The 140,580-nt window shown below is 39.8% G+C and overlaps 10 protein-coding genes and 2 long non-coding RNA genes across 27 annotated transcripts in view; 5 read left to right on the top strand and 7 right to left on the bottom strand.

The window, feature by feature from the left end:
* The first annotated feature begins 2,212 nt into the window (after positions 1-2,212).
* On the top strand, positions 2,213-6,503 carry ttll9 (tubulin tyrosine ligase-like family, member 9). 2 transcript variants are annotated; one of them, XM_013271152.2, is made up of 14 exons: positions 2,213-2,402; positions 2,824-2,855; positions 2,925-3,031; positions 3,185-3,296; positions 3,393-3,578; positions 3,722-3,790; positions 3,874-3,964; positions 4,080-4,120; positions 4,206-4,293; positions 4,559-4,617; positions 4,744-4,940; positions 5,333-5,446; positions 5,675-5,799; positions 5,889-6,503. In XM_013271152.2, the coding sequence occupies exons 4-14, from the start codon at positions 3,252-3,254 to the stop codon at positions 5,957-5,959; spliced, it is 1,086 nt and encodes a 361-aa protein (XP_013126606.1). In that variant the 5' UTR covers positions 2,213-2,402; positions 2,824-2,855; positions 2,925-3,031; positions 3,185-3,251; the 3' UTR covers positions 5,960-6,503. The 2 variants fall into 2 exon arrangements, with proteins under 2 accessions (XP_013126606.1, XP_005478295.1); XM_005478238.2 differs by having other exon boundaries at positions 2,936-3,031.
* On the bottom strand, positions 6,330-10,014 carry fam217ba (family with sequence similarity 217 member Ba). The gene is made up of 4 exons (XM_005478237.4): positions 9,655-10,014; positions 9,452-9,551; positions 9,241-9,305; positions 6,330-9,150 (listed from the first exon to the last, which is right to left on the bottom strand). The coding sequence occupies exons 1-4, from the start codon at positions 9,759-9,761 to the stop codon at positions 7,716-7,718; spliced, it is 1,707 nt and encodes a 568-aa protein (XP_005478294.1). The 5' UTR covers positions 9,762-10,014; the 3' UTR covers positions 6,330-7,715.
* A 505-nt stretch (positions 10,015-10,519) lies between these two features.
* Positions 10,520-12,327, top strand: ppp1r3da (protein phosphatase 1, regulatory subunit 3Da). The gene is made up of 2 exons (XM_005478236.4): positions 10,520-10,663; positions 10,937-12,327. Exon 2 carries the CDS (start codon positions 10,965-10,967, stop codon positions 11,856-11,858), a length of 894 nt encoding a protein of 297 aa, XP_005478293.1. The 5' UTR covers positions 10,520-10,663; positions 10,937-10,964; the 3' UTR covers positions 11,859-12,327.
* On the bottom strand, positions 12,025-13,769 carry LOC112843235 (uncharacterized). Its single transcript, XR_003215437.1, has 2 exons — positions 13,352-13,769; positions 12,025-12,422 (listed from the first exon to the last, which is right to left on the bottom strand). It is a non-coding gene; the product is annotated as an uncharacterized LOC112843235 (long non-coding RNA).
* A 129-nt stretch (positions 13,770-13,898) lies between these two features.
* On the top strand, positions 13,899-31,278 carry sycp2 (synaptonemal complex protein 2). Of its 4 annotated transcripts, none has more exons than XM_025901421.1 (47): positions 13,899-14,034; positions 14,429-14,497; positions 14,602-14,742; positions 14,828-14,959; positions 15,049-15,153; positions 15,245-15,269; positions 15,486-15,571; positions 15,666-15,760; positions 15,894-15,928; positions 16,014-16,156; positions 16,282-16,334; positions 16,579-16,624; positions 16,833-16,931; positions 17,062-17,122; positions 17,244-17,392; positions 17,604-17,657; positions 18,055-18,141; positions 18,853-18,949; positions 19,378-19,424; positions 19,676-19,726; positions 20,209-20,272; positions 20,391-20,436; positions 20,553-20,632; positions 20,777-21,180; positions 21,301-21,428; positions 21,507-21,546; positions 21,691-21,755; positions 21,845-21,890; positions 22,002-22,036; positions 22,139-22,196; positions 22,284-22,446; positions 22,564-22,628; positions 22,711-22,899; positions 23,363-23,494; positions 23,586-23,702; positions 24,305-24,446; positions 25,570-25,862; positions 26,944-27,228; positions 27,366-27,417; positions 27,588-27,716; positions 28,200-28,375; positions 28,581-28,675; positions 29,134-29,233; positions 29,389-29,447; positions 30,161-30,239; positions 30,530-30,586; positions 30,803-30,944. In XM_025901421.1, exons 2-47 carry the CDS (start codon positions 14,474-14,476, stop codon positions 30,857-30,859), a joined length of 4,686 nt encoding a protein of 1,561 aa, XP_025757206.1. In that variant the 5' UTR covers positions 13,899-14,034; positions 14,429-14,473; the 3' UTR covers positions 30,860-30,944. The 4 variants fall into 4 exon arrangements, with proteins under 4 accessions (XP_025757206.1, XP_019205521.1, XP_005478296.1 ...); XM_019349976.2 differs by having other exon boundaries at positions 13,900-14,034; positions 22,281-22,446; positions 24,308-24,446; positions 30,803-31,278; XM_005478239.4 differs by having other exon boundaries at positions 13,900-14,034; positions 22,281-22,446.
* Positions 31,073-65,222, bottom strand: phactr3a (phosphatase and actin regulator 3a). Of its 3 annotated transcripts, none has more exons than XM_005478245.4 (12): positions 64,806-65,222; positions 45,023-45,184; positions 43,400-43,567; positions 42,363-42,578; positions 39,707-39,935; positions 39,214-39,464; positions 37,422-37,575; positions 33,330-33,385; positions 33,075-33,136; positions 32,832-32,972; positions 32,425-32,501; positions 31,073-31,972 (listed from the first exon to the last, which is right to left on the bottom strand). In XM_005478245.4, exons 1-12 carry the CDS (start codon positions 64,906-64,908, stop codon positions 31,957-31,959), a joined length of 1,635 nt encoding a protein of 544 aa, XP_005478302.1. In that variant the 5' UTR covers positions 64,909-65,222; the 3' UTR covers positions 31,073-31,956. The 3 variants fall into 3 exon arrangements, with proteins under 3 accessions (XP_005478302.1, XP_005478301.1, XP_005478300.1); XM_005478244.4 differs by having other exon boundaries at positions 42,363-42,575; positions 45,023-45,187; positions 64,806-65,220; XM_005478243.4 differs by having other exon boundaries at positions 45,023-45,187; positions 64,806-65,215.
* Positions 65,223-65,789: 567 nt separating this feature from the next.
* Positions 65,790-73,624, top strand: pigt (phosphatidylinositol glycan anchor biosynthesis, class T). Its single transcript, XM_003444890.5, has 11 exons — positions 65,790-66,253; positions 66,760-66,937; positions 67,813-67,940; positions 68,851-68,951; positions 69,078-69,252; positions 69,349-69,446; positions 69,673-69,829; positions 70,029-70,229; positions 71,944-72,109; positions 72,263-72,346; positions 72,486-73,624. Exons 1-11 carry the CDS (start codon positions 65,860-65,862, stop codon positions 72,733-72,735), a joined length of 1,932 nt encoding a protein of 643 aa, XP_003444938.1. The 5' UTR covers positions 65,790-65,859; the 3' UTR covers positions 72,736-73,624.
* A 1,231-nt stretch (positions 73,625-74,855) lies between these two features.
* On the bottom strand, positions 74,856-75,872 carry wfdc2 (WAP four-disulfide core domain 2). The gene is made up of 3 exons (XM_025901424.1): positions 75,718-75,872; positions 75,330-75,467; positions 74,856-75,232 (listed from the first exon to the last, which is right to left on the bottom strand). The coding sequence occupies exons 1-3, from the start codon at positions 75,818-75,820 to the stop codon at positions 75,099-75,101; spliced, it is 375 nt and encodes a 124-aa protein (XP_025757209.1). The 5' UTR covers positions 75,821-75,872; the 3' UTR covers positions 74,856-75,098.
* Positions 75,873-78,113: 2,241 nt separating this feature from the next.
* LOC106098222 (WAP four-disulfide core domain protein 3) lies at positions 78,114-84,287 on the bottom strand. Its single transcript, XM_025901422.1, has 7 exons — positions 83,692-84,287; positions 81,436-81,573; positions 80,487-80,600; positions 80,174-80,311; positions 79,068-79,142; positions 78,356-78,493; positions 78,114-78,256 (listed from the first exon to the last, which is right to left on the bottom strand). The coding sequence occupies exons 1-7, from the start codon at positions 83,951-83,953 to the stop codon at positions 78,234-78,236; spliced, it is 888 nt and encodes a 295-aa protein (XP_025757207.1). The 5' UTR covers positions 83,954-84,287; the 3' UTR covers positions 78,114-78,233.
* Positions 84,288-87,198: 2,911 nt separating this feature from the next.
* LOC106098223 (uncharacterized) lies at positions 87,199-113,157 on the bottom strand. The gene is made up of 20 exons (XR_003215484.1): positions 113,003-113,157; positions 112,728-112,844; positions 112,226-112,363; positions 111,760-111,891; positions 111,441-111,578; positions 105,643-105,815; positions 104,650-104,936; positions 98,569-98,774; positions 98,109-98,246; positions 97,459-97,596; positions 97,342-97,358; positions 90,418-90,421; positions 90,079-90,210; positions 89,766-89,909; positions 89,288-89,419; positions 88,975-89,118; positions 88,491-88,622; positions 88,168-88,320; positions 87,720-87,857; positions 87,199-87,619 (listed from the first exon to the last, which is right to left on the bottom strand). It is a non-coding gene; the product is annotated as an uncharacterized LOC106098223 (long non-coding RNA).
* A 4,594-nt stretch (positions 113,158-117,751) lies between these two features.
* On the bottom strand, positions 117,752-121,815 carry LOC102079478 (waprin-Phi1). 3 transcript variants are annotated; one of them, XM_025901423.1, is made up of 7 exons: positions 121,292-121,436; positions 120,982-121,119; positions 120,290-120,430; positions 119,613-119,753; positions 118,813-118,953; positions 118,151-118,288; positions 117,752-118,049 (listed from the first exon to the last, which is right to left on the bottom strand). In XM_025901423.1, exons 2-7 carry the CDS (start codon positions 120,995-120,997, stop codon positions 118,030-118,032), a joined length of 597 nt encoding a protein of 198 aa, XP_025757208.1. In that variant the 5' UTR covers positions 120,998-121,119; positions 121,292-121,436; the 3' UTR covers positions 117,752-118,029. The 3 variants fall into 3 exon arrangements, with proteins under 3 accessions (XP_025757208.1, XP_019205525.1, XP_019205526.1); XM_019349980.2 differs by lacking the exon at positions 121,292-121,436 and adding an exon at positions 121,443-121,815 and having other exon boundaries at positions 117,755-118,049; XM_019349981.2 differs by lacking the exons at positions 120,290-120,430; positions 121,292-121,436 and adding an exon at positions 121,443-121,806 and having other exon boundaries at positions 117,756-118,049.
* Positions 121,816-128,749: 6,934 nt separating this feature from the next.
* Positions 128,750-140,580, top strand: part of ccdc30 (coiled-coil domain containing 30) — a 14,993-nt gene continuing 3,162 nt past the window's right edge. Inside the window, exons 1-22 of one of the 8 annotated variants that reach the window (XM_025901723.1) lie at positions 128,750-128,991; positions 129,718-129,915; positions 130,590-130,772; positions 130,969-131,089; positions 131,280-131,470; positions 131,688-131,765; positions 131,849-131,926; positions 132,556-132,712; positions 132,965-133,036; positions 134,619-134,734; positions 134,849-134,952; positions 135,056-135,248; positions 135,549-135,647; positions 135,860-135,988; positions 136,181-136,318; positions 137,328-137,506; positions 137,741-138,008; positions 138,115-138,219; positions 138,636-138,806; positions 139,265-139,474; positions 139,832-139,989; positions 140,091-140,256. In XM_025901723.1, the coding sequence (XP_025757508.1) occupies positions 129,901-129,915; positions 130,590-130,772; positions 130,969-131,089; positions 131,280-131,470; positions 131,688-131,765; positions 131,849-131,926; positions 132,556-132,712; positions 132,965-133,036; positions 134,619-134,734; positions 134,849-134,952; positions 135,056-135,248; positions 135,549-135,647; positions 135,860-135,988; positions 136,181-136,318; positions 137,328-137,506; positions 137,741-138,008; positions 138,115-138,219; positions 138,636-138,806; positions 139,265-139,474; positions 139,832-139,989; positions 140,091-140,256 (2,931 nt within the window). In that variant the 5' untranslated portion in view covers positions 128,750-128,991; positions 129,718-129,900. Of the gene's footprint in view, positions 128,992-129,025; positions 129,167-129,717; positions 129,916-130,123; positions 130,257-130,589; positions 130,773-130,966; positions 131,090-131,279; positions 131,471-131,687; positions 131,766-131,848; positions 131,927-132,401; positions 132,435-132,555; positions 132,713-132,964; positions 133,037-134,618; positions 134,735-134,848; positions 134,953-135,055; positions 135,249-135,548; positions 135,648-135,859; positions 135,989-136,180; positions 136,319-137,327; positions 137,507-137,740; positions 138,009-138,114; positions 138,220-138,635; positions 138,807-139,264; positions 139,475-139,831; positions 139,990-140,090; positions 140,257-140,425; positions 140,565-140,580 lie in introns of those variants that run through there. The other 7 variants (XM_013271143.3, XR_003215536.1, XM_019350006.2 and 4 more) reach the window with 7 other exon arrangements.

Here is a 140,580-nt window from a genome sequence, read left to right on the forward strand (position 1 = left end):
GTTTCTTAAGAAACACAAAGGACTAAAACTGAGGACAGGACACTATAATTTAGTGTTGTTTAAAAACAGTAAGGTTGCTGGTTGTAGGAAAAATGTAAAAAAGGTATTAGAGGTAACGTAAAGCAGGAAACATTGAAATCTTAGATGGCTCAAGTTTCATACAGCTTTCAGTATCTGCACTTAATATTCACAGAGGAAGGTTGAAAACGCTAAATCACGTTAGCATTTCTGTTTAAGCAATTTGTCAGTTTTCAGTCATCCTACATGTAATTGCGGTATAATCACACGCTCATTTAATTATTACACATGGCATGCACAGTCGGTCGGGGGTGGTCCAAATATTTATTGCCATTTGGAGACCAAATTAATACGTGCATGTTTTTACTTCTGCGCCTCAGCCGAGCAGATGAAGGTTAAAAGAAAACTGATGCCATTTTATAGCCATCTGTTTTGGATTTGAAACATAAAAATTTGCCATTTGAGCAGATTTGATCTAGCCTTCATCTTTGTGATAAAAAAAAAAGACCCAATAATTACAATAAAACTCCCTCATAATGGCTCACAGTTTAATGTGTTCCTTAAATCATACATTGCACTTTGCAACAGCTCTCATTTCAATGAGGCTTTGAGGCTGGGTTTTGGTTTAGCTAGAAAACCATTCATTTTACAATTTGAGAGGTTATCAACATTCATCTTAAAGTCTTCTTAAATAGCCTGATCAGATTTTATATACATAAACATATAAACCAGAGTCTAAAGTATGGTTGATTGTTTGAGGTAACAAATAGTAATGTTCCAGTTTATTTAACTTTTCACAGAAATGTGAGTCCAGCGTAAGCTCCCCTCACTTTGTTGACAGTACGCTGAAAAACAACAAATGTCAATGTTTTTACAAACTGGCTATAGCTTAAAAAGAGATACTGTCCACGTACTGTTACCCCTACCCACCACGGATTTATTAAATGAACATTAACAATAACCAAAGGATCAATGAGACTTTGGCAGGGGTGTGGTCTCTGGCCCTGCTGCAATGGAGGGGCGGTACGGTAAGATCACGGGGCTGTGCCGGGAGGACGGAGAGGACAGGTGAGAGGGATTACAACTGATGAACTCTGCCCCTTTCTAGTGTCTGGACTCAGGACTGAGCGGTGTGCTTTGTGTGGGAAGGAGCTGGAAAGCTGGCTTCCCGGTGAAATATATACGGTGCCGAAGCAGTGGGAAGGCTGTAATTAAAAATAAAGGTGCTCAGAGTGAAACTTGAACACGGTGTCGGTCCTGATCATATCAGAGACACATTTTTTAAAAATTGATGGAAGTATTGACCACTCAAATGAGCAGGCTTCGGTCACAAAGAAAAAATATGCATATTAGATACAATCCATTAATGTTCTGCTTGTTGGGGTTTTGCTCTCTAATATTATATATATATATATATATAATATTATAGGTCTTTACTTTGCAGTGTATATGCACGATAAGGTGACTGTTATTGTTAGTTAGCTTTATATAAATTAAATCAAACTGAACTGAGCTCAATTAACCATTGATAGAGAATTGTGTTCTGTCAATTTAAAAAGTAAGGAATTAAAAATCAAGTATGAGTAAGGTTTGGATTGGACCGGTTGCACAAGAAAGTGGGATGCAAATGGCAGGAGTTTATATAATAACAACAACAATAATAATAATAATAATGATAATAATAATAATAGTATAGCAGTATTAGCTTCCATTTATATATTTGTTGACAGATATATAATACAAATATGTAAATAATGCAATTACACATTAATTGATTTAATTTAGCAGTGAATAATAAATATTAAATGCTGATTAAGAAATATCTATTATTGATTAGGATATGCTACAAATGTACCATCCGGCCCACTCATTGGAGTTTTGGCGCCACTAAGTGGTGAATTGATAGAACAGATTCCTGATAAGATAAGATAAGATAAGATAATAATGATTTTTGCTTTCATCATTCTTTAGGTTTTTGTAGGCCTGTTATTTTTAATATATTCTCCATCTTATCGGGTTAACGAGCAGCTCATGAGACTCAGTCATAGATGCTGGTGCATGATCATGATTTAAATGAGCCGGATGAAAACCTCACATTATTATGACCTTCGTGAGGGTTTTAGGTCTGTTTCAGAAAGGCGCTTCTTCTTGAAAAAGCAAGTCTCTGTCTTCTACGGGAAGCACACTAGGACATTCTTCCCACAATGCGGGGCAAGGTTGCCATGGTAGCAGCTGTTGTTAAACACTGTTGAACAGTAGCTAACTTTTGCTATTGTAGCTAGTACGCGTTACTTTCACGTGTTTTTGAAAATACTTTAATTTAATAGTTATTTCCACAATTTCCTCTGTTTTTCGCGATCAGGGCATCCATGTCAAAGTATAAGGTAAACAGAAAGAAGCGACATTGTTCCTATAACAAAGATGTGGATGTGGTATTGCCTAGCTACTAGAGTTATAACTTATGGGGTACATAAGCTAATAATTTAATAATAAAAGCAGAAGAGTGCTGTGCTGGGTTCTATTCAGTTGTCTGAAAAACACACTCGTAGACTTTTGGTTATCCCCACTTTGTGGCCTTAACACTGAAATAAAGTAGTAAAACATGAGAGGCACAAATTAGGAGGAAGCTGGGGTTAAGCAGCCATTTGCAAATTCAGAAAAAATGCGAATTGATTATATTTTATAATATCTTGCAACTTCAGACTCAGTTACCAATTGAGCTTGAAGTTGTCAAGTGCTGGTAAAGCTAAATTTTGTCGCTCCTCAAGATCACTGAGTTTCTTTTTGCTTCCTTTACCCTTACAGGCATATGGATACAAAGGCTCCTGTGAAGAGCGGTAAGTGTTGTTCCTAATTTGATTGCACATTTAAGAGTGCATGTACTGGTAGCACTGACTGTGATGCAGTGTTTCCTCAGGGAAGGAAGAAGCTGTGTGCGCTACAAATGTGGCCTGCCTTGTAACACCATACAAGATGTCTTGCACCAAAGACCAAACTGGATTGAGGTTAAAGAGTGAGTAGATTGATATTTTAGAAAAACTGTGGAATTATGTGCAGGAATGCATATATAGAAGGAAATCAGAAACATTCTCCAGAGAATGCTACACCAGGGATGGATGGCAGTGGTGTCTTTGATCCTGTTTTTTTTCTTTACTCCTCCTCACAGTGATGGTGAGTGGGACTTCAACTGGTGTGATGTGGGATGGCTGAGGGAAAATTTCGATCATACATACATGGAGGAGCACGTAAGGATAAACCACTTTCGCAACCATTATGAGGTGAGGTATCATCAGCCTGTGGTCGCATGTAACTGTTAAATGGACATTTTAGCAGTTAGCAAATCGTTTTCTTTGTTTCTATGTTTTGCACTACAGCTGACTCGCAAAAATCTCATGGTGAAAAACCTCAAGAGATACCAGAAAAAGCTTGAAAGGGAAGTTGGTCGCATAGAAGCATCCAACTGTGATTTTTTCCCTTGCACTTTTGCACTGCCCAGCGAGTATCATCTCTTTGTAGAGGAATTCAATCGAAGCCCTGGCAGCACCTGGATCATGAAGCCGGTTAGTTAAAAAAAAAAAACAAGCAAGGAAAAAAAGTAATCAGGTGCAAAAACAAAAAATTATATATTTTTATGACCTCAGAAAGTAAAAATAAATTATAACCATGTTGCTCTGATGTCATGAAAATGTCTCTCTATGTCTAGGTTGGAAAATCTCAAGGCAAAGGCATTTTTCTGTTCAGAAAACTGAAAGACATCATAGAGTGGAAGAAGGTGAGGTTATGTAAAGAACTGGCTGTAAGTTAAACTGCTAAAAGGAGACATTTGGAGAGTCTGATTGATTAATACTCACACAGGATGGGTCCCGCTCAGAGGAACAAAAGGACGGAGTTCAAGTGAAAAGCTATGTGGCACAGCGCTATATAGAGAACCCTTATTTAATCAATGGTAATGATCATGCAAAAAATATACAATTTAGTATAATTAATTTAGATTTATTATTTAGAAAATAGATGCCCACATACTTGCTTCATTACTTTTTATGCTTTTTTTTCCCCAACAGGCAGAAAGTTTGATCTGAGGGTCTATGTGCTGGTCACATCAGTATGTACTGATCCCTGTAGCTTGCATAGTTTTATATAAAACGTAAAATCTGCTGCATGTTAAAATCAGTTTGTCTCTCTTTCAGTATGTGCCCCTGAAAGCCTGGCTGTATCGAGACGGCTTTGCCCGCTTCTCAGGCACTCGCTTTTCCCTCAGCAGTATTGATGACAAGTGTATCCCTTTTTATGGTATTGTTGTATTTATTAGCATTAATTTGAATGCTAATGCATTTATTAATATATGTTTTGCTCTGCGTTATCAGCACAGTCAATTCATTTAATGAATTTAGGCTCTGTCTAATGAAATGGTCATGTAAAATCAATTTTAAATAGCTCTGTTTGGCCACATTTCTTAGACTGTTGCATCCTAATTTTTTTTTTTTTTTTTGTCCATGTTGAATCACATCAGTAAAGTTTTCTCCTTAGCAACGATTTTCAGATATGCATCTCACCAATGTGTCTGTTCAAAAAACAGCACCTGACTATGATCACGAGAAGGTGTGTAATTCAGGAACCTCAAAGAAAAAGAGCTAATGTTACCTTTACGCTCATGTTCTGAAACATCCCTGTTTTAAATGGCTTTTATCTCTTTATTGCTGCATTGTTTCATCCAACGATAAGTAGGGATGCAAGTGGCAGATGCAACAGCTTCGAAGATACCTGACCGCAAAACACGGCAGAGAGGTCGTCGAAACCCTATTTAAAGAGATGGACAACATCTTTGTCCGCAGTCTGCAGAGTGTACAAAAGGTCATTATTAATGACAAACACTGCTTTGAGCTCTATGGTTATGACATACTACTGGATCAGGACCTCAAACCGTAAGTCTGTAAACACATGCCAACACAGCATATTTACATGCATTTCTAAATAGACACTACTAAAGCGTGCATGCTCATGCTTAAGAATTTTTGGGTTTCTCAATGGCCTTTAATAACTTGTATTACATATTCATAAAATAAAACTGATATATATACCTAAGGTAGGAGAATTCACTAGAAATGCATGAATAACCACTAAAGAAATGCTCAGCATATCTGATAAAATGAGAGTTGGCTGTGCTAAATTACAGCACACAGATTAATTAAAGCACCTCTGTCCACTGCAGATACTAACCATCGTTAATGAACCGTCTGCTGTACCTGTGGACTGGCCCACAGTGGCTCGAAAGTAAATGTTTGCTGAACATAATCAACCCTTCATCTTTCCTTAGGTGGTTAATTGAGGTGAATGCCTCTCCATCACACATGCCCAGCTGTCAGGAGGATTATGAGATGAAATGCAGACTGCTGGAAGACACTTTGAATGTTGTGGATATGGAGGGAAGGTAAAGACCTCGTTCATATGGTTTTCCGTTTTTGTCATTAAGGAGCAGAGTTTGAGGGCTTCCTCTCCCTGCAGTCATTTTATATGGTCTGAGCCTAGATTATAGCACATTTAAAAGTTAAGAATGTGGGTGTGAAGAAGCACTTTTGAAAAGCTTACCAACATTAAACATCTCACTTCCATTTCCTTTTTTTCCATACTGCATTCTAATGGTCTGTTTTCTCCTTAGACTCACTGGGAAGGAGAAGAGAGTGGGTGGCTACGATCTCATGTGGAATGATGGTCCTGTCTACAGAGAGGATGCCAACCTACAAACATATGGCAGCTCCGGTTTCACAGCTAACACACATCTAGGTAACCTAAATGTGCGGCTTCTGTTTTTTTTTTCCTTTTCTTTCGAGGCAACAGTAATTTCCATTCTAAGGACCTCTTCTTTGTTGCAGGGTGTGTGAACGACAGAGAGAAACAGCTTCGCCAGCTTCTAAAACCATTTCCATGCCAAAGGAAGGCATAATCAGATTGAGATTTTCTACTACAATGCTGCTACTCCAGTACTTAGTGTTAAAGATCCAGTGATCAGGGTGGCATTGAGGGGTCTATCAAGCAGTCAGCTATGGGGAAAAACATATCTAATCCTTTATACAGAGTTATCTGTGCAGATCTGATACTTAAAATCTACTACAAACCTTGTAATTACCCTACATTATATTCAACAAGAAATACACTAGTGCAGAGGGTTTTGCTTATGAATCCAACAATCAATGTGCTTGAATGGCAGCATGTGTTTGCATATTTGCATGCACAATGTCAATGACAAAAACAGTTGTGAATCTGGCATAATTTTTTTCAGGTGCTACAAAGAATGACCAACAGACCAGTACCGCTTGTGTGCAAAACATTTATTTCTATGCCTTACAAATACTCGCATTCAACATTGAGAAAATACTGTACATACCACAATCTTTCTGCGTGCATGTCAATGTAATGTACACATTTAGAACAACACTGCCACTCCAGGCCCCTTATCTATGGCTTTGATAGTTTACATAGATATTTAAGTTAAGAGGTGCAGTCAGAATAAGTAGCACATTTACATCGGTGTCGTGTTTTCATGAATCAAGTGCACATATAATCACAAGAAACAGATAAAATACTCATGTAAACACAGTGTCCTACAGACGTCAAGTATGGGATATGGAGGTGATACGTAGGACATTACAGCCTAGTAGCTATGATCCTCTGAACTTCCATTGAATCCTGGGAATGACACAAAGTTACATTCAGGTCTTTTTCTTTGCGTTTTTCTTTTTGTGCGTGACAGTGTAAACAGCAATGATGATGGGAAAAAAAAGAAGAAGAAAAAGAAAGTACAAGTCAACCACAGCACTTCTGATAAATATAACTATGGCATATAAAATTTGGAAAAATATGCATTTACATTCGTAGCAAACATTACACCGTCTTCAATGATAGAAAGAGCTCAGCTCTATGCAAAATACAGTATATTATCATAACTACAATTCAAGCTGTTCAAACATGAAAAGCCCTTGTAACCGAAAATGTAAAACCATATCACAAATATATCTGGAACAGACCACATTACTGCAGTACCCCACCACTTACTGTGCCTCCTTCTTTTCACCTAAACTTGCTTTAACTTAAAATGTGTCTTAAAACATGGAGGCACCAAAGAAACAAGAAAAAGCAACATTGAGAAAAAAAAAATAAGAACATTGAAAACAAATACATTCCAACATTCAAAAATTGCACTGAAACAGCTATGGTCGTATTTGATGGTTGAAACATAGTGACCTCTGTTTATCTTCACTGTGGATTACTTATGTTGAAAACTGGCCACAGAGACAGTAAATGCTTATTTTAACATTAGAGGATTACTGAGCAATGACTGTGCAGTGCAATAGTTTTATTTATTTATTCATTGTACACAAAAGCTTTACTTTTTTGAATAATAGCAGTGTTCAGGCTCATAGTGAGCCATATAACTATAACTGTACATTCTGAATTAAATGCAGCGTATATAGTTCTGCTCTATTTAAATGTCGAGTTATCTTTGCTGTTTTTTTTCTGTATTCTAGCTGCACGATTGCTGATGGTTTCGACCTTTAAAGGCTGTACACCACTTACTGATTTAGCTGTACAACAGTTAGAACATGTTAGTATTACACAGTTTACACAGAAAGCAAGCATAGGTTCAAGCTCCTGTACCGAGTAACCTCTAAGGAAAGCACTATATTGCAGCTCTACAGGGGTTACTTTGCGACAAAGTGCACATTTTTTGTTTTGCCGCACTGCTTACTACTGACCGGGGCTTTGGGGAGAGAGGACAGGTCTTTAGCGGCTCTTTTCATGGCTGTTTTAGAGGCCTGACCTACTGCCTCTGTCTTCTGCCAGTCCCTCTCCTCTTTCTTGGATGTCATGGTCTCTCTCTTACTTGCAGCAAAAGCACGTTTTTCTGCACCAGTTGCTTTCATGCCACCAGCCTCCTTTTTAACATCTGTCTCAGAGTTAGCTCTGACACGGCTTTTCCTCGCTTGACCTCTGCTGTTTGGGTTAGTGCCAGATTCCTGTGGTAGTTTACGGGCATTGCCTGCAGCCTGCATTTGCCTGTGGTGACTCTTTCCAGCTGAGGGGCTAACTGGGGTGTGAGCCCCTCCCACACTTCCACCTTGCCCTCCTGGGCTCCTACCTTCTGTGGAGGGAGCTCGGGTCTCACTGCTGCTCCTTTTTGTTGGTGCACCGGGTCTGGCTCTGCGCTCAAGCAGTGGGCTGAGTCGTGAGTGGCGCTGGTAGGCATAAGCAGAGCAGCTTCCGTTGCACAATGGGTAGCGAATGTGACAGTGAGGACAGACTGGAAAGCGGGAGACCTGGTGCTGGGTTGAGGCAGGTGATGGGGGGTTGTTGACAGGTGCAAATGGGAATGCTCGCTGGGTGTGTCGCAGCCCTTTTGGGGAGTTGAGTCGGGATGGTGGAGCTGTGTGAGGCCTGGGTTGATGAGCTGTTGTGGCAGAGGAGAAGCCCTGTGGCCTTGGGCGGCTCCCGGGCGGACGGCTGCTCTCTGCTTGGACCGTTTGAATCTGGAGCCACTCCAGCTGGAGGAGCTTCTCCAGGTACTTCTCCAAGGGCCCTACTGGCTTGGGCCGGGGGGCACCACGACCCTCTGTATGCAGAAACACTGCCAGCTGTCTCAGACTCCAACTGTTAAAGGGAGGAGGAAGAAAGTCTGGGTAACTGTAGCTGGGTTTCTCGTTCTCATCTTCATCACCCACTGCCCCATGGGGTCCCGGAAAGTCTGGGGGAAAGTCGCTAGAGTTGATGATCTCTGCCCGGAGGTTGAGATGGGGAGGGGTGCAGGGAGTGCATGGGGAGGGCAGAACTGGAAGCCTTTCAGAGTCCGACAGATCACTGGCACTGTCTGTGTCATCATCCTTGTGATTGTAGTGCTGCTGGAGTGCCTCAGGAGTGGGAGCCGGGGAGTGCATCAGGGGCTGAGGCGGCACTTGCCGTACTCCTGATATGGGAGAGAGAGGCAGGGAGAGGGCTCGCCGATTTTTCCCCATCCCCCCACGGTTTTGCTGGAGCTCGCTGCTGCATTGGGCCACACGTTGATTTTCTCGCTTTTCCTCCTTCCTGTGTGCATAAGATTGCTTGCGGAGCTGAGGTCTCAAATCCCCTTCTTCTTCGGGGCTGTAAGGAGACAGACGAGGAAAAGCTGTTGGGGATTTAGGGATTTACAAAGCAATCGCAAAGCATGCAAACCCCCAACTCCACTCTTACCTGGACACTTTGCTTGTATTGCGTGTAGTGCAAGACTTCACTCTGGCACCTTTTGATTGTGCACCCTGTAAAACAATCTCTCATTACTTCTGCTTTATGTACACAGTTAGGAACTCATGAGGCAACACTATCTTGTTATCAACTAATAAAAATAATAATTATGTTGTATACATTTACATCCCTTTACTTTATCAGGGTATCATTTACATACCCTGTGCACTGTTGTCACCGTGTCCTTATCTTGACCTGATCCTGGGAGACCATTTTTCATTTGGCCCACAGATTTCTTCGTCTTGTTACCCTTCTTTGAACTGCAAAAACATAACACGGGTTTGTTAGGATCGCTTTCGCGTCAGGGATACAAATAAAAAGAAAAAAAAACGTGCAATACCCGTCAGCGTAAACGAGGCCTACCTGGTTACTGTCCCGCTGTTTTCGGTATTTTTCACCCGAATCTTCTCTTTGGAAACGACGCGTTTCAGTGTCGTGGATGCTGTGCGCTCCTGCATGATGGGCCCCATGTTGCAGCACAGTCGGGGATGATTGTTGCTTTCGAGTCCGACGCAGTTAAATCACACGGTAGCTAAAGAACCCAACCGACATCTCGGATCACATATTCCAGTCTGATAATGAGGCTAAAAACACCCATTTTCTCAAAAATGCTGCAGTGCATCGTGCGTAGATGTCAAGCGTCCCCTGTATCCGCAGGTTGAAACGCGTCCTCCTGGTCCCAGTCGTACGGCCCCGCTGCTCGATCGCAAATCAGCTGTTATTTGAATCGCTTGCTGACAGCTGACGCGTCTCCTTCCCCGATGTCGTCTTCATCGCCATTACAAATGCAAGACGGTGACACGGCGCAAACGCTTTGTTTGGCTCGCCGTCCCAGTCAGATAGGTTTGTTTACCTGCTGCTGACTGGCTCGCCTGTTCGTGTCGAAGCGAGCGTCAGCGGTGCATCATGGGACTTGCAGTTAAAAGCGCGCTGGCTTCATTTTAAAGCGTTTGCGGAAGCCCTTTTTTTGCAGAGTCTTGCTTGCAGTCGATAAGCAAATGGAGTGCACAAGATGGGATCCGATGAGGACCGTGTCCCAGAGAAGGAGTTAAAAAGCGTGAACTCGCACCCGCTTCATTTGAAGTACTCAATCACCCATGCGACGTCATTCTGGTCCTTGTGTAGGTTCCTGTTAACTGCGAGCACGTCAGCTGATCTGTATAAAGCTCACGCTGAATGCATGTATGGGATGTTGGAGAGCAATGAAGGGAGGTAGCAGTTACAAATCAGGCTACGCAGTTGCAACCAATAATAACAGGCACTACACTGTGCACGGAAACACGCAGCACTGATAATACTACTCTACATGGAGGATCGAGATTGGGCTGCTTCCTGCAGCTTAGACGTGACTGACTCTTCACATCTTTACATGGTGAGGTGATGTCAACGTCTGATTGCAGCAAGTGATGTTAAAGGCAGTTTCAGGAATACTGCAGTCATTTAGAGAGACAGAAAAAGACCGTATGCATGCATGCATGCGGGCACGTACTTCCCGAGTACACGCCCACTCTTTACTGTTTAAACGTCAAAGTTGCTCTGTTGAAAGTTGCTTCACTGTTTGTTGCATTTACTAAGCTAATGCTGAAGCTTATGCTTTTAACGCGAGTAAAATTTGCACCTAACTAAATACTTCCCAACTTTACAGGTGAACTGAACCCCTGTTCTCACCAGACATGGATAAAGGGTGGTTTATTGGACTTGAAAGGATTCCTCCAGCACAGTCTCAACAGAGGAGGTCGTGTGTTACTATTAACTTGACTGAAATGCTCCGGGCTGACAAGCCTAATGCGCAGAAGAAGCCAGTTCCAATCCGCCCCCCGAGCCCCAGAGTTTCGTTCCCAAAACAACAGTTTCACCGCAGTCTCTCCTGTGAACCTACACCTAAACCCATCATCCGTCAGCGGTCGCACTCGCTGCCTTCTGCCACTGACAAGAAGAAGCAGTGCAGAAGTGTTGGTGTACGGTTTGTTGACTCTTTGGGACTGGACCTGGAAGACGTCAAGATATTTAAATCGGGAGAGGATCCACTTGTGCCCCATCATGTTACCTTTAGACTGTTGATGAGTGCAGAGATGGCAGATGGAAGACATATGGAGATTTCTTTGCCATACCTGAAGCCAGCATTTGCCCAGCAACCTGGAGACCATCCAGGATTCCTGCATCGTCTCCATGAGCAGAAAGTTTGCCTTGAGAGAGTCCTGTGTTTTGAGCTGGGGGTCATCGGAATCACCCAAGTCCTCAATTTGGACTTTGAGAAAGATGTGATGGCTCGTTATTCATTTACAGGGTGGAAGAGCTGCGCAGAAGCTAAGGCCTCTTGGGTGTCCAGCATCACTAAGAACTGTGAGGGCAGAATGGGCCAAATCAGCTGCGATACATTTCGTTTTCATCTGCCTGTACCTCCATTCCTGCAACCCGAAGCAGTGTTAGAGTTTGCCATTCAGTACAAAGTCTGTGGTGCTGAGTACTGGGACAACAACGATGGAAAGAATTACAAGTTAATTTGCAAGAACTACAAGCTCTCTGTGCCCAAAGAATGCGAGGATAGCATGGTGCACTTCACTTAGTATGCACACAAAAGGGAGAAGAGTTTGAGCATTAGAACACTTAATGATTACATGTAGCAATATCTATACAAAAAACACTTGGTAAACACATCATCTGCCAAGGCCATTTGGGGTAATTTTTGCAATTTTTAACCAATCTGCATAAAAATTAAATCTTTGAGCGTGCTACAGCTTGCCATAAAATCCTTTGGGATTTGGCTTTTTTGTGGGGATTTTTTGTGTATTGTTAATGGCAATAAGATAAAGAAATGCACTGATGGAGCCATAACCACACGCAGGAAACTGTTCATGCTCTTAGTAGTGCTGGCATAGTAGTAGTTTGAATAAAACACACACACACACACACAAGTGCACTTACACCTGGTGCCAGCTTTACTGCCAGTTGTATTTTTGTTTGTAAAAATTGCACTGAATTGTTATATTTTCCTAATAAAAGTTGCACTTCAGTGTGGGAACATCCCGTACAAAATTGTTTGGTGAAACTGAAATTAATGGACTTCACAGTTCAGGCTTTCTACCAGCTGGATGTTGGTCTTCTGGACCGGTTTGCTGAGTTTTCAGGATCTGTATTTGGAAGTCAAATGTTGTCAAAACATGCCATAGATACAGTGTAAATGTTTCTCATGTGCTAAGCCATATTTAGCTTATGAAATGCAGGAGTCCCGCATCTCAAATGGGCTTTAAGATGCCTTTCTAAAAAAGCTGTTATGTATATTCTTAATTACAGAATACTCTAACAAACATGTTTTGTAAATATTTCAGCCATAGGAGAATAAATGACTTCACACTCGAGGGAAATGTAATGTTTTATCTTTGCAAAAGTGGCAGATTCTAAGTAGCAGTAGGCCTACCACACTGTGAAAATACCCACTACCAGCTAAAATCCTGTATTCTAAATCTTACTTAGGTGTGAATATGCAAGTATTATCAGCAGAAACATGCTTCCTGATTGTGTTTTACTTCTATATGTGGTAATGTTGAATTGCTGTTGCCCTGATACCTGTGTGTATTGCATTTCACTGCTGTAATGTTGAAAGTGGGGCTAAGTTTAACTGCTGCTGGGTAGTTTATTGCACAACAATGGATTCTATAGGAACTTGTTAGTAGTGTTGTTGTCCTGTCAGAAAAACAACCATGTTTTTAGCTTTGTAAGTTTTTTTTTTGTTTGGTTTTTTAGGTGTTTAAATACACTATGAGGACAAAAGTACCGGGTCACAGGTCTTTACTCTTTGAATTCATGTGTATAAAACCAAGCATCTATAGCCATATGTTCAGGCTTAGCAAACGTTTGTAAAAGAATTGGTAGTTTTGAAGAGCTCAATTTGAATTTGAGCGTTGTATTGTTATAGGATGCCACATTTTTAAACAGTCATGTCCTGAAATTTTTCCCACCTAGATATTCCACCATTAACCGTAAGAGGTATTTTTGAAAAGTGGAAGTATTTAGAAACCACAGCCACCCACGAAGTGGCAAACCATATAAAGTTACACACCGGGGTTGCTGAGACCTGAGGCACATGGTCCCTAAAAGTTGCCAACGCTCTGCTGAATCATAGGTTTCAGAACTCCAAAACTCCTCTCGCATTAACATAACACCAGGCACTTCTTGATATGGGTTTCCATGGCAAAGCATCTCCTGTAGGTGTAGTTTATCAGGAAGATATCAAGTTAAAAATCACACGGGGGCATAGTATATGTGGTTTTAACTGGACAGAAAGGTATGATCCTGAAAAGTAACTGATAAATAAAGCAGTCAGACAACTGTAGTAGAATAGAAAGTTTTAAAAATGTGAACAAAATAAAGTACAAATAATTACTGTTTACCCTTACATATTACTTATTATACCGTAAAGCAGAAAAAAATCTAAACATGGTTCTTTTGTCCCTAGTGAATAAGCAGATCTATTTCAAATCAGTCAGACTAATGTATTCTAGCCACTGAATCAACTATAAGAGCTGCTGAGAAACAGTGCCTGTATACAGGATTTTTTAAAAATTTATTTAATGTTGTCTTACTGTATTATGAACGGAGGCGACAGTTCCGGCTGGACGTAAACCCTCTCGCGCGTGCGCAAAAAATGCAAAGACTTCGCGCGCGTTGTAGGGGATCAACTGAAAAATATAAAATAAGGAGCAACCTGTCATGTCCTCTTTTTGTGCCAAATTTGACAACACAGTAAGTAGAGCCATTTAAATAATACACGCCGATATTATCTCATTAACTATGTAATTATCCCGGGCCAGCTGATGGTTATGGTCTGAAATTATTGTTAGCTAGCTTCTATTAGCATCAAAGTTAAGTTAGCTAACTTCAATTAAGCCTGATGAGGTCATAAAGGTTAGCAACATATCTCATGACTCAGCTCAGATTTCATGTACCGCAATAGATTTTATATAAAGCATTTCACGTAGGCTCATGTAAAGATAACAGATAACTTAGTGTTTAGCTTTTTGATGGCAAACTAGTTAAACTTCTGAAAATTACATGTCAATACATAATTTATATGAAGTGAGGCCTTTTCAGATAGGCCTATGATTGGTAGGTTTATGTCTGCTGTTTTTGATTACAGTCATTTTAAAGAGGCCAAGTGGCAGGAAAACATTTTCTCACAAGGATGGCACCTGCTCCGAACACACAGGTGTGAATGCATACACTTTCTCCCTTTGTAAATATTACTATCGTTTAATAAATCAATATTCAGGCCTAATGGTGAAAAGTAAATTTTATACTTCAACCTTTTAGTTGGAGCACATAATCAGTGAGGCGGTAAAGTCCGGAGATGTCCGAGCACTGGATGTGTTCTTGCAGAGAGAGATTTATGAAGAGACTCCCATCAAATGCTCTCAACAGTTTCTCAGCAAATTGGATAAACTTATCTGCAGGGTGAGATAAAACTCAAAACACCCAGTTACACAATATGATGCTGCGTTATCAGTGGAATTAATGAAACCATATTTATGTTCCTTAGGGTTTGGTTCAAAAAGACCCCAAATTGGCCAGTCTGGGATTTGCCAGTCTTTACAAGTGTGGAAAACACCTAATACTACCTGGTGGTGGCCAAGGACTTTCGGGGTTAATAGCACAGGGTCTAATAAAAAAGATGAGTATACACGTAATAATACATAAAGGTACATACTATGTGGGTTGTGTAAACATACGTAGTCTGATTGAACCCTTTTTTTTGTGCAGATGGTGGATTGGTTTGAAAAATGTAGACAACTGTGGATTCAGTGTGGGCTGCAGTGGGATGAGAACTTAATCAACCTCTCTGAAGACTTTTTAAATGCTTTAATGGTGAGCTAACTTCTAATAAGAAACACACTTTGTAAAGTCAAACGTTTCAGTATTCTTCATTTGATTTGTTTTTACTTTCTCTATGTTAAAGGTGGTTCATCAGGCATGCAAAGAGGGTATGGATGTACATATCGCTATGTACTGTAGATAATGACATCTTTTTTATACTGTTTAAAAAAGTATATAGGGACATATTTAAGTGTAAGATGGATAAGAGTTTCTAACTTAAAAGACGTTTCTAATAAGTTTACAACAATTTAATGATGACTCTGTATACAAGAAGAAAGCATTGACTTTTGTCTGCTACACCATGTTTTATTTTATTTTTGCAGGGACATACAAAATCACTGAGTCCTTTCTGCATCCTATTGGCCAGTTGGCTGTTGACCCCAGTATCTACGTCCTGATCCAGAAAGAGGTTTACAGTAGTTTTTCTAATTTTTAGTAACACTGAACCTGAAAGACCAATGTGTTTGGTACAGTTGATTAACTGCCTAATAATGTTTTAACAGGTAATTCGGAAATTCAACTTAATTCTGGACAAAATCCCAGTGGAACTTAAAAAAGACACGAAGATCCTAATGTCACAAGAGGCCTCTGATATCATGTATGTCACTGTAGTTTTCTTAAATGATTATTAACATTAAATGTAATACAATCGGAGACATGAATGATCACAATCAAGAATGTATTACCACATTTGCTAATTATTAAGAAGTAGATTGCTCATTTGATTACAGGATCAAACTGGCTGATCATATAATGGATGTTGGTGGTAAGCTTTCTTTATACATTTCTCTTTACCCAGAATTACTATTAAAAACAAAATATGTAAAACACTGTTTCTATTTCCCCCTCAGACTATGACTTTCAGTCATCCTTGATGGAGGCATTGTGCAGAATGGCCACAACTGACCAGAGGAAGGAACTTGCATATAAATGGTTCAGAATGAGCCATGTGGCCAGTGCATTTGCCAAAATACGTGATTCTGAATTTGAGACGGTAACATTAGTCTGTTTTGATTTATTTTATATTTGCTTTTGATTTTTGATGAAATGTTGCTGTTGCTGATGTTGTTTATGCTAAAAAGACTGCATAAAATTGAATGCAAGTCTATGTGATTTCAGGCTTGTCGTACGTTTCTAAACATGGTGAATGGGATGCAGGGAGACAAGAGAAGGTACATACATAACAGAGCTCAGTGCTATACAACACATGTGGTTTCATTAGTAACTTTCATTCTAAACCTGAGTTAATATGAATTTTCGTATGTTTGTCTATTTCTCTAGCAATATTGCATTTTACAATTTATTCCGCCTGTCAAGTTCTTTTAATTAAAATCTCTAAATACATTCTGTATTTGGCCATCTTGACTGGAAAGATTTACTGCAAGTTCTGATGACAGAATTCTGTGTGAACTGTAGGGTGTATTCCTACCCTTGTTTGGAAGCTTATCTGGACAGCAGTGAGGTCAGTATCAACAGGGTTTCTGTTCTGAAATGTGAAAAACAAAATTGAATTTGAAACAACTCAGTTATTAATTGTCTGAACACACATAGGATATCTCTCACCACACAGTCCTAGTCTATTTAATCTAATAACAGCTTATGTCCAAATTCATGCTGTATTGTTAATACTAGTAGTTGCTGTTGTAATAAGGTTGTGGATATGTTGTCAGCTGCTGATGCCCTCGGATGAGAAACTTGAGGAATTCTGGATTGACTTCAACCTCGGCAGCCATAGCATCTCTTTTTACTTCTCCATGGCTGATGAAGAAGTACAGATACCTCAAATCAATAATATACACATATATATAATATACACAGTAATATACACATTGAAAAACTCAACTTTTGCTTAGCATAGTCAACATCTGCTTAACAAACTTTGGTTTACCCTCAATGTAGGATAGCCACTGGGAAACTATATGTATCAATGAGCATGAAGTCCAGAGCTACACTGTAAAAGGTAATGTATACACGAAGGCCAATGCATTTGTGCCTGCTCACCTTCACTGAATTTTTATTTGCATGCAACTTTGCCATTTCGTATAAGTATTTGCTCTAATAAAAAATTTCTTAATGTCCAGAGGTGGGCAAGAGGAAGGTCTTGCAGATTAAACTGTCAGAGGTGGTCATTGTTGGTGCAGCTGAAGGATCCAGTCTTACGATCCATTTCAGCTCCTCGCTGGACATCCTGCAGGCTTTGCAAAATGTCTATGGACACAGCAAAAATAAAGTAGAGTCTATCTGTCTTTACTGAATTCTCTTGCTACACCACAATAGATACATGACAAGTAAATTCTAAGGTATACATTAATGTTAAAAAGACTTTCACACCAAGTGGAAAAGTCCATATTTTGCACTGATAGAATGGGGCTCCAAACAGAAGCTAAACTGTGGTCATGATGAATTTAAGTATTTGGATTAAGACTTTCTTCTTCCATCAGGGCTCATCTGTAGTGAAAGCTACAGCTAAATCTTTAATGGAGAACAACACTCAGGTAAACACTGGTTTGTCAACATAATGCTCTCATTATACTTCTGTAATAATTCTCATCTCAGATGCAGTGTTTATTAAACTGTCAACATTTGAGCTGGAGTTGGGTTTAAATGGTAAATTGACTGGTTCCTATAGCGCTTTTCTACTCTGATTCTCAAAGCGCTTTATGCTTAAGTGCTTTCTGTCCGCGTTCAACTTCGGGTTAGTATCTTCAGGGACATTTGGTAGTGCAATATATTGAAATGTATAATATATTGATTCCTGGCTTATTTCGATGGAAATTATAATGGGTGTGAGCCTTTGTGTTTGGGGTTTTTTATTCATGTGATTTTATTGTATCAAATTCTTTTGTTAATGTCTAAAAAGATTTTTCACCCTGTATGTTCATCTTTGTTTAGGTCGTTCCAGAGAGCCAGGTGTCTCTTGGTGAAAGTGAAAAAAGTACGGTCAACTACGTTTTACCTGCTACAGCTGCACCAGCACAGGTACAGATTTAAATTTTAAATTACAGACAGTTTAGATTAGACAGGAAAATGGAGTGGGAGTGGGGGCATACTATGATTGAAATCAACATAAAGTTAAGTCAGTGAAGGCAGTGTTTTAGCTTACTTTACAGAAGTGTACATATTTCTCCTGGTATTTCTGGGTATGAACAAAATTCTGCTTTATGAATTAAACCCCACTGAAAACGTTGGTTAAAATACTAGCTGCTTCTAGAGATATGCAAAATATGAAGGAAAGCAGAAAAGGATCAGTTCAGAGAAAATGAATGTGTCAAAACACAAGCTGGAAGTTAACGAAGATTGATACAACAAACAATTCCTCAGCTGAAGTCAGTATTTGAAATATCAGATGAAGTCTATTAAGATAAATATTTATCCATTTATTAATATAAATCCTAACAGTTACACTCTAACATGTTTTTTAAGGCTGGCATCAGTTATATAATGAAAGCGTAGGACAAGTCTTGGTTGGGATACTTCAATAGAAAGGCACTCCTGAAACTTAACAGCAGGGGGTGCACATAAGCCACCAAATAAATATTGTGCAGTATTTTCCTCACCATGGATTAAACACTAAATTCCTCTTAAACACAGAAGTTATTCTATAAAGAATTCTGTGTTATTATTGATGTGAAATAAAATCTATAAAACAGACCATCATAAAGATTGATAGACATCTGATTTTCCCTCCAGGTGGTCACCCCAGCCAAGATGAAGATTTCTGAGGCCACCGCCTTCTTTAGCAGCGGCGGAGCTGGAAGTGTGCATCGTTCCTTCTCTCTTGCATCAAGTAGGTGACAGTAGAAAGTGTGAAGAACTGCAGCCACACCAATTCCAGTAATTGTACTAACTTGCAGGAAACAGGCTTTACTTTATTGGTGAGAGAAATAAATGGGCTCTGTCACAAGAATAAACATAATCACAAAAACAACAAAATATACAAGTTGTGAAAGAAGACAAAAAGAACACCCCATACAAATAAATTTTGCTTTTCTTGTAGACTGTATTATAATTCTTAAGAGTATGAATAGGGAAAACATGTAAAGATACTAGAGCTGAATCAAATTCCTCCTGTCCTTTGGGGTTGGTTTAGTTCGTATGTGAATACTAAGTAGTTATTATGTGTCCAGTTGTTTCATTTGTCTTCAGTTGTATCATTCTGAACTGCTGATTTAATCCTGGAGGATGGATGAGTATGACATTTTTTGTCCTTTTTAGACACTCCAGCCAATGGCATTGGGACAGAAAAGTCATCTCTTGAAGTGGTTAGTTCACATATCACCACTGTTAAGAACTGCAGTCATAGCAGCTACTCTTTAATGCACTCAGTATTAAGTTTTAGTTATACTCTGAATATATTGCCTTATATTGTAAATCCTTGCATACAGCACAAATAGTGTTAAGTAAATGTTAATGTTTTTGTAATGTGTACTGTTTAGCCAAGTTAGGAGTAGTTATACACCAAGTCCTGGAAATTCAGTTATTTAGTTACTATCGGTGTGATGCATCTCTACAGAGCACAGCCTCTAAACAGGCCATCAAGAATAAAGGTGACAAATACAAAAAGGTACAGTCTATCTATAAATTATGCTTTTTTACTACTATTGCTACTTTTGCATGATCTTTTGAACCTTTTTGATTAAAGGAGACCATAGTACAATCCAGCTGTGTAAACAGAGGTTTTGCTTTTCACATTTCTTAATAATTTGATGTTTAACTACTTAGACTTATTTAGATCACCTCTGGTCACCTCCAAACCGTTGAATCTTCATAAATCTGGATTTTTCTTTAAGATATAATGGTAACTTTCCGTCAGGATACTGGTTTCTTCTTTTTTTTTTGTTCGGTTAATGCTCATAGCCTGATGTAAAGACATAATTTCCACACAGTCAGAATAAAGTGATGCAAAAATCTTTGCTATTGAGTTCTTATCAATGCAGTCAGTGCAGCAATTATAAGGAACAGAGGATTTAGTATGAGGCACAAAGTAGCTAACTGTGTTCTGCTAAATATAAAATGTCATACAGTTTCATTTGCTGTCATTTGCAGAGCATAGCACTGAGAGATGCTGTGAACATGGTTCTGGCTGAACAAGGAGGAGAAAAATCCCAGGGTATGATAGAAATATATTTTCTTTGGTTTTTGCTTAACTCAGAAATAAAGCTGTATTATCTTTATTACAGCTTTATTTGTTTAAAGACTAAACCCATTACTGGTCTTTTCACTTGCAGAGGAGAATTTTGTGCCTGACACCCAACCCCAAACTGGGAGTAACATGCAAGTACCATGAAGAACCTCCAGTCTGTTTGCATAGCTGCATAGCCAGTGTTCTGATTGATATCTGTATGTAATGGGTCTATCTGAGTATATTTATGTTTTTGTTTAAATTACAGGGCTTCTAATTGGCACAAATTTTCAGTTTCTGAAATGCTGATGATGCCAACACCGAAAACGAGTTCCCTGCCAAGATCTGGTAAACTAAGACGGCAGCAAATATCTTCAGTATCGCTAAACAGCTAGTAAAATATACAAAACCAAGCTAGTTAAATGTTAATGCCATTAACAATTATGAGGGTTTTGATTACAGTTATTTTCCTCTCTATATAACCTTGTTCAGGTATGGCGCGTCCTCGGGAGCGCTCCTTATCATCGAAGTGGTCAGTTTCAGCCTCGAGCTCAGTCTGCCAAAAGCAACTGCATATCCAGCTCAGCGAGCGACTGCGGCATGTCCTTAAGGAGAGGAACCAAGACTCTCCACCTCCTGAAGCATCTGATATCAGAACAGACTCCAGTGAAACGAATGCAGGAGACCAGTATGTTTCCTCATTATGTACTTCCAAGCCGCAACATGCCCAGAGCAATGGTGGTGCAAAAGGGAAGACCAAGGGCCAGACGTCACTGGAGACTGGTGCTGTTCCAATGACACCATCAGTGAAGACCTCCACAACTAAAACTCTAAAGGAGAAAAAAACACCCAAATCTGAGACTGAAAATAAGAGGGCTCAATTAGACAAAGAAAAGGTATGACTTCTGTAAAGTTTATGGAGCTTAATGTCAAGTTCAAAATTCTTGTTAAGGATTAAGTTTTTTTTGTTTCTTTGGTTTTTGGTGATTCTTATTCCTTGAAATTACTGCTCTCAGAGAGACTCAGAGGCTGCAGGCAGCATGGTGAAGCTCATCTCTAGCCGCTATAAGGATAATGGCCAATCTAAAGAAAAACACACTTCTGAAAAGCTCACTCAGAACTGGTTTCCTTCTCTTGTCAACAGGTATGAACATTTAGGGCTGTAATTTTTCCACTTTAAATTTCCACTTCAATAATGTCATTAATGGAGTTGTTTTTGTAGTAGACCAATCTTCAATATGAGCTGGTTATCAACTGGAAAAGTAAGTATTCAAAATATTATAATTATGTCTAGGATTAATTTGAGTAATTTTTAAAGTATAGTTTTAAAAAAAAAGTTGAAAGCACTTTTCTCTGCTTATTTTACTAAAGATAATTTTTTTATTGATTAATTTGATGTATTTTAGAGAGAAACATCCAAAAACCCAATTAGATCCTATAGCAGAACCAAAGCAAACCCTGTGAGGCGGAGGTAATTTAAGTCAATTAAAAAAATTCAAAGATATTTGAAGATAGATTTGTCTTTCGGTGAATGTAATACTTTTTTCCCCTGTTGTATAGAGATGACGTTTTTGCATTCAGGACCAATACACCTCTCAGTTCTGAGGTAAGCGTTACTAATATGAGTCAGTTTTATGTATTGACATGTATCAGCATGAGAACTTAGAAATTCAGGAGGATTAAAGTTAACAGTCTTGTTTCACTTATTTCATTTTAGAAGGAGAAAATAAACACCTGTGGCATACAGAACAAGTAGGGCCCATTGAGAATGTTCTGTGAATTGTATTTGTCTTAAATATTAATATTTTGTTACCAATCTTTTGTTAAATCTATACTTCCCATATTGTTTGACAGTGGCATCCACTCCCCAGTACTCCCCAGCACAACCAAGAAAGAGGAGCCTATGGCAAAAGTAGGCATTCATTGTATGTTTGTGGAAACATTTTCTTCATGCTTGTGTACTCATGTCTGTCCTCTGCTGTTTTCTGTGTTACAGAAGAAGGGGCATGTAAAAAAGCACCTGTTTAGTGACACAGACACAGAAAATGCCACAACAGACGTCAGCTGGCTTAGAGAGTCAGCCACAAAGTCCAAGACCAAGGTTACCAAATACTCCAGGCAGGCGCCCATCAAACCTAGACCTGTCCCACACCATGCTTCGTGTAGGCCATTAAAGTTACATTCACACTCAAAGTCTGAAAATTGTTGCACCACTACTGTATGCCAATAAAATTATTTGAAAACATCAGTAACTGCATACATGTTTTGTTTCATTACAGTTGAATCTCCAGATTTAGTCCCAACCTTCCCAAGAGCTGGATTGGGTAATAACAAATCAACTCAGGTAAGGAATGATTAATGTTTTTGTAAATTGTGCTACAAGCTGCCCTATTTTAAGTAACCACAGTGTGTCACTGTTGTATCAGAAAAACGGCCACATGAAAAGGGACCGTGGTCAGCGAAAGGAGAGAGTAAAGCCAGCAGCAGCATCTAGCAGACAACATGCAGCTACTAAGAGGCCCAAGAGAGTTGCAGCCGCCTCTACCAAAAGCTACAAAGAGCCAGATACTGATGACAGTCAGCCAGAAGAACCTGAGGATCCTCCTGCTACCAAGGCAGGAGACAGACTTCTTTTTCTTAAGCATTGTTACAGTTTTTTTGTTTTTTTAAAACAGTTAACAGTTACCACTTTGCTTTTTTAAGTAATCCTATTGGCATCGCTGTTCAGAGTAAACAAAAGATGAAGCAGACATGTTTATTCAAACATTTTGCAAATATATATGATGTAAAAAGGCAAACTTCATCCTGCCTCCATACATTGTATTGAATGTCAAAACGCCATGTTTTCATGTCCATGAAAACATGGCGGTTGCCCGTCCCTTCAATACACTTAAGACGTACAATTTTAAGCTCTGATGTAAAAAATATATAGCTCAGTCACAGTGTTAATAAACTACTCACTAAACCATATTGAGTTTTAAAAATACACATTTCATCTGGTGAAAAGACAAAAAAACCTTTGAGCCCAGTGCAACAATAATAATTTATATTTTGCACCTTTCTTTTCTTTAAAAATAGTACTCATTCTCTGATCGTCTAAAGAAAACTGAGGAAGTTCATAAAGCTCAAAAGAAGAAGAAAAAGAGTGACAGCACCCAGCAAATGGAAAACAATATAAACCCATGCGCAAAGAAGCCAGTCACTTCCAAGGTCATATGTGTTTGATGTCATCTTTACTAAGTGGTTATGTAAGAAATGGTTGGAGCAATATCATATTTATTTTTCTTCTGAATTTCAACAGAAATATTTTATAGACCAGCAGAGGAAGCATGAGAAAACCTCTGAGCAAGCAGCTGATACCTACAGGAGAAAACGCAACAACAACCAGTCAGATTTTAAAAAACCTTCTGTACTCAAGGTAGGACATCAGTTCTGCACAGAAATTTTCTTTTTGCTTGTTGTCTTCAACTTACAGCTTTACATCTTTGCAGATACTAAGTGTTTATACAGTTATATGCCATAGATGGGTAATTCAGACTTACACCATGTTTGATTTTTATAGAATTTACACAGCACATGTATAAGCAATCATGAACAAGAGGTAAATTTAAATGAGAAACTATGAAATTCATAGGCTAACAGCTTCTCAGTTACAAGGTAGAACTTCCCTAAACCTTGCCCTGCTTTACCCCTGACTCAACAGGGGAAAGCAATTTCCAAAATAATCGTATTGTATTCATAAAGACTTTAAACTATCGACTGAGACCAGAAACTTACTAGAAAAAACCCCAGATTTTTCTTATTAGACCTGGCAGCTATTTTTATCATTTGTAAACAGTGTTTGATCTGAATATATTTTGGTGGATTATTATTTAACGTCAAAAGGAGAAATTTTTTTTGGGGGGGGGCTGTATTTAGCTGAGACTAAGCTGTGGTCTTAATTCTTCACCTGCAGGTTGTGTTTCTGAATGGATTTCACAGTATAACATATTGTCATAAATAACATACTTTGTTCTCCAGCAGAGGCCTGAAAATGTTCCTCAAGAAACTTCAAAATTGAACAAGACAAATGCCCAAGAACAGATGAGTTCACTGAAGGATTCCTGGGTTACTTGCCAGACCTCTTTCTGTCCATCCCCTCCTCTCATGGAAAAGATGAGATGTAAGATACAGTAAAAAAACGACTCTCTAGCATCAGAGTTAGATAAGAGCCATTTGATCCCTCTGACAGCTGCTAATGTCTAATTAATGTTTAATGTTTGATCAAATGGTTTGTTAATTCCATCACAGTGGTCACATGTATCGTGACCCCAATTCCCCGCCGACAAACTTAGACACTGTGAAATGTCAATAAAATCAGAATGCAGTGATTTGTAAATCGTATTAACCCATATTTTGTTCACAATAGGACACAGAAAATAACATATCAAATGTTTAAACTGAGATATTTTACTATTTCATGAAACATAATAGCTCATTTTGGATTTGATGGAAGCAATAAAAGGCTGGTAAACTAAGTGGTACTAAAATGAAACCATTGGAGAAAGATTTTGCAATTAATTAGGTTGATTGGCACATTTGAGGGTAAAAAGCAAATTTGTCAGAAGTAAAGATGACAGAGGTTAATCTGAAATTCATTTCAAAATGAACTTGAATTTTTTCTTAAAATGATACATTTTCTCACTTCTTTCTATTCTGAATGAAATATGGGTTTATGAACTTTACAAATCATTGGATTGTGTTTTTATTTTACACTGAATTACAATTTTTTCAGAATTCAGGTTTCACTTAATAGCCGTTTTAACATTTGGCTGAAAAAAAAAGTTTTCCTTTAGTGACACACATATTGTTTCTGCAGAAGAAAAGTGGATGGTAAACTTTGATTTTCATTATTGTGTAGGAACATTGACTGTTTAACTATCTCAAAAGGTGAGATTGTCAGAAACGCTAACTTAACTTATTACTCTGAGTCATAATGATGAGTCTCCATTATCTTTGTTAACATTTATATTTGTAAAAAAAATACTCTTCACTCAAAATGCTGGTTCTTTATCAGCTGTAAGATATTTGTATAAACCCCTGTGAAACAATTTGGTGCCGGCAATGTGCGTTTCCATGGGAGTGAAACCTTTTCACTCTAAACACTTTATGTAAAGCATTGCATAAAGAACCCTTTTGCTCTCCAACCTCTATGTAGAGGAACTTGTGTATATTGACCTTCTACTCTTTGTCCAACTTCTGAAGCCAGCTGTTTGAACATCTGTGCTTATTTTGGATCCCCGCAGCTGCTGATAGGTCAGTCCCAACCTTGGATTTGACCTGCTCCCCTCTTCTCACCCCGCGGGGATCCCCACTGCCTGCCTCCCCTAAGCCTTCTTGCCAAGACACCCCCTCGCCAGTCCTGCTGCTACCCAAACCTAAAGTCAGAAATAAAGAAATGTGCAAGTCTTCTTTCTACACTGCAGAAAAGAACCATGGCTCATCCAAGACTCATTCTAAGCAGTCTGTCCCTTCTCTCACTTCACTTGGAGGACAAACCCCTGCACCCAGTCCCCCTACTGAACTTAGTGCAGCAAAGGTACATCACCTTTCTGACATATTATGGCACTGTGATAAGGTATCTGTCAAGGGTTAAAACAAAAAAACCCAAACTGTTTTACGGCACTGTGCAAAATACATAAGTATGGGTTTTTCTAATTTGTTGAGTTGAAAGCATATTTTTTTTATTTCTGAGCATTGCTTTTGCAAATACTGGAGTATTCCAGTGTGGGTGGTGTTCTGTTATTAAAGAAAATAAATAACAAAGTAAGAAGATGAAAAGGGTAGTTGCACCTAACTCAGCAAAAAGGCCAGCAGGGAAAGAGTAAGGAGCCCTTATTGATTTTTTTTTTTTTGTCTTTGCTGCTTTTTGTATAAAGTTAGTCCAGTATACTGCACATCTGTAGCAATCTGCCGTGGGCTGTTCGAGTTGTCAGATCCATCTAGACTCACCATAAAGATGTTTATACACTCATCTTGGCATCTTTGTCAGGTCTTTGAGCTATTCATGCACTTCTACTCTGCATAGATTTTATTGGTGTCAGACAACAGTCTTGTGAGAATCAATAGCATAATTTGAATGGTAGTGTGAATGATTATTTCACTGAAGTAAAAAATTAGGCCACTGACCTAAGCATGACAGGTTGAAATTCCCAGACTGTCTGAGAAAAAAGTGGATAGGGATGATTGAAAATATAACTCCCTGCCCTTAACAACCTTATTTTGAAGCTTGTCCTTTATAAGCAACTGGAAAGATTGGATTTCAAACTGCTAAATTCTACTCCAGACAGTTATTTTGTCTAACATGAGATGGCTACGGCTAAACTAAGCCATTCTTATGAGTAAGCCATGTGAGGAATTCCTAATAAATAGATCATTTAATTATGGGGAAATGCACATGATGATTGAAATGACCTACTTAATGCCATACAGAGCAGATAATGGCTCTGCTGCACTTAATCTGTACTTCTTTATGCATTGTGTGAAATGTCTTTTTCATTTATTGTCACTTATCTATGGCAGACATGATCATTAGATAACCACAAAACGAGTTACCATATTTTTTCTTGACATTATTTCTCATCACTTTCTGCCACCTTCAATCTTCTATTTGTTTCCAGATAAGTACAATTGAACAGAATCTTTCTTCAGCACCTCATTCTCCTTTGTCCACTCGACCCCTGCTGACATCCACACTCCTTGAGCTGGACAAACCCCCCTTGCCTTCTCCTGCTCAGTCACCATTTCCAAATGACACAATTAGCCATGGCCACCGCTGTAGTTTGAGTAAAGTGTCTTCAGTATCCCCGATTTCACTAAGCTCATCATCTATTAACTCATCAGTACTCACCGGCAAAGTTAAGGACGGTCCCACTGTTGCCCTGGCTCTATCTGTTAGAGCAGAGGTATTGGCTCTTTACTGATTTTTGGTTTCTTTTTTTCATGAATGTATCTTTACAGCTAGAAAAACTTTAGGAACACTAAATCACTCTAATGTGTGTCTAAGTTGTTGTAAACTAACTAATTACTGTCATCCTGATAGATGACGCCACTGTCAGACCAAGACTCAAAACTCGCACAGTCTCATGTTTCAGGTAAAATAAACGTTTAACTTGTTTTTTGGGGTTTTTTGGGGTTTTTTGCCATGGATTTCCTGGTTGCTACAGTTTAATTCCACTGTTAGGTCCACTCTGCACCAAATTAAAGTTGCGCTTCATTATAAAATGCCATCCTATCTAATTGTCGCATCTGATTTTTGAAACAGGGCCCAGCCGCAAGCGCCACATTTCCTCGTCCAGTCATTCAGAGGACGAGGAGACAGAAGAGAGGATGAGAAGCAAGATTAGAGGGAATCACTCTCCTCATTTGAAGCCACGGAAATTATTCAAGTCATGTAAGACATACATGAATTACGTAACACCTATTCAGAGTCTCTTACATAGATAAGCACAGGAAAACCTTAACTACACATGCATTAATCAGACAAGCTAATATGATTAATTAAAATGACGTTTGCCGTCATTTTAGTGTTTCAACTTTGGCACAGGAAGTTTCTTCATCTGTATTTTTTCTTAGATCAGGATTTTACTACATCCAGATCTATTCTAAAGTTTTTTATATGACTGTGTTTAATTATATGTAATGTACAACAGATACACAGGAAGTCAAAATATTCCTTGCAGCACAGCCAAAACATCTTTTTTTTTATAACTATATCATTTAGGAATAATCATGTATAATCATGTTGTGAGGATATTTAAGATATCAGTGGCATCTTTAAAAGATCTGGTAAAAAACTATGAAACACTCTTGAATCAGAATTTGACTCTAATGTTGTCCTTTCTAATATGTTTCTCTGCCTGTCTGTTACCTACAGTTGAGGTGCCTGCTGTGGATGAATTGAGCCAGGTGAAGTCTTCCTCTGGTCATTGGGAGGGTGAAGTAACAGATGGAGACGTGGACATTGATGAAGGTTTAGATTTGCCAGAAATTGCTGTAAACCCAAGAAACATGTGTCAGCAGTTGAGCTTGGAGCTCAAGAAGAAGTTCCAGGTTGGAAATGTGTCCAGACATACAACATAGTTAGAGAATAGTGCTGCACACTACATTGCGTCTGTGCTGTGTTCACAATTTAAAGGAACACTTAATGTTGTGAGAAATCTAGTATGTGGTAAACATGTATTTGAGACAGCAGTGTGCACTGCTGTTGAATGATTACTTACACAACTGCTACATAACCATATATGTTTGTGTTCAGAAACGTTACAGCATGATGGAGCTTTACAACAAGCAGTCTTTGAAGACCATCCAGCAACACGTCTCTTCTATTAATATGCAAATTACCAAATGCAGGTCAGTTAGTTTGTCAGTGTGTAAATGACCTATAAGTCTGATCTTTTCAGCTAATATGCAACATTTGTTATCGCCAATGTTTAATTAATTTGATGGCCAATAGCACGCTAACAGAGAAGTCCTGAGAGGCAAGTGAGAATCTATGGTGGTCATTTTCTTATTTTAATCTAAATTATTTTCTCTTGTGTGTTCAGAACTGGAGAATATGAGAAAAAAAAAGATTTGCCAGAATAATCTGTTAAAAAAAAAAAAGTGTATCTGGGCTTCTTCACACAGGGGTCCTTAGCAAATGTGAAATCTAGTTAGAAGTCAGTTTACTGTGTTAATAAATCCTGTTTATGTTTTATTGGCTACAACCCTACAGTGTTCTTTCATGAGTGTGATAGGGCACTGTAACCTTTGTTTGTGTTTCCTTTTAGATTTCTACTTTACTGGTTAATTGTCTGTCCTCCCTACAGGACTCAGAGGCTTAGACAGATTCAGAAGGTCCTCCTGGATGAGATACACAAATTGGAGCAGGATGACACTGTACTGAAAAACATGGACAAAGACCTCACTGTAGGTTATTCTGACTCTGTCTGCCACATAGAGAAAATGCAGAAAGCAATATTAAAAACAAAATATCCAGCCATGCAATGTTCTGCTAAATAATACCTGCCGCCAGGATGATGTGTTGTAGATTTGACCAGTGCCAATGGTTTTTCCTTTTACAGATGTACTGGAAAAAACAGATGACAGCTTTCCATTCTTACCAGAAGCAGGAAATCACGAGGTGAAATTAAGGCGTGTGTGTGTGTGTGTTTGAGTACTAAAAGAGTCTTATAATTCTGTTTTCCACACTCTGATCAATGGTATCCTTTCAGGTTTAAAGAAGAATACACAGAATTATATAATTTTTCTATTGGAAGAAAGATTAAAACCTTTGATTGGAAAAAAACATTTTTCATTAAGCTTGAAATCATCAACTAAATACACGTTCTATGCATCCTATTCTTCTTCATGTCATTTAGCTGGGGTTATCGTAAGCATTCCCTCCATAGTTACACTGCTAGCAGCTGAAAATAAAAACGAAGCACTCCCATCTATCAACTTTCCCCATATGGTAATTAACACACATAATCTATACAGTCGTTTCAGATGTGTCTGACTTCGTCACTCAGTGATTATATTAGAAACCAATATCAGTCTTAGTCCTTTGATAAACATATGTTTTATTAATTGCCATTTATGCCCTCTGTTCCTGATTCCCCGTTTTAAAAAAATTCCATATGCACTTTATTATGCTGCTAACTCCTCAAATCTGAGAAGGGATTGTATTAAATGGGTCACTACTCTGCAGTCCATACTTGTGTCACTAATTTGTCGTCTGTTCTTTGTTATCTTGGTAGTTCCATCCTGAGTGACACGATTGCCACGAAAATATTTAAAAATATGTAAAAGAAATCAGATATACAGCTCCATGGTTGTCTGTCTCCTTATTTCCAGAAATGAGTGCCTGAAGAGAGCGCTTCAGAGTAACACGTGCAACAGCTTGGAGTATGAGGAGAGAATATTCACATCTGAGGTGTGATCCTCATGCATAGACTTCACAGTATATCTAATATTTGCTTCATTGTGTTGCTTGAGTGCAGTCTGTAGAAATAACTCAAAATTCAGCTTTGAATAATCAGTGTTTATATGTTTTAATTTAGAAGAGGTCATCTGCCTGTCAAGCTTTCTATCAAATATGACTTTTGCTGAGTGGCCTTTGTGACATTTTGCTTATCTCTTTTATTCTCCACCTGTGTGTCCTGACTGTGTCATATTCTTTATTACCACCCCCAAAAACCCTGCTGCTGTTCGTGCTGTTTTCAGATGTGCACGATCAGAAAAGACATGAAGTCAGTTCAGGACAAATTCCTCAGTGAGATGGTGAGTATGAACAGGTGACACTTCAGGAAACACAGAAGAGCTGGGCTTCCATTGTGTGTCTTTAATGTTGTGTCCTTCACTCTGTCAAAAGAACAATGGTTCCGTGAAAGCTTGTGCATAAGCACGTAGCATTGAAAGAAAAGTATGACTCAGATGATGTTGTGTAAGATCTCAAATTAAGTGTCTTTCTCGAATGTTTCTTTGTGTCCTTCATAGCTGGAGGGAGAGCTCCAGAGTGTCAAGAAAGGACTGCATGCTTTGTTCTTCCCCTGATGAGGGAGCCGGGTTTGAGTTCAACACTGTCCCGGAACACAATAAAGCAGGTTGTGTGTTTCGTGCTGTCCTGGGCAGTTCTGCTGTGCTCAGTCAAAGTATTTTCATGCAGTGTTTGTTTTTCTGGATTCTGCTTTGATTCCATGTAGATGTGTTTGGTTTATTCTAATGGTGAATTGTTCCAGTGTTTGGGATTTTATTGGAAATGTTGTGTTCTGTTGTTATTTTATGGCTTTTATAAATTGAATAAGTTTTGGTGTTATTGTAAGCTCTCCCATGCTATTCATTGACTTGACTCTATTTTTAACCCTAATTCTTGATTTATTCATTGAAGCTTGTTAAGTACTAGAAATGGCCAACTAAACCTTCAAGATCTTAATTGTATTGATTACTTTTTAATAACTCCTCTACCATATTGTTAAATGAAAATAAAGTTGTTTTAAAAATAAATGAAGCAGCACAGTTTTTTAAAAAAAAGGCCTTGTATTTTGAAGACAAGTAAGTGCTTACAAAGGTATTTCTCTTTTCAGTGAAGACGTCAACGGTCCCATTCTGATTGACATACTGTATGTACAGTTGATATCAAATTCAACCCCCAACACCACCTCCCCCACACTGCAGTCTTTACACAGTCTTGACACATTATTCATCAGTTAAGAAAAGGTGAAGCTGGTCACATGCACAACTTCTTCCCACTACACAGATTCACACCATCTTGTCAGGAGTCCATGAATTAGTACAAAAAAAAGAAAAAAAAACAATGAATGACAAGATTGTTTTGTTTTTGTTTTTTTAATCCTCTGCTCTTGTCCTGAGAGTCAGAGGCTCCACCAAAGTCTCTTCCACCTGCCAGTTTCCACGTTGGCACTCAGCAGTCTCCAGGACACGCCAGTGCTAACATTACCATCATCGTCTCTCCCACACCCGTGACTTCATACTGATAATATGATGGTCAAGGGTGGCGGAAGATTCTTAAAAAAAGGCGCGCCGAAGACAGAAAGGCTCCGGGCTCTTTGAACTGTCGCCACTGAGCAGCTTCTAGCAGCTTCAGGAAATGTCAAAGCTCAGCATTTCTTCACAGAAGAAACTCCGCACTTTCACGGTCGGTGGAACCTGGAGAGACAAACACAGAAAGAAAGGGAATAGAAATAAATGGTGAGAGCAAGAGGGTGCCTTTGTTACCAGATGCCCTTCTGTTATTGCAGCCATTAATCAGTTCTGTGGATCTATTTTTAGCACAGCCATTTACAGTGCTGAGAAGCCAGGCACGTACACTACCCTCCCTCTAGGTCACTGTTACAACTCACGAGGTCTCGTGCTTTTCAAACACGATTAAGCCGAGGACACGGTGGCCTTTCATCATGCTTTGCTGCCTGGTAGTGAGAACTCTCTGGAGGACAACCTCCCCCTCCCCATTATAGAAGCACTCCCATCTATCTTTAGCTCCTGCATGCACCTCTGTATGCTCAAGGAGAGCTAAATTTAGACTGCTGCAGCTTAGAATAGAGCATCAACCCATGCATGCATGTTCTTCCAAACACAGGCAGGCGTTTCCGAATGCTGACCTCGTTAGATGTTTGCTTGAGGCATGCACTTCCATCTCGGTGCTCTTAAACTCGTTCAGCTCTTTCCGGATTGCAGCCTGTTGGGAAAAGGAAAAAAACTGCATCAGTGCATCGAGCAGCAAAGCAACAACAGGAAGAAGGAAATATATATATATATACATATGTATAAAATCAGGCTAAAAAGTTTAAGGAGAACAGGGGATTTTGTGAGATAAGCTGATAACAGCAACTTGCAATGCTGGATAGCCTGAGTAATAGGTCAATGGGGAATTTGGGAAAAGATGTTGGGTATTTGTGTAATCCGACTGACTTACATAGTGAAATTGATTTTGGTGATAAGTCCTGAGTGAGTGGTTGCAATAAGACATAGAGATCAACGTGATGTGACTGCACTATCTAGTACACACCTTGTCTGCTGCTGACAGACGAGTCCAGGGCTTGTCTGCTCTCCTGTCGTAGTCCTGAGCTTTAGCTACCTCCACATAGTCACTGAAGCGGATGAGGATCTTTCTGTCCCGCAGTTCATCTACTGTGGGCCGCTGGTTGAGCTGGAAGCGACAAGAAGGTGCCAAACATTTGTCACCGTCTGTTGTTTACGTTGAAGTAACCAGAGCATCAGAACAGTGTATTTAATAGAAACGGAGTCTCACCTTTCTGTTTAGCCGCTGTTTGATCTCCCTCCTCTCCTCCTGTTCTGTCTGGTCATTTCTCTCTGAGAAAGTAAAAACAGCTCCTTTAAAAATTCATAATTAAATTATAAAAAATGAAGGAAAAAGTGTACTCATGCTTTGTTTACTGTGCTGATTAGTGCACGCGCTTGATGTATTAAATACGGCATGCCTCTCTGTGAGATACTTCGTAGTGAGTGAAATATTCGGGAGTAGTTTTGCGGTGTTTGAACTCACGTTTCAAAATGTTCCGACTCTCCAGCTCCTCCACATTCGGTCTCTGGCTCAGCCTCCTGCGGAGAAACACCAAAACCACGTTTTGAACCATCGTATCTTCAGATAATCTGTCCGGTCCTCTTTAAACGGGCTGCAGCTTCTTCACTGTGCGCGTTCTCGAGAGGAATCCCCTATGTTTCCATCTCGCATCCAAACCGCGGCTGTGAGACTTCAGCGGAGGCGCTCCCCACATCTGGAACAATCAGCGAAGCTAATTCTCCTTTTTTTGTTGTTGTTGTTATTATTATTTTGAGAAGTCTGCTAATTATTTCTCGGGTGCTGTGTGCTGCATCTCAGACGCGGTAGTACCTACTGCACAACGCCGCAGCAGTGAAGGCACTCCTCTCTACTACTCGCTACACGCGCTTTTCAACTGGGTCGTGATGGGCTGATGGGGCGCGACTCCCCCCAGTCTCCCTGGTTACTGCATGCCGAATTAATGGAGGCGGGGCATAGCGGGCTCCCGCTAACGGCATCCCCATTGACTGTAGAAAACAGCCTCCTCCTGATGTGCGCTGGACCACTGCCTCAGTCATCTCTCACCCACTTTGCTGCACCAGTTGAATTCAATTTTTTCCTATTTTTCTTTTTCTTTTTGTTTTTTAAATGAAGAAATATTGTTATAAGAAACAGAAATGTACTTTGTGATATAATACAATCTCTCAGTATACTACTACTATACTATAATGTATTTGCTGGTGCTCAAATGACTGAATTTAGGCTCCCACATGTTGACCCATCACCATCAAAGAGCCTGAAAGGTCTTCAAAGTTCAATATTTTTTGCTGCTGCTCATATTTATTATTTATACAAAGGGCTCAGCTTCAGACAGCGTGCGGCACACATCACAGTGCACCTCTACAGGTGGAAAGGACAGAGAGGGTAGAGCACAGCAGGGCTCTCTTTATCCTTTTGACCAAACCAATATTTGGACTCTTTATAGTTCTTGTTCTGTAATGGATCAAAGTTAAGTCACATGGAATGAGCTGAATGCGGTTTTGTGTGTTTATCGCTGGGTAGACGGGCACTTAGCAGCCAATTAAATTGTTGTATTCTAAAAGTCTGTTAATACAATAGAAAACCACATCTGTGAGAGAACTGTTTCCACCATCCATGCACAAACTATGCAGGTCTCTGCTGCACTGTGTAATGAGCATTAAGCACAAACTCAATTTCTTTACATGCCTTTTAATTAAGGGACACAAAACTAGCTGAAAAAAAAGATAGCTGAAAAATCTGGTGTGTGATTTTTTTTTTTTTTTCAGATGCTCTCAAATGCTGTGTTTTTACTCAACGCTGCATAGGATAATGAGTACATCCAAGCAACGAGTCTTTGTTAATTAACATGTGTGACCAGACACGGCACGTGGAGTAGCATGAGGAATTATTCAATAACTTGGCTCCCTCGGTGAGGTCTCCTCTGAGACGTGCGATTAGAAATGGAACAAAAAACAGAAAGGTGTCTACAATGATTACAGCATTTTGTTCCATCAGAATATGAGAATCCCATCGTTATAAACACACACATGCACACATATGTATTTATTAAGCTTTACTTCATTTTTTAAATTTTAATTTGTGTGAATGCCACTATCTTAAAACCTCATCGGGGGGAAACAGCCCAACGTGCTGCTTTTCTTTGCCTCACGACTCTTCGATAAACAAAGACAAAGTGTTCCCACAGCTCCGAGGATATTACATTTTAAACACATGGAACAGGAATATCGCTTCCAATGCCCTAGTGGATGCCACCAGCCACTATATTATTGACCTGGTCGCCTTGTTGCTTAGCAACGATACTTGGTATCCTTAAGACAATACAGTCTTCCTGCACAAATTCTCTCTTCTGCCTAGTAACACAGGGGAGGGGATTTCACTACTCCACAAAGAGCCCTATGCGCTTCATGCAGAAGCTGTGGCTATTTTTAGAAACAGCCCCTTAATTATATTTTTTTTAGTCTTTGTGGGTGAGTTGAATAAATAACACATTACTGTCAAAATTGGATGCTATTTTGGTGGGCAAATGAGATTTCCTTGTAAGATGTATGAATCACGAAAGCTACATTACCCCTCTGCTCTCAAGTGAGGAGATTTTATATTTTGGGGAACCCTGAATATCCACGGATGAGGCAACACTCTGACTCATTGTAACGCTTCATCACCCACCGCTTTCTAAACGAGAAGAAGTAAGATGTTTAAAAGGGATCTCCCAGAATACTGCAGTGACGCATAAACGCCCATCGGTTTAGGGATCTCCATTAGACACTTGAGTTGAGATGTTTGCAGAAAAATGAGTTAAAATAGAAAACCCAACTATGCCTGCCGGGGGAGGAATACAAAAAAATCCAAACAATAGAAACGCCCATGTGTGGTTGATGGAGGCGCTCGATCTTTTGTTTCAGCTGCCAACTGCAACAAGGAGACGAAAATGGCCATTCCAAGCTTCCTTCATGTTTCAAGTACAGTAGCAAACCCTCCACCCCCTCCTGCTATTATTTCTGCTGCTATAACTCCCCGACATTTATGGAGAAGAGGGAGCGCATGGGGAGATGCATTATTGAATAGTGTCAGGAGCTAAGATTGGAAACAGCACAGTATGACTGCAGCACAAGTGCCAGGTGGGGCGATTCTAAAGATAGAAAGGTCATCTATCACTGACAGGATGGATGATCATTCAGCATGAGTACAGAGAGGTAGATTTTTTTCTCTGCCGCTTAACTCATATGAATTGAATTGAACCCAGATTATTCTACAAACCCGGGCAGTGGAGAGGTTCACACAAATAAGACTGCTTTGGGTATCCCCACTGATCCTTAAACCACTGATTTATGGCTGTCTGAATTCTTTACAAAATGAAATCAAGAAGGAGTAGTTCAGCAAAAGCCAGTGCTCTGTATATAAGTCTTTATGTAACAACTGCTGTGCTACAAGTGGAACTTCTCCGTCTTGAAATATAGACCCGCTTATATAAGCTACATCCATGCTCCATCCTCACCTTTGCGTTGAGTGTTTTTGCTCGAGAATGCTTTAAACCTTTTTCCCTCTTCCCCAAATAATAATATATTTTCCTCCAGTAAATCTAAGAAAATGAGGAGGCGGGAGTATTATTAGTTCTCCCGCAGACAGACTGTAGATCTTGTTCTTTAGAAAATGTGGGTGGCACTCTGCGCTTGGCTGGGAGTTATTGCACAGCAGGTTATGCAACAGTGTGCCGTGCCCCTGTTTGATACGCCTGTGTTAAAGAGCCCCAGTCTTGTGACACGAGACCTCCGCTGTTAGTCTTTGAACATCAAGTTTCTCACTTGCATTAGAAAAGAAAAGAAAGAAAAAAACAGTTGCTCTATTAATGTCCTGGCAGCGCTTTTGTACAGAGACATTTCCTGGAAGCAATGTCTGTCTGTACTCGTTGTACTCCAGAAAGCTGAAGAATGGCAGGTTTTTAAAGGCATCTAAGAATTTCTGATACATGAGATTTTTTTTATTGTGCAGAATAAATTAAATTGTTTTATTCGGTTTGACCTTGCTTGAATAGATGTACTATTACCACAATGGGCAACTTCTAAGTTTAAGAACTAAGAACATAACAAAACGTTCCAAAACTAAGAACTGACCTTTAGTAAGAAAAAAAAAAGAACTACACATAAGCAATCTGAGCAGATTGTGCAAGATAAATCAAGTCTGTGCAAAAGACTCGGATAATCCAGTTAGAGCCAATGTTTATCTCACACCTCCACCTACTCTTAGCTGTTGTGTAACCGAGGCAATTAAGAATATAAGTTTACCCTGGAAAGACACTGCCCAGATGTTTTTTGGGCTTACAGTGCATTGTTACATAATGAATTACATGGAGACTGCACAACACTAATATGGAACCATGGCTTTAAAACCCCCCCCCAGCAAAGTTGGTGTTAATGAATTAAAAGATATCTTCACAAGGCAACGTACATCACCTAAACTGCTTTTTCTAAAATGACCAAGATTTTGTTGCAGATATTCTGACAAATTAATCACTAATACTCCACAGACAGCAGTCAAAAGAATATTTCAGCTTACTTGGCGAGTTTCATCTCAATCTGCTGGCGAATTTCCTGGCGCTCCTGATCACTCCTTGCTGGGAAGATATTCCTGTCTTCCAGCTCCTGCTTGCTGGGCCTGTTTCGTAGTTTGAAAGCCAGCAACTCCTTCCTTAGCCTGCGAGGAAGTGTGCCTACAACCACGCATGCAAGCATTAAAACACAGAGCGCTGTCACTTATTTTTAAACTTTGGAGAACTTTGTAAGGGATTTCTTCCTATTCATATCCTAACAATGGCTGCCAATGGCTACTTTATCTCATCCAAACCTCCACACTAACAGACATTTGTTTACAGTGGCGTTTGGAAATATTTGGGCAGAAACTTGGGTGTTTTGCTGTGTAGTATAAGACAGTGGCTTACACATGGTAAAGGTCATACTTGAAAATGAAGTGTTTAGGTATTTCTTATCACCAGTAACCAAGCCCCTCATGCACAACAGGTGAATAAGAACAAGTGGAACAGGACATTAAGACATTACTTCAAGCATTATTCTGATGCCAAGATGAAGCTACAGAAAAAAAATAATTTTAAGACTTATTATTATTTGTTATTTTATTTGATTCTGTGAACATCTTTATTGTCAACCTTTCTTTTTAAGCTAAAGTTGAACATGCAGCCACAACATGCACGAGCACTCTGTGGAGAGCTGTGTTTCATGTCACCTCGCTAATCTAAATCCAACATTGACTCCTCATTTAACTCAAGGCTTTTAGAGCGGTTTAGTGAAAACTTAAATCTAAAACGGCAAGCTCAAAGATACTTAAATGCCGGGTAATGGAGCTGTACAAAGTAACTAATACAGCAAGAAAACCTGTGGCCAGATGGTACGGAGGACAGTGGGTTTACAGTTGTGGTAAGAAGTTTACATACAGTCATCATTGGCATAGATTGGCATACATCTTTAATCACTTTAAACAAGAAATGGGGCCAAAAAGTACACATACAGGCTTATATACATACAAATATACCAACTAATATTTGGTTAAATGTCCCACGTGGAGATGGACCTCGTCTGGACACTTTTGCTAGCTATCAACAAGCTTCTGGCATAATTCTGATTGGATATTTCACCAGTCTTTTTGGCAGAATTGGTAGACTTCATTTAAATTGGTTGGCTTCCTTTTGTGGTTCCATATTTAAAGCATAGCTCACCACTGACAGCAGTCCCTGAGCAGGTGCTACCACCACCATGCTTGACAGCTGGCACAGTGTTCTCACCTTTACTCCTGCAGTCGTCTAGAAATGGTTCCAAGAGGTATTCCCAACTTCTATAACTGCACAATTCTCCCTCTTAAATCTGGACTTTCCTATTTCATGATCTCATGATCACTAATGATAGGTTACTAGTTAATAGGCCTTGGCTTTGTCACGTTAAGACACTGTGGAAGCACTACTTACAAAAAAATGTAAGTGACTGTGTTTTTAAATTTAAGCCTACATGTATATTTTTTACCCTGTGTGGATTAGAAAAAAATGAGAAATAAATTCAAACTTGTGCACCTAATTCTTGTTTTTAAAGTGATTAAAGATGTATACTGTACAATCACTCCACTCTTAAACAACAACAATTAAAAGAAATCATTAAAAGCCTGAAATGAGCAGAACATTCGTGCCCATAATGAGTGTAAACCTACTCAAAAATCCTAAAATTGATGCAAATGTAAGACTTTCATCCTGTTGAGTGTTAATGTTTCATTTGTAAAACAAGTGCACCGTGTTCAAAACCAGAATGTACAAACTCTGCATGCACTTTTACATTGGCCAACCCACCAGAGATAACAGACTCGTTCCAGCCGTCCAAGTCGGTGGGGACGCCTGAGGTGTTGGAGAAGCACTGGTCCAGCCGCACATTCTCCTTGTTCTCCTCTGCCTCCTTCTTGGGCCAGTCAGACCCTCCAATCCCCAAACAACTTCCCCCCAGAGACGATGTGTGTTGGTTATCTGAGCTGCAGGAGCGAGAGAGCCGTCCGTCGGAGCACCACATCCGCGGGGGTGAGCCCTGCTCACACCCATCATGGACACTGAGGATACATGGTGTGGATGTGGACAGTGGATTTAAAAGCAATATATGAGGAAATTATAGGCCATTGTCATTTAAAAGACACTATCACAGTATATTAGACGTAGACTATATTACGATGAAGTCATAAATTGACATAGTAGAATAGTGATAAACCAACAAAAGAGCTCAGTAGCAATCCAGTGTCAATGGTAAAAAGCAAAATCACATGTAAACAGCTGTATGGGTTCACTTCAGACTCACCTCTCCTGTCTGTTCTTAGAAGCGAAAGCTCTTTGCAGTTCCTCCATTATGCAGCTAGGGGGCATGGGAGGGTGTATCATATTGCCTAGATGTGGGGACCCTGAGGGGTTGGCCAGAGGCCCTCTTAGTGGCAGGGTCATTGAGGCCAGACTTTCTGTGGCCCTGGGTAGAGGCTCCTTGGGGAGGTAGGAGTTGGGCAGATGAGTAGGGAGTGATACAGGACCTGAATCTGACAAAAGAAGATAATCAGGTTATTTAATGTCTTCTTATCTATCTTTAGCATATTATTTTATTTCTTTATTATTTGTTTATTTCTTCACATCTGCTAAATACGACAAGAGAATGGCATGTGTGAAGGAAATAAGGTTTTTGCAAGGATTTCTTGCAAAGAAATGAGATTGATATTTGTGCTCTGCAGTTGTTAAGAACCACACAGTGATGTGAAAAAGAAAGTACACTTTCTTTCAGTTCTAAGGTTTAATTTATCAGGACATAATAAAAAATTTCACAAATGGTCCTTAGCAGGCAGGTATAGTATGTTATTATTCATTTACCAAAAGCTGCACAATGCATGCATATATCCAGAAGCAGTGTGTGAAAAACACGTTTACCTTTACTGATTGATATAAGTAGCAGCTAGGTTTTGCTAGTCACATGCATTTGATTAACTGGCCATCAGTAAATGTGAGCACCTCTGTTGTATGGAATTATATTTTATGTCAAAAGCACAAGTTTCAATTCAGGTGAGCATGAGAAAAAACTGAAATTTCAATAGAGAAAAACCTCATTTTTAATTTGTTTGATATGATATGTTTACTTGACATCATCTTTTATATTTTACATTAATATACATGTGAAACTAATATAGCGTCAAAGATTAAAGCACTGGTAAGATTGGATATTTTTTAACAAATGACTGAGGTAATACAGGGTCTTGATGTCTATGACTTGTTAGCTGTTTCACTAAAGAGACATATTTCTTCAAAATTACTAAATAGTTTTTAAAACCCAAAGAAGTAATATTATCCAATATTTCAAAGAAATGAAAGATAACATATAGAAATATGTTCAAATTTGTGTTTACATTGTTTTAATGATCTCATGAACCCTCAGATTTTGACTTTGTGAAGGGGCTTGACCCCTCGGCACATCACTACTGAACAATTTCTGCCTAACTACAGGCAGAGGAGTTCAAGGTCTCCATCATCTCCACCTTGACCACCTAAAACAGCAAAATCCTACTGATACACTTCAATACGCCTTACTACTTCATTTAAAAATCTAGGACTATTACTTTTAATGCAGTATTTTAAAACTGTGGTACTGGTACTTTTAGTTAAGGAAAGGAAACAGTTCCTCCACCACTGAGTGGTGTTGATGATGGAGGAAAGACTGTCAAGCACATCTTCCAAAAATAGTCCATTGGTGTTTAATTGCATTGCACTGTGTTGACTCTAAAGAGTACATTCACATCACATTTACACTTATTAAAAATAAATGTCTTTGCTTGTTATCTTGCTTCAATTGTATTTACCAGCATAGAGTTCAGATAGAGATATGCTTTATACAGCTCTTACAGTGCTGTGAAAAAGTATTTGCACTCTTTCTGAATTCCTAATTTTCTTGATCGTTGGTGCACTTGAATGTTTAGATCACCAAACAATTTTTATATTTTAATATTAGACAAAGATAACTTAAGTAAATACTAAAAATATGAGCCATACCCAGACCTGCTGAATCGAGAAATCACTTAAATAGAACCTGTCTGACAAAGTGAGTCTAAGGTCTAAAAGACCTTAAAAAGCAACCCATCATGCTGTGATCTGGAAACAGATGAGAAAGTCATTGACATCCATCAGACTGAAAAGGGTTACAATGTCATTTCTAAGGCTTTGGGATTCCACCGAGAGGCATGATCCACAAATGGAGAAAACCTGGAACAGTGGAGAACCTTCCCAGGAGTGACCAGCCTACCAAAATTACTCCAAAAGCCCATCGACAACTCATTTGGAAGGTCACAAAACAACCCACAACAACATCTGAAGACCTGCAGGCCTCACTTGCCTCCGTTAATGTCAGTATTCATGATTCAACAATAGGAAAATAGCCAAAACTTGCAGGAGTGTGCTGAGGAGAAAACCAATGCTGCCCAAAAAGAACACAAACGCTCGTCTCACATTTGCTGAAAACATCTCGATGATCCCCCAGGACTTTTGGGAAAATATTCTGTGGACTGACAAGACAAAAGCTGAACTTTTTGAATTATTTTTTCCACTTAAATCTGGCGTGAACCTATCACAGCATTTCATAAAAAGAACATCATAACAGCAGTCAATGACTTGTTTTAATCGTTGGACGCATGAATGTGAGAGACTCATTGGTAGTTGTCACAAATGCTCGATTGCTGCAGTTCTTGCAATAAAGGTTGTTTAGGGGGCAATTATTTTTTCACACAGGCTCGGGTAGGTGTGGATAACCTTTCTCCCTTAATAAATTAAATTATCCTTTACAAACTGCATTTTGTACTTGCTCAGGGTATATTTGTCTAATATTAAAGTTTGTTCGATCATCTAAATTCTGAAATCAAGAAGAGGGTAAGTATGTTTTCACAGTACTGCATGTGGATGAAAATGACAGTTATTTACTCAGCACTCACCATCTCCAGTGCTCAGCTGGGGCAAAAGTTTTGGAGGTACTTGTGGTGGGGAAGTTCCTGGAGGAATCTCTTCCTCTGATCTCTCTTCCATCTGTTCTCCCATGTCCTGCAGTCCCTCAGGTAAATCCCCTGCAGGGTGCACCTCCTCATCTCCCTCCTCCTCCGGTAGTCGCACATTCTCCTCCACCCGTTCACAGTCTTGGAGAGGGGCGGCTACTGAAGAACGTTAAAGAAGGAGGAAAAAAAGGCATTTATTCAAAGAGTCTCAATCAAAGAGTTTCACAGCACAGAATCAATAAAATGTCATTTTAATTGATTCCAAAAGCTGGAAACAGCTCGTTTATGGACTTATGTTACAGAGCGATCATACTTAATATGTGTGGAGAAACCATGCAAACTCTCATTTACTTTGGCTAAATACAAAGTCAATGAAAATTCCTCACAGTTTCAGCCTGATTTAAACACTTGACACTTAAAATCTGCCAAAGCCTCTCTTTAAAAAATTAACAGAATGAGCTTATTTGCTCCACCAGTTCCAAATGCGTGCAAGCATTCACAAATTTCCTGTAGTTTTGTAATTATTCCAACCCTGTGTGGGCTGAGCATGAAGATTAACATCCCTTTGCCTTTGCTGCCCTCTACTGGTACAAAGTGTAGAAAATGGGTGCATAAACAAGCGTCTCAGTTTCATTTGAGAAAGCCAGCACAGTGGATTACACTTGCATTGCAAAATGTTTACATCCAACTCAAGGCTTCCCTTATGATAAATACATAAACCAATAATTTAATTCTAAAGTCAACATACATTTGTGAGCTTTTGCAGGAAGGTAACAAAATAAAGTTCCTCCCTTCCTTTCGTTTCCCCCCCCAGACAGATTTCAAGCATTTTATCAAATTGCAGCAACGTTATACCATATTGATCTTTTGATGCTGGGTTAAAGACATCCAGCCACTTCACAAATCCATTTCCCCCTCATCTGTTGCTTTTGCAGTTCCATTGATTAGTTTACTCTGAGTACAGCAGAAGATTGTCCTACCTGAAGGGGGATGCTCCTCCTCAGGACCAAGGTATTCCACACTGCTTACTGTGAGGTTTGGATTCAATGGTCCCCCAAATCCTCCAAGTAAGACCGCACCATCCGAGCAGCAGCCTTGGGTGGGGGAGTTTGGGTCGTGGCATAGAAGGCCACTCGATAATGCTACATCTGTGAATGGAGAATGAGACTGAATGTAGTTCATTTGTTGGAGAGATTAGTTAACCCATAAGAATACACATACATGATATGAAGCTAGGTAGAATTAGTTTTTAAGTTATTCCAAATTAGCTTTGAATTTATAGAATAACCAATCAGATTGCAGCTCTTAACTGGACATGGTGTCCAGGTGAGACCAGTTAGAGAGCAGTTATCAGCAGGATGGGCTGAAAAACACTGCTGCAGGCCTCTGATGTGACCAGCTGTGATTTCCCTAAATGACATTCACTCTTTCAGTCACCTTCATTCAACATCAGTCTCCATTACAGCAAGACCATCACATTTAGTCTTGTCTTCAGCAAATATTATGCTGCTTTTAAAAGTAGACACACAAGGTGACTCGGGATAAATCAATATTAAGGTCTGTATACTTTGAGTAAGAATAAACATTAAATGCATTTTTGCAGCAGCAGCAGCAATCTCATATCGCAGCCATTACATTTTAGCCTCAAAATTTGAAGATGGTTGTCATGCAGCTATTAATTTGCCCTATACAGATTTTGCTCACTCACAGCTTATATTTTAAAACAAAATGTAATGTTTAAAATCTACTTTTATTTTAAAGGAAAAGGAAAAAGAAGTTTAAAATTGTTAACTAAAATTAAAAGTGGGTATCAAAAAGTTTTTTTTTTAAATTTATAAATAATAAATCAAATTATAATAAATATTAAATATTGTTTAATAAATGAAATTTTTATACATTTTGCATTTAGCTTTTGGGATTGGTTTAAGGCTGGGATGTCTACGTGACTGTAAGTAATTTGCATTCATAAAGTGTTTATAATTGTAATGTCTGCCCTGAACTTTTAACAAACTGCTGAAAAATTCTTGTCCATATTATTAAAAAGAGACTTGAACAAATATTGAGAGTAATAAAAACGAAACTAAAATGAACGATTTTAAAAGATAAAAACTATAACTCTACTTATAAATCAATAGATTCAATTATGAAAAAGTTTAAAATACTTTCTCTTGTACAGCAGGCAAAATATTCCAGCCAGATGGCAACAAGTCTTTGGGGACTCTGGTAATATGTTTTCTAATAACAACATCTGATGCTTACCACTGTGACAATGTAAAAGTAAAAAATGGGATGTAAAAAACAGGAGATTATTGATGTGAAACACTGAAACATAGTTTAAAACATTCAACTTTGATATGTGATGTGATGCATTTTGTTCTAAGAAAAAATATTTTAATTGACATTATGTCACACCTACAGCTTTGCTCTTATAACAATCATCTGATTCAGTGAGAGTAAGATTAAAAGATATGTATCAGGTCTTTCCTTAGTATAAACCATGTCATGCTTTTCATCTATGTGGCTTAAATTTAAAAAATTATACATTTTTTACAGGTCTCACCGTGTGCGAAACCTGGAAATACAAACACCTGTTCTCCTCTTACCTGTGGAACTCTGCTTGAGCTTCTCGTTTTTCTTTTTCCTCCACTTCCAGGGCTTGAAGATGCGCCCCAGGGTGGCCAGCTTGCTGTTACGTCGGATTGGCGGTGTGTGCACCCCAGTCACCAAGCAACCTGTCCTCAGCACCCTCTGCTGGTCCACCACATCTACTGCATGATGACAGAGGGTGGAGAGGTTTTACAGTAGGACGAAATGAGTTGAGCACGGAGTGGGTGGGGATTTGTAGGTGAATGAAACAGAAAAAAGAAGGCAAAGAAAAGTCAAAGGGGAAGAGGGGTGCAGGTGAGAGATGAAACACAGAGAGAGGGAGGGAAAGAGAGGAGCAAGGGCCCAATTAGTATGCTCACCTTAGTGAATAAACCATGATAGAGTCCAAGTGCTGTGAACAGATTGAATTAGAAAGACTAATTTGATCAAGGCACGCTCCCTGATGGCTGCTATTTCCCTGTGAATCCCCTCCCTCCCAGCCGTACGTCATGCATCAAAATAAATCTCTCTCACAGTCCAAGATATGGCAAAATATGAAAGCACAGAGACACAGACAGCCTCACAAAACTACAAAAGAAGCATTTCCCCAAAGACCAACAGGTGTGCCAGTTTTGCTCTTTTCCCAAAAACAACAATAGTATCAGATGCCTTTTAAGGCAGGGCTCATCATTGTATTGTGTCAGCATTCTTATTTCTATTACACCACTCCTGTGCTTCATGTTGATATGTCACTTGTTGTATCCCACACTGTATGTATATACCTGCAAAATGTTCCATAATGTCCAAAATACAGCTGAGATGCAGTATATTATGTTTTTTGTTACTACCCAAAATACAGACTTTTCCTAATTTAATTACATGTAAATTTTCAATGTACTTTTGTTATACAAGTACAGTCTAAAATTTTACATTTTATAAGATCTGGTCAAATGAAATGAACTTGATTGGTGTACATTCTGGCAGCACGGTGGTGCAGTGATTAGCACTGTTGCCTCATCTAGCTGCGGCCTTTCTGGGTGGAGTTCTCTCTAAGCACTCCAGCTTCCTCTTGCAGTTAGTAGGATTCGGTCAATTGGTGTTTCTAAATTGACCAATAGGTGTGACTGTGAGTGTGAATGGTTTCTTTCTCTCTGTGTCAGCCCTGCGTCAGATTGGCGATTGGTCCAGGGTGTACCCCACCTCTCACCCTATGTTAGCTGGGATTTGCTCCAGCACCCCTCGCAACCCTGATAAGGAGAAGATGAATAAGAACGGATGGATGGTGTACATTCAATTTATACCAAGCACATTTTCCTTAAAGATCGTTTATCTGGATAAATAAACCTTTGATTTTATATGTTTCAGCTGCATTTAAAAAAAATGCTTCATTTGTATTTTGTACATCTGTATTTTGTCTTGATCGTCCTATAAAGACATGATACTTTAATACTATGTAGACTCTTGTCTTTTTACATTGTGTCTGAGGCTGGTGAACCACGTGCTCATGTGTCTGTGTTGAGTTCTGCAAGAAAAAAATGATACTGAATGAAACAAACAAACAAACATCTCATTTTTAAAAGATAAAAAACAGTTTTAGAAACAAATTAAAACATATGGTAGCAATCGACACGGTCCATGACTGTAACGATTTATTTATTGTGGTAAATGAGTTGCCCCTGTTGACTGTGGCGCTTTTCGCATTCTTCGTAAAGGAAGTTTGTATTTTGAATGAACGGCGGCGGCTATGACTCATGTCTGGCAAAGTGTGGGTCTACAGATTCATGTGTGCGCATTGCTGCTGGCTTGCCTGCATTTTCTTACAAAGAGAGCCAAGAAAGCAGAAATATGCTATATGTGCTACGTGTTTAAGAGCTACATGCGTCATTGTGACAAAAATGAAGCGATATCTGCCTTCGCAATGCCGGGAGCGTTGTTCAAACAATCAGCTGAGGAGGAGGCAAGGATTTGTGATAAAGGAGTTTTGGGGGGGAAGAGGGGGGATTTGGAGAGTGGCTCAGGGTGTGATGTGGAGTACAGTGATGGAGGAGGGTGGATACAGCTGACTCTGTTTCAAGCTTCTTCTTTTTTTGCAGCCTTTGCTTCTTTCTTGAAGCACATGGGTAGGGAGAAGAAAGTGAAAAGCAGGCAGTGGTTGGGGGAAGGAAAACAGAAGAGGAGAGGCAAAATAAGGAGAATAAGAAGCAAGAAAAGACCAATAAAAAAAGAAGAAGAAGAGAAGGAGGTTAGAAAAACAGTAAAAGAACAAATTTAAAAACTGAAAACTGAAGGAACAGGGATCGTAAAAAGGCAATGGTGAGGGACATATGAAAGAAGCAAATTTCTAGTTTGGCATCTTGTCCCTAAAAGTTCCTGGAAACAGGTCAGTTGACCATCCATCTCGGCATATCATCATCACCACTGTCACACATGCGGCGTTGCAAATGTGGCGCCGCACGCAAAATCCAGGTCAAGCTGGAAGGAAACGCACCCAGTCGCTCAGAGAGAGAGAAAAAAAAGCTTAAGAGAAGGAGAGGGGGAGTAGGAGGGGTATGTCTGCGTTAGGGGGAGAGTGTGTGTGTGTTTGAGGAGAGAGAAGAGAAGGGGAGAGGAGGTGGGGTCAGGCCCGCTGCTGTTGCTATGGCGACCACATCCAGATGCTGCCGCAGCAGTGGGTGCCGGGTGGACGGGGGAGGAGCGAGTCAGGCCGAAGCAGAGGAGAGGAGGAGAGAGAAGAGGGGAGAGGAGCCCCCTATACAGACACCGCCACATCTAAAGCCAGTGGCGGCACCCAGTGCATTGTGGGTAGATGGTGAAGCCACATGGAGGACGAGATGTGTCTGCATTTTGAAAGAGGGAAGGAGATGGAGGGGAGGAGGAGAGAGGGGTGGTGGGGGTGGGGATTCCAGGGAGAAGAAGAGGCGAAAAGAAGAGATGGGAGGGGGGAGAGGGGGGTCTGTTGCTATACGGAAGAGCTTGCAGTAGAACCCGGCCTCGTCCAATCACGGAGCAGCTATTTATAATGCATATCAAGTAACTGTTCATTTTTCATAGAGGGGGTGGTTATTCAGGGAAAATGACAGGAGTCTGGCGAAAGCGCGAGAATTAGGTGAAAACACATGCGTGCACGTTGAGATTTCCTTTATCCGCTGAATGGGGATGCATCGAAATGTGTGTCAGATAAGCATGAATGGACGACATGCACTGTGTGGGGATGATGCGCGATTTTAATTACTATGCTAATGTAAATAGGATTTATTAAATCCATGTGTCATGCTCATGCAGGGGACCAGTCAGTCGTTTGCTGTGCGCCTGCCTTCAGCTTCAACGCGAGGCTGCACACAGTGTAATTCCAATCAGGTGCCGGCATCTCATAAACCTCCTGACCTTAGGAGTACAGGTAAATATAACCTACAAATGGTAGACTCTAAGCAGCATCAGTGAAGTCTGAACTCAGAAATGATTTAGGAGAGGAAAAAGGAAGGCAATATGATAATGTGACTTGGCAAGGAAACTAAAAAAGAGCGCTTTAGTGTGCCACTGGGGACTACACCCCACTTAACCAGCTTGTCAGCACATTCTGGAGCAAAAGATATCACCCACCACCCACCCACCCACACACACACACACACACACACACGCATATGTATATACATATACATATATATATATATATATATATATATATATATATATATATATATATATATACATATGTATATGTATGTATGTATATACAGATAGATAGATAGATAGATAGATAGATAGATAGATAGATAGATAGATAGATAGATAGATAGAGCCCCTAGTTGAGAAGACAAGAGCGCTAACAAATAAAACACCAATTATTTTAAAATAGAAAGTCAAAAATTAAAGTGCAACTATAAATAAATCCCAAGCATTTAATCTTATGCTCTCACACTGATAACCACGAAGCAAAAGAGCATCAGTGAGCAATAAATACAACTCTGAAGCTTTTTGTGAGCTATTGAATGAAACTGATTCATTCTGGGTAGTAAGATAACATCAATGACATAGTTTCGGCAGTGAGGTTACATGAGGCAAAGCCTTGCTTTGCTAAATACACCCGATCTGCTCACTCAGTGACACTGACACAAATCAAAATAGAAGTGCACTGCACAATTAAGGCAACAGTAACTAAGAATCAAACTGTGCCGATAATAGTTTGCGTTATTTCACTGCGTTACAGCTAAGACTGCTTATTTTACAGGCAGGTGTTTAAACCTGGAATGCCAATGCTGAAAAGCCCTTAAAGTGAGGGAGAAAATACGGTTTGTCCATCATGTTACAATTTTAAGTTACAACTCAAACAGCAAAATGTGTGTGTCTGATATTTGGGCCACAATGTTGGTCCAGACTACATCAGAACCATGTATCCATCAGAAGATAGATACACTGTGCTCATAATTGGATAGACGTGGTCAGCAACAATACCCAGGTCAGCTGTTGCATTTAACTGATGCCCATTTTGGACTAAGGGACCCAAAGTATGCCAAGAAAATATCACCGAACCCATTACACAACCACCACTAGCCTGAACCGTTCATACGAGACAGAAAGATAGATCCTTGCATTCATGTTGCTGACAGTAAATGCTGACACTACCATCTGAATGTCACAGCAGAACTCGAGGCTCATCACACCATGCAACACAGCACATGCAGCACATGTGTCACAGGTTCTATGTGTTGTGCATTCAGGGATGCTGTTCTGCATATCTTGGTTGTGGTTATTTTTGTTATATTTGCCTTCCTTTAACCTCAAAGCAGTCTAGCCATTCTTCTCTGACCTCCAACATCAACAAGAAATTTTCACCCCGAGAACTGCTGCTCACTATAATTTTTTTCCTCTGGAAATCCCAGACATGGTTGTGCATAAAAATCCCAGTAGATCATCAGCTTCGGAAACACTCAGACTAACCTGACTAGAACCAACAACATTCAAAGTCGCTTAAATCTCTTTCTTTCCCATTTCTGATTCTCAGTTATAGCTTAAATAGGTTGTCTTGACCATGTCTACATGCATAAATGCTCCTGCCATGTGATTGGCTGTTTAAATACTTGCACTAATGAGAAGCTAAACAGGTGTACTTAAAAAAGTGTCCTTTGAGTGTACAATACAATGATTAAAATGGTAAATTGTCTGTATTTGTATAGCGCTTTACACTACATTCAGTCATCCACCCATTCACACACACGTGATGGCAAGCTGCATTGTAGCCACAGCTGCCCTGGGGTACACTGACAGAGGCGAGGCTGCCGGACACTGGCGCCACCGGGCCCTCTGACCACCACCAGTAGGCAACGGGTGAAGCGTCTTGCCCAAGGACACATTAACCGAGACTGTCGAAGCCAGGGCTCGAACTGGCAACCTTCCGATTACAAGACGAACTGCCAACTCTTCAGCCACGATCGCCCCAATACCTTAAAGGCCCAATACCTGCGCCACCAAATGCTATTCTAATTAGGAAAACTTGATAGTCTGCATTTTAGTATGTTGGCATGTTTATGATTGAAACATTATGACTCTCATTAGTACACTGCTCAAAATACTGCGAACATCTCAGAACCAAATCTTTAGCATTGGTTGTCACCACACAACTATAATATATGTGAGCTTCACTGGCCTTATCACATACATCAAACCTCCCCCTTGGTGTCTATCATCCCTGCAGACCATACAGAGTCTCATTGTGAACGGACAGTGTGCCCTTGAATGGAGCACCTCCTTACCACGCCAGCTAACCTCATCGCTTTACCCCCCTGGCTTTACAACTGTGCTGCCATCTGTTTGTAGCCCCTCTGCCTCAGGGGCCCAGCCACAGTCAGGGCACACAGCTATCATCTCGCAGGGAGAGAGTGAGGAGCAGAACGGCTGAAGCACCATACAATGACCAGAGTGTGAATGAGAGCGAAAGGCTGAGATCAAGAATGGCAGCGGTCAGCTATACTTAAAGAGGAAAAAAGGAAAGAATTATGAACATGTCCAGAAGATGACTCTATTCATGCTTCCCCAGGCATGCCACAGACAGATTAAAGCCTTATTTCTTAGCTCTCTTTCTTCTAAGAAACATATTTTGCGTCTACATTGACCCCTGACTCAAAGGAAATGGCACAATGTGCAGATTTACAACATTAGTATCCTCCTGATTGACCTTCAGCAGTACTAAATAATACAGTTAGAAATGATCAAAACAGCATTCTTGTTTTGCCGATAGCTTCAACAGTGAGCACATTTTGCACCCCGACCACCACTAAGGACACAGAGGTCATGTCTTTGTTATCTTTTTTCCATGTTTGCCCTTTTTCCTTTTTCATACAATACACTTCATTAGAGATGACAGAGTCATCATTTCCGTAATGGAAGCCATATCTAAGAAGCAGCATTCTCATTTTTACCAACTAATAAATTATTAGCATGTTTATGCTCTACTTATTGATCCATTTTAACCCTGATAAATAAGTTCTGGCCTAAACGTTTAATTAGATAAAAGCGTCAGTCTGACGCGTATGTGGTGTACTGTAACTTGTTTGGGAATATAACTTGTGTCAGGGGAAACGGGGTATCGTCGTGTAAGGCTGCAAAGGTCAAGTCTCTAGATCATCAAAGCAATTATAGCCAAAGTGTGAAACACCAGTGTGTGGGCATCAAGCGAGCGAAATGATGTCAGTGAGTCCAGGAGCCAATAGAAAATGCCGGAGGCCCTTCTTTATTACCATATGTTAGAGCTGAGAATGGGGACTGGTGGGTGGCTTTGCTTGTAAGCCGTTGCTGCATCATCAACAAGGAACTAAGAGTTTAGTTTATTTTCACTTTCTGATGAAAGGCTGCTCCTCTGTTTTCACTGTTTCTACTTCCATCTGTTTAGATTTACACGAGCGCTATCAGGCGCACAGATGTTAGACCGAGCACAAACGTACTGGCATTTTGGTGCTGATTGCTGTAAGGTTCCCTGTCGCGTCTGATTAACAATGAGTGTATGTTAATATCTGTGTGACATTATATTATAAAAAAAAACCCTTTGAATAAAGGTGCATTCCTTCAGTGTTAGGACTACTATGCATAAACTCTGTCATATATCGTCTTTTCATTGTCCCACAGGAACCTTTGTCAAGTGTGATAACAAAGACTCCTAGTGACATCATCAGGGTTATGTGGGTTCAGCTTGCAGCCTCAAAAGCGATGTGTATCAGTGATGCTTAGTTCATTTTAACAGTATCTGAGACTCTGCTGTGTAGCTGAGCATTTCCAATAGAATCAGTGCACACAGGGCTGAAAACTTTAGCACAACATTGTATCACTATAACACGCCTTTGAAACTGTGTCCCATGTTCTGAGAACACAAGCAAACGACACAACATACACTGATAAACATCAAGATTGAATGTAATTGTTTGTAAACTGTCACTGGAGATTGAAGGTAGGAGAGAATGGAGAAACTGCAACCCAGCTACGAGCACGATTCAGTGTTTGTGGAAGAGCTTTTGCAGAGTTCAGATGCTTACATGTGGACAGAAACTAACCATAAATTCTGGAAATGGGTATCTGCAATAGAAATACCCAAAATAATCATGATAATTCCTGCAGGCACGTGCATGCGCACACGCTGAACATGTTTCCACACAGACACTCCTCTGCATTCAAACCCCCCTCCCCCCAAAAAACAGGCTATCTTTGCCCAACTGTGAAAACCTCCATGTATCTATCGCATCCACCCAGTGGGCTGAAAATGTCCCTGCTAAAAGTGTGTTTCCTGTTGCCCACACAACAGGGGGAGCCTCAGAAAATGTCATGCCAGCCTTCACTCCAGAGAACTACCAAGTAAAGGAAGAGAACCCATCCAGGTAGGCTTCACATTCATATTTAAGTTTTGGGCCACGTTCACTATACCGATCCCAAGAAACGTCACTCTGTTCAGAAAGCTTCCCTTCAATCACGTAATGGAAGTCTTGGTTCACCCTTTGCACCTTGGGCTGCTCCTTCAGTCTACCACATTAATCTAACAAACTGGGAGATTCATATTGACTCCTTTAGCTCCTTTTATATCTTCATAAGTGCTGCTTGGAAAAGACTTCCCTCTTCACAGGGTGATGATTTAATTATAAAATTAAACTTCCCCTTCCTGCTAAATGCCTCAAATTCTCAGGCAGCCTTGTGTTTAGAAAGACTTGTGTTTAAAAAGGTCACAGTTTCAATACAGAGTAAGTCTCTCAAGTGCTTTACGCAAACTTGAACAATAACTCAAGTATCGCTTACTCAACTATTTAACACTTTTCTCCACAAAAGTTTATGCACAGGTGTGTCAGAGGAGGTGAAGTTAGTTAGCGACTCGAGCAGCAGACACAGGCGGGTGAACTTTATTGCCATTATTTCCACAGATTTGGGCTCTGTTCGTGAAAATGTAATACAAAGCATGTCGAGTGTGTCATTGAGATGGAGAAGGAGAGCCCAAAGTTTTTGTATCTGCAGTTGCTACAAGGCTGTTAGCCCGTCTCCGCTGGGCTCCCATTGCTCTGCTGGGAGGTGCACAGAGGAACAGCACAATTCACCACTGTTAGCACTGTAATTCCCAAACACATCCCACAGCAAGGATACACGTCGCATTCGGATCCCCTCGTGTGTGTGTGTGGGATGGTTTGGGCTTAAATGGAAAGCAGAACAGGGAACCACAGTATACAATATTGTGCCCAAAGCAGCAACTTCTCAAGGGAAGCACAAAACCAAATTAAACATAGAACACTTCCTACCATGTTATTGATGGGAAAGCAGGTTTACATCCCATGTCCTGGACTTCATAAAGGGTTTCGCAGGCAAAGGATCAACAGTAGAAAAACAGCATTTTTTTGTGCCGACAGATTGTGCAGACACGAGTGAATGTGCTAACTGTCCTGTAGCCTCATTTGCCATGGACATATGGACTACTTAAACAGGCCAGACATTAAATGCATGTTCACATTTTTCATTATTCCAAGAAATAGCCATGTCAATAATCATCTCATGCATGTTATGGAAAACTATTCAAGGGCACGAGTTTAAATAAATGCATTGCCTTTTGGTTGTGAAGAGAGAGATGAGGGTATGAAATATGCACATTAAAATAATAATTAAACAGCAACCCTATAACCTTAGCAGATTAAACCTCTCCTCCTTTCTTGGTTTTTGAGAAGATTTCATGCGTTGTTTTGTTTTGCAGGCTCACCATATAGAAAGATAGTTTCTAAATTTGCTGTAATAAAATACAAGAAGAAAAAAGCAGCGTGGTTGTAGCAGAAAGTAATCAAATCTGCAGTACAGTCTGGTCGGAGAGTTGTATGGGACTGGCAGCATAGGAAAACTGTCAACAAAAGATTTTGTCCAGTTACTGAAACACATTCATTAGTGTGATCACACAAGCTTCACAGCAGTTGCTCTGTGCCACAGGGACGCTGTGGTGGTGTAAAAAAGGCATTACTGTATCTGGTAGCTAAAAAGGTGGGGGCTCAATGATGAATCTGTGTTTATTAAGAAATTGCTAGAAGCCACTCAGTTATTAATAACAGCCAAGTCACCGTACTGGGCTGGCCACAGTTCTAATAGTAGTTTTAATGGGACTGGATTTGAGCTTTTGGCTTGCAAACTGTAGATGTATCCGATGATTACATTAAGTGGAATTTGTGCCTCGAACTTCACAATGTGCTTTCCTCATTAATGTGTCGCTGCAAAAAGTATATATATAAAATTTTAAAAAGAGGAAAGAAAGAAAAACTGGTAAAAAAAAAAATGCTGGGCTTCTTTCCCAGCAGATCAAGAGCTCAGTTGAGTCAAAGCATTTGAGATCCAGGACAGACTTATCAGCACACAGAACACGGCTCTGCTCAGTTCAGCAGCCTGCCGCAATGCAAAGACTGGCTCTGTCCGTGGTGCTGAAACTCACCCTGGTGCAATACATCAGAGTCAAGTTTGAGATCTCTCGCCATTTGTCTTTTTGCATCATACTGTTTGACAGTTTGAATCCTTAATCTGAAAATTAGTCACCGCTATCCCGTCAAAATCACTAACACTGTAACAAAAGTAGAAAGCCTTGTTTTCAACTGTCACTCAACAAATCATTTCCATTTTTTTCTTATTTAATCAGTTGTTTGTCAGAATAAACGCCTGCCAGTTGACTAACCGATTAAACCTTTCTGCGTCATAGATGGAAATGACAGTTTCGCGAGAATCATCAGTCAGTAACGGCAACAATTATGATAACTCATAAGCGCTAAACTATAAACTGCTCCTGATGCTTTGCGCTGCTGCTATTTTCATTCATGATGACGACTGGCTAGGAAATGTGTAACCATGGGCTTTGGAAATTTCTAGAAGGTAGACGTTTAAGGCGTGACGTCTGTCACTATCAGCTAGATTACATGTCATCGTAGTTACGTCTACATTTAGACAGCTTCCCAATGCGAGAGTGCAGACCTGAGCGGTGTCTGAATTAGTTAATTTACACACTCCAAAAAGTTGTCAGAGTACAGAATAGAAAATAGTAAATATGTTGCATTTTGATATATATACGGCTTTGCTCAAAGTCACAGGGTGCAGTGTCTGAACTTCAAACCTTTTCAAGATATCCTAAACTTGAATTTACCTCCATCCCTGACAGTATAATCTCAGTATAAATAAAATCTGTGAAACCTTGTGTTCACAGGACTCAAAACTGACTATAAATGGGATCTTCTTTAGCTTTAGCCCAATTTAAAACAACTTTTAAAGACTAATCATTGACTTATGAAACTTTCATTTTGTGTTTCATCTGTTATGTTTATGTGTTTGTATTGAAGCCCATCACAAAAACGAGGTAAAGTTCAATATCGTGGTATTAAAAAGTGACAAAGGGAAAAGTGAGTTACCCGTAAACCAAAGTACCAAAGTGGATAAACATACAGTCAGACTCTCTAACCTCCACTCGCTTTTTTTACACTCACTCACTGTCAGTCTGACAGCACAATGAAATGCTTTAATTCATTTTCTTTTTATGACTGTATTCCTTCTAGTACAGTTATCTGATCTGGCTATGCATTTAATTTACCATCTCCTGAGTGGCCCTGGCAGAGAGTGTTCAATAATGCTGTACTGTAAGTGGCTATCAAACAGCCTCAAACCACTTTCCCTCCTCTCTGTGGTGGTTCAATGTCTGTCGCTTTGCCATAACATCATACCTCCATTGTGTTAGGTACACGAGCTTTACCTGCTTTTAGTTTATCTTTGTACTTCCCTACTCCATCACATATGCTTAGTTTCTTCCTGCTTTCTGTGCTTCTCGGTCGCAGACAAGAGCTTTTTTTTGTTGTTGACGGGGCCCAGGACTCGCCTCTTCTCACTTCACTGATCTCAGACTGAGTCTGGCAAATTTGATAGGGACGAAAGAAGCTGGGGATATGAACAGGTGTGACGGGTGCAATGCATGACTTTATGTCTGTGTGTGTGTAAGAGAGAGAGAGGGCTCTGATGTGAATGCTGCCAATTCAGTGATGATGAAACAAGCCAGAGAAGACTTTATAGCACAGCTTTCTTTTTTGTGTCATACAGTGTTACTTAAAAGGGACACCCTAACAATTTAATCACTCACTTCCTATCATGGCTGACAGCAGTGTGAGACAGATTTTAAAAGAACAGATCTGACTGATGAGTAGTCCAATAGATCTTCACTTTTACTCTCTATCAGGGGTGACTCATGTCACGCTACTACAACGGATCATTTCTCAAAGCAGAGGAACTTTCAAGTTCACCACATCAATTAATTATCAATCGATGAGAAAACGTAAACATTTATAAAGCCTTAAACCCGACTCTCCTCTTGTTTTGTGTCTTTAATATAAATGTTTTTAGGTTTTCAATGGCTTCTCACACTAAACAATTAACTTTATATTTGCCATTGTGGGCTCTGGGAAGCAACAATGAGAATGATTTCTAGTGTTTTGTTAAATTTTATTAATTTAAAAAAAATGATTTAAAAATAGATTAAGATCAGTGATGAGAGCCATTAGCCGCAGCCCTGAAGAAAGATGAAACCTAAATTACATTTTTGATTTTCGAGCTTGATAACTGAACATACTGGCAAAGAGTTTCCAGACAAGTGACTGTAACTAGATTGAATAAATTCAGTCAAAAGCTTTTGAAGTCTTTGCAAGTTCATTTTTATGTTTGTCGAAATGAACATTTAACTAAAAGGAACAGTTCAATTAACTAAATTGGCTTAAACGTCTGAGGTAATTATCAATGAGGAAAATGATAGAGGAAAAAAAAATCTGGCATATCAGCATTCTTGGTTTAACTGCATCACTTTAGGGTCTGTATAGGATCCATGGAACAGTGTAGAGGTCTCCCAGCCAGAGCCACACAGTCACTGCCTGCGACTGGTCTCTTACAGCCTATCCATCATCTCGCTGTGGCCAGTTTGCAATTAGGATAACATCTTGGCTTTCTTTCAATAAAAGCTGCCACCTCCTCCTTTCTTTCTCTCTCCTCCATCTCCTCTCCGCCTCACTAGTTTAGCTTCCTTCTCCTTTTCTCCTCAGCATTTTTGTTCGTTTTTCTGCTTTCTTGCAAAATGTATTTCCACTGCTCCACAGAGTCGATGCCAAAAAGAGTTCTCTCTCTTAGATTTTTTACCATTCACAACATAGTGCATGCAACTTCCTGAACTCAATTTAACCCCGGCCTTTAGAGGCTTAATAGCTCCATTACATGCTGCCTTTACCCTGGGGTCTCTGACAGGTGCGCGGGGCTTTTCGACTCTTTGTTCTCCAAAGGGTGACTGTCTTTTCTAGCACACACTGTGATTTTTTTTCTTTCCAAGTCTGCGCAAACCTGCTACATCTTCTGCAAATGAATGCATGGATTGACTTGCCAAAAAAAACACACAGGCGCACGGGTGTCAGCCGTAGCAACACATGGCCCAAACAACAGCCGCACTAACACATGGCTCAAACATTGTCAAATGCCTAAGCTGCTCCCGCATCCACAGGGAGCATGCATGATGTAGGACTTCTGCTGCTGTCGTCATTTAATGCGCTCCATTTTCAGGGGGAACCGGAAGACTGTAAAGGCATCTACGTAGAGCAGAGCTCAACAAAGCATCTGCATGCAACATATCTCTTTAGCTCACCACTCAGCAGTTGTGGATCCTAAATGTGACAGAATTGTTAGCACAGTGTTCATTTATGTTCCAAATGAAGAAAAGAATTTTTTTTTCTTTTACATAAGGCTAACATGACTTTTTTGTGGCCTCATTTGGTTTAAAGGAGAAAAAGCAATGAATTTAGTTGATGACTTGGTATAAGCATGAGATCCCATCATCACCGTTTTTTAACACAAAGAGACTAAATGACTAATAGACTTCTCAGTTTTTTAAGAGGGAGTGTTGAGTGATATGATACCTGGGAATTGAGAACCGGTTCTTGGTAGCCATTATGGACATTACTTTTATTTTTATTTTACACATGGACAAGAGCGTGATGGTAAAGTGTAAACTGCATCCAGGACAGAAACAGCTGCATTATGCTGCTAACATAACGTCAGCACTTTGCAAGCACCTGCACAGACAGCTTGCTAACACTAAGCTAGCCAAACAGCAAGCTAACACTAAGCTAGCCAAGAACCCAGAGTGCTGATAAAGCTCAGTGAATGCTGACCCCAGCCCAGCAGCCAGACCCTGAACTTTAACAGGTAACAAACTCGTGTTTCAGTAGAATCACTGTGGCAATTGTTTTAAAGCGTCTTTTTGCTGGTTTTTATCTTTGCTTTTTGCTGTCAGCTTTGTGTTCCACTAAGAGAAAGATCATGTGAGTGTCCTTGTTGGGATAGGGATTTGTGTTGAGTTACTTTCTTGAGTAATGACCCCAACACTGATGACAGCAAAGAGGGGAAATGTCTGACCACACAGCATGCATTAATTTGAACAGATGTAATGTCTTTGATATTTTGCTTAGAGATGGTGTTGACTCTCAAAGCCCAGCTAATGATATCCCAAAGAGAATCGATAGGTGACTCTGATAATGGAGTCGCAATCGCTAAATTCTTATGAATTTCCATCCTTAATGATACCCAATACTAAATGTTGCTGATAGTAATTCATGATAGTAAGAATCATTATTTTCATTTTAAAACTGGTGGAAAACATTTGAATATTTGAAGCCCGTGGTTTCTACCGTGGCTGTGCTGAGAGCCTGAGAATTTTCTCTGTGTTTAAGGCAGCAAAGCTTTTTTTTTTTTTCCCTCCATAGGGATTTATAGTGAAAGCTTTGTGAGGGCCACAGGTCTTCGGATTTCTGATGTACAAAGTTTCTTTCAACAGGTGGATGTTGCCACTGTAAGTAAAAAACAGCTCCCGACTTTGATGTTCCCACATCTGATCTTTACTTTATGCTCAGTGCAGTCTGGTTGGAATTTTCCCGTGGTTTTTATTTACACAAATTTGCTGCCATTAGATCCATGTCGGTTGAATTATTATTTGACAAAGATGGATCTCAAGAACCGCTATCATTCTGTAGATGTTTCTTAGAAAATCTAATGTCTCATTCTTGTCTCATTCTTTGAATTTCTGTCTGCGTGCTTTTTTCTCTATGAAGTGACTTGAATCTGGTGATTCTTGTTGATTTCTGAAGCAGTCCTTGTTACTGTTTATTAGTTTTCATTTTACTCAAGACAAATCCTTCCTTTTTTATCGTTTTTAAAACAAAATTGTGGGTGTTAACTTTTCTTTTAGAGCGGCGGGTTTTTTTGTACAGCCAAATGATGCTTGACCCTTTCCCCTGAGCTCATTTCACTTGTATTTGCCATGTTGCAGTTGCCTATGACTAACTTGTTCCGTAATTTATAGAGGATGAAAAAGCCAGTTACGCTCAAGTTCACACAAGTGCCCCTAGCAGAGTAGTTCATCACATTAACAGTGGACATGATCCATTAGGTTTGACAATCAGAAATGTCTGAACATTTTATACACAAAGGATAAGTTAGCCTTGAGGGCCTTCTGCCAGAAAACTCGAGAACTTGGCATGTTAGCATGTTACTGTGACAATAGTGGGAAAAGGTCTATTTTAACATGTTTCCCAAAGTGCAGCTGAATCAAACTGCATATATACGACATGTGGCCACTAAGGGGACATGCATCCCTGGCTCCTGGGTGAAAGTCTGACTCAATATTTATTGAGATTCACATTTTTCTGAATATGACAAATACCTTCTATGGCAACCAGAAGGCTCCTCTCAAGTTGACATTAGATGTACTTTTTCTCCTGGCCTCTGAAGGGACCTCTGTGCATCGTGGAGGGAAGAATGAATAGCTCTCCAGTGGCTACTACTAACAGGTGGCCTTGACTGACTCACAGTCCCTTAAGGCTCACCGTGATGAATGAGTCGTGACTTCAGCGTGAATTACAGCTTTGCTGGCTGAGTTTGATAAAGTTGCAGGTTCTAAACAAAGAGCAAATCTATATACAATATGTTCTCGTTGTCCATCCAGATCCCTTGAACTTGTTTATGTCAGCCATACGTGTGCATGTAGCTTGATAGATCCTCGGGTTTTACAGTTTTCAACTTGACCGCAGCTAAAAAACAAACAAATAAACAAACAAAATTCAAAAATGAGAGACCAATATTGAGCTGCATGTGCATGATGAAGTTTATGTCCTGTTTAAATTAAAAGTCTCCACAAAAAACCAACCACATGAATAAAACTGGAGGTCGTGTTTTGCATACTGGCGACCTTTCTAAGCACAGACAGAATGGTGTCATGGGCTAAACTGTAACAGAGGGATCGTTTTCTGTTTTCTCACTTGTATCCACTTCACGGTCACCGTCGCTCTCTCTTTTGTTTTAACCACTTAACACGTATGACCCACGGCAGAATACAACAGCTTCACACCCTTTTCTCTGCACTCTTGAGGATGTTGACAATCACTCGGAGGGGAAAAAAATAGACTCACAGGAAGACAGAATGTGGGGCTGTAATGGCATCACATACCGCTGAGCGCCTGCCTCTTAATCTGTCTTAAATGAAAACTGCAATTTCAAACAGTTTAATTTACAGTTAATTACTCGGAATAGAAAATAATTATAAAACTGCCCCAGAAACTGGTGGAGTTTCGCTCATCACAAAACCTGTAAACACGGGCAAGCCCAACAACTCGTCCCAACAACTTGATGAACCGCCAGTAGTTTGGATTGATAGCTAGATAGTTACTTTATGCAGTGTAATTATCTGTTTAGAGCCAGTGCCAGTGGAAGGCCACACCAAATGCTGTGCCACATCCAGCATTTCTTTATCTCCCTCTTCCACACCATCAAGATACTTGACGGCCTCATTACAGGTGGACGAAAAACATTCTTCAAATGTGCCGCCTGCCAGCACTGGGTTGTCTCCTTTTAAGAATGCCTTTTAAACTTCTAAGGAGTCCAGATTCTTGCATCTTTAACCCTTTCTTTACCTGAAAATGTCAAAGTTCCTTTTTTTTTAATTGAAGCAGGGCTATTTCTTCAGGTAGGGTCATATATATATATCTCTGTTCGTTATGTAATTACAGTTTCTTTATTCCGCTGCAACTCGCTGAAATCAGAAACTGGGTCTTAAACCATTGTTATGTAAGGAATTCCTGTGGCACTAATACCTTTTTGTTTACATTACTTTCAAACAATGTTGTGTTAATTGCGGGAACATTATATAAGACCTGCTGACTCATAATTTCCCATATTTGCTCACCAAGCCCTGAATATAAGAGGGATTATGTACGACACAGCGCTCGGGTTTGGGGTGAGTCATTGTCATGGCTCAATATCAGCTTCCGCAGGGTTTGACATATCGTCTTGTTCATTAGGCAGGTCCTCGCCTTTTACCTGAATTCTTCAGTTGTTCTTTTTTTTGATAGATCTGAGAGGATTATTCTTGTACCAGTAAGACCAGGAGAGAAAGATAAAACAAAACGAGAGAAAAAAACACAGATCAGCAGGTACTTATTGGATAAGTCGTCATGTGAGCGGAGACCAGAAGTGGTCTTGAGCAATGTGGTATATAGTGGGGAGGGGTTGCAAGTGAAAGTGATTTCACCATGAATTATTACAGTCTTTGGCCAAAGAATGGTGTTTAGTGAAGGAGCAGTTGGCCATCTTTGTAAATTGCTGCAACTAATTAATGAAATGTCAAATAAACAGAGAAATTATTTATAAGATTTAAAACATCTGAATATATTTTTTTTATTCTTAGAATTTACTGTGGATATATGAAGCGATTTCTTCATGTGGAGGATATTCTTCTTTTCTGTGTTTGTAACTTTGTGAACTGAATTTAACAGTCTGGAGATAACTACTTTGTCTTAGGGAAACTGTAATGTGCATTGTATTGTTTGTAATAAAAAAAGTAATAAAAAAGTGAAACTTAATCAATAATAGAAATAGTCTCTAACTGCAGATTTATGTGCACCATAAATCTGCTTGTGCTGATATTTGTGTGATTCAACTCTTCTCAAACTTCCAGCTTCTGTGCTGTTCATCTCCACTGTTTCTCCAGCTTTGCAGCTTTCTACAGGGGAAAAGAATTATTTTGAGGAACGAAGCCATAGGGATAACCCTGCTTGGACAAGCTCCCTGTCCGCAAAGCGTCAAGGTGTCCTCTCCACACCATTACCTTGGTCGACATTCTGCAATGACTAAGTGGAACTTTGAGTGAAAGTGACATTTTATTAGCAGGGGAATCTAAGGGCTCCTTGTCCAAATGAACTGATTAAACGTGTTTATACTGCTGCTCCTGTTGCTGGACTTATGTTCCTGTAACTTTGAATCATTCTTGTAAATCTGCAGCTCAAAGAGGTTGCCTCAATTTAGATAAACTCCCAACAGAGCAATGCAATGTCACTCTGTGCGCTTTATTGAAAGAAAGTAGGATTTGCATTGTTGGACACTTGCAATGAGACCTATCGACTTGCCCTTCTTTGAGAGGGCGAGTCTGTATTGTAGTATTACTGCAGCCGCATTCAAAAAGGAAACACTGCTCTGGTTTTCTGAGATGGTCAGCTGTAACTGTTGTCTCTATTGACTCTCCTCCCAGTATTGAGTAAGTGTATGAACACATTGTAAGCCTCTGCAGCTGCGAGATCTACTGTATTGGGAGGAGAAAAAAAAGGCAGTCTTTGCCAAAGGATTACTTAGTGCCCCAGACATTAGTGCAGTGGTGATCGCGCAGAGAAGGGGTGGGTAATGCTGTGTACTTTGGGCCACCAGACACCGGTATTGTCCTTGCTGTTACAACTGTATTTACTCCGTCTTTCATGTAGCATGCTCGTGTCTGAAACTGTGATGCAGTTGTGCATATTCCAGGGATGGAGGCTGACGTTCGGCGTTCCCTGACAGCTTTAGCTCTCATCACTGGCCTGGCTGATCCGCCAAACTGCTGCGTTGTTTATTCAGGTGTGTCAAAGACCCAGTGTGACATTATCACATTCACCTATGTGTGAATTAAATCATCCCTGGGAGGGTTGAATTCAGCAAGGCTCCATTATAAACGTGCTATGGCCAGCTGATGAGTGCAGGCAGGTGTGATTTTGGAAATGTGAAAAAGCAAGTCTCGTGAGTGATAAGTTGAAAGGTGAACTACTCTGCTTTTTTTTTCTGAATCATTCAGTCAAGCATTCATGTGCGTAAAACTCGCCATGTGTGGGTGTAAGCAATGACTCTTTCCAAACCCACACAGTATGACCATAAATAGTCTCACTTACGTAAAAAAAAAAAGAAAGAAAAGAAATCAGTGTATTTTAGGTGAATGCATAGGCTACTAGTGCTTCCAGCACAACAACAACCAAATTCACTTCCAGGAGCTCACCAGAGGAGAGCACGGCATGAGTGCTCCCTGGTGTTCTGTCATTAATGAAAGTTTAATTCATTATCCTCTTCCATAAAGCAGAAAGATGAGTAACATTAGATGACTAACCCACAGAGAAACAAACAAGGACTCCATATTGGAAAGATCACCTGAAGGATCAATAACTGGCCAGTCCGATTGTACCAGTACAAGGCTGTGATGATAAATTGGGTATATTTCCACCTATAGCCTATATCACGTGGATTGTCGGCTATTGATCACAGCAGTGATCAGTTCGGTATGGGGTGGGGATGTCAGTGCTGTCAATACAGGGACAGAGCTCTAGGCATAGGCCTTCAATAAGATAAGCATGTGCTTTTTTTCTTTTGTTTTTAATGCAACACGTCAAAACATGAATCCCTCCATGGATCTCTCTTAATAACAACGCTATAGCAGTGGATCAGACAGGAAACCAACATTCGTTAAGCTTGGATCATGGACCACACATGCATGCAGATTTTGTGATGCTAAATAGCCTGGGTTCACTATAAAGGGGCTGGGATAGCGTGGAAGGCAATAGATAGGCAATAGAGTAAAAGTTGCACACGGTAATATCATATTAAACGGCCAACACGCGGATTCCCAAATACTACTCGCATCCATATCAGCCACAAGGGCTACAAGCGTCTTCGTAAGGCGCAAATCTGGTGGGGAATGCAGCCATTCACAGACGCTGAGATGGCATTCGTTTTCAACATGCAGCTCCACGATTCAGCGTTACAGTCATATTCTACATCCAGTGTTGGGAGCATATGCGCTAATTGTGCCTTAGTGTTCTGACATCCCGCTAGGCAAACAAGGAGGTCTGCAACGCCAAAGAAGCGGCAACCTTAAAAAAATAAAATAAAATAAAAATAAAAACTCGCCTATGGAGCGGATGAATGTAGACAAAATAACGCCTATCTTACCTGTGCCGTGAGCCAACTCGATGCCCGGTTCGGTGAGTATGTTCGGGTCACTTTGAGATCTGCCTCGCTGCAGACAGCCGTCTAGTCCATCCGATGTAGCCATGGGGAGGCAGCGCAGGAATCCTAAATAAAATATTAAAAACCCAACCGGAGGCAGGCAAGGTCAGGAGGAAAGCAGCGAGCGAGAGTAGATATAATTCGCTCTGACAACAGCCGCTTTGAGCATCTAACAGGGAGCCATGGCTGAGCCGAAATTCCGTGTGTGTTTGTGTATGTGCGTGTGTGTGTGTGTGTGCGTGTGCGTGTGAGTCTGGGCTGTGTGCGCGATGATGTGTGGATGAGGGAGGGGTGATTTGCCCCCGATGATGCCAACGGGTTGATGATGCCCATCCCTGTCCAGCAACGCGACCAAATATTCAACAGAGCACAATGCTTATTCGCACACCGATAACCTAAATTTATGGCCTTTATTAATTATTAATGTAGCTTTTTTATGGGTTTTGGCAAGACACCAGTAGCCCTTCGCACCATTTATTCAGGGTGTATAAGGTTTAATATATTTGCAAGCAGCATTGGTAATGCTGTAAAATGAAAGATTAAGATGAGCAGACGTTTGACAGGCTAAATTAATTGAGAATTTTCAGGCCTCTAATTGGTTGATTGGTTACAATTCACAAATTGACATATGACATATTATGTGCATTTACTATAGTCTACATTTATGTATGGATTCATTTATTGTCTTCATATGGATATAATATAATTTATGTAATCTACATATAAAATATAATTTGTCATACCGCTTCCATACCGCCTTCACATGAAACTAATAGTTTCTAAAATGTATTATTTTTTTAATTTTAGAATTTGCTTAAAATAAAACAGAAACATATTCCATGTTAGCATGTATTTATAATTTTTTTAAAGAAAATATTTAGGCTTAAAACAAAGCAGCCTCGTGCCAGTGCCAAGGATGACTCCATATGGAAGCAGCTCATTGGCTGGTTCTACTCATGACGCGTTAACGCGGAAGTCAACCACCGCCTCGAGAAAAATGGCTGCTCACAGGTGCAGCTGCTCGTCTTGGCTGTTTATTCTTTTTAGTTTGTCCGTGTTTGTTGTCGCAGACATTCATGAAACGACGCCAGTTAATGACCACCACGGTGGGGCTGACCATAATGCACAAACAGCGGAACAAACGGCTGACCAGCCCGCGGTGGAGGGGAGACGGTGGGAAGCAACCGAGGTTAAAGAAGCCGCTACGGTTGATGCTGCAGCCGACACGCAGGGCACTTCTGCCCCTGAAACAGTGGTACCTTCGTCGGTACCACAGCCTAAAGACGACTTCCAAGAAGAGCTGGTCATCAGACCTCTGCACTCTGGAGATATTTATGCCAGCTTCCAGTTCCGCACCCTGTGGGACACAGACTTCATGAGAGAAAACAAAGGTAAGCTAACTGCTAGCAGGGAGATAACACTCTGTTAGACACGAATAAGAAAATACACACATGTAAATGTTTTATCTTCTTATAGAAGTAACTTATGAATATACTTGAGTCTGTCGAACAGCGGACAGAAAAGCTCTATAATGTATAAAATGACAAACATTTAAATGCTTCGAAATGAGGGTTCATATTTTGCTTCTCGATGCTCCTATAATCTGTCAGATCGAAACATTAAAAAGATTACCACGTGATATGGCATCTGTATTTTCCGTCAGTTGACCTTCTCTTATAAATTACCACATTTTTGTTGATTTATTGATGTCCACTTCCTGTTAAAATCTGCGTCTGTTCCTGTTTAGTTGGTTTCAGGAGTGTTTATTCATTATTAGCAATATTATACGAGTTTAATACACCCCACATTAATTAAATAACATTTTCTTCCTCCTGTTCTCAAAATTACAACAATGTTTGCTCTTTCTAACTCTAAACCACGTTGTTACATTTCTCAGTGTCCCACTACCGGCTCTTTCCCAAGTCTCTGGGCCAGGTCATCTCCAAATTCTCGGTCAGAGAGCTGCACATCTCTTTCACACAAGGTTACTGGAGGACCATGCAGTGGGGGCAACCCTTTATACCATCGCCACCTGGAGCTGAGCTCTGGGTCTGGTTCCAAGACTCAGTGACAGAGTGAGTACAGCAGAGATGAAATGAATGTGTGGATTAATAACGGGGCAAAAAAACAAACAAACCCCAGACCGGTACTTATATGGTGTTTTTCTACTCTGAGCATTTAAAGCCCCTTCTTACTATGAGCCTCATTCACATATTCACAAACACATTCATAAACCTGCTTTTGTAAACATTTTTCCTGAACCTAGTATTTTTAACCTAACATGCACACATGACACTCCAATGGATGCATCAATGGCAACTGGGGGTTCAGTATGTGGACCAAGGATACTTTGACATGCAGACTAGACCAGTAGAGGATTGAACCACCAACCTACCAGTTTTGCTCATCCATAACCGTCCTTGCTGTTTTTTGTTTTTGTGTTTTTTCCTTCAGTTCTTATAATGACAGTGATATTTCTCAAGCTTATGCCGAACTAGCAGACAGTTCAGGTAGTTTTTTTGCTGCTAAATGAGACCAGCAGTCTCAGTAAAACCGGTCATAAATGTTGCATTAAGAGGGATATAATCTGTTATCAGTCTGGGATCGAATTACATGCAATCTGTTTCAGATGGTACATCAATTAAATGTGAATTTAATTGAATTTAATGCAAGTTTGCTCAGCTAACATCATCTCAGGATGGTGGTGCATGTGATGAACCCTCTTGTTCGTTATATTCCCAGAGTATCAATATTTGGTGACCCTGTATTGATACAATATCACTATACAAAGTATCGTAATGGTTTGCTGTATTGATTTTAAACATAAAACTGCCAGAAATTCTACTCCCACAAGTTTTGGCTACAGTTTGTTTTTTATGTAGTTGCTGCCTAACCTACCTTTGCTAAATCATTTTAACATTTCCACATGCCTTTTTTCTGCCTTTCCCAGTGTCGATGCTACATGGAAGGAGCTAACCAATGTTTTGTCAGGCATCTTCTGTGCATCACTGAACTTCATTGACTCCACCAACACTGTTCAGCCCAGTGCCTCCTTCAAACCCCTGGGAATAGGCAACGGTACAGTCAGTCTCCTTTTTGCATTTAGAGTATCATCTGTAGTAATGAACCTCTGCAAAACCTAATTGTGTCATCAGCCACCATTGAACTGTCTAATATCACATTATTATACAGAATTACTGCAAGAGAAAATCCTCTTGCAGTAATCCTCTTGTCACCCTGTTCCATCACTGGTCAGTTATGATTCAAACAACTTTAGCAGCATCAGCTGCCACAAAGTGCTTCAGATTACTGGAGATCAGTCTGTCATTTTTATCTTGTGTCTCTCAGAGTCACAAACACTGTGGTAGCTTGAATGTTAACCTCACTGATGAGTATTCAAAGTGCTCTCAGAGGAATTCTGGAAGGTTGGCAACCTCTAGGAAGATTCTCATTTGTTCCAAACGACCATGTGTAGCTAATTTCTTTCAATATTGAGTCTCAGAGATTTAGTGCAGTAACCTTCTTCCTCATCTAACCTAGACATGTGCTTTGTTTTTGTTTTGTTTTTTAAACTGTTGTTTCTAGTGGTTTTACACCTCATGCTACTGCAAATTGTCGGCTTTACAGGTGATTTGATTGCCAGGCTTGTCAGGTGTGCTGCACCCTGTTAGAAACTTGGTTTAGTTGTGTGGTTTTTTTTGTTTGTTTGTTTTTTTGTTGTTTTTTTGTTTGGGAATAAGTAAACAGATGAACACTTTTTACACAGGCCCTGTTTGCATTAAGGAAACCTTTTGCAATAAAATGCGTGCTTTACCTGTATTCAGGATGCCTCTTTTTTAATATATATATTAGATTTTATTTGAGCATGTGATAGTCTTATTCTGAGGTGCGTGTTAGACAGTTGAATACCCATTACAGCACTGCAGATGCCCCAGGACTCACTGTACTGCATATGCAATATTTGTGTGTGTGTGTGTGTGTGTTAAAGTGACAGACCACAGCTTCCTTCGCTATGCCACCCTCCCACGAGAAATTGTTTGCACAGAGAATTTGACACCCTGGAAGAAACTCTTGCCATGTGGATCCAAGGTAAATGTCTCTCTCTCGCTCTCTCTCCCTCCCTTTATATGTGCATTTTTCTTCCTAAAAAAACACGGGACATCAATGCCATGTGTTAGCGTACTAAGTTTTCTCCTCACTATATTTTCCAAACAGGCTGGTCTCGCTGTCCTTTTGAAGTCAGAGAAACTCTTCCACAGCAGTTTTCATTCCCAGGCAGTGCACATCAGGTCCGTGTGTCAGGACTGGCAGTGCAAAACCACATCCTGGGAGCTGAGACAGACGGTGAATTCAGTCTTTGACCTGCACAACTCTGGACAGGCCAAACGAGGTAAGTGAAAGCACGTTTCTTTTGTTCTCTGTCCCATATCTGGGTTTTGGTAACATTCCCCTGGTTTTTGTTAATTCAAGCTGTCTGTTCCCTCAGAGTGGTCTTTGTTCAAGATGTTCTCTCGGACCCTGACAGAAGCTTGTCCGTTGGCCTCCTCCAGTAAACTATATATCGACATCACAGACAACCCTCAGGTTTGCTTTTCCTTTAATATAAAATATGCAAATCTAAATCATTAGATAATTCAAACCTTAGAATACAAAACATCGAATTGTGACAGCTATATGAACATGGAGGTGTTGCTGATCTAGTGGATTATCTGTTGATAAATGGCACTACTCATATGTATAGATAATGTCAAATATATTATTGAAGCTCTGCAAGAGTTATGATTGGAACAAACCTGTTTTTATTTTGCAGGGGGAGCAGTTTGAGCTCAGCCCAGCCACTTCCCTGCTGAGCCAGGCAGTGGTGCTGGGAGACAGACGGACCTTCTCTGTGTACGATCTGACCCAAGAAACCACCTTTGGCTCTGTGCGCTCCCTCAACCTGCTGATTCGATGGAAGTCCAATGAGGGTGAGCCAGAAGAGTAGAGACTGTATAATGTATAAAGCTGTTTATGATAGTCAGAATATTGTCTTGAAGAATGCATGATGAAACAAGAACGAGATAATAAAATGCGCACACTTCACAAATTTTTAAGCCATTTTTTTTATCGTCACTTTTGTTTTACACCCAGTGAATTATTAAAATCACTCTGACTTTCTCTCCTCAGGTGAAATGCTGCGTCCCTTGCTCCATGCTGAGCGTTATGTGGCTGGATACGGGCTGCAGACAGGAGAGATTCACACATTAATGTACAACAACCACCCATACAGGTCTTTCCCTGTACTGCTGTTGGACTCTGTGCCTTGGTATCTTCGTCTCTACATCCACACGCTCAGTGTGACGAGCAAGGGAAAGGACAACAAGCCCAGTGAGTAATTTTAGAAAGCAGTAAAGGATGTGTGCACTGTTAATTTGCAATTAGATTAATAAATTTACATAGTCCCAAAAACAATTTACCTTTGAAAGACGACCAATATCCTGTACAGTGAGTACACAGTGTAGTACAGGATATTGGTATGGTACAATGTCCTTAACTTCACTTAAGGCCACTGTGGGAAATAAGAATATCATGGGGTGGCTGACTTATTGATTAAATCAAAAATGTATGTCTTTTGTGGCCTCTGCATGTACAGTTTGGTCCACATATAAACCTCAACCAGTCTACAAAACAGCTTATTAGCCTTTGCGCTATTTAGCATTAGCATATCACAAATTCAACAGGAAGCCACCTCCCAGCAACCTGATTAACAGGCATGATTTAGTAGAATAGATCTGATCTAAAGGTAAAGCAATAAATCTTTATTTTCCTGTTTCTATGTCTGCAAGTCTTACTTGGACTGTTTCATGGACCTGAAGATGACCACAGAATCATTTCTTAGGAAGTTTAATTTAGTAAAAGAAGCAACTTCAAGAAGTCTAGACGCTTTTCTTTTAATTTAGTAAAAGAAGAAAAGTAAAAGATCTTTTATCATGTAGTTTACTTGCCTCTTGCAGCTTTGTCTTCTGCCATGAAACACCTGCACATAAAAATGAAAGTTGCATTTACAGCTCAAAGAAACAGTCCATGAGTGCATCTTTTCAGTTCAGTGGCTTTTTGAAGGTGCTGTCCCCTACCTCTGACCCCCATACCTTGATTCAAACATCAACATGATGATGCTAATTGTGTTCTTTAAAAGCACAAATTGTCAGTGGCAAATGAATACACAGCTTTCTCTTTAAACTTTGTAGAGGTGCACGATAGTTAGACTCCCACTTGAGCTGAACTTGTGTGCCTTCAACTTGATTTCATTTTCATTTTTGCTGCCTTTTGTTAGTTAGCTTAAATGTCCTGGGGGACATATGAGCTTCTTTGCAGGCTTTGATTTTTGATGTTGACTTCTTCAATGATGCGTATTATTATTCAGTCTTTTACTTAACCCTGTAAAATCTGAATCATGAAATAATTGCCAGAAAAATCACATTTTCTTGAAGCTGGAGTCTTTATTGAACCTGTCATGAATTATTATGAGTTTTGATTTGTATGATTTTTGCTACACCAGAATTTCTGTGCAATTTATTGATGACTATTCATCTTCAGCAAAAATGTGTAAAGGGTTTAAGGTTAAAAAAATCACACTAATGATGTAAAGGTCTCAAAAACTCATGTTTCAAATATTATACACTTGACCTTACAGGGGTAAGTCGGTCATACTGTTCACAGCCCACTGTAAGATACTTGACTTCCCACATTAACCCACAGGAAGGGTTAGTAAGGGTTCATGCAGCTGCTTCTTTTTGCCACAAGGTGGAGAACATGAGTCATGTTTTCTGTAAGAAACAGTTATCAAATACATATGTTGGTGTTCATTTCTAACTTGAATAACATGCTGTTATTGATGAACTATTGTCCCATTATGTCATTTCTATAAACCAGTCTTCTGTGTCTAAACTAGAGATTCACTGACTGTAAAAACTCTGGGTTGATAGCTGTTTAAAATACAGTTTTCTTGCCAACAGATGCCAGATATTTGTGTTTGTGCAGTTCTAGTTTGAACATTGAATCAGTGTATTATTGGTCACTTGTGTTTTTCTTCTTCTGCTAGGCTACATCCACTACGAGCCATCTAAGGACCGTGTGAAGCCCCACCTGTTGGAGATGCTGATCCAGCTTCCTCCAAACTCTGTGACTGAGGTTACAGTGCAGTTTGAGAGGGCTCTGCTCAAATGGACTGAATACCCACCCGATCCCAACCACGGTTTCTATGTCGGGTATGCATGTAGGATTGTTTCCAAACATTTCTGAAAAAAGCTCCACATGTGTTGCTTCTCAAATGATTTTTGCTTTTTGCTTTTTTTTTAGGATTTTAAATTAATGTCAGACTTTTATTGACTAAAGTCCTTGTCCTTGTCTTTAACATTTAGATCTTCAGTTATTAGTTCTCTTGTGCCAAGCACTGTCGCCATGGATACAAACAGCACTCGGGAACGACCACTTTTCAGCAGCTTGTAAGTACATAGCCCTCCCCACCCCCCACCCACCTTGATGAAAATGACATTTAGTGTATTTTATTCATGCACTGTTTGAGTTTCTGCACAGACACATTTATCTAGAACATGGAATGATCAAATTTTCCTCTCTCACCAGTTTTCCCTGTAAAGAAGAGTCCAGCTACTTTGTCCGCATCTACACAGAGCCTCTGCTTGTCAATCTGCCCACTCCAGACTTCAGCATGCCTTACAATGTCATCTGCCTAACATGCACTGTAGTGGCTGTGGGCTACGGCTCCCTATACAACTTACTAACGCGGAGCTTCCAGATCGAAGAGCCCAACCCAGGACTGGCCAAGCGGATCGCTAACGTCATCCGAAAGATGAGGGGCGTCCCGCCACTCTGAGGCTTTGTGAGCATGCCAAGTGGCATCTTTTAGAAAGGAAGTTTTCCTTTTGTTGAAACTACTGGAAAATATGTAATATACAGGGAAGAACTGGGACAAATACTGCTATGAATGTTTTAAAACCTGTCAACTTGAGGATTTTGTTGTTGAATGGAATAAGATGGATACATTTGTTGAACATTTGTGTTGTAAAGCAATTTCTTGCTGCCTAAGGACAGAAAAAGTAGACGGGAAGTTGAAGATTTGTTCTTGTTTGATAAATAAGAGGAGCCAAAGCTGAACAATGGGCTGCAGTGCTTTAAAATCCCTTAGTTTTGGGGGATTTTGGGTGGGTTTTTTTTTTTTTGTTTGTTTTCTGGATTTTTTAAACTATAACTCATTACATCATAATGCCACACTGTCATTAAGGCATACTGTTACTGTGAGGAAACTGTAATAAAATCAGGTTATTCTGATTTCATATCTCACTGCACTCTGAAGCCTCTGAAATATAATCGCTTTTTGGTCTCTAAGTGGTCTTAAGACTTATTTGGCATCTCTGCCACTATGAGATACACTAAGTCAAAGTCACTTCAGGATGTCATAATGTTTTTCTTCTTAGACTGCTTATTTTAATTGAAACTTCATTCATGACAGGGCATCAAAAAACTCTAAAACTCATTCCAGTATGATGTCCAGAATATTGTGTGAAAAGGGAACGAATGCTAAAAAGTACTTAAAAGTGATTAAAATGAACTTTTTTCATGTTTCTACGCAGGATATCAATTGTCAAGTAAAACCAAGCTGCCCTTTACCAAATATTTATTTGGCACTGATTTTGGTTACAGTTTTGAATGTTCAATGCAATTGTCTGAGCATAATAAATACCTTTTATTTGTTGAATTATTAAGTCAGCAGTTTTAATCACTTTCAGTGTCTTATAACAAATACACTATATAGACAAAAGTACAGAGCCACACTTCCTCTTCTCTGAATTCAGGTGCTTTCAGTCCTGTTGCTGCAGGTAACAGCCAAGCAGTCTGCCTTTGTATGGTAGTGTAATAGGATGCCACCACCGCAACAAGTCAGTTCATGAAATTTCTTCCCTCTTAGATATTTAATGATCAGCTGAAGTGGTGATATAGCAAAGTGGAAGCATGTAGGAGCCACAGCAACTCGGCCACAAATCGTTGGACATGTAGATCTTCAGAGGGGTGTCACCAAGGGCTGAGGTGATACAGCCTAAAAGTCACTAAAGCTGCTGACTCAATAACTGCAGAGCTCCAAAACACCTCTGGCATCAGCACTAAAACTGTGCTCCTGGAGCTTCGTGGTCCTCGGTTCTATGGCTGAGCAGCTCCTGTAGATGTTAAATACTAAATGAAATACTGCCATGCATTTACTTTTGTTTAAGCCTTTTACACACATTTTTTTTCCTTCCTAGAAAAATATTTCTGTGAAACAGTGAGCTCCATTTGAATGTTTGACTATGTTTTGTATTGTTATTGCTGTTACTGCCTTTTCAATAAACTGCCAAACATCATTTTTCAGATTACTAGACGCGAAAGTGCCCAACTCTAAATTAAACAGGAGTTGGAGCATTATTACTTCCCATTGAGTGCCCACATTTTTGTGTAAACATAGTTGGCCCTGCTGATGACAGACTCTGAAGGAACAAACACAGACCTCTCTCTGTATTTGCCAGGTCAGCAATTCTTACCCCTGCACGTTTGCCAACAGTGTGGAACAAAAACAAAGGAAAAAGCAGCTTTCCACATGTAGAATTTGATGTTCATATGTGATCAGCTACAAACTGCAAGTTTTCTCCTTGGACATTACATAGTAGAGGAATTTGTCACTGATTGTTGCAACTTTCTTTGGTCAAACTAGTAAGTTACAAAAAACTAAAATGTTCATTAAATAACAAACAGCAAAATACAGTTTGAGACACAAGTATGCAACAATGCAGAAAACTAAGAACGTTTTCATCGTCCGTCTGAATCATTTTGTGTTCTGCCAGGAAGCACTTTCCATTCTTGCTACATTTCATCATTTGTTTTTGCAGGGAAATGGACTCAAAAAAAAAACAACCCACAGGCTTGTGAATTCCAGGATCTATTAAAAACACATTTATAGCAAGGTTATATGGGTTTGGGCTATTTTTATTGGTCATACAAAAACAACAAAAACAATGCATCATACTCTAAGGCTTTAACTAGAAATGGAACAGACATACTGTTTTTCACACTGAAGTAAGAATACATGTTGTAAAAAAGAGAACAAGGAATAAATGCAAACAGGCCACTTTTTCTCTGTGAGAAAAATGTGTCCATTTAAACAAAAGGAGAGCCGTGATGTTTAATGCAGATTGATGGACTTCCTAATCAGCAGGGCTCACTGCATGCATGTCCACAGGTAGTCCTGCAGCACTTTTGATCTCCTGGACACTGACCATCGTGGTAGCAGTACTCAGCACACATGGGGGTGGTCTCAGGCAGAGGACAGCCGCCACGCTTCACTGATCACAGCGAAGTCAAAAAATATGATTAGTTACAAAATACCTGTAAACACCTGGGATGTATTTGGGGGGGGGGGTTACTTTGTTTATCTCTCACCCACGTATGGAGGCATGCACTCATGTCCACATCCGTTGGAGCAGCACTTTTCCTTGTCGGGGCAGTCACTGTCATTAGAGCAAAATTCAGCACACCGTCCGTAGCCCAAGCGCCTGCGAGGACACACTCCTGGCTTTCCTGAAAGAAAAGAGAAATCAGTATAGACAACGACTTACAACGGGAGAGTGTGGTACATGGGCCTTTTGACTGGAAGAAACCTTTTAGACTTGCAAGAGAAACGCAGAAAAGGATACGGATCAGCCAAATGAGACATGAGTTATGATACTAAGTGGTTCCCAGTTTGGTTGTTTAACAAACGCGCATTTTAGAAAGAATCCGTAAGCAGTCAGACAATGAGTTGAAAACATATGAGTCAAAAGAAACTTGCCTGTTAATTTGCAACAAGCTCTCGCTGAAAGAACAGTGTCAAAGTGCGCTAATGCACAAAATGCTACAATCAATGCGCAAACTGTCCACCAGTGCTTGTCCATGTTCACTTCTTGCTCAAAACATATACTGCTGTGTGCACAAATACTGTACACCAGTCCACAACCACATGCTGAGCAGGCCACTTAGAGGATGCTGGGTCCTTGTGCCTGTAGAGTTACACTCTCTCCGGTGTCATATCGCTTTATTTTTTAAGTATGCTCAAAATATGGCACGTACTGTGGTATGACTCTTGTGTTTACATGTTAGTAATAAAACTAGACAGCTGAAAAACGTTATGATGATCAACAGTTTTTGTCATGTGATCTCATTTTACCCTCACTTTATTTTAGTGAAATAATTTCTCCTTCAAGACCATCTGACAAATGTGAAGCGCTTTATTTTCTTTTTAACCAGTGAACCAGCCCGCATTGCCATCTAGCATTATTAGAGTCCATAGACAAAAAAGCAATATGCGGTTGGATTATTTACACACTTCAGAAAGACATTTGATACAATAGATGAGATGAGTAGTTTTAAAGTGATTTGAGAGTTGTTGTTTTTTTAAGAAACTGGCACCAGTTTGTGAAGTGAAATTAATTCTTGCTCATATATCAGAGAAGGAAGTTACGCTTGTGGTGTCCCCCAGGGGTCAGTGTTGGGCCCTGAATGGTTTAAATCCCACATCAGTGACCTAAATAACGTTAATAATTATTCTGTTTAAGACTAACATTTTATGATCTGGTGATGATTTGCAGTGTTTACTGGATGAGATGACTTTTTGACTCTACAAAATAACCATTATTTAGCGTGTTAGCTTAAGGGTGCTGTGGAGAATGTTCAGTTCAGTTTAGTTGGGTGTGTGCTTGGGGTGGACACCACTGTGCAAACCACACAGTCCATTGCAGAATATTTTACTTACCACAGAAATCCTACAAGAAGGGTTGGTAAGTTTCAAGCAGCTTCTTCTTTTCTCCACAAGGTGGGGAACATGTATTGGTCTTCCGATCCAAGTTGTTTATTAGTTCTTGCTCCAACGTCACATGCTGTTATTGACATGCTGTTATATATCAAATCATTACATTTGATTAAAACTAAAATAGTTTTATTTGAAAATAGGACTGAAAGATGTCAATGATTGATTTTAACTGGTTGTTTCAACAGAGCTTTCCAAATGGAATGAGTGAAATCCTACATGTGGCAACTCTGACAAACTCAGCATTTTTCTGCAGTTTTTCTGTGCTCACGAACTGTGAAATGTCCATTCTATTTAATTCTGCTTCCCCCCTTTTAGCACTTTAATTCCTCCCCTGCACAGAATAGAGAGCAATAATGTAAACAGCCGTGTGTTTTGCTTTAGCAGCAGGTATCATTTATACAAATCTACGACAGTGTTAAACATCCTCAGCAAAAAATTACCCTTAATAATGTTGGATGCTGTTAACTGCACCAATTACAGAGAAGAATGTTACATTTACTTTGAATGTGTTAATAATGTATTTTATCTGTGGTGTAAAGGTGCATGATAGTCAGTCTCCCACTTAAGCTTTCATTTTTGTTGCTTTCTATTAATTAGCGTGTTAGCTTGAGGCTGCTGTGGAGGAGGGCCCACAGCTTGATGGGCCAAAATTTAAAATACATATCACTCACAGCCCAGTTCAAGATACTTTACTTCCCACAGGAATCACACAAGAAGGGTTGTACAAAGCTATACAATGAGCTATGTCAATAACTCAATCAGTGTTTTGAGAATTATTTTTCTTTGTTTTGTAGATGTTTGAAACTATAACTCCATTACATCATAGTGCAGCCATATTGTCATTAAGGCATGATGTTACTGCGAGGAAACTGTAATGAAATCTGGTTATTCTGATTTGATATCTCACTGCCCTCTGAAGCCTCTGAGCTCACATGGAGAGATTATTGCTTCTTTTCTATCTTCCTATTAGGAACAATCAGATACAGAAATACATTATGTAAGAGTGACTTCAACATGTTTTTTGTTTTTTGTTTTTTTTACATTCAAACTTTGTTTGACAGTATGCTGTCATATCTGAAAAACAACAAATACAAAGAAAGATACCTAAAAGTAATGAATATTAACTTTAAAAAAATCTTAGACAGGAAATCACTTATTTTGAAGTAGTTTTAGGTAAAAGGAGGAGGTAGGGAGCCACACTTCCTGTTCTCTGAATTAAGGTGTTTTCTTCAGTCCTGTTGTCACAGATGTATATAATCAAGCACCTAGCCACGCAGTCTGCCTTTACAAAAACATTTGTGATCATCAGAAAAAGAAAGTCTTAATAATATTACAGAAAGAAAAAAGTGCTGCATTGAAGAGAAGGCCACAGTAAATGTTCAAAGATGTTTAATGTAGATTGACTTTCTAATCAGCGGGGCTCACTGCACGCATGACCACCGGTTGTCCTGCAGCACTTCTGCTCTCCTGGACACTGAGCAGCACACATGGAGGTGGTTTCAGACAGAGGGCAGCAGCCAGCCTTCACAGATACACCAAAACCAAAAATATGATTAGTTACAAAATACTTTTAACCACTTGGTGAAGTATTTAAAGGGTTTTGACTTTGTGCATCTATCACCTTTGTAGGGAGCCATGCACTCATGTCCGCATCCATTGTAGCAACACTTCTCAATATAGGGACAGTCTCTGTCATTAAAGCAAGATTCAATACAACGTCTGTGGCCCAAGTGTCTGCGAGGACACACTCCTGGCTTTACTGAAATGAAAGGGAAATGAGTATAGACCAAGAATTCTAACCAGAGAGTGTGGTGGGTTGTCCCTCTGAAAAATATCCCATGACCTTATTGAACCCTGAACTGTAGCAAATGAATCAAAATCTCTTCTAAGAGTTTCTGACAACTGTGAAACACTTTATTGTATTTTAGGCAGTGGCCCACCCTGTTTCTCTGAAGGATGTTCCTGCACTTCCTTCTTCTGGACTAAAGTATGAGTTTCCTGGAGATCCAGTTGATTCATCTCTTGTTTTAAGTCATATTCCACCCAAAGTGTACACTCTATTTCCCAAATATCAGGCAAAACTTATACAGTCTCATACAACAGTACAGCAGTGAGTGATTGGTCTGCAGTACACAAAGAAACACATGGTCATAAAGAAGAGTAACAGTTCTCACCCTTTCATGTTTCATACAATCTCAAATGTACATGAAATTAAACATTTTCTCTCTTTTTTTTGCACAATTGTTAGAGACAACCTTTTCTGACTTCTTCTACCTGTCTTAGATGATATAACAGATATCCTGTAGATAACTCTCACTTTGTTTGTATCTCACCTATGTATGGAGCCATGCACTCACATCCACATCCGTTCGAGCAGCACTTTTTATTATAGGGGCAGTCAGTCTTTACTGTAAGAAAAAAACCCCCCTAACCATAAGTATAGTAAGAAAGTGTAGTGTATATGACTTTTGACTAGAAGAAAGAAAAATATTTTTGAATCTTGGGAGATTAAAGTAGAAAAGTGTGAATCAGCTGTCTTGTAAATGAGATAAGAGTTATGATCTGATCTGGTTGCCAAAACAGTTTTATTCAAATGGCAAATAAAAAAAAAACATGCACATTTCAGAAAGAAATGTTTCATTTTATTTTTGAATGATGCTCAAATAGTGACATGCATGTATCCTGTGTTTAAATGCTAGTCATAAAACTTGACAGCTGAAATTTAAACGTAATGAGCACCAGCTTTTGTGATGTGACCTCAGTTTAACTGCTCTTTACTTTAGTGATGCTACCTATTTTTGTAAATAATAACTTCATGCTGTTTATTTGGTTGCATGCACTGACCCTGACTGTCTGCTTCACAGTATTTTCTGGTGCAGTAGTTTCTTTAAGACTGTCTGAAAAATGTGAAACATTTTCTTGTCTCTCTGGTCTACCCTTCATTGTCAACCACTGATATAAACAGGAGCTATTTGTTTGGAATGGTCTTTAAAAACCTACGTGTCACAGTTCCCATTGTCTACATTAGTGTTATTCAGCATTTTGACTTTATACACTTCATTATGCCCAGCTGTCTTTTCACTCATTATCCTCTTTCCCTTTCTTCTCAATGACATTTCTGCCCAGTGAATTAATATCAAATGTTCTTTTTCATCCAAGTGGTGTTCATGTCATATTCTTAGCTTTCTGCTTTGGTCTGATTCTGTGTCCCTGTGAGATTTAGATGATTAAACTCTAGTTTGAAGTCAAATTTAACAGTTTTAATTGTTTTTTAAATGTATATAAATACTGTATAACAACTATAAAAGTGTACATAATTTCAAACTGCATGTCTGTTATATAACTGTGGCCCACTTCAAGTACCTTTGCAGCCTACCAGGGGCCCCAGCCCCCAGGCAAATAAGATGACAGTTATGACTCTGTCTGATTCATCTCTCACCTATGTAGGGCAGCGTGCACTCATGTCCACATCCGTTAAAGCAGCACTTCTCATTGTTGGGACAGTCACTGTCATAAGAGCAAGATTCAGCACAATTTCCATATGCAAAGCGCCAGCGAGGACACACTCCAGGCTTTCCTGAAAGGAAAGACAAATCAGTATAGACAATGAACTCTAACCAGAGAGTGCGGTAAATGTTGATTTTACTGGAATAATTTTTATTTTTAGACTATCTCTCATTTTACTAACCAAGAGGTTTTAACAAAAAATTACCACAGCCTCTTAAGAAGAAATTAAACATTGTGAGACATACTGGAAACAGGAGGGACGCAGACTTCTTCACCAGCATAGACACAGCATATGTGGTCTCTAGGACAGTCCTGACACCCCTTATATGACAGATCAAGATTAAGATGGCATGGGCATTCTGGTTTTGAAAGAAGCAGTAAAGCAGAAAAGGACATGGATCACATGTGGGGAATACGAGTTATGATGTTATATGGTTCCCAAATTGGCTGTTTGAAAAAAACAAACAGAAATGCACATTTCAGAAAGAATCCATAAGCAGGCAGATTATAAGTTGAGCACATATGAGTTAAAAAAAACAAAACAAAAAATAGACAAAGCGCACAAACTGTTGATCAGTGTTTGTCCACGTTCATCTTTTGCTCAAAAGAATGTACTTCTGTGTGTAAAAATACTCTATACCACTGAAGAACCACAAGCTGAGCAGGCCAGTTAGAGGATTCTGGGTCCTTGTGCCTGCAGATTTGCAGTCTCTATGATAACATGTCTGATAACAGACACACTTTATTTTTCAACCATGCTCAAATAGTGGCATGTATGCTACATAGCTTGTATTTAATATTAGTATTGAAAAATGAGTTTCCTGGAGATCTCTAGTTTCAAATCATATTTCCACCCCAAATTTACACTCCCATATATCAGGCAAAACGTATGCAGTCTGATACAGCATTATTACAAGAAGTCTTAATGGTTTTTGTTGTTCAGTACCCAACCAAGCCCCCATGTCGAAGAGAAGATTAACACTACTTTTCACTGATCACTCCTTACCTTCTCAAATTTCATGCAGTCCCAAGTATACATATATTAAATTATTAATTTTCATATATATATTTTCCTATATTTAATTACATCTGCACAAATTACCGGTCAGTGACAGCCTTTTGGCAGCTCGCAGCTTGATATGTGTTGCAACAACAGATATCTTGTAGATCGCTGTCGCTTTGTTCATATCTCACCTATGACAGGACCCATGCACTCATGTCCACATCCGTTGGAGCAGCACTTCTCATTATTGGGGCAGTCTCTGTCTTTAGAACAAAATTCAGCACAATGTCCGAAGTCGAAGCGCCAGCGAGGACACACTCCGGGCTTTCCTGGAAGGAAAGACAAATCAGTATAGACAAAGAACTCTAACCAGAGAGTGCGGTAAATGTGGATTTTACTGGAAGAAACTTTATTTTCACACTATCTCTCATTTTTTTAACTGAGACGTTTTAACCACAGGAGATTAAGATGGCGTGGGCATTCTTCTGTTTTTGGAAGAATCACAGACAAAAGAGCAAAGAGGCAGGATATGAATGAGGTGTGGTAATTGAGCCAAGAGTTATGATGCTGTGTGGTTCCCAAATAGACCATTTAATGAAACAAACAAACATGCAAATTTCAGAAAGAATTGTTAAGAAGGCAGATTAAAAGCTGAACACATCTGAGTTAAAAACAAACAAACAAAAAAACTCACCTGTTAAAATGACACCAGTTTTCACTGTGGAAAAAACAGTGCCAAATTGCACCAATGCACAAAGTGCTACAATCAATACACAAACTGTAGATGAACATTTGTCCATGTTCACCTCTTTCTCAAAAGATTGTGCACAACCACTGACTGAGCAGGCCAGTTAAAGGATGCTGGATTGTTGTGCTTGTAGTCTTATATTCTGTCTGATAAGGTGTCATATCAGAAACATTTAGTTTTTTATGTTCCTTGCGGCTGAAATGATGATGTGAATCTTCTGTTTACATATTAGTAATACATCTACACAGTATTTAATATCTTCTTCATGTAGCATGACAACAACGACATGCTCAAAAAGAAGATTAAGAAGATTTTTTGCACAATTAACTTTCTTATATTGCTTTACCTTGTTGGTACCTAAGATTTATAAAAGTATAAAATAAATCAGATATTTCTCCTTGTACTCTTGTGTATATCTAACTGTTACTATCTTGTTCAGTCCCTTGCTTCCTTGTGTTCGCTGTGTCCTTGTCTACTGACTGTTCCTGTGCTTCAGATGAAGCGATGAAGTTATTTAAATCACATTTAACAACAAGTATTTGTTGTATGGGTATCCATTATTTCTGATCCCCTTTTACCAGAATTCTTTTCATTCTCATCTAATGCATATGACATGAATATTTTAAGTTTGATTAAATCCACATACATGCGTTTGAAATATTTTTTTCTTTCACGTGTCGTTGGTTCAGCATTTCTATTAAGTTTCAGACAGGCTTGTTGCCAGTTGCCAACTTTTTTCCCCTCTTTTATCTGTTGTAGATGATACCCAAGAAACATCACTATTTATCATATCCATGATAGCAGGGACAGGGATAAATTAGTGAGATTGTCTGCACAATGCAGTTTGTTTCTGAATGAGCTGACACACAGCTTAGTGTGCATTAGATTTCAAATTGTTAGATAAGTCTCACTGAGTTCCTTCTGCTGCGAGACTGAACTGTCTGTCTATTTGATTGGGCCCCCTGATTGTGATAAAATGGTGCCAGCACACAAAATCTACTGTGATGTGTCATGATGTAACACCCCAAAACACAAAATGTTTGTATTGCATTTGTAAAAAGTAGTCCAAACCATTTAGAAGTGAAAAAATAATTCTAATGAAAACAAAAAAAGAGTATAGAGAGTAAAATTTTAGTTATATGGCACCTTTCAAGATAAATATCACAAAGTGCTTCCCAAGAAAAATTCTAAAACATTAAAACAAAATTTTGTCTCTTTAAGTTTTTGGCATTGTATGCTGCAGTCACCAGGCCCTGAACACATGAGGGATGGCTGGCCTCTGCCTCCGTTGCGCTCCCACCCTTTGGCTGTGGGTGCTATGTCCGGGCCTCCTTTTTCCCTTTGTCGGGGTGAGTGCACAGTTGTCATTGAGATGAGGGACCTTGGGTCTTTAGCACTCTTGGGAGGCTGCAGACGGTCCGGGGCTCCTGGGTCTTTCCCTGTCCGCCTCTGACTTCTGGGGGGGTGTTGTTGTAGTCTCACACCCTCATTTTCAAGCACATTTCATGACAAACGCTTATACACAGACACTCACATTCTCTCTCTCTCTCTCTCTCTCTCTCTCTGTGTCTCTCACGCACACATTGCGTTACTTCTGTTTTGTTTTTGTGCATAACTTGTGTGTCTGGGCACTCCTCTGGATATTCTTACACCAGAGAAGAGCTTCTTAACTACAGGACTACAACACCTGTGGATTAACTTCCAATATTTGTCGCATCTGCGGCAGATTTACTACAGACTTTGGTCAGGAAACTGAGACGCTGAAGGAGAGGAAAGCGAGCCGGCGCACTCGTGCGTCTGAGGAGACGCGGACTGCGAACTGCTCTTCCTGGGATCTTCCTTTCCAACGTACGCTCACTCCGGAATAAGATGGACGAGCTGGCCCTGATGAGAAGCATGAACAGAGACTTTGCCTCCTCCTGTGTCTTATGTTTTACGGAGTCGTGGCTCTGTGAGGACATCCCGGACTGCGCGCTCAAGCTGGAGGGTTTTCATCTGCTGCGCGCGGACCGGCAGGCCTCTCTCTCTGGTAAGACCACAGGTGGAAGCGTCTGCTTCTACATTAATAGTGGCTGGTGCACAGATGTAACAGTGATTGCTCAGCACTGCTCTTCCTCTCTGGAATACCTTTTTATTCACTGCAAACCGTTTTATTCTCTGCGGGAGTTTGCTTCATTCATCTTGGCCGCTGTTTACATCCCGCCAGATGCGGATGTGCAGGCAGCTCAGTGCGCCCTTGCGGAGCAGATGGATTGGATTCATATAGCGCTTTTCAAGGCACCCAAAGCGCTTTACAATGCCACTATTCATTCATTCTCACATTCACACACTGGTGGAGCCAAGCTACTGTTGTAGCCACAGCTGCCACAGCTGCCCTGGGGCAGACTGCCAGAGGCGAGGCTGCCATATCGCGCCATCGGCCCCTCTGGCCAACACCAGTAGGCGGTAGGGTAAAGTGTCTTGCCCAAGGACACAACGACCAGGACAGAGAGCCCGGGGATCGAACCGGCGGACATTCCCGGACTCTCTCATTATTGCTCTTGGGGACTTTAACAAAGCCAGTCTGAGCCAAGAGCTTCCCAAATACAAGCAGTATATTAAATGCCCGACCAGAGAGGAGAGACACTTTGGACACTCATTCCCCCACCTCTCCCCCCTCCATAGAGCCATCACCACCATCAAACACTTCACCTACAACACCTCCCTCCACACCCCACACCAAGGAGGATTTCACACCACCTTCTCGCTTCAAGTCCTCTACCATAATCCCTGTCCCCAAGAAACCAAGGATCACTGGACTAAATGACTACAGACCTGTGGCTCTGACATCTGTGGTCATGAAGTCATTTGAGCGCCTGGTTCTCTCCTACCTCAAGACCCTCACTCCCCCCCTCCTGGACCCCCTGCAGTTTGCATACAGAGCCAACAGGTCTGTAGACGACGCTATCAACATGGCTCTACACTTCATCCTGCAGCATCTGGACTCCCCAGGAACCTACGCCAGGATCCTGTTTGTGGACTTCAGCTCTGCCTTCAACACCATCCTTCCAGACCATCTCCAAGGCAAGCTTTCCCAGATGAATGTGCCTGATCCCATCTGCCGGTGGATCACTGACTTTCTGACGGACAGGAAGCAGCATGTGAGGCTAGGAAAGAATGTCTCGGACTCCCGGACCATCAGCACCGGCTCCCCTCAGGGCTGTGTTCTTTCTCCTCTGCTCTTCTCCCTGTACACTAACTGCTGCACCTCCACCCACCAGTCTGTCAAGCTAATCAAGTTTGCAGATGACACCACCGTTATTGGACTCATTCGGACGGGGATGAGTCTGCCTACAGGAGGGAGGTTGAACGTCTGGTGTCCTGGTGCAGCCACAACCACCTGGTGCTGAATGCCCAGAAGACAGTGGAGATTATTGTGGACTTCAGGAAGCACACAGCCCCACTCCCCCCCATCATCCTGACTGACACCCCCATCACCTTTGTGGACTCATTCCGCTTCCTGGGTACCACCATCACCCAGGACCTGAAGTGGGAGCCCACCATCACCTCCGTCATAAAGAAAGCCCAGCAGAGGATGTACTTCCTGAGGCAGCTGAAGAAATTCAACCTGCCAACACGGACGATGATGCAATTCTACACCGCAATCATCGAGTCCATCCTCACCTCCTCCATCACCGTGTGGTACGCTGGAACCACTATCAGGGACAAACAGAGACTGCAGCGTGTTGTGCGCTCTGCTAAGAAGGTGATTGGCTGCGGTCTCCCATCTCTGCAGGACCTGTACACCTCCAGGACACTGGGGCGTGCAGCTCGGATCACAGCTGACCCTTCTCACCCTGGACACACACTGTTTGACCTGCTCCCCTCAGGCAGGAGGCTCCGGTCCATTCGCACCAGAACCTCTCGCCATAAGAACAGTTTCTTCCCCTCTGCTGTTGGACTCATGAACAATAACCACATGACTGTTCCCACCACTAACACGTGACCCTACACTGTGTTCACTGCATCATTCCATGTTTGGCACTGATCACCACCTGCACTCATGTATATATCTATCTACTTAGCACTTTTAATTCTTATTTTTATGTCTATTTAAGCGTTATATGACAGTATGTTTGCACTAAGTACCGCAGCAATTTCCTAATGTTGTAAACCTGCTCAACATTTGGCAATAAAACCCTTTCTGATTCTGATTCTGATTCTGAAATCCCAGCAAAATTGCATGTTTTTTTTTATGTACCTCCCTTTGTTTTGTCTTTCAGGTGCTTTGTGCTTTTTTGTGTGTCTGTTTTGTTACAGATGCAGCAGTTGGAGACCCAGCATGTCTGGAACTGCTCCATGAATAGTAAAATAAAATAAATAAACAAAAGAAAAACTAAAAACAGTTTAAGAAGAAGAGCCTACAGAGGGTCTATAGTGCTCCTCTTGGCAAAGCAAATATGTTTGACACAACAAAACATTCAGACCATGATTCTGCTTGCTAAAACTGGCAGACAGTATAGGTTAAACATAAGAAAAAAATAATGAAATTTCTAGTTCTGCACTTCTGACTGGATCAAAACACTATGCAGGTCTCCAAATCCAAATGTATCAGGACAAGCAATCTTACTTCCCAAACCTTCAGCCTACAGATGGACACCAGGCCTGGTGGCTCACTTTACCCCACACTTTTTCTCATTTTTTCATCAGCAACCCGACAAAATGTACATATTAAAAGAATTCAAAGTGAAAATACAATATGCTGATGCTGTATTACTTTTCCTTGGGAATTCACAAACCTCTCTTCTAAAGATGATCACATTTATAAATAAGTTCTCATCTATAACAGACTAGTTCATCAGCTGCAGTAAATCAGCTGTTTTACCTCTGAATTGTAACTTTCAGAACAGACTCCACTACAGTCAGGTGATGTCAGATATTCAGGCATACATTTTCTGCTCTACTAAAAATGATAGATAATGATCTCACATGTTGGTGTGTGCAGTAAAATAAGCCAACCTGGTCACTCCCTTGTTTTGTGTGGAGTCCTTTGTGCTACAGCCCTCTATCGATTGGTTTAAGACACTAGATTCAAACACCTCAAGGTTTTTATGTAAAAACAAACCATCAAGACTTTTGTAATCAGAGACCTATTAAAAATGTATAGCAAATCAAGAGTTGAGGGGCAATTTTTATTGGTTTATATAAATAAGAAACACACAATGCATCATGCTATAACTCTTTAATTAGAAATGGAACAGATTTACTATTCATACTGAAACACTGTTTCTCACACTGAGGTAAGATCACATGTTGTAAATAAGAGAACAAGAATAAAATGCCAACAGACCACTTTTTCTTTGTAAGAAAAAAAGTGTCTGTTTGAAAAAATAAGAGAGACATGATTATCATCAGAAACAGAAAGTCTTCATCACATTAAAGAAAGAAAAAAGTGATTTGGGTTGATTTGCAGAGATGGTAAGTTTAATGATGTTTATTATAGATTGACTGGGTACTTTCTAATCAGCAGAGCTCACTGCAGGTGTGATCACAGGTTGTCCTGCAGCACTTCTGATGTCCTGGACCCTGACCATCATGATAGCAGTACTCAGCACACATCGGGCCTCAAACGGTGGCCGCCCGCCAGACTTTACAGATACACGAAATCAAATCAAGAATATGATTAGTTACAAAATGCCTTTAACCACTTGTGATTAGGGAGTGTTTGCTGCTTTGTTCATATCTCACCTGGGTAGGGCTCCATGCACTGACGACCACATCCACTGAAGCAGCACTTCTCCTGATTGGGGCAGTCATTGTCAGTAGAGCAAGTTTCAGCACACCGTCTGTCATCCAAGCGTCTGCGAGGACACAATCCTGGCTTCACTGAAAAGAATAAGAAAAAATTAAAGGCAAAGAACTCTAACCAGAGAGTGTTACGTTTTCCCTCCGCAAAATATCCCACGAGGTTATTAAACCGCACATTCAATCAGTGACCCTGCAGTTGTTTGAGGTATCAAAAAGACTGCATGGTCATAAAGAAGATTAACACAAATTTTCAGAGAATTAACCTCATCTTGCCCTTCTCAAGTTTCATATAGTCCATAAATGTATATCAATTTATATATATATATATATATATATTTCAGTTTAATTAATTGAGTCAGCACAAATACATACTGTGTTTTTATCTCACCTATGTATGGTGCCATGCATTCATGAGCACATCCATTAGAGCAGCACTTCTCATTATCCGGACAGTCACTGTCATAAGAGCAAGATTCAACACACGGTACAAAGGCTGAAGAAGAAGGCAGAAGAAACTTGCGAGGACACACTCCTGGTTTTGCTGAAAGGAAAAATAAATCAGTATAGAAAAGAAATCTAACCAGAGACTGTGGTAAATTTGGCCTTTACTTAAATTTTCTTTGAATAAAGTATTTTAGACTACTTATCATTTGTTAAACTGAGAAGATTTAATCAAAGATTTAAGAAGAAATTAAACATTGTAACACTTACTGAAGACAGTAGGAACACAGACTTCTTCACCATTATAGACACAGCATATGTGGTCTGTGGGACAGTCCTCACAACCCTTACGTGACAGAGCAAAATTAAGATGCCATGGACATTCTGGTTTTGGAGGAAGCACTAAAGCAGAAAAGGACATGAAAGGATATAAGAGTTCAGATGCTGTGTGATTGCCAATTTGGCTGTTTAATGAAACACACCAAACATGCACTTTTCAGAAAGAAACCGTAAGCAGTAGATATTAAGCTAAACATGTCTGAGTCAAAACAAAAAAAATTGCTTGTTAAAATGTCACAAGGTCAAATTGAAAATGATCTTTATTCACTTAATTAGGCCCAGCTGACTTTTCACTCATCCTCCTTTTCCCCTGTCCTCACCCTAGTGTTTGACTTCACATTCTTATTAATAAAACAGACATCTTGGAGATCATTGTCACTTTGGGGTTGTCTTTGCTACTTTGTTCATCTCTCACCTGAGACTGGAGCCATGCACTGATGTCCACATCTGTTGGAGCAGCACTTCTCATAATTGGGACAGTCACTGTCATAAGAGCAAGATTCAACACACGGTCCAAAGGCTACACGGGGAAGCCTGCGAGGACACACTCCTGGTTTTGCTGAAACAAAAAATAAATCAGCATTGAAAAGAAATCTGACCAATGAGTGCAGTAAGTTCAGCCTTTACTTAAATTTTCTTTGAGTACAGTATTTTTAGACTACTTATCATTTTTTAAACTGAGAAGATTTAATCCACACCCTCTTAAGAAGAAACATTGCAACACTTACTGAAAACAGTAGGAACACAGACTTCTTCACCATTATAGACACAGCATATGTGGTCTTTAGGACAGTCCTTACAACCCTTACGTGACAGAGCAAAATTAAGATGCCATGGACATTCTGGTTTTGGAGGAAGCACTAAAGCAGAAAAGGACATGAAAGGATATAAGAGTTCAGATGCTGTGTGATTGCCAATTTGGCTGTTTAATGAAACACCAAACATGCACTTTTCAGAAAGAAACCGTAAGCAGTAGATATTAAGCTGAACATGTCTGAGTCAAAAGAAACTTGCTTGTTAAAATGTCACAAGGTCAAATTGAAAATGATCTCTATTCACTTAATTAGGCCCAGCTGACTTTTCACTCATCCTCCTTTTCCCCTGTCCTCACCCTAGTGTTTGACTTCACATTCTTATTAATAAAACAGACATCTTGGAGATCATTGTCACTTTGGGGTTGTCTTTGCTACTTTGTACATCTCTCACCTGAGACTGGAGCCATGCACTGATGTCCACATCCGTTGGAGCAGCACTTCTCATTATTGGGACAGTCACTGTCATAAGAGCAAGATTCAACACACGGTCCAAAGGCTACACGGGGAAGCCTGCGAGGACACACTCCTGGTTTTGCTGAAACAAAAAATAAATCAGCATTGAAAAGAAATCTGACCAATGAGTGCAGTAAGTTCAGCCTTTACTTAAATTTTCTTTGAGTACAGTATTTTTAGACTACTTATCATTTTTTAAACTGAGAAGATTTAATCCACACCCTCTTAAGAAGAAACATTGCAACACTTACTGAAAACAGTAGGAACACAGACTTCTTCACCATTATAGGCACAGCATATGTGGTCTTTAGGACAGTCCTTACAACCCTTACGTGACAGAGCAAAATTAAGATGCCATGGACATTCTGGTTTTGGAGGAAGCACTAAAGCAGAAAAGGACATGAAAGGATATAAGAGTTCTGTTTAATGAAACTGTCATAAGAGCAAGATTCAACACACAGTCCTACGTCCAGCCGCATGCGAGGACACACTCCTGGTTTTGCTGAAAGGAGACAGAAATCAGTGCAGACCAATAATTCTAACCAGAGAGTGTTTTAGATTGTTCCTTGAAAAATATCCCATGACCTTACTGAACTGCAGCAAAATGAAACAAAAAATATGAAACAATTTATTGTCCTTTTAAAAATAGGAGCAAGATTCAGCACAATTTCCTGGCTTTACTGAAAGAAAGAAAAAAACAACATCAGTTTATGAGTTCTAGTAAATGAAAGCACAGCTTTTCGTGGCTTTTACTATTTTTGACAACTTGTCATTTTGTTCAAAGAGAAGATTTAATCAAAGATTTAGTACACACCCTCTTAAGAAGAAATTAAACATTGTGACACTTACGAGAAACAGAAGGAAGACACACTTCTTCACCATCATAGACACAGCATGTGTGGTCTCTAGGACAGTCCTCACACCCCATACGTGTTAGAGTAAGATTAAGGCGCCATGGGCATTCTCCTGATTTTGGATGAATCACAGATAAAGAGGCAGTAAAGCAGAAAAGGATATGGATCAGCTGTGGTAAATCAGGTAACAGTTATGATGCTGTGTGTCCACCAATTCTGGCCATGATTAAATAAACAAACATGCACATTACAGAAAAAAACAATAATCATATGAAACGTACCTATTAAAATGTCAGGTCTCACCAAAGAAAAAACAGTGCCAAAGTGCACCAATGCACAAAGTGCTACAATCAATACACAAACTGTAGACGAGCGTTTGTCCATGTTCACCTCTTCCTCAAAAGACTGTGCACAACCACTGAGTGAGCAGGCCAGTTAAAGGATGCTGGATCATTGTGCTTGTCGTATTATATTCTTTCTGATAAGGTGTCATATCAGGCACATTTAGTTTTTTGTGTTCTTTGTTGCTCAAATGATGATATGAATCTTGTGTTTACATATTAGTAAAACAACTAGGCAGTTTTTTAATCTTTATTATCCAGCATGACAACAACCACAACATCATAAAGCAGATAAACACCACTTTATCCCAATGTTAACTGTTTTTATACCGATGTACCTTGTTGGTACCCAAGGTTTTTAAAAGTTCTTAGATATAAGATATTGTGACTGTCTTGTTCAATTTTTTTTCTTTTTTTGTTTTTTTTTGTTCCTGTGGTTCAGATGGGACCAGACTGTACTTTTAGATAAAGAGGAATCAACTTAGTATAACACACTTAGTGTTCTTTATCTTCTTTTTATTGTTGTTTTTTTTCTCCTTTTTCTCCCTCAGGGTTATATAGGTATACCTTGATTTTTTTCCACCTCTTACTAGAATTCCGTTCAGTTTCAAATAGTCTAAGTGATGTTGCTGTTTTTTTTAGGATAACCAGTTAATGCACAATGTTTGATGACATTACCATAAATGTATTTAAAGTATTTATTCTTTCATGTCTTGCTCAAACCTCTCTTCTACTATCTGTTGTTGATGATTAGTCTGTCTCTATGAAACATCAGAAACATCACTATGTGAAGTCCATGAACCATGATAGTAGTGAGAGGGACAAATTGATGAGATAATACGAGTGTACAAAATTGCTTTTTGTTTTGTGCTTGAGCTGACACACAGCTTAGTCTGTATTACATTTCTGATCACTCTGCTGGACTGCCAGACTGTCTGATTCGGTCCCCTGGTTGTGATAAAGTGGTGCCAGCACACATAATCTACTGTACTGTGTCATGATGTACAGTACTACCCCAAAACACAATATCTTTGTACTTCATTTAAGGGCTGAGTGTTTAAGCAGTTCTTTTATGGCATAAAAAATAGTCCAAAGTGATTAAAAGTGGGGAAATATTCCTAATAAAAACAAATAAATGTATGTATCATGAGACACAATGGACAATTACAAATAACACATTAAGTAAGTCAGTAAAATTTCACCTATATATCACCTTCCAAGATAAAGATCAGAAAGTGCTTCACAACAAACATTTTCAAATATTAAAACAAAAAGTTGACCAGAAGCAGGTTCAACAAGGTTTGTAGCTGCTTCAAAGCATTCAAAGAAAAAGATTCATTCATTCACGCAGATATGACAATAACTACTCCATAGCAGACCCCGACACATCCAACAAATAACTTAAGTCTGTTATGCCTATTAAACATAATGCTGTGCTTAGCAGTACCAAAGGCAGAGGTCAGGTCATCATCAGCAAAACAAAATACTGCCTCGCATAACTTCACTGAGAAGAACTGTCTCACTGAAATGAGCTCTATGAAAGAACGGACACTTTCAAGAATGCTGTATTTGTGTAAAACAGCTATAAGCTGCTCAGCCGCAACCTTTTCTAAAGTCTTAGCATTAAGTGGCAATTTAGAGGTTGGCTTAATGTGTTTTTGTTTGTTTTTCTTTCTTTAAGTGGGCGGATATATAGGATTCTTAAAACAAGAAGATTCTAGTGGATTCTTTCTTATATTGAGCACACAGAGTCCGATAGACTGAAAGACACCTATGGGCAAAGGTGCAGGCAAAATTTTGAGAGAACAGAAGGATGCTTTCGTTGAGTCAACTAATGTTAACAGCTCAGGTAAAGAAACAGGTAAAAAGATGTGCAAAGATGTACAAAGAAAACAAGAAAGTTTTCAGAGTCTTAATTTAAAAGAATGGATACAGCTGGTGGAGAAGAAGGAGAAACACATCATTTAAGGCTGCTGAATAATAACTTAGGATTACCTCTGTTACGGTAAATGGCCTGTATTTGTATAGCGCTTTACTTAGTCCCTAAGGACCCCAAAGCACTTTACACTACATTCAGTCATTCACCCATTCACACACACACACTGGTGATGGCAAGCTACATTGTAGCCACAGCTGCCCTGGGGCGCACTGACAGAGGCGAGGCTGCCGGACACTGGCGCCACCGGGCCCTCTGACCACCACCAGTAGGCAACGGGTGAAGTGTCTTGCCCAAGGACACAACGACCGAGACTGTCCGAGCCGGGGCTCGAAACAGACAAAACAGGGTGCACAGGACATTGTGCACCCTGTTTTGTCTGTTTCTTAGCTTCAGTAGCGGTTTTTGATACGGGCGACACGGGCGGTTGCCCGGGGCGGCATCACGGGCATCGGAAAAAAAACCAAAACAAACATTGCTCGTACTCATGCTGCCCCGACATCAGCCAGCGCATATTGGGAAAGTCGTAGGCACCGAACGGTTTTCTATCGCCTATTTGCTGGGAGTAAGGGCGCCCTCCGTTTGCGAGGTGCGCCTGCTGCACAGGGAGGAGAGGGCGGGGCGGCGGACGATTCTCTGGCTGGCTGGAGCAGCTTCTAATAACCAACTCACAAAATAAAACAAAATAAAAACAAACCAACAAACACGAAATCACCAGACATCATGATACAGACTTATAATTTGCACCGATGTTTTTTCGAAATTCTATACACGAAAAGTGAGCGCGAGACCCCTCGGTGCGCCTGCTCGCTGCTGATGTCAAAGTAAACTTTATTGTCATCTCCGCTACATACAGTCCAGTATATAGAGAGACGAGACGACGAGGCTCCAGTTACAGCAGAGCAAGAAAACAAACAATAAATATAAGAAGAGTAAGAAAATAAATATACACTTTAGGACTAGGGGTAAAGGGATCAATAACAATTTAAAATTTATAATTTACAGTTTTATGCTGAGGTGCTCAGTTTATAAAAAATAGAAAAGAAGAGAAGGAGAAATGAGCAAAAGATACAGGTAAGCAGATGTGTCATTGGATAATGGCAGGTCATCCTGAAACAATCAGAATCAGAATACTTTATTAATCCCTAAGGAAATTATGTGGGTTACAGTTGCTCCAAGAAGAAATGGTAAAAATAGTAACAGTAACAGACTAAACTCCAAACAATACATTATGTTACAGATTTTAATATTAATTAGTCATTGTCAATTGTTGATTTGTCCTGTTCTCATTGTATGACAAATTATGATAGCTGTTTGGTAGCTGTTTGCATACAATGCATACTCTCTCTCTCTTCATATGTGTGTGTGTGTGTGTGTGTGTTTCTCTGGCGAAATTCAGTATGGTTCCGACAACAGTTTTATGTTAATGTGTAATCCTCAATATGTTTTATATGTGTGTGTGTGTGTGTGTGTGTGGTGGTCCGCCACTGCTTAGCTTCCATACATGGTTAAAGTATCCCTGTTTGTTTGGTGATGTTCCATTTTGCACTGACTGGATTGAACACAATACTGATGTTGGATATGTACAGCCAGATAAGCAGCGATTCTATCGCATGTCACTGGAAAAGCTTAAACATCTGGATGCTGAAGTTTCTTTTACGTTCCAAAATGACATTGCTTTTTCGTCTTCCATGTATCCAGGTGCCAAAGCCAGATAAAACATTTTGGACAGATTTTTAGAAAAGTCAATTCTGTAACAAACTCTTTTCCTTTGCCACGAATGGATGACTGTATTGACCAGTTTGGATCGGCCAAATTTTTTAAGCAAATTTGATTTGCTTAAAGGTTATTGGCAAGTGCCTTTGTAAGCACGAGAACAGGAAATATTAGCTTTCATTACCCCTTCTGGTCTTTATTCCTATAAAGTCATGCCGTTTGGTTTAAGAAATGCTTCAGCAACATTTCAGCGATTAATGAATAAAGTTGTGACCGGCTTAGAGGGCTGATTTGGTAATTTACAGTGACACGTGGGATGCTCATCTTCATCGCATCCAAGCACTGTTTGATCGACTGGCTGATGCCAAGCTTACTATTAACTTGGCTAAATGTGAGTTTGCTAAGGTGACAGTGATCTATCTTGGCCATGTGGTGTGACAAGGTTGTGTGGCCACAGTGACAGCAAAGGTTGCAGCAATTGAGGAGCATCCTCCTTCAACCACAAAGAAGGAACTCCATAGAGTTTGGGGTTTGCTGAGTTATTATAGAGGTTTGTGTAAAAACCTTTCCACTGTTGTATTCCCACTGACTGAGTTGTTGAAGGCCAAAGCAAAGTTTATTTGGTCATCGGAATGTCAGCAAGCTTTTGACAACGTAAAGCCTTTGTTGTGCTTCCCTCCTGCTTTAGCAGCTCTATATTTTGATCATCCATTTACGATCCTGGTGGGCGCCAACCAAGTGAGCATGGGGGCAGTCTTGCTGCCAGTTCTGACAATATGTCATCAATTTTCTAAATAAATATATTTCTAAAGTGCCAAAAAGTTGATTCTGTTCATGTAGACAGAATTAACGGTATCATTTTCAGTAGGACAAACGTTTCGTCATTCAACCAAGTGAATTCTTGACTTCGAGTGACTGAAACTAGAAACTTTCAGTCATTATGTAAATATACTGTTTATAAGTACATTTGCTTCTCCCACTAAAAAAGTTACATCCAGATGAACAGAATCAACTTTTTGGGATTTCTTTACCTGGATGATTGAACATGTAACAAGACATATTTCTAAAGGTGTTGACATGAAATTCTCACCCCATGTCGGTAACGACCCATCCGATCCACACATACAAAGAAATCAACCCATTTATGTCCATAAATTAAGTTGTGTAATAATGAGAAATGACACAGAGGAGCATGCTTACTGAAATGTATTTAATACTTCATGCAAAAGCCTTTCTTGGTGATGACAGCTTCAAGATGCCGCCTGTATGGAGAAACTAGTCACATGCATTGCTCAGGTGGGATTTTAGGCAAATCGTGTACTGGTAGATGACAGCAGATTTTTTTAAAATCATGAACGTCTCATTACGTTTTTCTGTTTGTCCTTCCTTCAGTTATAAGAAGCCTGCCAGTGTCGTATAGTGAAATACAGCCCCACACTAGCATGTTCCCACCTCCGAACTTCATTGTTAGTATTGTGTTTTGGGGGTGATATGCGATGCCTTTTGAACTCCAAACATTGTGTGTATTATGGCCTCCAGAAAGTTCAGTTTTGGTCTCATCTCACCCGAGAATATTCTCCCAGTATTTCACAGGCTTGTCTAAATATTTTTCAGCAAACATTAAAGAACATGCTTTTGCTTCAGCAGTGGAGTCTTGTGTGGCGAGTGTGCATACAGGGCATGGAGTGCATGACTTATTGTTTTAACCACCAGGTGGAGGACATGTTTCAATGTTCCTATCAGACTTTTATCTTAGCCTTGGTATTGATTTTTTGTATCTTTGTTTTGGGTTTTTTAGCCCTTTACCAAACCTTTATTTTGCACTGATTTTAGTTACATTTTGAATGTTAAATACAAATATTTGAGCGTCATAATCTGTCGAATTACTACTTAAGTAACTCATCAATTTTAAACACTTTCAAGCAAGTACACTATGCTGACCAAAGTATGGGCCACACCTTCTACACTTTCTTTCTGATTTCATGTGTTTTTCAGTCCGGTTGTCACAGGTGTATAAAATCAAGCACCGTGCCATGAAGTTTTGCTCATCTGTTCATTTACACAGATTTGTGAAAAGACTTCTTCTAAAATTCATTTTGAAACACAAATAAGAAACAAAATGTTTTGATCATTCATCTGGATAATTTTGTGTTCTGACAATAAGCACTCTCCATTCTTGTTACATTTAATCCTTTCCTTTTGCAGGGAAACAAACCCAAAACCCCAGAGACTTTTGAAATCAGAGACCTATTAAAATGTATAGCAAATCAACAGGTGAGGGGCAATTTTTATTGGTTTATATAAAGAAAAAACACACAATGCATCAATCTATAACTCTTTAATTAGAAATAGAACAGATATACTATTCATAGTCAAACACTGTTTCTTGAATACAGTGTTGTTCACACTGAAGTAAGATTGCATGTTGTAAATAAGAGAACAAGAAAATAATCCCAACAGACCGCTTTTTCTTTGTAAGAAAAACTGTCAGTTTGAATAAACAAGACATGATTATCACCAGAAACAGAAAGTCTTAATCACATTAAAGAAAGAAAAAAAGTGATTTTTAATCAGCAGAGCTCACTGCAGGCGATCACAGCACTTCTGATGTCCTGGACCCTGATCATCATGATACTACTACTCTGCTCACATGTGGGGCCCTCAAACGGTGGCCGCCCGCCAGACTTTACAGATACACGAAATCAAATCAAGAATATGATTAGTTACAAAATGCCTTTAACCACTTGTGATTAGGGAGTGTTTGCTGCTTTGTTCATATCTCACCTGGGTAGGGCTCCATGCACTGACGACCACATCCACTGAAGCAGCACTTCTCCTGATTGGGGCAGTCAGTGTCAGTAGAGCAAGTTACAGCACACCGTCTGTCATCCAAGCGTCTGCGAGGACACAATCCTGGCTTCACTGAAAGGAATAAGAAAAAATTAAAGGCAAAGAACTCTAACCAGAGAGTGTTACGTTTTCCCTCCGCAAAATATCCCACGAGGTTATTAAACCGCACATTCAATCAGTGACCCTGCAGTTGTTTGCAGTATCAAAACAACTGCATGGTCATAAAGAAGAACCACTTTTCATGACATTATCAACAACTCATCACCTTTTACCCTCTCAATTTTTTGCAGTAAATGTACATCACATTATATGTATCATATTATATCAAATTTTGCATTTCATTGTATTTAGGAACTATTTGGACATAATTCAGAATTTAGGCTTTTTTTGTACACTATTTTTTACATTTATTTTTTGTATTTTTATATTCTTAATATATCTAATTCACTTTTTCTTCCTGTCCCTTGTGCTGCTGTAACTTTTGAATTTCCCCAGTGTGGGAATAAATAAAGTCTATGTCTAGCTGTTTTATATGATGTGATACAACAGATATGCTGTAGACAGTCACTTTGTTCATTTCTCACCTATGACTGGAGGCATGCATTCATGTCCACATCCGTTGGAGCAGCACTTCTCATTATCCGGGCAGTCACTGTCTTTAGAGCAAGATTCAGTACAGTCTGCACGTATATATTTCCTGACAGGGCACACTCCTGGCTTTGCTAAAAAAAAGGGGGGGGAAGGGGGCAACATCCATTTAGACGAGAAGCTCTAGGAAATGCAAACATGGCTTTTATTAGAAGAAACTCAATTTTTTGACTGCTTGTTATTTTCTTAAGAAGACATTAAACATTGTAACACGCACTGAAAACGGGAGGGACACAGAGTTTCTCACCATCATAGACACAGCATGTGGTCTCTACAACAGTTGTCATTCCCCTTATGTTACAGAGCAAGATTAAGGTGCCATGGGCATTCTCCTGAAAACAATCATGAAGTAGACAGATTGTAAACTCAATACAAATCGAGACAAAAGAAACTCACCTGTTAAAATGCCACCACTTCTCAAAGTAGCTGTGCAAAAAACAGTGCCAAAGTGCACCAATGCACAAAGTGCTACAATCAACACATAAACTGTAGACGAGCGTTTGTCCATGTTCACCTCTTGCTCAAAAGATTGTGCACAACAGTAGCAATACGATGGCACTAGTTCAAAATGGCGGCCAACCAAACCGGTTTGACAACCGGTTTGAAACACACAGGGTGTCAGAGAGGTTATATGAGTTCATGTGTTTTTAACTTAATTTAATCAAACCATAGGGTTTTTAATGAAACTATTTTTTGTCACTTTGGCGTGTCTCAACATTCATTTATGCAGACATATGTGTCCTTAAGAGCAATTCTTTGTTTTGGCATGTAGGGGTGGAAGCTGTTGGTTTTTGTTCACAGTGCGTCTTAACAAAGCGCGAATGCTTTTTATTTACATCTAGTCAAAAGTGTTGGTAATAGTGTATTATTGTAATAGTGTATTATTGTTGGTAATCACAATAATTTTGTGATTCTGACAATGTCTCAGCAGGCAGTGATGCAAGTATTTTATTTTATAAACCACTCAAATGGGAATTTCTTCTGAATGGACAATGTCAGCCTGTTCACAAGTCTTTCATTTAATCAAACCACTAGTTTTAATCTAACTAGTTTTTACGCATCTACTGGGGTTTCTTTCACGGGTTGATGCGATCATTTTATTTAAAAATCGGAATTTCGGAATGTTGAACTAAGAGCAGGCCCGGCCCTAACCAATCTGGCGCCCTAGGCAAGATTTTAGGTGGCGCCCCCCTACATCGGCAGTGTAGTGTATGTACTCACAAGAAACCGAATAGCTTTGTCTTTGACCTTTTTTTTTTACTTAAAGAAAGCAAATTCACAATCAGAATAATTAACGAGATAAAAAAATATATGAATAAATAAATGAATACAAAAAATAAAAAATGAATATATGAAATACAATAAATTTTACATACATAAACACAATAAAACGTGTCAACAAGTTGGATAAAATAAATTAAAAATACAATATAAATAAGGCACTGCACAAAACAAGATATTAAATAAACCAGTATGACTTTAACAACTATATTACAAAAAAGGGGATCCTACAGAGTTCTCTAGTTGTGCTTTTTAATACTGCATTAACTAGAATGACTTACAAATTACTGTACACCACCCCCTCATCAACCTCACATCACCTGCTACAGCCTTACTCTCCTAGTCTTTCTTGCAGCAAAGTCATCTACAACATCATCATATGACAACTGATTTGAGACCACATGATTTATGCTTATGATGGAAAGTCCACTGAGACGTTCTTGCATCATAGTAGATCTCAGGTAGGTTTTAATGAGTTTGAGCTTAGAGAAGCTTCTTTCAGCAGCAGCCACTGTAACAGGAAGAGTGGCAAAGATTCTCAGAGCAACCCACATGTTGGGGTAAATTTCTGCCAGCTTCTTCTCATGCAGGAAGGTCAAGAGTTCCATGTTTGTCATGTTCTTTGATGGCAATGGTGGGAAATTCTGCATTTCCATTGCAAGTTCTGTGCCATTAATGTCCGGCTGGCTGTCATGGGTCAGAGTAGTACTCAGTGTTTGGCACTGCTGTAGCAGCTCTTCTTTTTGTAAGTTGTGGAAATTGAGGAGTACTCCAAACTTGTTGTGCTGCTGAGGTGGAGGCAACAGGAAGACCGCTTGATGCTGCTGCATCATGGCTGGGTTGTGCTGCTGAAGTGGAGGCAGCAGCGGTAGATGTGGTAGATGGCCCAGGGGTGGGATTTATTAACTTCAACAGTGCATCTGAAGAGAGGAGTATGTGACACCACTGAGTATTAAAGTCTAATAATAAAAACATATGATTCCAGGAATAAAATGAAATGATATAATATAAATGAAAAACCAAAGAGATATATGTATGATGTTAACTGATATGCAAATTAGATTAGATTCAATTTATTGTCATCATTACAGTGAAATGCTGAATAGCAGAATGCAAAGTAACAGTATAATATCATATGAGAATGTTATGTTATGATTATCTTTGACCGAATCACAGCAGTGCTCATATTAAAAAACAGCATTCCCTCTCATGTGATATTGCTTAATTAACATTAATGATGTGCACTTTAACAACTAGGGTTACAACTATAATATATACAGGGGTGGAAAAGTGACTATTACCTGCAGGGTAAACGTTAGCTAACCAGAAGGCAATAACAATGTAAACAAAAAACACCTGCTTAAAAGATGAATACAAATGAGGAATGGTGGGAAAGGTGGGAGTACTGTAATTACCTAACGTTACATTATTATTTTCCATAACAATTTAGCCCCCTCCACAATATTAACTGACGTTAAAACAGTTAACTAGCTATTTATTGATTAGCAATTAGCGAATCATGTAACATTAGCTTAATGCTAAAAATTTAGGTTACTATCACATTCAGACAAATAATTTCATGTAGGCTAACGTTACCTACCTCTGTCTTTTTCTCGTTTCTCCTCCTCTTCTTTTCTCTTTTTTCTTCCCTGGGCAGCTGACAGTTTTGGCCGTTTTGACATCTTGTGTTGATTTTTTGATGTGGTGACGTCCAAAAGGAACCATGATACGGGAAGGGAGGGGGCGCACCGTGCGGGGGGGGGGGCGTAATGTTGTAACAAATAATATTTCTATTAAATAAGCTTTACTTTGCATTTTAATTAACGTGGGATTATTTTTTGTATTTACAAATAATTGTACCAACTTTTTTTTCTTTTTTTTTTTCAACATTTGTGGCACTGGCGTGGCGCCCCCTGATGGACGGCGCCCTTAGCATTTGCCTATACGGCCTATGCCACGGGCCGGCCCTGACTAAGAGGGAGATGGAGCCAGCTAGTTTTTAACACAGTAAATGGTCACAAATAACATTCAGCCCCTTTAGAAAATAAATGCATAAGCAGGCAGTATCGCTCTTTTCAAATCGTGTTTTAATCACACTCATTTTGTGATTCTGATGTCACAGCATGCAGCGATGCAAGCATTTTATTTATTTAAAAACGGATCATTTTCTTCCGTAAGGGGTTTCATGGTTTCAGAGTAGTTTTTAACACAACAGATGTTCGCAAATAACATTCAGCCCTTTAGAAAATAAACGCTGCAGTGATACTTCTAAAACGTATTTACAGTTATTTTTTCATTGACATGAACACAACTGATCTGAAATCACACAAAAAACATAAAAGTAGTAGCTTTTTTTTTTTTTTACTGTAAAAACCACAGACATGTTTAGTGAATCATTTTCATAACTTGAAATGCAAATATAAATTATTTTGAAAACTTATGCTTGAATGTAAAAATGTAAATGTAAACAATAAAATTATATACAACTATTTATCTAAAAACGCAGGCAACACATCTGGTGTTTTTTTAAAAATTTTATTTTGTACAACCGTTTAAAAAACACACACAAAACGTAAATCTGCCAGAGTGCCTATTCCAGGTCACTTTTACCGGTACCAAGCCCGGATAAAGGAGATGGGTTGAAATTGTGACATTAAAAAAAAACAATTGCTGAAAGAAATGTAATTTGTAGTTGTAAATATATTCTAAATGCATTTAGGGTGTTTTTACTCTCTTTGTCTCTTCCTACAATGTAGGTTACAATTACATAAGCATGACCAATTATGCAAATTAGGCGATGAAGTCATTTAGCGACTTCCAGCCACTTTTAGTTCAGCCAATAGCGATTTTCCTTACTGGCCACAAGACAGAGGTGTTACGACTGTTGTCGTAATTTTATCTAATATGCAAATCTGAGTGTGCAGGTGCCTTTCCATGATTGGTGCATCCAGGGGGACGGATCGCACCAATTGGCTAATGACCAGGAGGAGGAATTTGATTTAAGATACTCTGTCTAATTCAGTGTTATTTATTGTCAGTTTACTATTAGTAGAATATGTGCGATTCCCAAATATTATGAATTTTGTTTTACTCAGGTTCAAACATCTCAAAACTCTCTCTCTCTTTCTCACTCACTTCCAAAACATTCCCCTCTTCCTAAACAATCAAATCCCACGGTTGCCGTCTTTTTTATTGGTTGGCATGGTACATTTTTCCACCAATAGGAAAGATGTGGCTTTTTTTCTTTCTTTACTGTTTTTGGGCTGTTCTTAGAAGCATGTGATTTGGAAGTGTGGCATGTCCATGGACCCCAGAGGGTTAATAACACTCGCCAGCCACATGCTGGGGGGGGCAGAAGGGGCTTGAGCACCTGCCCCTTTCCTGATGCTGCCCCAAGTGCCCTTTTCTTGAGGCAAATTTTTAGTTTTAGTTTTTTTTGTTATTTTTTTTTGTGTGTATGCGTGTGGAGTCCTGTCTGTGCCTGTTAGAGAATTGTGGATCAATATGATTGTCATTGTGCAAGATAATTAGATCTTTAACAAGATGATTAGATCATTAGCATGAATGCTGACTTCTGTTTCCTACACAGACACACATACACATATCACTGATCACATCACATGCCCATAGACACACACATCACATGTTCACATGTGAGTGTTTTATCTGTTGCATGATTAATGAGATGTTTGTGTGACCACTGAGTTAATAAAAGAGCTGCGAGAGGAGTTTGGAGTTTGCAGTTGTCTGGGATCAGGTGAGGAGCTTGCAGCTCCAAGACCCTGGTCCAATTGGCTCCCCTTGCAAGTTAAAATGCACTGAGCTCTGTCTTGCTTTGTTCACGGGAATAAGTCTCTAAACCAGCGGGGCCTGCAAAGCGCAGACCTAACAGTGCCCCTCAACAATAATATTTAACTATTAACCACAGTTCTGCTCAATGTGGCTTGCATCAGTCACATGACTACCATTAACCAATGATCGCCCTTAACAGCATAGTGCGCTGGTTACGAGCTGGGAACGGGCTGGCAAAGAGCACGCGCATTTTTTGCCGTTTGAGCTGTAGGGGGAAACACAAATTAATTAAGAGACGCAGGCTGAACAAAATCAAACAAACAAAAAACAGTAAGTAGGTGTGCAGCGTACAGTGTAGTCTATAGCACACAGGAGTATTAGCTTATTATGTACACGTTGGTAAATTATCTTGTGGCACTAGGGGTGGCAAGGGATCATTTTAGGGTGGCACATGCCACCCCATGCCACCTTTCTAGATCCACCCCTGCAAGTATGGCTTGCAGGGGTGGATCACTGCATCACTGTGGACCCTTAAAGTGAGTTTTAGCTAAATGTTTCCTTTCTTACTTCTTCTATACAAACTTTTTGGACTGCAACAGGCAGATGGTTTAGCACATTCTTATCCCCAAACAGGAGCTGGTGAACAGATTTAAGAATTTAGCATTTACTAATTCAGGTATCTATCCCTGCAGTTTATAGAAACCAAAAAAGAACTGATGGGTCTGTCTAACACAGACCCACCGCTGGAACGAGACAATTGTACTACAACAGCGAAAGCAAGACGCAAGTCACCAGAGCTCTTTGTGTTACTCGTGCACGAGGGAGAGAACTGTGACAAGTGTGTTCCTGTCGCTCACCCCAGTCGCTTTCGTCTGCTCCCTCGTAAGACGGCTCTTTATTGAGGTTACATGAATATGCATACGTTTTTTTTAACATATGACGTCTTACATAGGTATACATATGAGCAAAGAGTACCAGTCTGTGCATAGTGTAGGTATGTGTGTGTGTGTGTGTGTGTGTGTGTGGGGGGGGGGGGGGGGGGGGGGGGGTCTCAAGATGTGACCCTGTGAATGACTCCCCAAAGCCGGTGCTAGGAGCGCAGCGGTCCAGCTAAACAAAGGGCTCTTATACTTCAACAGATACAGAGTAGGTGTCCTCCTATACCATAAATCAGTAAGAGCAGGTACGACCTCTCTCATGACCCTAAGATGTGTGTGCATGCCAGAACACTCTGGAAGGCACACAGAGTCTTTACAGACTGCTAAGGATCAAACCTCTATTAATCTACAAACATTTATATACTTCTAAGCATAAATGACAATCCAACAATATAAACCTTACAAGAACCAACAGAAAGTAAATGCAAAAATAAAAACTCACTTTTTACGAATACAGAAGTCACACCTATGTAGATGCATCTGTGAAGATGCATTTAAACTTTCCTCGTTTTCCTCGTTCACTAGGTGGTCGTAAAGCGACGCCCAGTGCTCTACGTGGTCAACCTTCTGATCCCAAGCTCTTTCCTCATGCTCATTGACATCCTGTCCTTCTACCTGCCTCCCCATAGCGTCGACCGCACCTCCTTCAAAATGGCCCTCATCCTGGGCTACACAGTCTTCCTGCTCATCATGAACGACCTGCTGCCGAGTACGGCAAATGGCACTCGCATCATAGGTACTATTATAAACCACCTTATAGATAAGTAGAAGAAAATGGTTGGATTGCTTATAGGTCCCAAATTTAGCTGCCTGTTAAAAGTGCTGATAAACAACTCAGCCAGCATCTTAAAAGTTAAATGTATGACCACTTTAACGTGTGTGCTTTGATTCTTCAATCTAGGTATCTATTTCTCACTGTGTCTTGTACTCATGGTTATCAGTCTACTGGAAAGAGTCATCATTACCAACGTCCTCCACCATAACTCCTTGAAATATCGGGAGGTTCCAAAGTGGGTTAGGGTTCTTGTGCTCAAACGTATAGCAAACCTCATCTGCTACCGCTGGCCAAAAGATATCCAGCCGCCTTCTACACCACAGAAGGATAAACCTGAAAACTCCAATGTCAGTTCTGGTCCATGGATCATTCAACCAGCCAGCTGGGCACCTGACCAGCACCCAGTTAGTAACGGTAACCAAACCTACACAGTGCTCTGTCATTACATTGGACAATTGGTGCTGAAAAATCTTAAAAGTATTTGAGAAAACATACTGGCAGGCATCATTTGGTTCACTCAGATACAGAACAGTTGCGAGGGCAAATGTTCTTTTCTGTATTAAAGTGAAAGATGATATCTGTGTTGTTAAATATGTTATGGAGTGCTCTTTGTTTGACGTTTTAATCTCCACTCTTCTGCCAGGTACATCTGCTCTGCCTGAACTGCAACAGATCTGTCAGTACCTTGCTGAACTTGGTGCCCACCTCTTCTCTCTGCAGAAGGAAAGCCAGCTGTTGCACCAGTGGTGTCATGTAGGATATGTCCTTGACTTCCTGCTCTTTCGTATCTATCTGCTGCTCATCAGCTGCTATGCCATGGTTATTGTCACAATGTGGTGCATTTGGATCACTCAGTCCTAAGTGGATATGGATATGATCCAGGATTGGATGTCTTGTATAAAATTTGAAAGGAACAATTGTTCCTTTCCCCTTTGCTGTGTACTGTGCTGATGCTGTTTTCAAAACCTACCACACTCATGTACAGTATCAGTGTCACACTGAGATATTTCAAAGATAACCTGAATAAATACAAATAAAATACAAATAAAGGGAAAGAGCTGTCCAAACCTCTGTCTCTGACCATCTGTGTTAACACTTGAAATCGGAAACATGTAAGTGTAACAAACATGTTAAAACATAAGAAATCAGGAAGGGGCAAAAAAAAAGAGAAGCTTTTTGCTAAAAAAAAGATTTAGAGCAGAAGTTTTTTGCACTGCATTTTAAAATGAAGATATATTACATTTATTTACAATTAAAGACACACAGAGCAGAAAGTGTGTTACTGTTTTACATCCACAGACACACAAGAAAAGAAGCAGGCAACATGAGGTCAAGTTATGGCAATTTTATTTATGTATTTCAGGACATGTATTCAGATTAGAGTTTTTAAAAAACAAACAAACGTCCCAAGTAAAGTTTGGGGGGACTTTTAGGAGGAGAGGGACGTTGAAAGAGAAAGTGGGTTAAAGGTGAGAGGTGAGGGTAGAGAAGATGAGAGAGAGAAGAAGAAGGATGGGGTGAAAGAAAGGTGGAGAGACGGGGAAGGAGGACGAAACTATTGATCTCCTTCAACTTGATGCTGCTGGGTCAGTTCTTTCTCAGCAGTCTGCTCCAGAATTCCCTCGTCTCCTCGGCTTTCTTTTCTTTTTCTTTTGCCTTCAGCTCTTTCAACGTTTTCTTTAGCTGCTCCTCGGCGTCTTTAAATTTTTCTTTCAACTCCTGTTTGGCCACTTTCACTTTCTGTTTGAGGAGCTCTTTAGCTTCCTTTTTGTGCTTTCGTATTTCTTTAAGTGCATCTTTGCAGTCTTTCTTGGTCCTCGCAGAGCCTGTCATTTCTTTCTTGAATACCTTCACCTCAATTTTCTCTTCTGCAAGTTCTTCTTGCACTTTCATCATTTCCTTCTTCAGAGTTTCACTTTCCTGTTTTGCCTCCCATTTTCCACGTGTCTCTTTTTCTATTGCTTCCTGTGTTTCCAGCAACTTCTTCTTCGTGTTTTGAGTGTAACTCTTTGTATTTTCCATTTCTTTCTTTGCTTCCTGTATTTTCATTTTCTCTTCCTCCAACGCTTTTTGAACTTCCAACAATTCTTTCTTCATATTTTCAATCTCATTTTCTGCCTCATGTTTACGTTTTTTCTCCTCTTCAAGTTGTTGCTTTACATGCAGGAATTCCTTCCTTGCTATTTCAGCTTCAGAGCTGATTAACCTACGAGAGGAATTTCAAATAATACAGGCTGAAAATGTCAAATTAAGAGAAGAGGCAGAAAAATCAAGAGGAGAAGCTAAAAATTCAAAGTTTGAAACTGAAGTAGTATTGCAGGAATTACTGCATGTGGGTCTAAAACTTAAAGGAGAGAAGATGGAAAAACAACGGGCAGAAAATGAGAATGAAAATATAAAGAAAGAACTGTTGGAAGCTGAAAAAGCATTGGAGGAAGAGAAAAGCACAGCACAAGAAGCCAAAAATAAATATCAAACTGCAAAGAAGGAGGCAGAAAACGTGATGCAGGAATTACAGGAGGTGCAGAAAGATTTTGAAGAGGAAAAGAGGAAAATGCAGTTGGCAACACAAGAAGCTGAAAATGTAATGGCTGAAGCTGAAATAGTAAGGAAGGAATTCCTGCATGTAAAGCAACAACTTGAAGAGGAGAAAAAACGTAAACATGAGGCAGAAAATGAGATTGAAAATATGAAGAAAGAATTGTTGGAAGTTCAAAAAGCGTTGGAGGAAGAGAAAATGAAAATACAGGAAGCAAAGAAAGAAATGGAAAATACAAAGAGTTACACTCAAAACATGAAGAAGAAGTTGCTGGAAACACAGGAAGCAATAGAAAAAGAGACACGTGGAAAATGGGAGGCAAAACAGGAAAGTGAAACTCTGAAGAAGGAAATGATGAAAGTGCAAGAAGAACTTGCAGAAGAGAAAATTGAGGTGAAGGTATTCAAGAAAGAAATGACAGGCTCTGCGAGGACCAAGAAAGACTGCAAAGATGCACTTAAAGAAATACGAAAGCACAAAAAGGAAGCTAAAGAGCTCCTCAAACAGAAAGTGAAACTGGCCAAACAGGAGTTAAAAGAAAAATTTAAAGACGCCGAGGAGCAGCTAAAGAAAACGTTGAAAGAGCTGAAGGCAAAAGAAAAAGAAAAGAAAGCCGAGGAGACGAGGGAATTCTGGAGCAGACTGCTGAGAAAGAACTGACCCAGCAGCATCAAGTTGAAGGAGATCAATAGTTTCGTCCTCCTTCCCCGTCTCTCCACCTTTCTTTCACCCCATCCTTCTTCTTCTCTCTCTCATCTTCTCTACCCTCACCTCTCACCTTTAACCCACTTTCTCTTTCAACGTCCCTCTCCTCCTAAAAGTCCCCCCAAACTTTACTTGGGACGTTTGTTTGTTTTTTAAAAACTCTAATCTGAATACATGTCCTGAAATACACAAATAAAATTGCCATAACTTGATGAGACCTCATGTTGCCTGCTTCTTTTCTTGTGTGTCTGTGGATGTAAAACAGTAACACACTTTCTGCTCTGTGTGTCTTTAATTGTAAATAAATGTAATATATTTTAAAATGCAGTGCAAAAAACTTCTGCTGTAAATCTTCTTTTAGCAAAAAGCTTCTTTTTTTTGGCCCTTCCTGATTTCTTATGTTATAACATGTTTGTTACACTTACATGTTTCCGATTTCAAATGTTAACACAGATGGTCAGAGTAAATACAGATTGTAGTTTTTTAAATGATGATTTCATTTAGTTTGGGAAAAAAGCTCTCCAACTTTACCTCATGTGAAAAAGTAATTTCTTTCTAAACCTAATAAGTGGTTTTGTCATCTAGCAAGAACTGCAATCAAGCATTTGCAATAACTGGTGATGAGTGTTTTACAGCGCTGTGGAGGAATTTTGGTCCAGTCTTCTTTGCAGAATTGTTTTCATTCGGCCACTTTGGAGGGTTTTCCAGCATAGGCTGAGTTTTTAAGGTCATGCTAAATCATGTCAATCTGATTCCAGTCTGCACTTTGACCAGGTCAAAACCTCCATTTTGTTTTTTGAGCCATTCAGAGATGATCTTGCTGCTGTGTTTTGCATTATTGTCCTGGTGTACTTGAGCTTCAGGGCACATTAAACGACACAAGTGAGGCCTTCAGGTTTTCCACATTTTCTGGATAATGGCCCTCATCGTGGTTCGATTCCCAAAGCGTTTGAATTGCCTTTGTAACCCTTTCCAGACTGATAGAGTTCAGTGTTTCTTAGCTCTTTCTTTAGATGTCCATGATGTTGCTTTCTGAGATCTTGTAGTCACCGTCACTTTGTCAGACACGTTCTAGTTAAGTGATTTCTTGACTAAAATATTCTGGCCATATTCCAGCCTGGGTGTTGCTCATGAAGTCATCTCTATAAAAAAAAATGTGATTAATCACTGTTGATTGTTGATTTAACACACTGGTGTAATTACTTTTTACATAGAGACAGAGGTTTGGAGAGCTGATGGGTCTGTCTAGTACAAACCCGCCGCTGGAACGAGACAATTTAACTACACAGCAAAAGCACTGAACACCAAGTAGGCAAAGTTCTTTGTGTTACTCATGCATGAGGGAGAGGACTGGACGAGCGCCGTTCCTTCGCCTGACCTCAGTTGCTCTTGTCTGCTCCCTCGTAACACTGCTCCTTTATTGAGGTTACATGCATATGCATAGGTTCATTAACATATGAGTCTTACATAGATATACATGTAACCAGAGAGTACCGTGTGTGTGTGTGTGTGTGTGTGTGTCACTCCCTGGTTGTGTGTTGGGTCCTTAATGCTACAACCCTCTATTGATTGGTTTAAGCCACTAGAATCAAACATCTCAATTTTTTGTGGAAAACTTTCAAGAATAAGTTTAAAAATTCTACAAAAACAGAAACACAATAAATTACCAAATTATATAATTACTTCTTTGCCAATTGATTGGTATATGTTTCAGGTTGGATCAAAAGAAGTGCAGTAGGGAACACCTGGCTGGACCTAGAATAAGCACTCTGTGGAAAAGTATCTGAAATATTTAAGATATCTGATATATCTTTCACAAGCATCAAAGCTGCTTTAAAAGCCTTAACATAAACACCTTTCTGACAGCCTGGTGGGAATAACTAAGTCTTCACCTATCTCATGTAAACTAAGACCCGTTTGAAATGATCCAGATATTTGTCAGAAAAAAAAAAAGAAATAAAGAATTTTCAGTCGTGGCACAAGAAAGGGATAAAAAACTCATTAAGGTGAGGGAGCAGTCATTGCGTGGGTATTTTGTGCACTGCTGTCCAGCATTCTGGTGCTCATGTCACATCTGTAACCTTAATTTTAATAGTGCTCTAGTTTTCACACAGTCATGCTTATACTTTCATACATCGTGCTTTTTTTAAATTTCAAAGCAGGAAATCACTTGTCTTCAAGTGATTTTAGCAATTGTAGATAAAAGGGGTAGCTCTTTACCAAATATTTATTTTGCACTGATTTTAGTTACTTTTTTGAATGTTGAATACAATTACTTGAGAGTACTTGAAATATTGCATTTGATTTGCTGAATTATTACATTAGCAACACATCAATTTTAAACACTTTCAAGCAAATACACAGTGCTGACCAAAGTGTGGGCCACACCTTATACATTTTTTTTCTGAATTCATGGGTTTTTCAGTCCAGTTGTCACAGGTGTACAAAATCAAGCACGGAGCCATGAAGTCAGCCTTTACAAACACTTTTGATAGAATGACTTCTTCTAAAATCCAGTTTTTAAACTCAAGTAAGAAACAAAGTGTTTTGATCATCCTTCTGGATAATTTTGTGTTCTGACAATAAGCACTTTCCATTCTTGTTACATTATAACAAACCCAAAACCCCACAGAGCTTTGAAATCAGAGACCCATTAAAATGTATAGCAAATCAACAGTTTTTTTAAATTGGTTTATATATAGAAAAAAAACACAAAATTCATCAATCTATAACTCTTTAATTAGAAATGGAACAGATATACTATTCATAGTCAAACACTGTTTCTTGAATACATACTGAAGTAAGATTAAATGTTATCAATTAGAGAACAAGAACAAACTGCAAACAGACCGTTTTTTCTTTGTAAGTTTTCAAAAAAACAAGAGAGACATGATTATCATCAGAAACAGAAAGTCTTCATCACATTAAAAAAAAAAGGAAAGAGTGATTTGGATTGATTTGCAGAGATGGTCACAGTAAGTTTAATGATTTTTGTTATAGAGTGACTGGGTACTTTCTAATCAGCAGAGCTCACTGCAGATGTGATCACAGCACTTCTGATGTCATGGACCCTGACCATCATGATGGCAGCACACGTGAGGGCGCTTCAGACAAGGCGCTTCTGGCCACCGGCCAGACTTTACGGATACACCAAAGTCGAGAACATGATTAGTTACAAAATGCCTTTAACAACTTGAAAAGTGATTAGGGAGTGTTTGCTACTTTGTTCATATCTCACCCGGGTAGGGCTCTATGCAATGGCGACCACATCCACTGGAGCAGCACTTCTCATTATTGGGGCAGTCATTGTCATAAGAGCAAGATGCAACACACGGTCCAACCTCTGACCGCATGAGAGGACACACTCCTGGTTTTGCTGAAAGGGAAAATAAATCAGTATACAAAAAGAAATCAAACCAAAGAGTGTAACAAATTTGGCCTTTACTCAGTTTTTCTTTGAATAAAGTATTTTAGCCTACTTATCACTTTTTACCCTGAGAAGATTTACTCAAAGATTTAATCCACACCCTCTTAAGAAGAAACATTGCAACACTTACTGAAAACAGTGGGAACACAGACTTCTTCACCATTATAGACACAGCATATGTGGTCTGTGGGACAGTCCTCACAACCCTTATGTGACAGAGCAAAATTAAGATGCTGTGGACATTCTGGTTTTGCAGGAAGCACTAAAGCAGAAAACGACATGAAAGGATATAAGAGTTCTGATGCTGTGAGATTGTCAAATTGGCTGTTTAATGCACATTTCAGAAAGCAACCGTAAGCAGTAGATTATAAGTTGAACACGTCTGAGTCAAAAGAATCTTGCTTGTTAACTCACACCAGGTCAAATTAAAAAATATCTTTATACACTCAATTAGCTCCAACTGTCTTTTCACTCATCCTCCTCTTTCCCTGTCCTCACCCTAGTGAAATTTGACTTCATATTCTTATCAATAAATCAGATATCATGGAGATCATTGTTACTTTGGGGTTGTCTTTGCTGCTTTGTTCATATCTTACCCAGGTAGGGCTCTATGCAATGATGACCACATCCATTAGAGCAGCACTTCTCATTATTGGGGCAGTCACTGTCATAAGAGCAAGATTCAACACACAGTCCAACCTCTGACCTCATGAGAGGACACTCTCCTGGTTTTGCTGAAAGGAGACAGAAATCAGTACAGACTAAGACCTCTAAGCAGAGAGCGTTTTAGATTGTTTCTCTGAAAAATTGCCCATGACCGTATTGAACCCTGAATGGCAACAAATGAAAAAAAAAAGAAACAATTTATTGTCTTTTTAAGAATAAAAGCAAGATTCAGCACAGTTTCCTGGCTTTGCTAAAAACAACAACAATAAAAAAAAAAAAAGTAACATCAGTTTATGAGTTCTAGTAAATGAAAGCACAGCTTTTCATGGCTTTTACTATTTTTGACAACTTGACATTTTGTTCAATGAAAAGATTTTATCAAAGATTTAGCCCATACTCTCTTAAGAAGAAATTAAACACTGTGTTACTTACGTGAAACTGAAGGAAGACACACCTCTTCACCATCATAGACACAGCATGTGTGGTCTGTAGGACAGTCCTCACACCCCAAACGTGTTAGAGCAAGATTAAGGCGCCATGGGCATTCTCCTGATTTTGAATGAATCACAGATAAAGAGGCAGTAAAGCAGAAAAGGATATGGATCAGCTGTGGTAAATCAGGTAACAGTTATGATGCGGTTTCTTTCCATGATTAAATAATCAAACATGCACATTACAGAAAGAAGCAATAGTCAGAAGAAACGTACCTATTAAAATGTCAGATCTCACCAAAGAAAAAACAGTGCCAAAGTGCACCAATGCACAAAGTGCTGCAATCAATACACAAACTGTAGACGAGCGTTTGTCCATGTTCACCTCTTCCTCAAAAGACTGTGCACAACCACTGAGTGAGCAGGCCAGTTAAAGGATGCTGGATCATTGTGCTCTTATGTTCTCTCTGATAAGATGTCATATCAGGCACATTTAGTTTTTTGTGTTGTTTGTTGCTCAAATAACAATATGAATCTTGTTTTTGCATATTAGTAATACAGCTAGTCAGTTTTAAAAAATAGTTATTATCCAGTATGACAACAACCACATGGTCATAAAGAAGAGTAACACCACTATTTCCCAGTGTTAACTGTTTTATACTTAAATACCTTGTTGGTACCCAGATTTTTAAAAGTTCTTAGAAATAACATATTGTGACTGCCCTGCTCATTGTTTATTTTTCTGTTCATGTGGTTCACATGGGGCCAGACTGTGCCTTTAGATAAGGAGTCAACTTAATATGACGTTTATATAACAAAATTATCTTTAAATATAAAGTTCTTTATCTTCTTTTTATTGTTGTTTTTTCTCCTTTTTTTCCCTCAGGGTTGTATAGGTATACCATGTTTTTTCACCTCTTACTAGAATTCCATTGAATAGTCTAAACCACGTTTAATTTAGCTGACACACAGCTTCGTCTGTATTAGATTTCTGATCACTCTGCTGTGAGACTGGACTGCCAGACTATCTGATTCAGTCCCCTGATTGTGATAAAGTGGTGCCAGCACACATAATCTACTGTACTCTGTCAGGATGTACAGTACCACTCCAAATCACAGTATCTTTGTACTACATTTAAGGGTTGAATGTTTAAGCAGTTCTTTTATGGCAGAAAGTCCAAAGTAATTAAAAGAAAAGAAATGCACTTATCATCAGACAGAATGAACACTTCTAAATAACACATTAAGTAAGTGAGTAAAATTTCACCTATATATCACCTTTCAAGATAAAGATCAGAAAGTGCTTCACGACAAACATTTTAAAATATTAAAACAAAAAGTTGACCAGAAACAAGTTCAACAAGATTTGTAGCTGCTTCAAAGCATTCAAAGAAAAAGATTAATTCAGTCACACAGATATGACAATAACTACTCCATAGCAGACCCCGACACATCCAACAAATAACTTAATGAAGTCTATTATGCCTATTAAACATAATGCTGTGCTTAGCAGTATCAAAGGCAGAGGTCAGGTCATCATCTGCAAAATGAAACACTGTCTTGCATAACTTCACTGAAATGAGCTCTATGAAAGAACGGACACTTTCAAGAATGCTGAATTTGTGTAAAACAGCTATAAGTTGCTTAGCTCTTCTCTTAAAAAGAGAAGATTCTAGTGGAATCTTGACTATATTGAGCACACAGAGTCCGATAGACCGAAAGACATTTTTGGGCAAAGGTGCAGGTAAAATTTTGAGTGAACAGAAGGATGCTTTCGTCAAGTCATCTAATGTTAACAGCTCAGGAAAGAAACAGGTAAAAAGATGCGCAAAGATGTACAAAGAAAACAGGAAAGTTTTCAGTCTTAATTTAAAATAATGGATACAGCTGGTGGAGAAGGAGAAGCACATGATTTAAAGTTGCTGAATAATACCTTAGGATTACCTCTGCTCTTTGAAGACATGTTTGAAAAAATAGGCAGCCCTCATATGTCTTACTGAAATGTTGAAAAACCCCAGAAAACCCTTTAAAGGAAGGAGATGAATGCGTAAACGAGTTGATCTCCGCAAGCGACCAACTTTTCAAAGAACACTTCAAACAGTGAATGCTGGCATTTATCCAGGGATGAGAGTTTGAAATGGGGGCTAACGTTACCTTTTAGTAAGTCTTAAAGAAAGTAAGTCTTAAGTCTTTACTGATAACAAACTGTTAATAGTCAACACACAGTGCAGTAAAAAGGATCCTTATTCCTCACATTAAACACGAGAAACTGTTACTAACAGGTAATATTACAACATATTGCAGTATGTAACAGTTATAGGGTTTTAATGTTGGATGATCTACTTGCCCAGAATGCATTATAAATTCACCATATTATTAGCAATTTTTTTTGTCTTTAAGGTCAAAGGACCAAGTAGCAAGATATTTTTAATCATTTATTAAAGCGTGTTTGCTTTAGCAATTTTTAATTTTTCAACTTATGCCTTTTGATGAAAAATACTTTAAGCTGATAATCTGTATTGGAGAAAAACCAAAAACCAAAAAAAAGGAAAAGTCTTCTGTGGTGAAACAATTTAAGACAGGTCTACCAAGCAATCAGTTTTGTTCACCTTAAACTATGAAAAATTAAATTTTTTCAGACTTTTCAAGAATGCATTATGAGAGGCATTATATTTAGATGAGAAACAGAGTTAAATATTTACATCCAATTTCAGTAAGGATTTCTGATAAAGAATACTCACACAGGCAGTCAAGGAAAGCACAGGCTTGAGCCCTAATGAGCTTGTGTTCAGACATAGTGTGTGTGGACTCTTGGCTGCATTAAAGGATAACCGGGTTGATTCAGAACCACCTAAGAACTTCGTTGATCTGTTGGCAATTGTCAGGCCTGATATTCAGGTCCTTATACGGTTAGACAAGCTTTCTGATCTGAACTACTTGATTTCAACATCAAAATGGACAAAGTCAGTTAAGCTTTGTCTTGTAAACTAACTCAAACTGTATCATATAAGTGACCGAAATTCCGGTCAGAGTGTTAAAGACATTGTGCACCCTGTTTTGTCTGTTTCTTAGCCTCCGTACATGGTTAAAGCATCCTTGTTGATGTACACCCAGATAAGCAGCGATTCAATTGCATGTCACTAGAAAAGCTTAAACATCCGGATGCTGAAGTTTCTTTTACGCTCCAAAATGACATGGCTTTTCCTTCTTCCTCCAGCTGGTCTTCCCCATGTGTCCCGGTGCCAAAGCCAGATAAAACAATTTGTACAAATTTTTAGAAAAGTCAATGTTCTGTTGTTGTCTGTTCTGTTGCCACGAATGGATGACTGTATTGACCAAGTTGGATTGGCCAAATTTTTTAGGCAAATTTGTTTAGCTTAAAGATTATTGGCAGGTGCCATTGTAAGCACGAGAACAGGAAATGTCAGCTTTCATTACCCCTTCTGGTCTTTATTCTTATAATGTCATGCTGTTTGGTTTGAGAAATGCACCAACAACATTTCAGCAATTAATGAATAAAGTTGTGACTGACTTAGAGGGCTGATTTGGTAATTTACAGTGACACGTGGATGCTCATCTCCATCACATCCAAGCATTGTTTGATCGATTGGCTCATACTCAGCTTACTATTAACTTGGCTAAATGTGAGTTTGCTAAGGTGACAGTGATCTAACTTAGTCGTGTTGTGTGACAAGGTTGTGTGGCCACAGTGATAGGAAAGGTTGCAGCAATTGAGGAGCATCCTCCTTCAACCACAAAGAAGGAACTCCACAGAGTTTGGGGTTTGCTGAGTTATTATAGAGGTTTGTGTAAAAACCTTTCCATTGTTGTATTCCCACTGACTGAGTTGTTGAAGGCCAAAGCAAAGTTTATTTGGTCATCGGAATGTCAGCAAGCTTTTGACAATGTAAAGCCTTTGTTGTGCTTCCCTCTTGTTTTAGCAGCTCCATGTTTTGATCATCTATTTATGATCCTGGTGGGCGCCAACCAAGTGAGCATGGGGGCAGTCTTCTGACAACGCGTCATCAATTTTCTAAATAAATATATTTCTAAAGCACCAAAAAGTTGATTCAGTTCATCTAGACAGAATGAACGGTATTGTTTTCAGTAGGAGAAACATTTCGTCATTCAACCAAGTGACTTCTTGACTTCAAGTGACTGAAACTAGAAACTTTCAGTTGTTGTGTAAATAATTTTATATGTTTATAAGTACATTTGCTTCTCCCACTAAAAAAGTTACGTCCAGATGAACAGAATCAACTTATTGGGATTTCTTCACCTGGATGATTGAACATTTAACAAGACGTATTTCTAAAGGTGTTGTTGACATTAAATTCTCACCCAATGTTGGTAACGACCCATCCAATCCACACATGCAAAGAAATCAACCCATTTATGTCCATAAATTAAGGTATGTGTAATAATGAGAAATGACACAGAGGAGCATGCTTACTGAAATGAAAATCAAAAGCCTTTTTTGGTGATGACAGTTTCAAGACGCCTCTTGTGTGGAAAAGCTATTCACGTGCATTGCTCAGGTGGGATTTTTCTTCTGGTAGATGACAGCAGTTTTTTTTTTTTTAATCAAGAATGTCTCATTACATTTTTCTATTCATCCTTCCTCCAGTTATAAGAAGCCTGCCAGTGCCGAGTGGTGAAAAACAGCCCTACACCAGGATGTTCCCACTGCCAAACTTCATTGTTAGTATTGTGTTTTTGGGGTGATATGTGATGCCTTTTGACCTCCAAACATTGTGTGTATTATGGCCTCCAGAAAGTTCAGTTTTGGTCTCATCTCACCAGAGAATATTCTCCCAATATTTCACAGACTTGTCTAAATGTTTTTCAGCAAACATTAAACATGCTTCAACATGCTTTCGCTTCAGCAGCGGAGTCTTGTGTGGTGAGTGTGCATGCAGGGCATGGCAGCTGAGTGCATGACTTATTGTTTTCACCAGAAATCAGAGGCCTATTAAAAATGTGTAGCAAATCAACAGGGGCAATTTTTATTGGTTTATATAAAGAAAAAACACACAATTAATTATCCTATAACTCTTTAATTAGAAATGGAACAGATATACTATTCATAGTCAAACACTGTTTTCTTGAATACAATGTTTTTCCCACTGAAGTAAGATTGCATGTTGTAAATGAACAAGAATAAAATGCCAACAGACTGCTTTTTCTTTGTAAGAAAAATGTGATTTCTAATCAGCAGAGGTCACTGCAGGTGTGATCACAGCACTTCTGATGTCCTGGACTCTGACCATCATGATGTAGTACTCAGCACACATGTGGAGGCCTCAGACAAGAGCCCGCCAGACTTTACAGATACACCAAAATGAAGAATATGATTAGTTACAAAATGCCTTTAACCTCTTGAAAAGTGATTAGGGAGTGTTTGCTACTTTCTTCATATCTTACCAAGGTAGGGCTCTATGCACTGATGACCACATCCACTGAAGCAGCACTTCTCATTATTGGGGCAGTCATTGTCATTAGAGCAAGAGTCAGGACACCGTCTGTCATCCAAGCGTCTGAGAGGACACACTCCTGGCTTCACTAAAAAGAATAAGAAAACATTAAAGGCAAAGACCTTTCATAAGAGAGTGTTACGCTTTCCCTCTGTAAAATATCAAATGAGGTTATTAAACCCCGCATTCAGTCAGTGACCACGTGGTTGTTTGCAGTATCCAAACAACTGCATGGTCATAAAGACGAATCACGTCTCACAACATGATCCACAACTCATCAACTTCTGTGCTCTCAGTTTTTTTGCAGTAAGTGTACATCACATTATATGTATGATATTATATCAAATCTTGCATTTTACATTATTTAATAACTATCTGCATATAATTTAGAATTTAGGCTTTTTTGTACACTATTTTTCATCTTTATCTTTTGTATTTTTATTTTCTTAATATACCTCTAATTCTCTCTAATAAACTTTTTCTTCCTGTCTCTTGTGCTGCTGTAACTATTGAATTTCCCCAGTGTGGGATTAAATAAAGTCTATGTCTAGCTGTTTTATATGATGTGATAAAACTGATATGATGTAGATGGTCACTTTGTTCATTTCTCACCTATGTAGGGCGCCATGCATACATGTCCACATCCGTTGGAGCAGCACTTCTCATTATTGTGGCAATCACTGTCTTCAGAGCAAGATTCAACACAGGGTCCAAAGGCTGGGGGATGCCTGAGTGGACACACTCCAGGCTTTCCTGAAAGAAAATGAAGTTAGTATAAAAAAATGAGCAAATATGGACTTGAAGCTGTAAAATGAGAAAGAAGTGTGATCAGCTGTAGGAAATGAGGTATGAGTTCTATCTAAGAGTGTGTGACAAATGTGAAACATTTTATTGACCTTTTAAGCAGCTGTGTACTCAGCATTGTCATCTGATTTTCCTGTTCCCATTGTCTTCATTAGTATTATTCAAGGTTTTAACTTAATTGATATCTTTATACATTTCATTAGCCCCAGCTGTCTTTTCACTCATCCTCCTCTTTCCTTTTCTTCTCAAAGACATTTCTGCCCCATGACTCAATATTTAATTTTCTTTTTCACCCTAGTGATTTTTAGTTCATGTTCTTAGTTTTCTATTTTGCCCTGATTCTGTTTCCCAGTGGGAGACTACTGTGTCTCCATCTACCTGTTGGCTGAGATACCGATTTACTGGTGATCCAGATGATTAAAATCTAAATTTAAGTCAAATTTTCAATTTATTCTTTATATTTTTGGCAAAACTTACAAAGTGTTAAGCAGGCGCTTGCAAATTGCACACTCTTTTTTCTTCCTTCTATTGCAGATGATATAATAAACAGATATCCTGTAAATTATTTTCACTTTGGGGTGGTCTTTGTTACTTTGTTCATTTCTCACCTGTGACTGGAGCCATGCACTCATGTCCACATCCCTTGAAGCAGCACTTCTCATTATCGTGGCAGTCACTGTCAGTAGAGCAAGATTCAACACATGGTCCAAAGGCTGCGGGAAGCCTGAGAGGACAAACTCCTGGCTTCACTGAAAGGAGAACAAATTCAGTTAACAAATATGGACCTGATGCTATAAAGCGAGAAAGAAGTGTGATCAGCTGTAGGAAATGAGGTGTGAATTCTGTGATTTGTGATCGCCAAATTGGTTGCTTAAAAAAAGCAAATGAGAAAAAAACTACATATTTAGATAGAATGCAAAGCTGAATAAATCTGAGTTTGAAAAAAAAGCCTGTAATTTCCAAAAAGCTCTTGCTACTGTCTCAGTGTGCTAATGCACAAACTGTTTCCCATGTTTGGGCACTCCTGTATACTAGTCCACAACCACAGGCTGAGCAGGCCAGTTAGAGGATGCTGGGTCCTTGTGCCTGCAGAGTTACAGTCTCTCTGATACCATATCATACCAGACACACGTTATAATAGTGTTGTGTATCATAGTGTCTTGCATTTACATGTTAGCAATTAAACTAGCCTGCTGAAAAAAATGGCCATGACCAACAGTGGCTTCACTTTAACTTTACTCATTTTCACTTTGGGGTGGTCTTTGCTACTTTGTTCATTTCTCACCTATGACTGGAGCCATGCACTCATGTCCACATCCGTTGGAGCAGCACTTCTCATTATTGTGGCAGTCACTGTCTTCAGAGCAAGATTCAACACATGGTCCAAAGGCTGCGGGAAGCCTGAGAGGACAAACTCCTGGCTTCACTGAAAGGAGAACAAATTCAGTTAACAAATATGGACCTGATGCTATAAAGCGAGAAAGAAGTGTGATCAGCTGTAGGAAATGAGGTGTGAATTCTGCGATTTGTGATCGCCAAATTGGTTGCTTAAAAAAAGCAAATGAGAAAAAAACTACATATTTAGATAGAATGCAAAGCTGAATAAATCTGAGTTTGAAAAAAAAGCCTGTAATTTCCAAAAAGCTCTTGCTACTGTCTCAGTGTGCTAATGCACAAACTGTTTCCCATGTTTGGGCACTCCTGTGCGCACAAATACTGTATACTAGTCCACAACCACAGGCTGAGCATGCCAGTTAGAGGATGCTGGGTCCTTGTGCCTGCAGAGTTACAGTCTCTCTGATACCATATCATACCAGACACACGTTATAATAGTGTTGTGTATCATAGTATCTTGCATTTACATGTTAGCAATTAAACTAGCCTGCTGAAAAAAATGGCCATGACCAACAGTGACTTCACTTTAACTTTACTCATTTTCACTTTGGGGTGGTCTTTGCTACTTTGTTCATTTCTCACCTATGACTGGAGCCATGCACTCATGTCCACATCCGTTGGAGCAGCACTTCTCATTATCGGGGCAGTCACTATCTTTAGAGCAAGATTCATTACAGTCTGCACGTATATAGAACCTGACAGGGCACACTCCTGGCTTTGCTACAAAAAAGAAGAAGAAGAAGCAACATCCATTTAGACAAGAAGCTCTAGTAAATGCAAATGTGGCTACATGCTTGTTATTTTATTTAAGGAGATTTTTCACATACACTGTTAAGAAGACATTAAACATTGTAACACGCACTGAAAACGGGAGGGACACGGACTTTCTCACCATCATAGACACAGCATATGTGGTCTCTACAACAGTTGTCATTCCTCTTACGTTACAGAACAAGATTAAGGTGCCATGGGCATTCTCCTGAAAACAATCAATAAGTAGACAGATTGTAAACTCAATACAAATCGAGACAAAAGAAACTCACCTGTTGAAATGCCACCACTTCTCAAAGTAGCTGTGCAAAAAACAGTGCCAAAGTGCACCAATGCACAAAGTGCTACAATCAACACATAAACTGTAGACGAGCGTTTGTCCATGTTCACCTCTTGCTCAAAAGATTGTGCAGAACCACTGACTGAGCGGCCAGTTAAGGATGCCAGATCCTTGTGTGTTTAGAGTTTTATTCTCTCTGATATGGTGTCAAATCAGGCACATTTAGGGTTTTTTGGGGGTTCTTTCTGCTCAAATGATGATATGAATCTTGTGTTTGCATATTAGTAATACAACAAGACAGGCTTCAATATCTTCTTTATCCAGCATGGGAACAACCACACGGTCATAAAGAAGATTAACACCACTTCAATGTTAACTTTGTTTTTATACTAATGTACCTTGTTGGTACCCAAGGTTTATCATTTCTTAGAAATAATTTTACTCTGAAATTTAATTGTTACTCTCTTGTTCAGTACTTTATGTCCTTGTTAATGTTTTTAAAATCCTTTGTTATTTGTTGTTGTTGTTTTTTTTGTTGAATCAGACTGTGGAGACTTAGATAAGGAGTACACTTTGTATGACAATCGTATAATAAAATTACCCTGTAAAGTCTGTGAGATAATATATAGTGTTCTGTATCTTATCACTAGGATTTTTTTTTTTATCCCTCAGGGTTTAAAGGTATCCCTTGGGTCTGTTCACCTCTTACTAGAATTTCATTCTGTCTCAACTAATCGATACATGCGAGATTACTATTTTTTAGGATGACAAATGAATTGTAAGTGTTTTCTTCTCTTTCATATCTTGTTGGTTCAGCATTTCGATTAAAGCTCCGAACAGGCTTGTTGCACACTGCTCACTTTTTCTTCTTCTATCTGTTGTAGATTATTCTTCTGTCTGAAACATCAGAAACATCACTACACGATATCATACCCATGAACCATGATACTAGTGATAGGGACAAATTTAATGAGATAATATGAGTCTGCGCAATTGCATTTTGTTTCTGCATGAGCTGACACACAGCCTAGTCTGTATTAGATTTCTGATCACTCTGCTGTGAGACTGGACTGCCAGATTATCTGATTCGGTCCCCTGATTGTGATGAAGTGGTGCCAGCACACATAATCTACTGTACTGTGTCATGATGTACAGTACCTCGTCAAAACACAAAAAATGCTTAAACACAGCGTGTCTAGGCATTTTGGAGTAAAATGTAGCCCAAAGTAATTAAAGGTTAAGAAATATTCCCCAAAGGATCAAATAAAAGTAATCATCATAAAACAGATTATTTGTATATTACTTATAAGTATGTTTAAACATTAAAACAATTTCATTTGTATAGCACATTTCAAGATAAATATCACAAAGTCAAGTCAACTTTATTTGTATAGCACATCTGAAAGACATCAAGTGTCAGCCAAAGTGATGAAAAGAAGAACAAAATACTTGAAATAAAATAAAAGATTAAAATGAATTATATCAAAAGATTACCAAAAGTCCATACACGCACACGCACACACACACGCACACACACACACACACACACACACACCTGTATACAAATGCCTATAGAAACATATATAGTATATACATGTGCAGCATACATATACATGTATGCAGTATACATGGGCAGCACGGTGGCACGGTGGTTAGCACTGTTGCCGCACAGCAAGAAGGTCCTGAGTTCAATTCCAACATCAGGCTGGGGTCTTTCTGTGTGGAGTTTGCATGTTCTCCCCGTGTTTGCGTGGGTTCCCTCCGGGTACTCCGGCTTCCTCCCACCGTCCAAAGACATGCAGCTTGTGGGGATAGGTTAATTGGATAATCCAAATTGCCACTAGGTGTGAATGTGAGTGTGAATGGTTGTCTGTCCCTGTGTGTTGGCCCTGCGACAGACTGGCGACCTGTCCAGGGTGTACCCCACCTCTCGCCCTATGACAGCTGGGATAGGCTCCAGCGCCCCCCGCGACCCTGAAAAGGATAAGCGGAAGCGAATGGATGGATGTGCAGTATCTCAGCTGTTCTTAGGACTGCACTTTTCTGGACAGAGATCTCGGATGTTGTTCCTGGGATCTGCAGGAGCCACTCGCCCAGCTTCAGGGTCATTGCACCGAGTGCTCCGATTACCACTGGGACTACTGCTGCCTTCACCATCCACATCTTCTCGAGCTCTTTTTTTCAGCCCTTTGTACTTCTCGAGCTTCTCGTGTTCCTTCTTCCTGATGTTGCTGTCTCTCTGTATCACTACATCTATTACTACAGCCGACTTCCTCTGCTTGTCCACCACTACAATGTTTGGTTGGTTAGCCATTACCAGTTTATTTTTCTGTATATGGAAGTCCCATGGGATCTTAGCTCGGTCATTCTCAACCACCCTGTGGGTGTGTCCTATTTTGACCTGGTATACTATGCCAGTCACTTGGTTATGGCGTTCCATGTATGCTCTGCCAGCTAGCATCTTGCACCCTGCTGTTATGTGCTGGATTGTCTCAGGGGCATCTTTACACAGCCTGCAGCTGGGGTCTTGTACGGATCTTGTACTTAGAGCTTGTTACTGTGCCGCCATGGTCAGTTCCTCAGTGCTGTCTTTCAGTCCAGCTTTTTCCAGCCACTGGTAGGATTTATGGATGTCAGCTACTTCTATCTGCTGGTGGTACATACCGTTCAGGGGCCTGTCCTTCCATGATGGTTCGTCCTCTTGCTCCTTTTCTTTCTCTGGTTTCTGCTGCCTGAGGTATTCACTAAGGATGCAGTTGGTTGGGGCCATCTTCCTGATGTACTCATGGATGTTTGATATCTCATTCTGGGCAGTGGTTCTTCTAACACTCACCAGTCCTTTAATGCCTGACACAGGTTACAGTGTGGTACTGGGGGGTGTTATTGGCTGGAAGTTGGGTGAGACCAGTCCTTTCTGGGGATACTTGGGGATCTAGCAGTTGGTTCATTTGTGCTGCCAGACGCTCATTTAGTGCAGTCAGCTTCTTCAGCCAGTAGGCATAAATCATGCCCAATTCTTTATACTGGAGAACCTTTCTTGGATGTCTTGGATTTCTGGATCCTGTTCAGGGAGGTTCTCCCATATGTTATTCCAGTATTGCTCTTTCTCCAGTCTTGGTGCAGCTGCTGTTCTCATATTGTACCCCTGCCCCACTGAATACATACCCTAGATGGTACACCACTGCCTTCTTGGTCTTGATCTCAGCTTCTACTCTCCTTCTCCATGAAGGGTACTGCTCCTTGTGACTGTTTATCTTATAGCATCTCCAAAATCACTCCTACCTTGTTGCAGATCAGTGATGGCCGCAGTATGGATGGTGGGGGTGATTATATCTCGATCCTGGCATGTAGTGTTACCAATACGCTATCCAGCCGCTGTACACACACACACACACACACACACACACACACACACACACACACCTAACATAAGTAACTGAGATCAACTAAGCCAGAACGGTTTCAAAGTGACCTGAAAGTCTGTGAAATAGGTAGGTCTTCAAAAAACATTTTTTTGTGTGCCTCACAACAAAAGGCAGCCCTTGCATGTTTCAATGAACTGTTGAAAGAAACTAAAAGATCCTTTAAATGAAGGTGATGAATGTGTAAAAGAGTTGATTTCCACAAGCACTCAACTTTTCAGCAAGAATACATTAAACAGCAAATACCGGCATGCAGTGAATACTCAGAATAACATCTCTGAGCGGATATTGGGACACATCAGGGAAGAATCCGCTCAAATCAACAACTATGGGCGGAAGTTGGAATACATCACGGATCAGTTGGCTGTGGTCGCGAGGTCTCAGAATCTGCTCTGTGAGCAAAAGAGTGACAAGATCTCGGATTCGAAGGTAAATAACATCATGGAAAAACTCGCAGCTATCCAACGGATGATGGAGGGACCAGTGTCGGAGTGCTAAAAGAAACAGCTCGAAATTCTCATGAGTTGGTTGGAAGACAATTGCTATCATAATCTGGCTACCCCTCCGGCGCCAGCTGCGGGCTCAAGGCTGGAGCCGATCAAAACAATCCCTGATATCGACTATGTTGAGACTGTTCCTTCCCATCCCATGCAAGGCCACCTGGGTTGGCTGGTAGACTGTTTACTTAGCCTGGCAGGGCGAAGGACACTGTCTCAGCTGAACTCTGGACACGCACACACATACATATACTGATACTGATAAGCACTCACCGACGCATCACCCTCCCTACCCCGGATCCAACGCCACCTCCAACGCTTACCTCCCCTCTGATGTGGACATCGGGTCAGCTGGAGGCGCAGTCGAACGATTGCAGCGGTCCCAGATCAGATGTACACACTGGAACTCTTTCCCATGTTGCTCGTCTGTGTTTTATTGTGCTATGGTGTGTTGATATCTGTCCATTCCTGTATTATCCTTTTGTGTTACACATTTCGATGTTTTTTCCTCGCTACCTAGCCTGACCTGTCTCCCCAATGTGATGTTGTGTAATGTATGTACGGTCGGCAAGGTCTGTCATCTCGGTTGCGGGCAAAAGACCTGCAACTGACAAATAAAGGCTATCTCATCTCTCATCTCTCATCTCATTTATCCAGGGAGAAGAGTTCAAAACAGCAGCTAACCTCGCTATTACAAGACACACATTTTGTTAAAAAAAAATAGTTAAAAAAACATTTTGCAAAAAAAAAACAACATTTTGTTGAGACATCAACATTATCTTGAGGGAACAAAAATGCATTAAAAGTATCAGAATACTTAACAGTAGTAGAGGAAGAGCTAACCATGTAGCAAACAGGAGACAGAGACACAACAAAGGACAAGTGAAAAAGAAAACTGATGATCAGAAATAAAAATGTCCTCACATTTTTGTTATTGTAGTTCACATTCTAGGAGGAATGAAAGACATCCAGTTACCTTCTAGTGTTTATGACCTAATGAATAATGAGAAAAGAAACTATGAACTATCATCACTGAGGACAGTAAATAAAGCATGACACTGACAGGGTTTTTTATGTATTCATTCTTTCTGACTTGCCAGATTGTCAGGTAGTAAATCAGTATGTTCATGTTACAGGGTGGAAGTAGTTTTCATGTTTTTATACTGTGTGCTTTGTTGGTTTGGTTTTATAGTATAGTTTTATGCATGTTTGTATATATTTTGCATTTATTTTGAGGTTGTTACTTGTACCTACCAGTGACTAATCAAAGAAATTATCCACACCTGCTCACTCTGCATAAAGATAAGAGGTGAGGGCAGTCAAGGAGCAGTCACAGAGCATGTACAGAAGGAGCGCAAGCCACAGCAGAGCGTCAGCAGCAACAGGATGGATAGGTCAGAAGGATACTAAGAAGATGGGACTGGAATTGTCTGTGGAACCCTGTAGAAGGCCTTTCCCAGTGAGACAGAACCAGTGAAAAGAGTGATTTCTGTGATGGTTGGTGCTAGAGCATCTGTTTCAAGACTGTTACACCTGTAAGTGGGGCTTCTAGTTTGTCTTTTATTGCTGTTTAAATTCACTGGGCTTGTTTTATTGTAAATAAATTATTTACTACTCATGTGTTTTGTACTCCTTGGCTACCTTTTATTTTTAGCTCCTCTCCACTAGATGGAAAACGACCTCTCTCTTACTTCTCCTTTTCCCTCTTCATTACATTTAGTCCACATCAGCATAGGTGAGCGTGAACAAGAAGAGTAGAGATTGTATTATATGTACGGCTTGGTAAAATAGTCTGAATATTGCAGGGGTGCCCATTTAATTTTCCCAAAGGGCCACATGAGAAACTCAGACTGTTTTGGAGAACTGCACCAAATGTGTTTTTTATAAATTTTTCTCTGATGCACAATGTTTTGGTGTATAGTCTGAATAACACATCTGTCTGTCTGACAGCCAACCATGAGCACACATTTCTGTATTGGATGGAGTTCACTAAAGGCCATTCTGGAAAAATAAATAAATAAATAAAATGAAGGGGTTGTCTTATATAGTTTATTTTCATCAAAACTATATGTCTTATGTAGCTTTTGCATGTACAGTTTGGCTCACGCACAACCCTCAGCCAACCAGCCATCAAAACAACTTATTAGGCTTTATACCATTTAGTCAAGCAAAATTAGCATATCATATATTCAACAAGAAGGCTATCATACAGCCACCTCACAGCAACCTGTTTTAACAAGCTTGATTTGGGAGCCACTGGTGGGATGAGATATTAAATATAACAAAACACATCCGGATCTAAAGGTAATGTAATAAATCTTTATTTTTTTTCTTCCTTGCATGACATATATTGACCTGCAAATGAATACACAGACCTTTCTTTACAGTCTTTAGTTGCATGATAAGTCGCCCACTTCAGCTGAACTTGTCTGCATTTGACTTGAGCTTTCATTTTGTAGCCTTCTGTCAGTTATGCTTGTTGGGTTAAAGGTGCTGTGAAGGTGAGCTTTGGGGTGCACCTCACTGTGCATGCCGCAGCTTGACAGGCCAAAATTGATCAAGAACCTGTAGTGATATGTGGGCTGGATTGAAATTTTGCACACAGCTGCACGGGGTTCATGCAGCTGCTTCTTTTCACCACCAGGTGGAGAACATGTTTCAGTGTTCCTATTTGACTTGTTTCTTAGTTCTTTTTGTTCCAACTTTACATGCTATTATTGACGTAATATTGTCATATTGTATCATATTTATGTAAAGAAACATATTCACACCTACAGTCAGTTTAGAATCACCAGTGAATCCAACCTCAAGCATGTCTTTGTGGTGTGGGAAGTGGGAACAACTCAGAGTATCAGAAGAGAAGCCACACACACAGACACACACACACACACACACACATACAGAGAGAGAGAGAGAGAGAGAGCAGAAATTAGTCCAAACTAATTAGAAGTAAATTCCTAACAAAAACAACAACATCATGACCCAGATTGATGATATATTACTTTACATTACTATATGCAACACCAGTTTATTAAAGATGTAAATAATGTTTTATTGTTGGATGGTCTACTTGAACTACTGTATAAAGTTTAGTAAGTAATCATAATAAAGTCATATCATTTATAACACTCCAGAAAACTCTGAAATGTGCCTCAAAGGCCGAATAAAATGTGGATGGACATACCACTAGAGTAATTTTTGTTGAGGTTTTGATGTGCAAATACTTTAACCCTAGTCTCAAGCAATGAAGTTGTTCGATAAGGAGTCTTCGAGTTGTCAAACATTTGTCGCCCTCTACAGTTTTCGAGTATGACCTGAGAAATCCTTAAAGACGCTATGCGCTAACATAGCTGGAAAGAGTGGGATTTTTCTGTATTCGTGGTTATTGACTGGCCAGATACAGCCGTATAATTACCATAAACGTCATTCTCTTTTCATTCTAGGTCAGCAAGACCCCTAATAGCTAATCTTCTAAAAGCCTAAGTGTTGTGTTGGTGGCGACGTTTCGTGATCCATTGTCCCCTCTGCATCCTTTTAATGGTACGGTCCGTTGCCTAGGTGCTGGTAGAAGCCAATTTACACCGCCACGCCTGTCCACAGCCGTCCGTATTTACTCTAAAAGGTTTGTAGAACTTTAACTTTGCATTGTGTGCTCAGCTTCACCGCCTCGGAGAAGTTAGGGTTAAGTACGAGTCTTAAGATATTACAGAGTCTATCATTTGCTGCCAAGCGGCCAGTGGTAAAAGCTATGGCTACCGTTAGCGAGCTAGCGTTAGCTCAATGTGAAGTATGCCTTGGTAAGTTTGGAAAGAACTTTGCTAACTAGCATCGTGGGAAGTCACATCTGTCTGTTTTCGTTGTGTAATATCTTACTAAAACAGCTTGTCTTGGTTAACACATCTGTGATTGTTACATATCTCTGACTGGCGATCTTGCCAAAAGAAATATAAAAATCCCCGTTTGCTCCTCTTCGTCAGACATTTTGGAAAGAAAGGTTAGCAGGGAAACAAAGATGTTTTTTTAAAAAAATTAAATGATCCTTGTCTATTATTGGGAAGACACTTGCATTGTTTTTATTGCAATGAATTTTCATAGATCTCCCTGCTCCATGAAATCTTCCTAAATGTTGGAGAGGAAGCTTAGTGCTAGATGTGTTATTCTTACCATTTAAGGAAACAGCAGATAAAACAGCTCACCAGTTTGGAGTTTTGCATAGCCTCGGGTGATGCAATGTGTGTCAGCTGTTAAAATGCCTGTGCCTGTCGCAGGTAGGAGGTAGATAATCTCTAAGCTTATGACTGCCTGTCCTACCTGGCAGCACTGTTCTAAAGAATCGCGTCTTTCACAGAGCGGACATGAGATACTGGATGGATTACTCCAACAATGTGAGTGCTGAAGTTTGAGGATCTGCTGATCTCCGCGCATCGTTGGAGACTGAGTTAGCAGAAATGTTATGTGGGATCAGTACTTCGACTGATGGAGATAAAGTTCATCCCTTACAGAGCTGCTGTGCCAAACTTAATTTGTAACGATGGATAATAAAGAGGTAACACAGCATTAGCTACTTTTGAGATACACTAGACCTTTCTGCTATGCTCCTATTTGCTGGCCAATGTAACTTTTCTTCATCTACGAAAACACTGTACCTAAACTGGTTTTGGGGGCGAATAAATCTTGCACGCACAATTACCAGTAGTTGAATTTCTGATCTTTTAACCATTTAGTCCGCGATAGCATAGACCAGGTGGTGCAATGTTTGACTACAACAAGTACATGAGACCTGATACCCAGTCTGTGACAATATGCAGGATGTTGTTGGAGCCGTGACAGCTCCCAGAGTAGTATGCAGTCTGCATGACCCCTGGCTCCAGTTACCAGCCCTACAACGTACAGTATTGAATTCTGCAACATGTGTTCAATGTCACATCATTGTACCATGTGTCACTGCAAAAAGATATACCATTGTTCATTATGCTTAGTCTTGTAGTTAGCTAGCAGGAAAATTGTATAGAAAAATAATCAAAAGTTTACATTATAGTAGCTCTTACTTAAATAACACTGGAGTTGAATAAACATTAGCAAACAAAGAATTATAAAACCCAAAGCTGCACATGCAAAGACAAGATGACTGAAAGGTGTTTTCATGTATAAACACTTAAAAGCTGCAGGTAAACATTGCATTAAAAAAAAATGATAACTGGACCTTCTCCGGACCTTCAGGTGTTGACAGAGCTGGACAAGATTTCTAGGCGGCTCCAGGAGGATGGCTTGTCACCAGGGGCCAGTGCAGAAGAGAAGCAGTGCCACCTTTGGCAGCAGCTTCTCAACAGTGAGGCGAAGCTTCATGGAGCTACCCAAGAGGTGCAGACCCTACGTGTGCAGCAAGCCAATGAGATGAAGGAGGTGAGACTCTCCTTTGTTGTTTTATTTGACCAACTTTCATCATAGAGTGACCCAATGACATGTAATGAAACGCCCAAACAAGCAGTCTAAAAAGAACATGAAGTACAATCATGAACACTTACATTCTTGTTTGTTATGGGTGTGGGACACATCAGTGTCACAGCTAAATTACACTGCAATTCTTTTTGTCTGTCAGCTGGAGAGCTATGTTGCACATATTCGTGGGCTGTTAGAAGAGCGAGAGGGCCTGGCTGCAGAATATGAAAGACACAATGAACAGCTGCAGCACGAACTTCACCAGATTCAACACCAGCTGGGTGAATTTTTCACAACTGTAGTACAATGCGTTGGCATTTTTTCCTTTGGGCTATACCCTAGCTTTGCTTACCAGTGGAAATGTACTTTGTAATTACTATGTTGCTGTAGAGCATCATTTGTTCTTCTGTGGGGGGTTTTATAATCTTACATGACAAACTGCTGACCAGAGGAAATCCTCCTTTCTTCTAGAGAGTCAGAGCAAGGAGTTGGCAGAGATGCTGGCTCAGGAGGACCTGGTGGAGATGGGCTTGACCAGCCCCAGTGAGATAGTGGCTTATTTACTGGTGGAGAGGGCCACACTGCTGGAAAGGTTGGAGGCTGCTGAGAGGAGACTGGAAAGTCAGAGTCTCAGTGTTAACTTGAAGGAAGTGGACCACCAGGTAAAGAGCTGACCTACGTAAATCAAAGGCTTTATTTGGATGTCAGTTATCTAGTGGGAACAAGGTAATTTTGAAATGTTTTGAGAGATAATAAAGTAAAATAGTATGCCCAAAGGCTTCATGCTTGTAGTGAAAAGCAATGGTTAAATCTAACACATGCAAAGACTGTATAAAGTAATGCTAAGTAAGGCCTTGTCTCTTTATGACATTTGGACAGGAGTTTATTTGCCACTTGAGGGGGGATGACCTGAGACAGCAAAAGGAGGATCTCCAGAAGACCTTAAATAACGCAAAGGTGAAGTGACGTTCATGCCCTGATGAGTTCCATGTCCGAATAGTGTTTGTTGTGAGTGCGTATACAGTGGTTTTTCCTCTCAGCAGTGCTCATCCCAGAGTCCGTGGAAGAAGCTGTTTGGCCTTCGCAGGTCTGGTCAGAGCAAGCACAGTATTAACCCTGTAGGTCTCCATTTTATAGCTTATGCTAAGTAATTTAACAGTGGTATCATGATAAAGAGCCAAACTTCACCGGCTTGTTTCAGAAGGCCACTGCTTTTTGAAATGTTTTCCACATTAATAATATACCTTATTATCTGCATGACTGCTGTGCTGCAGAGCATTTCACTAATACATCTATAAATGCATTTTTTTAGGGGTGTCCCTGGTTCTTAATGGTTACGCTGCATTTGACTGTCTGCGTGGACCTTTGCTGCATGTCATACCCTCCTCTCACCTCAACAATTTCATGTCTGTGTCTTCTGTGGCTGTCACTAAAAAAAAAAAAAAAAAAACTGATTTAAAGAACATAATTTGTCATAGGGCAGTGATGGCGTAACACAGGTAACAGCATGTGCACTTTTGGTCTTCCTGGTCTCTCTGTGCAGGTGAATGCTGGGATATAAATATATAACTAATTTCCCCTGCTTTGTTCCAGGCCTGCAGAGATGATTACTCGCAGTCTGAAAATGTATGTCTCTCACAACTGCATGTTGGGTCCATGCATCTCCAGTCTACCATTCCTACCATTCTTCTTTCCTCCCCTTTCTCCTCCTACTCCAGTTGTTAATCCCTTATTCCCTGTACATCAGGCTCACAGTGAGGAGATTTCCCAAGAGCGAAATGAGCGTCAACGACTGGAACGGGACTTGGAAGAAGCATCCCGGAGGCTGGCGATGGCTCATCAGGATATCCGCAGACTCACTAATGAACTGGATGCTGCCAAAAACAACAACCCAGACCCAAGCGGTATGTTGCAGTTACAGTATCTAAATTTTTGCCCTGCGCACACATCCTATTAACCTTTCCAGTGTTTAAAGTCAGCATAAAAGTAGCTTTGATGTCTCCCCCTAATGAAATGTCAGTTACCTGTTATTTATTCCCATAGATTTTGGTAACATACCTCATCTTTGACTTTACTGAATGTTAATATGAATGGATACAAATTGGCACTAAGCATATTTGTGGTCCACAGAATTAAAAATATGCTTTTAATCTCAGGATCTGAGCTTCAGGGAACCGTCCAAGAAGTAGAGAACCTGAGGAAGGAAGTGGAAAATCTCAAACACTCTGGTGAGACAGATTGATGGAAACTTTTCTATTTTAAAATTCAGGTGGACAAAAAATCACTATGTAGATATTTTGTATCTCAGTATAAACTGTGCTTGTTTAGTTTTGCTTGTATTTAATCTGTTTTCATATTGAAGGAAAGATAAAAATAATTTTAAAAACTTTACTCATCTAGTAAATTGTTTGCTTTTAATTCTTTTAGATTTAATTAATTTAATTTTAAGACTTCAGTCGCTGTGTGAAGCTACTTATAATTCTACAACACTGGAGTAAAAAAAATTTCATTATATAAATGTTACAAATATTTCCGGTTTCCCTGATATTGGTGGTGTTTTGGGTGAATCTGTCATTTCTGTGGAAGCTCAGTCATGGAGGCTCGCTGCTACACTTTCACAGTCATGTGAAAAACAAAGGCTTTTTTTTTTTACAGGAGTTCATGATTGGTTCAGTGACTGCAGCATCATTCATACACCACTATGCTTGACAGTTGCTATGAGGTGTTTGTGCTGGTCTGCTGTGTTGTTTTTCACCAAACGGGGTGCCATGCATTATGGCCAGGCATCTTTAATTTAGTCTCATCTGGACATTTTTTTCAGAAGTTTTGTGCTTCATTCAAATGCAAGTTTGCAAACCTAAGCCGTGGCATTTTCTTTTCAGACAGAAGAGACTTTCTCTTGGCAGTCCTTCCAAATTAGCATATCATGTTCAGCCATTTTTTAACTGTGCTGTCATGAACTTTAACATTTAAAATGCTAAATGAGGCCTGTAGAGTCTGAGTTGTAGCTCTTGGGTTTTTTGGAATTTCTCTGAAAATTGCATGGTCAGACCTCGGGGTGAATGACTGTGGCATTGTTTTAACACATACCTGCTCCCGACCAGAAAACACAGCTACTCTTGCTGCTTCCTTGTCTCAAGAGGTTTCCACAATCTGTGCCTCTGCATATTTGATTCGGCAGATTTTTATACCGCACCTTATGCAACCCTCAGGGGATTTGTATCCTCTCCTGAGATCAAACTGGGCATCTATGACTTGTTAGACAAATGTGTAAACCACTATTATTATGGCTATACTGCAAACTGCCAAAACCTTCTGCTTTTATAGGGACGATCACATTTGCTGATCACCAGTTAATCAAATGCATTTGATTATCAGCCTCTGGATGCTACTTAACCTTTTAATTCCTGTATAAGCAGTAAAAGTGCACAAGTTTAGTTTTTCGCATGTCTGCAGTTGTAGATAGATTTACTGGATAAGTAAATGGAACTGTATTTCAGCTTTTGGATGACCACACTAGTTCCAGTGATTCTGAACAGTAAATATAATTGTCATTACCAGCTGAATTTAAAAATGTAACTTTTAAGAAAGTATTTATTTTTTAATGTTAAAAAACATGTATATACTCAAGTTCCTCAAAAAATTCACTATACTTCACACATTGACCACCTGCCCTGTGCAATGGCAGTTCTCCATAGGTTGTAATCTAATTTTTTAAAATACAGCATCTGTGTGTGGGGGGCGGGGAAATGACATTTTAATCTCACATTAATACATTTTTCATAAACATGTTGTTTTTTTACTCCACAGATGTGATGAAGTTGCAGCAGGCTAAAGAGCAAAATGACAAACTAGATGCTGAGAACAGAGCTCTGAGGGACAGAATGCGTATTTTGGAGTCAGAGAAGAAAAATCTCCTTGACCAGGTCAGTATTTATAGAGCATACTTATTAATTTATTATAACAAAATGAATAAAATAAGTTATGACAGAAGCTTGGCACTGACTGGTGTTGTATTTTTTTTTTTTCACTTGGCAAAGAATGATGCAGCCAAAGAAGATAAAAAAGATAAAAATGTTTGCAGTGACCAACAAAACAATCTGTCTGCTTTATCAGCTCAAGAAAAAGATCACATTCACAAACGGTAAAAACTTGAATTCCTGGATAACTACATTATGATTAGTGTTATAATGAGTATTCGCAATCTGCTCTCTCTGGCTGTTTAATTGTAATTTATTGACGGTTAGGTGTCAAGAGGCTGTGGAAGACGGGCTTGTGCAGGTGAAAGAGCTGCAGCGACAACTGCAGAGGCTACGAAAGGAACATGAAGAGCTGGAGGAGAGGAACGAGGAGCTGGAGGCCTTGCTGGGGGAAGCCCAGAATGCTAGCAAAGAGGAGAGGCATCGCCATGAGGGAGAACTGGAGGGCCTGCGAAGAAGGGTACTTAGAACGCGTTCAAACATCAAATATCAAACTCATTTTACATTGTGGGCCACAAACAGCCTGTAAAAATAAATGTGTAGAATTACAGAAAAAGTTCTGGTAGCCCATTCTCCAGACTGTCATGTAATTATAAAACAGTGTCTTTGGCACACCAGTTCTGGCTCCAGGTCTTATGTTTGACACCCCTGCACCAGACACTCTAAAGAAAACTGTTTTCACAGTCATTTATTAATGGCCGTTTACTATAGTTTAGTTACAAATTTACCTAATGACTAATAATCTTACATTTCTATGCAGATCACAAACCTGGAGGCAGAGATAAAGAAGCAGAAAACCCAAGAGAAAATGTTGCAGAATGGAGAAGAGGTCAAAACCACCGAGTCCTACTTAAAGTTGGTAAGAAATGCTCTTTAATCACTACACAACACTGTGCGGTGAGAATTCAATGGCCCGTGGAGATCTTAAGTACGCAAATTTAAATGAGTAACTATGGTAAAGCTCACTACAAAGTACAAAGGGGTGCGAGTGATGATGTGACATGAAGAACTTTTTTGTTTGTTTTTATGCAGTATGCCTGTTTCTGTGTTCTTGTCTCACCATATATGAAGCACCTAAGGAACGGTGGTCAAGAGAGCCTGGCTATGCTTGAGGCTCGTCTGACTGAGGAGAAAGACTGGAGGAAACAGCTGGAGTTGGACCTCAGTGCTGCACAGGCTGCCCTGAAGAAAGAGAAAGAGGTAAAAACTAGACTTTTGCCTTGTGTGAAATACAGAACAGAAACACCACACGTACACAGAAATTCAATTTAGGACTGACGCAAAGAGTTATGGTTGTATTTTCCGAATGTTTTTAACAATGTTACAAACTAAACACCACACAGTTACAAAGTGTATTCTTTGGGTGTTATTCTTCGGTTCTTTACACCAAAGGCTTTGCAGATAAGCGAGCGAGAGCGAAACAAACTGAGACTTGAGAACAACAGCCTTCATATAGAATGCCAACAGGGGAAAACACTCATCAAGAGTCTCACTCAAGTCAAGGTGGAAAAAACACTTCTGGAAGAAAAGGTTTGTTAATTTTTCATTTTAAACATGATGAAACTGTCACAGTCTTTCTTCAGAGGAAAATGGTTATAGACTATAAATACTTTGGCAGAAATAGCCCTTTGGTGTAAATGTTTTAAAAAGTGAAAATACCCAGCACACAATACAGCTTTAGAGTATATGAAAACAGGTGTGTATAATACTAAAATAGTGTACAGCATGTATGAAAAAAGTTGCATACGTACTTCATATTGAATGTATTTAATATCTTGACTCCTAATTGATTAAATAAGTTTACCAATGAATCCCAGCTGAAATCGAAAAGCTCAAGTCCAAGTGTGCTGTTAAGTTTGCAGGCGTCTTCATTGTGTTTAAGTGGTGAATGGACAGAAATTTTAAAAAGCACTACCGAGAGACTGGGGATTTATTTATTTAATTATTCAAACTTTATTTATGATTATGGATATATGGGACGTTCATTGGGGGGAAGCAATGAAGGAAGCATAAACGAAGAAACTTGAAGCCGCTTTGGGATTTCTGAAAGACAACCTTCTCTTCCAAATCTGAGTTTATAAACTAGCTCTTTACACCTTTGCCAGGATGATAACTACTGTATATGCAGGCTATTATGCATATGATAAAATAACAAACTGATATTTGTGGTCTTTGTATTTACTCTATTAAAAAAGAGAACATTTCTTGACTAGAATTTCACTGATTATCATATGAAACAAAAAATTTTTCCAGCTACAAATTGACTGGTTCATGATTATTAGGTAATACAAAATTATAGCATATTAAACAAACTTCAGACTCTTAGCACTAACATAAGGTATTTCTGACACCGAAAATTAGAAGTAAATTTAATAACTATTCGCTAAATAAAGTATCCATTTTACTTTTGTGCAGGGCTGTAAATTACGTGTCAGTATAAATATATCAGTATGAATTTATAGCATGCATTAGTTTGACATTTACACCCCCCAACGTGAGTTTCTCATCACCTTACTGTCTTTAACTGTGTGGCTGTCAGGTCTCCCAGATGGAGCGTGCCTATAGCAGACTCCAGGGAGAGCTGCAGCGCTACAAAGACAGTAAGCAGACCCAAGAAGAGATGAAGGAAAACATGCTACACGTCAGCCAGCTGCAGCAACAAGCTAACCGGCTTACTGCTGAACTTACCAGCCTCCAGACAGCACACAACAGCCTGAGGTTGTTTTTTAGTTCCACAATAAGATAAGATATTTTATTCATTGCATATTTGGAAATTCAAATAATATATAGTACATGTATGGTATTTATGAGATGTGGATTGAAGTGGATCATTGTTGGATGAGAACTGATATCACTGCCTCAGTTGTTACTTGTGCCTTTTTTCAGTCAGTGATGAGATAAGACTGGAACATTGTAGCTTACTTGGTTTGCATATATGTGAATATTTCCCAGAGATGAGATGGCTTCAGAGCGGATGCAGACTGCAGAGCTACAGGCCAGGCTAAGCTCTAGTGTTCACGAGAAACTAGCAGCAGAGGGCAAACAGGAGAGATTGGAGCTGGAGATCCAGCGCCTTGTTAAGCAGCTTCAGTGGCATCAAGACCAACTATCCACTACGAAGGAAGTGCTTGGCAGCAGCCAGAAGCCTGAACTGCACATAGCTCATTTTGAACCTAGAGTCAGTCCAGTGGAAAAAAACAGAGAAGAGTGCTTGGCTCAGGTAACTGGATTGGTTCCTTTAGGTGGGGTTTGGGTAAATAGGGTATTTCTTATGCCAGAACTATAGAAGATGGATATAAGTGTTTTCACTGTCTTCTTTGGGGCAGGAGCTGAGTGATCTACAGAATAAGCTGGAGAAGGAGCGGCAGCAGGGTCTTGAGCACAAAATGGCCCTCGAGGCACAGGTGAATGAAGCCCAGGCACATATTAAGGTACATAAGAAAAACAAAAATCTATTCTGTATGTTTATTATGTAACTGGCTCTTTATTGCTATAATTGTCATACTGTAGCAGCTGCATTAGCCTTTATGCTTTAAGCAGCTGACATCTTAATATTCTTATTAATTAGTAACTTCAGCAATCTTACTGAAAGGCAGAAAGCTGAAATTTTATGGCAGTCCACCTCTCTTTTGTGTTGTAGTAATAATAATGATAAAAGTAATAATGTTGTAATTATTTTCATTACTAACACAAAAGCTTCGGGTGGCCTTCTTTCACTGGTGTTCCATTAAAATTACAGAAGGGCCGATTGTGTGACAGCCACATCTTACTTGGGGACACTTGACTATCTCTGTTCATTTGCAAAACCAGCATAAACATGAACACTGACAACAGTGTCCATCTTTAGTCCCAAGATTCTGTGCTGAAGCAGAAGACAGAAGAAGCTAAACAAATGAAGCAAGACCTGCAGAGGGCCCAGAGCCTGTTTACCTCAGCGGAGAAAGAGTTACGCTATGAGAAGGAGAAGAACTTGGACCTGAAGAGACACAACACGCTGCTGGACCAGGAAAAACTCAAGGTGAGTATTCCCCGAAACCCTCTGTTTATGACTTAATTTACTTATCACTTCCTCATCTTCATTCCACTGTTAAGAGATGTCCAAATAGGAAGCGATTCACAGCAACATGACGGCCAAAGAACGCTGGATGATTTTAAAGCGATGATGGGAAAAATAACCACGAATGAAGTGACTACTGTGATAGCAAATAATACTGTAGATTGACATATGAAACTGGTAACTACATAGGAGTGTTACTTAGGCAACCATAGCCTGAAATCTCCGTTATCAACCAACCATCAGCAACAAAGTGATGCGCGACATGCAGATCGCCTTCTGTGTGGACAACCCTTGAGTCACTTTAGTTACTAGATACTAATCATTATGAACAAATGTGTAACTGCAATCAGCATGTAAATGAACACTCAACATCTTTTTTTTGTTTTTTACATCTGCTGTCCTCCCACATGTTTTCTCAGCTTAGTGCAGAACTGAAGCAGGTCCAGACAAAGCTGGTACAGATGGAGCAGAAAGTCACCGGTCAGGCGGCTGAGTGTGAACATCAGCAGCAGAAAATCAGGCAATTGGAGCTGGAACTGGCTCGTAGCTCCACCAACCGCAGTGCCACTACTAGTCTGCAGGGGGACCTCCAGGCTGAGAGGGCACGACTCATCGCTGCTGACAAGAAGGTTAGTCAGTGTGTCAACTGCTTTTAAAGGCTCCAAGTGGTTTTATTCAACAGTTATGTTATTCTTGCTGTAGTTGTTCTTATCAGTGAAATAACCAGTGACACCATACTGAGCCCTTAATGGAATATCCAGTCTATGACATGTTTTGGTCTTAAGCAAATGAAGTTAATGCTTTTCTGAACATTGATTAAGATGAAGAAGCGGCTGCAGTCAACATTATTTGCCAACATTGTAGAATATTTTTTTGTTGGACATCATCAGGAAATCCTGACATATTTTGTTGATGGTTGTAAAGTTAGGAGCTTGTGTTTTTGTGTCTGACTGAGCAAAACCTGTGGTTCTGTTGTGGTCTGGAAGGTCCTGGAACTACAACAGCAGCTTAAGTCTGTCCAGCACCAGCTGCGTGTGGAGGAAGCTCGCGCAGGCGAGACCAACCGCTTGGAGAGGGAAAGCAGGGATCTGTCTGATGCCTTGTCATCTCTGAGAGCCCAGCAGCAGGAAGAGCACATCACCAGGTCCCACAAAGTGCAGCACAGCTGACACTGTCCTTTTTCTTCACCTGCTTTTTATGAGCTTTGAATCATCTTTTTTTTTTCTTCTTCCGGTCTCCTCTCAGGAAGCTGTTAGAACAGCGCGAGGAGGAGCTGCAGCAGCAGGTTCGCTCCTTGAGGCATAAGGAGGCCTCACTGACCAGGACAAATGCAGAACTCAGCCACCGTGTCCAGCAGCTGGACACCCGTCTATCCGTCCTGGAGGCTGAGCTTAGCAATGCTAGAGAGGAGGTGAGGAATGGTGTACCATGCTTCCTAAGATCTGCTGTGGTGCTTGAGGTCTCATTGAACTGAAAGCTTTCCCTGAAAAGTGACAGTCAAAACATACACCCATTCCAAGTTTGCTACACGCCTTAAAAGGAGTGTGTTATTAAGTGTCTTGTTTGTTTGTTTTTTTAAGGTGCCCTGCTGACAGCCCATATCAAACATTGTTTGTGCAATATGTATCTTCTGTCACTTCCTCTGTTTTCGAGCTAAGATTTCAATCCTTTGCTGCAAACCAGAAAGTTTTTCAGAGGAATGCATACTCAGTTTTGACAGTAAGCTGCTATACAC

The sequence above is a fragment of the Oreochromis niloticus genome, linkage group LG20, assembly GCF_001858045.2.
Source record: "Oreochromis niloticus isolate F11D_XX linkage group LG20, O_niloticus_UMD_NMBU, whole genome shotgun sequence".
NCBI classification, from domain to species: Eukaryota; Metazoa; Chordata; class Actinopteri; order Cichliformes; family Cichlidae; genus Oreochromis; species Oreochromis niloticus.

Excerpts from the sequence above, each read along its gene's own strand:
- ttll9 (XM_005478238.2), top strand. Across the intron at positions 3,032-3,184 it reads AACTGGATTGAGGTTAAAGA|TGATGGTGAGTGGGACTTCA; the intron begins GTGAGTAGATTG and ends TCCTCCTCACAG. Across the intron at positions 4,941-5,332 it reads CTGGATCAGGACCTCAAACC|GTGGTTAATTGAGGTGAATG; the intron begins GTAAGTCTGTAA and ends ATCTTTCCTTAG.
- fam217ba (XM_005478237.4), bottom strand. The coding sequence starts at position 9,761 with ATGGGGCCCATCATGCAGGAGCGCACAGCATCCACGACACTGAAACGC. Across the intron at positions 9,552-9,654 it reads AACAGCGGGACAGTAACCAG|TTCAAAGAAGGGTAACAAGA; the intron begins GTAGGCCTCGTT and ends ATGTTTTTGCAG. Across the intron at positions 9,151-9,240 it reads AATACAAGCAAAGTGTCCAG|CCCCGAAGAAGAAGGGGATT; the intron begins GTAAGAGTGGAG and ends GTCTCCTTACAG.
- ppp1r3da (XM_005478236.4), top strand. The coding sequence starts at position 10,965 with ATGGATAAAGGGTGGTTTATTGGACTTGAAAGGATTCCTCCAGCACAG.
- sycp2 (XM_005478239.4), top strand. The coding sequence starts at position 14,474 with ATGGCACCTGCTCCGAACACACAG. Across the intron at positions 16,932-17,061 it reads TCTCCATGGCTGATGAAGAA|GATAGCCACTGGGAAACTAT; the intron begins GTACAGATACCT and ends CCCTCAATGTAG. Across the intron at positions 20,633-20,776 it reads GAGTTCCCTGCCAAGATCTG|GTATGGCGCGTCCTCGGGAG; the intron begins GTAAACTAAGAC and ends AACCTTGTTCAG.
- phactr3a (XM_005478243.4), bottom strand. The coding sequence starts at position 64,908 with ATGGCTACATCGGATGGACTAGACGGCTGTCTGCAGCGAGGCAGATCT. Across the intron at positions 43,568-45,022 it reads GCTCAAGCAGAGTTCCACAG|ATGTAGCATTATCGAGTGGC; the intron begins GTAAGAGGAGAA and ends CTCCATTCACAG. Across the intron at positions 37,576-39,213 it reads GAACGAGTCTGTTATCTCTG|GCACACTTCCTCGCAGGCTA; the intron begins GTGGGTTGGCCA and ends GCGTGGTTGTAG.
- pigt (XM_003444890.5), top strand. The coding sequence starts at position 65,860 with ATGGCTGCTCACAGGTGCAGCTGCTCGTCTTGGCTGTTTATTCTTTTT. Across the intron at positions 66,938-67,812 it reads TTCCAAGACTCAGTGACAGA|TGTCGATGCTACATGGAAGG; the intron begins GTGAGTACAGCA and ends TGCCTTTCCCAG. Across the intron at positions 67,941-68,850 it reads ACCCCTGGGAATAGGCAACG|TGACAGACCACAGCTTCCTT; the intron begins GTACAGTCAGTC and ends TGTGTGTTAAAG.
- wfdc2 (XM_025901424.1), bottom strand. The coding sequence starts at position 75,820 with ATGGACAAGCACTGGTGGACAGTTTGCGCATTGATTGTAGCATTTTGT. Across the intron at positions 75,468-75,717 it reads AGCTTGTTGCAAATTAACAG|GAAAGCCAGGAGTGTGTCCT; the intron begins GCAAGTTTCTTT and ends CTTTTCTTTCAG. Across the intron at positions 75,233-75,329 it reads GTGCATGCCTCCATACGTGG|TGAAGCGTGGCGGCTGTCCT; the intron begins GTGAGAGATAAA and ends CGCTGTGATCAG.
- LOC106098222 (XM_025901422.1), bottom strand. The coding sequence starts at position 83,953 with ATGTCCTCACAGAGCCACGACTCCGTAAAACATAAGACACAGGAGGAG. Across the intron at positions 81,574-83,691 it reads AGATGCGACAAATATTGGAA|GAAAGCCCGGAGTGTGTCCT; the intron begins GTTAATCCACAG and ends CTTTCCTTCCAG. Across the intron at positions 80,601-81,435 it reads GTGCATGGGTCCTGTCATAG|AATGCCCATGCCATCTTAAT; the intron begins GTGAGATATGAA and ends TTTCAAAACCAG.
- LOC102079478 (XM_019349980.2), bottom strand. The coding sequence starts at position 121,554 with ATGGACAAACGCTCGTCTACAGTTTATGTGTTGATTGTAGCACTTTGT. Across the intron at positions 119,754-120,289 it reads GTGCATGGCTCCAGTCATAG|TGAAGCCAGGAGTTTGTCCT; the intron begins GTGAGAAATGAA and ends TTCTCCTTTCAG. Across the intron at positions 118,050-118,150 it reads GTGCATAGAGCCCTACCTTG|TCTGGCGGGCTCTTGTCTGA; the intron begins GTAAGATATGAA and ends GTATCTGTAAAG.